Genomic DNA, 144,179 nt, shown 5'->3' on the forward strand with positions numbered 1-144,179 from the left:
GAAATGAATAAAGTGCAAAAATGGCATCTAGAAATCTACCAGAGAATCCATATTTAAGCAGAACTGCTTTAAGGTACCCCCAATGTAATCTGTCGAACGCTTTTTCTGCGTCTAGGGACAGAATTAACAGAGGGGTCTTTTTGAATTCACAACTCTCAACGATATTAAGTACTCTACGGATGTTGTCCGGGGCCTGCCTGCCCGGCACAAAGCCGACCTGATCAGCTGCGATAAGTGATGGCAAAAGGGGGCCTAGTCTATTTGCTATAAGTTTAGCATACAATTTGAGGTCGGTGTTCAGGAGGGCTATTGGCCTATAATTTTGTACTGCCGTAAGGGGTTTGCCCGGTTTGGGAATAGTGACAATTCTTGCCTCTAGCATCTCTTTAGGGAAGTTGCCTGCCTCGGAAGCTTTATTAAACACTTTAAGGAGAATTGGGGCTATGAGTGATTTAAAATGTTTATAAAAATTAGAGGGGTACCCGTCTGGGCCCGGGGCCTTATCTCTAGGCAGAGAGTCAATGGCCGCTTCAAGCTCCGCTAAACTCCACGGAGCACAGAGAGTATTGGACATTTCAGGCTCCAAACTCGGGAGGGAGACATCTGCCAGAAAATTCTCAATCTCAGATGTCGTAGGCTGGGGGGTCTCAGCGTCAGATTTCAGATTATAGAGCCTAGCATAGTATTCTGCGAATGTGTTAGCTATTTCAAATGGGTCAGATATTTTTAACCCCGCTACGTTATGAACACTATGTATCCTAGCTTTAGCCTGCCGTCCCCTGAGTTTTCTAGCTAGAAGGCGCCCTGCCTTATTGCCCAACACATAAAATCTTTGGTTTAATTTAAACAAGTTCTTCGTAACTGTTCTAAGGGATAACGCATTTAACTTTTCCCGCGCGCTATGCAGAGAGTTGAGGATTTGCGAGTCCCTCGGGTGGGCTTTATGCTCTGCCTCCAACTTAATCACTTCAGCCTCACATTGCCTAGCCTCAACAGATTGCGCTCGTTTGATCCTAGAAGCAACTTGAATGGCCGATCCTCTTAAAACAGCTTTTAGTGCACACCAGTGATTTAAGACACTGGTGTCGTCCGGGCTATTGGATGCAATATAATTCAGCAGAGAGGACTTGATGGCATTACAAGCTTCTGGGTTAGCCAATGTATGTGCACCCAGCCGCCAGGGACCCGGGGGGACTTTACGGGAGTTCAGGTCATATTTGATCAGTAGAGGGGAATGGACTGACCACGTCATTGGTAAAATGCGGGCCTTGATAACAGACTTTAAGGTCCATTTGTCAGTTAGGACTAAATCTATTCTAGAATACGTGCGGTGGGGATTGGAGAAAAAAGTATAGTCTCTTGTCGATGGGTTTTTAGCCCTCCAAGCATCAATTAATCCATATTCCCCTAATAACTGTCGAAATCCTAAGGATTGGGAATGTGGGGATGTGGGTTGAGGGCGACCTCCAATAGGCTTAGATTTATCAACCGTGACGTCAAGCACCATATTAAAATCACCCATTAAGATAACAGCACCTCTGGAGTGCTGCTCAACTATAGCACATAATTTTCTGCAAAATTTGAGTTGCCCGGTGTTAGGGGCATAACATGAGACCAATGTTACTTCAGAGTCTTCTAGCTTTCCAACCAACACTAAGTATCTGCCCTCCGGATCTGCCACCTGAGATTCCACAGTAAGGGAGCTTTTAGAGGAAACCAAAATAGCGACTCCCGCTTTTTTTAGTGGACCATTCGCCATGTAGCACTGGGGGAACCTGTTGTCAAAGAATTTAGGCGGGGCCGAATTAATGAAATGGGTTTCCTGCAGTGCAATAATATCGGCTTTCATTTTAAAGAAGGAGTTTAAGGCTAACCTCCGCTTCTGCGGGGAATTTAGCCCCTTAACATTTAAAGATATAAGATTCACCATGGGGCAGTCCGGAAGGCAGATTTGACCCAACATAGATTGATTGACCTGGAGTGAGGGAGGGGGGGGAGGGGCTGCAAGGGGGGACACCAAACATGAGGGTAGGGGACACATAGACATAACAGAACGGCTCTATACAGAGTCGGAGTGAGACGCCAGAAACAGGGCGCCGCACCAATCATACTTAAGGGGGGGGTAGTGGCAACCCACCCCGCAGTGTCAACAGAACAATATTACAAACATCATATAACCAAATAAGAAAGGCAACAACAACATGCAAGCGAGTCTAACATATCCTAATTTTCGAAGTTGAGGGGGTGAATGAGGCAAATTTAGCAAATTTCTGCTTATCCGGGGCATTCTCCTAAACATAAGAGAAATAGGCAGAGGGTACCACCTTTAGCGTCTAAGCCTGAACTAGAAATTATACAATAATTCAGGTCTTATATGGCAAAGCGGGTATCAGGTAGATTAACTATAATCCCCTCGTCTCTCCACCACCAACCAGTCCTGCTGAAGACGATGATACGGAGAGGGGGGGGAGAGGGGTTCAGGTACCTCAAAAAATATGGGAACACGTAAAGACAGAAAGGCACATTATATTATAACTTACTCAGGATAAATCCCCCAAAGGGCTACATATAGGTCCCATTCTGTAGTGTAGGACCCTTTCTCATCTTTGGTAGATAACAAGTATAAGCAGTGCAACTTCACCTAGAGCTTGGGCTTTAAGCAGAGTCAGTAAAGCAAAACAATGGGAGCAGTAATTAGAGGACTCCGGGCCCCTCACTTCTCCACCACCGACCAGTCCTGCTGAAGACGGTGTTCAGGAGAGGAGGATGACGGAGGGTCCCCCAAGTTCCATTTGCGAAGCAGCTTCATCCCCTCTTCAATCTCAGAGACAACAATCGTAGAGCCGTCTCTGGGTATTATCAGTTTAGTGGGGAATCCCCACCTATACATAATATTGGCCTTTCTGAGCGCACTTGTTATTGGGTAAAAGGACCGTCTCTTGTTTAGTGTGTCCCTGGATAGATCTCCAAAAAGTTGTAAGGAACCCAGTGCTTCAGCTGTGTCCGAGGAAGGTCTGGCGGCCTTCAACAGGGCTTCTTTGATGTGAAAAAAATGGACACGCATCAGGACGTCTCTGGGGGCACCCTCTGGGGCGCCACGTGGTTTAGGGATTCTGTGAATTCGATCGAGGATGAGGTCTGAATTAGCCGCCGAGGGGAGAAGCTTCCGGAAGACGGTCAGAGTGAAGTCATGGAGGCTGCTGTTGGAAATGTTTTCGGGGACCCCTCTCAGCTTCAGATTGTTCCTCCTGGATCTATCCTCCAGGTCGCTGATTTTATCACGTAAGGCCGCCACTTCTCCCTCCAGGGCTGCATGGGAATCTATAAGGGTATTGTGCGATCCAACCATTTCGCCCATTTTGTTCTCTAGAGAATTTGTGCGGTCGCCAAGGTCCTCAATTGACCGCTGGCATGACTGGAAGGAGGCACGAAATTCAGCTGACATGTCTTCTTTAAACTGCTGGAGTACCTGTTTTAAGGTCCCAACAGTCAGAGCGGCATTATCCTCTAACCCGGGAGTTGCCAGGGCCCCTGTGAGGGAGGCACGGGAGGGGTCGCCAGCTCCCCCAGATGGAGAGCCATCCGTAGCAGTTTCCGTGGGTACGGACCCCTGAGCCTCTGCGCGTCGTGGTGACGGTTTAAAAAAAGGGACTTGTGGGACCATTTTGGGCACTTTATTTCTTTTGGCCGGCATAGCTGAATAGCTGAAGTGCACAGAAGTAGTTGTATAGTAAATAACCACAAAGGCAGCGCTTACAAATACAGGAGAAGGACCTTTATCCAAGTGAGCACTCTAAGGGAGGGCAGGTTGTAGATGCTAAGCACACATCATATACTATGTAGACACTGCAGGGTGGTGCATATTAATAGGCTAGCACCGGAAACCCATTTCTGCAGCCAGTTCTAAAGAAGGGGGGTGTCTGCAGCGCAGGGAGGTGCAGGCACCTGTGTACAACATCCAGCTCCCTGTGTAGCAATATAGGGCAACAATATAGGGCAATCCCTGTGTGGGGCTACTGTGTCTCAGGGAGTGCTTGCTCCAGCGCTCCCTGCTGTGCTGGATGGTCCTGCTGCCCCAACCAATATGGCCGCCGCGTCTCTGTTAATAGTGCCACAGAGAGCGGGCGTCTGGCCAACCAATGCAGGGCACCTTATAGGGCTGGGGAAGGGTCTCAGAGGGGGCACCTGGCGGAGTGACGCTGCTATATTGTGCCCGGGGCGGCTCAGGCGTGCAGCCGCGGCAGCCCCGAGATCCAAGATGGCCGCCGTTCGGACGGAGCGGGGCTCCGGCGGCTCCTACCTTGCTGGGGGGCTCAGCGCGGGTGCGGGCAGAGGTCCGGAGGCACCAGGGGGTCGCCCGGGTAGTGTAGTGACTCCGGGCGCCCACTTCAGGGCTGTAAAATGTTGGTCGGCTGGACGGGTGTTCGGCGGCGGCCTGGCGTTGAACTCGAGGTCCCGGCTCCAGGGGGTACTAGGCCGCAATCCGCAAGGACCCGAAATCTGGACCCCCGACTCCGCGGCTGTTCCCCAGCAGGCTCCCCGATGGTTAGGGGGCGTCTGCAAGGCTGGAGTAGGTTGGGGAGAGGAGGCTGCGAGCTGTATAAGCAGTTTTCTGGCTCAGGGGATCAGAGCTCCAGAGCTGTGCTACCTTCCTCGATCCCGGTCAGGCCACGCCCCTTGGTTCTTTTTAACATTCATTATACTGCCCCCCTGCCATTCCATATTTTGTCACCTAAGTATCTTGTGCAACCCCCGTACAGCCAGTAGTCCCACCAGTGATGTTACTACATGAGGATACACAGTTGTTCTCCTCTTTGCCATATTGCATACAGTATCACGATCTGCTGACATCCTGTTTGTGATTTATTCATGTTGCATATTTTATATATTTTTTTTTCACTTAACATGCATCTCCACTTGTACCCTCCATAGGTAACCAGCCACCCCCGTGTGAATAAGGAAGCATCTGGCAGACGCGCCGATGGCATCCACGGTAAGCGGTAGAGGACTGGGTTCAATACACAGGTTACCAGGGTAACCGGAGATGCAGGTGAGGCCACGCCCCCCGTGATGCCGTGCTGTCGACGCGGACGCGCCGGGATGACGTCATCAGATCCCGGGTGGGAGCGTGAACCGTGGTGAAGGGCGCACAGAGTTTGTAAGTATAAAATGTTTTCTTTTTGTTATAGCATTCATGTCTTGATAAAAGGGGTAACCCTGAAACGTTGACAACGAAGTACAGTCTATTGTGATTTCTTACCTGAGTGCCACCCGCATCTTGGTCATTTACATCATTCATTTGGCTGGGCACCTGGACTGTTGTTATTCCCATTGGGGAGTGCCGGAGCCTGTGGACTCGTTTATATATATATATATATATATATATATATATATATATATATATATATATATATATATATATATATATATATATATATATATATATATATATATATATATATATATATATATATAAATATTAGGTAACACTGGCCAGTGCAAATTTGTGTATAATAAATAAATTTTCTTTTTCATATACATTGTTTCCAGCGCGTGTATATCTTTCTTTTTCTGTGTTTCTACATTGGGAATTGGCAATTTTCCCTTTCACGCTGCTTGAACCGTATACACATATGAGACACATTTTTTAAGATAATTTATTTTTTAATATATATATATATATATAATTTTTCTTTCTTTTTTTTTTTCTCTGTGTGTATTTTGGTATACAATAAATCATACAATTGAGTACAACAATAGAGTGTTTTGGGTATACAGTACGAAGCGCCAGTTTTTACTACATAGTTTTTCTACTTCTTAAAATATTTGCAGGAAGTGTGTGGTGGCCCCCGGTCCTCCTCCGGCGACCGCGGCAGCCCTACAGGGGTAACACCTCGGCCACTGGGGGGAGGGAATGAGAGAGAGGTTTCAGCAGGCGAGCAGTGTGCCGGGAGCTGCTGCAGCTGGGAAGCCAGCGCCCGGGCAGTGCTGACCCCTCTGTGTGATGCGGCAGGTCAGCAGAGGGGACCGTGAGAAGTAGGTGGCTGGCCGCCACTGCCTGGGGAACTGGAAATCGGTTCCCGCACATGGGGGGTTGTTTTGGTTCAATCTTTCTGACAAATTCCTTCTTAGATGGACAAAACCATGTGCACTGCAGGTGGGGCAGATGTAACTTGTGCAGAGAGAATTAGATTTGGGTGGGGTTTTATTTCAAAGTGAGATCTATATTGCAGTGTTAAAATAAAGCAGTCAGTATTTACCCTGCACAGACACAAAATAACTCACCCAAATCTAATTCTCTCTGCACATGTTACATCTGCCCCACCTGCAGTGCACATGGTTTTGTCCATCTAAGAAGGATTTTGTCAGAAAGAGTGAACTAGAATAAGGCCCTTGGTGACACGGGCGGACTGATGCTCTGCAGCCCCAGACCCAGCCATGGGCCAGGAAGCTGCTCTGTTAACCCCTGGTGCACCGGAGGCGGTGGGCATGCTGCGTTACCGGTGGATATGGGTGCGCTGAGGTTGGCACAAGAAATAGGTCGACATGGCTAATATGACTGGGTTGGAAGGTCAACATAAGCATGAGGTCGACAATTGCTAGGTCGACAGACAAAAGGTTGACATGAGTCCTTCATGTGTTTTTTTTCCTGGGTGTCGGCATGGACACTGTATTAGTGTACTGTGTCCTCACTCACTGCGCTCACCATGCTTCAGACACGCTGCTTCGCTACAGATACCGCGTGGGGGGAGCGATATATCTGCCCACTGCATAGTGGGTGGGGTTAGAGATGGGCGGTTACTGACGGGTAATCCCCTATTGGCCAGGTCCCCCTATCTGTGACAGCGAGGGCGTAGCCAGTGTGCAATGCAGGCGTCCGCTCACACTCACAAACTACACAACTATGTGAGTCGCACAGCTTATAGGGGACATTGGGACTAATTCAGCATATATCACTAATGTGAGAATTCGCAGTGACCTGTGAGCCGCCTCCCAGACAAACCGAAAACCGCCATAGACCCTCCTCCTAGACGCCTGGGCCACCTTTCTACCACGCCCAGAAAACTGCAGCAGTGCGCCCCAAACGCCGGCTTCCTGTCAGTCAAACTCAGGCCGCTTTGCATTTGGATCTATACGCATTTTCTGACGCTAATCGCCATCGCGCATGCGAGATGCATATGGCACCCAAGCACTGTCATTCAGTAATCAGGTTCAGGAATTCGCTGATTAGCTATCGCAGCTGAATTAGCCCCAATGTTTATTAGGTAACAGATTATAGTGATGCGCCATCGTCTCCGATCTGTACAGCTGGGAGCTGCCATGATTCCCACTGCTCCAAACACTGAGGTTGGGACAGAAGACCAATCAGCAGCTGCATTGCTGGTCGGTACACTGGTACTGCCCATACCCACGTCCCATGCCGTTGTACCTCGGAGAGCAGTATCCGCTTGTTATGTAATTCAGAATCGGCCCGCAGGACCAGTCACTATATTATTGGATTAGGTGGTATTGCAGCTGTAATGTCATGGATTGGACAGTACCTCCTCCATCACTTATCTTATACATTCCTTTATCTTCCTGACGTTCCACGATGCTCTTCATCTGTGTCTTTATATCATCAGTTATTTTCCTTTCTCTGGGATAGGACACAACACTGCCCCCTGTGTACAGTTACATGTGGTGCAGGAGAAGCTGTGGTGTGTCCTAGGCGCAGCTTATATAACGACGTGGCTGAAAAGCACAGAAGCAGGTAATAAAGGAAATGCAATATGTGTAATAATAAAAGGTCAAATACATCCCTGTGTCCAGTAACTGGACCATCTCCTCTCAGGTTCTCTATAAATGTCCAGTAAGATACATGGACCGCGTTCACCTCATGTTTGTGTGTATTGAGGCATAACTCCCACCTACCTGTCACCTACCTCACCATGCAGTGAGAGGAAACCCATCCAGCTAATCAGAAAATGCCTCAGTGCCTCAGCGTTGCTGCTAGTGAATATGTGAATCGGAGGTATACGGGGGCTGAGTTACCCTGGAGATGGTAAAATGCTATTAATCCTCTGTGCTGCACGTTCCCCCATGCCCGCTGTAGGCTGCGGAGCTGGCAATCACAGACTAGGACCCTACCGCGTTCTCCTCTATCACACCGCTGCAGGAATACAGGGTTAATAGACTGGCTGAGACGGTGACATTACAACCAACACATTTCATTTTTATGACAGCCATTCAATCTGCAATATTCCGTAGCGCACATCTGCAGCGCTCTATCCTCTGTGCCATAACGGAGCCTCCGTATTACCACAGGCCTTTTCCTTTATGTACACAACATAGAGTTTTAGCATAATGGCCTAACAGATAAAGCCACGTATGTCATGTACAGCCAGAAACACTAGTGGTAGGGAACGGGAATATCACAGGGAACGTGTACCCCCTAGTGTATGGCAGCAGAGACAGCGGCTTGTATACAATGGGCGCAGGGCGTGCGGTTCCACGGGGACAATGCTGCACATCCTGCGCCCATGTATTATAAATGATGGGTGAGATTTAATAGGATGAGAGATTCAGAAAGTGAGAGATTTGGGAAGTTTTTATTAAAGCGGCAATCATTTACACTGCAAAACCAGTTTGATTTTGCTGTGGATATGATTGCCGCTTTAAAAAAACTGGAGATTTCTACCCAAATCTCTCACTTTCTGAATCTCTCATCCTATTACATCTCACCCGATATACCCTTATATAGAATTAGCCTACAGGATTTCAAGACATCATTTTGGTTCAACCTTTTCTTAAAAATATTAATATTTTTAATCTGCCCAATTACTAAGGTGGTGCAGATGGTGCTCGGCCCACAGCCCATTATCCCATTGTGTCCACCGCTGCTGTGTGCCCCCGCTGCAATGTATAATAGTAGCAGTGCTCCCCACTCCATCTCTGCCGGGTGCACCACTGCCAATGCGCATTATAGAGGGCAGCGCTGCAGCGGCCAGCCTGTGTGCTCCATCTATTCCAGGGTGAATGTCCTGCACAGGGAAGGTGCAGCATTGACTGTAACAGCAGAGGAAGCAGCTTCCATAAGCATCTTTCCCATTGGTAGAAAAGTATTATCTGTCTTTTCTACTGTTCTGCTGTCTGTGTATGAACAGCCAAATTCTGAGCTGCAGCCCTGGCTCCTGCAGTCTTCTCCCTTGATTGCAGACATTAACAGTAAAGAGTGCTAAGTCCTTCCCCAAATCAACTGCATTGTTATCTTCATCTAAACAAGTGATCTCACACAATCAGGGAAAGAACTATGGGCTGGATGTTATGGTGGGGTGTAATGTGAATAATGGATACTACTGTGTGGTGTATTGTGAATAATGGATACTACTGTGTGGTGTAATGTGAATAATGGATACTACTGTGTGGTGTAATGTGTGGTGTGGTGTAATGTGAATAACGGACACTACTGTGCTGGGTGGCGGACGGGGTCCCGACAGGCATTCACCCGATGTGCTGTGTAATGTGAATCAGGACACTGCTGTGATGTGACTATCGGACACTACTGTACAATGTAATGTGAATAACAGACACTACTGTACAGTGTAGTGTGAATAACAGACACTACTGTGCAATGAAAGGGGAATATTGGACACTAATGTGCGGTGTAAGAGGAATAAAGAACATAACTGTGTGGTGTAATGTGAATAACAGATACTAAAGTGCATGTAATGTGAATAACGAACACTACTGTAATGTGTATAATGGACACTTCTGTGTGGTGTAATGTGTATAATGGACACTACTGTGCTGTGTAATGCGAATATTAGACGTTACGGTGGGGTGTAATTTGAATAATGGATACTTCTGTGTGTTTAATGTGAATAACGGACACTATTGTGTGGTGTAATGTCAATAATGGATACTACTGTGTGGTGTAATGTTTATAATGGATACTACTGTATGGGGTAATGTGAATATCCAGTACTACTGTGCAATGTAATGTGTGCATAATGTACACTACTGTGCAGTGTAATGTTAATAACAGACATTACGGTGGGGTGTAATGTGTATAATGGATACTATAGTGTGGTGTAATTCTAAGCTTGCGAGTAGGGCCCGCCTACCTCTATGTTGGGTTGTTACTACACAGTTTGTTTTATCACTGCTTCCTATTGTAAAGTGCAATTGAATTTGTTGCACTATATAAGAAACTGTAAATAAATAAAATAATAATAACAGATTTTATGGTGGGATGTGAATAATAGATACTTATGCGTGGTGTAATATGAATAACGGACAATACAGTGGGGTATAATGTGTATAATGGACACTACTGTGCATTGTAATGTGAATACTGGGCAATACAATGGGGTATAATGGACACTAATGTGTGGTGTAATGTGAATATTAGACAATACAATGGGTATAATGTGTATAATGGACACTAATGTGCGGTGTAATGTGAATATTGGACAATACAGTGGGGTATAATGTGTATAATGGACACTGCTGTGCAGTGTAATGTGAATACTGGGCAATACAATGGGGTATAATGGACACTAATGTGTGGTGTAATGTGAATATTAGACAATACAATGGGGTATAATGTGTATAATGGACACTGCTGTGCGGTGTCATGTGAATACTGGGCAGTACAATGGGGTATAATGTGTATAATCTACACTACTGTGCAGTGTAATGGGAATAACGGATGTTATGGCTGGGTGTAATGTGAATAATGGATACCACTGTGTGGTGTAATGTGAACTGGTACTATTCTGCGGCCTAGCCACTTCCCAACAAGGTCAAAACCCTTTATTTTTGGCTCTAAAGTATCTCTGGCACCAATTATCTTTCTGTCATCTTTGCATTACTCACCTTTACCTTTCTTGTGTGTGGTCCAGTATGACCTCTTGGGCGTACAGAAAATGTGCCACCAGCAATAAGTGTATGGTGTTGCTGGACGTGCTGTTTTGGTGGTTTGTATTCTTCACATGTAATGCATGTACAGTACAGCAATATGTCTTGTGGGGTCTGATGAGCTGGTGGGTTTCCGGCAGTCAGCTGCTGTAATATGAGAGGTCTCTATTATCATTCTCCTGTCTGCTCAGATATCATTCATGCATAGTCAGACACGGAGCACAGACGCCAACGTGCCAGCGTTATCTGCTTAGTCTATGCTTCCCTGCAGACCCACCATGCCCCGGAGAGATACGCACTCACTGATCCGACCTGTACCTGCTCACTGATAAATGGCTGGAGAAATACATTCTGCTGGAATCCCCTCCACCTTCCCCCTGAGAGGTGTCTGCTATCTACACTAGGGCACATCTATTACTGTGGAACTGGTGTGGGCTCCGGAGCCTGGCATAGTGGCACTTACCGGCAGGGCCAGTGCTAGCTTGTTTGGCACCCTCCTGTAAATTATAAATTTGCACCCTCCCATAGTTTAGAGACAGTGCTCAAGGTGCACACTGAAAAAGACAGGTGTATAATGCTCGTAGTAGTGCCTCCTATACACATAATGTGACCAGTAGCAGCAGTGCTGCAACTGTGTATTTTTGGTGCCCTGTGCCCCCCCTCATACTGAAAACAGCGACGGTGCGCCCCACACACTGTCATGCCCATTACACATTATGCAACACACCATAATGCCCATTACACATTATGCCACACACAGTAATGCCCATTACACATTATGCCACACACCGTAATGGCCATTACACATTATACGACACACCGTAATGCCCATTACACATTATGCCACATACCGTAATGCCCATTACACATTATGCGACACACCGTAATGGCCATTGCACATTATGCCACCCACAGTAATGCCCATTACACATTATGCCACACACCGTAATGCCCATTACACATTATGCCACACACTGTAATGCCCATTACACATTATGCCACATACAGTAATGCCCATTACACATTATGCCACACATCGCAATGCTTATATCACATTATGCCACACATTATGCTACAAGTAATGACCCCCAGTACTCCCACTTATACACTTAATAGGGAAAATTTACTAAGAATCTGAACACGACTCAGTCGTATTTGTATTCTTAATATGAATTAATAAGACTGGCAATGGCCGTATTATTGCCTAAATATGATTCGTTAATAGGGCAGATTTACTAATCTGCCCTATTTACTTACTAATTTATATTTGGCTGATGGCGTAGCCAGTTGTATTTTGGCTGATATGAATCGTATTTAGTGGCCGTATATACAGCCGCTAAATACGAATACGAGTCGGCAGCCTGCACAGATCCGTCATATCGGCCAGATCCGTCATATCGGCCAGATCCGTCATATCGGCCAGATCAGTCATATCAGTCAGATCCGTCATATCAGTCAGATCCGTCATATCGGTCCTTGTTTTAACAAATCAGGGAACAAAACAAATAGGGTTCCCCATATTTTTTAAAACCAGCACCAGGCCCAAGGGCCGGTCATGGTTCCCAAAATATGGGGGACAAAACGAGTAGGGGTCTCCCGTATTTCAAGAACCAGCCCCAGGCCCAACCATCCTGCAGGATAATGCTACAGGCAGGGGGAGACTTTTTATACAAGTCCCCCTCTGCCGAAGCATTCATCCCCCTGACCGGTCAGCCTGGGCAGGGGTCCTGGGGAAGTGGGGACCCCTGCCCAGGCTGACCGGGAAGTGTGACTCTCATCTGGACGATTCTTGCAGGTCCTATAATGAGAAGGGTTTGCAGGAGGCTGGATCCACACCTTGCGCTGTGTGGTGATCTGCAGATCAATAAATAATGTGAGCAGCATAATAACGCAACTGCATCCGATTGTTGGTGGTTTTAAAGTTGTGCTGTAAACCGCACTCTGATATATTCCCCCCGTATACTCTGATATATTCCTCCGTATACTCTGATATATTCCCCCCCTATATTCTGATATATTCCTCCGTATACTCTGATATATTCCCCCGTGCACTCGGATATATTCCTCCGTGCACTTGGATATATTCCCCCGTATACTCGGATATATTCCCCCCGTATATATTGTGATATATTCCTCCGTATACTCTGATATATTCCCCCCGTGCACTCGGATATATTCCCCCGTATACTCGGATATATTCCTCTTATACTCTGATGTGTAAACCTTTTATTAACTAGAAGGATCGGTGTCGTAGTGAGAGGGAAGGGGTTGGGGGATTGGCTGCATTGTGCAATTTGTCTTGGGAAGAGTAAAGCCCCATACACACGAGCGGATATAGTGAAAGATATCGCTCATAAGGGCTTATGAGCAATATCGTTGACAATATCGTCTTGTCTGCACGCTCCCGCACATTGTTAACGATGATTGATGTCTGCGGGTCCCGGTGACGCCACTGAACTATGTTGGTGGGAAAACTTGTTTCGTTTACTCGCACAGTTTCATCTGATATAGTTATCAGTAGAGACAGGATTATATGCATTTGCATATTTTGCCCAATCTCACTGGTTATTGCATATTTTACCTAAAATCAAATGATGTTGCATATTTTAGGCCCCGCCCCCTTTCCACCCGCGAGTAACAGCACTGCTTTGCCCTGTTGCTGCTGGCCAGGTAGTGGTAAAGTGTGCAGGCTGGGGCAATATGTGCGCAGTGTGGGGAACCTTGGATGTATGCTATGACTGACACTGCTCTAGGCTGCCAATCCATGTTTATACAGTAAAAGCGAGTTGGGGAGGATGCCATTATGAAGCTCCTGAACCTTTGCCTGCCCCTGACTGGGACTTTACACCAAGAGACAGACTTCTGCAGCAGAGGAGGTCGGGCGGAAGGGTTGTGACATCACGCGGCGCGGAGGAAATACTGTGTCACAGTGAGTATGCGGCACATGGAGGAAGCCTTCCACTGCGCCGCCCTCACACGCTATGCTGACATTTGATCCATCGGCGCTGGAGATGAGGGCCCGTGTAGTTGATGCAAGAAGAGCTTTGGACGCTGTAGTCTGCTGTAGCAGCCAGGAAGAAAACAAATCCTGTGTACAGCACTAGACATCTGCAGATGCTGTGGGCCTATTTTTGAGGTTTATTTGCAGCTAATTGTAGACTGATTTTTAAAAAGTAAAAAATTACTTTTTTTATTTATTGTAGCATATTTTAATACTTTTCATGCATATTTTGAGTTTATTTCATGCATTTTATGTTGCATATAATCCTGTCTCTAGTAATCAGCATCGGCCAGTGTGTATGGGACTTAACCATAGCTCATGAGCACAATGTCTGACGATTGTACAGGAGGTCTGGAGTTCAAATCCCTCCTTATATCACAGCAATTCACCTACGTATGCACATAGACAAATAGGCTAAAATCGGAGGTATGATGGGGACATTATACTGTATCTAGGCACATCCCATTCCACCTGCTACACAATGCTGTGATTACTATTATTCTGTCATTGTAATTCCTTCTGCGCAATTATGTAAAGTATAATGTATTTTCCCCGTAGATTCAGCTTTCTGGATGGTGTAGATGGCGCGGTGTAATGGTAATTGAGTCGCCATTATCACACGCTAAACACACTGATATTGCAGCACTCGGAATTAAATGTCCGCTAGTATAACAATAACATAAATCCTGTGTCCATCCCTACAGCTCTGGGCATAAGATAAATCATTATACAGGCAGCTACTGCCATCTAGTGGTGGAAAGAGATCACAGCATCATACAGTGCTATTGCTACAGTGTAATAAATTCCCCACCACTATAATATCATATGGACATTTATATTGTTACCCCCCCCCCCCCCCACTAGAATATCATATAGACATTTATATTTGTAGCCCCCCCTCCCCACCACCATAATATCATATGGCCATTTATATTGTAGCTCCCCCCCCACCACCATAATATCATATGGCCATTTATATTGTAGCTCCCCCCCCATCACTATAATATCATATAGACATTTATATATGTAGCCCCCCTCCCACCACCAATATATCATATGGCCATTTATATTGGTAGCCCCCCTCCCCACCACTATAATATCATATGGACATTTATACTGGTAGCCCCCCTCCCCACCACCATACTATCATAGGGACATTTATATATGTAGCCCTCCCCCCCACCACCAATATATCATATGGCCATTTATATTGGTAGCCCCCCTCCCCACCACTATAATATCATATGGACATTTATATGTGTAGCCCCCCCCCACCAATATATCATATGGACGTTTATATTGGTACCCCACACACACATTATAATATCATATGGACATTTATATTGGTACCCCCCCTCCCCTGTTAGGCGCCGTGGGTCCCGCCAACTCCTGGTCCTGTCCGCAGCGTCTGCGCTGCAGGGACGGCGGCCATCTTCTTCCGGCGCTGTGTGCACGGAAGCGTCAGGCACGTTGCTAGGCAACTTCCCGAACATCGGCAGCAAGCGCCACAGCAGGGGGAAGATTGTTCGGAGCGCACCTGACGTCACAGCGCCACAGGGGGCGGCACTTTTAAATAAAAGCCGGCTTGCCTGACAGTCAGGCGCCTGTTATAGCGTCCTAGCCTCCTGGTGTTTTGCTCGTGTTCCTGGTTTCCCCACGCTGCTTGGCAGTTCCTTCTCCCTGTCCCTTCTTGGATGTTCTGTGTCCTGGTTCCAGCAGATTGCCTGTTCCAGTGGTCTCAGCTATATACGGAAGTTTGGAGGTCCTTGTCTGTGGTCCCAAGTCATCTCTCAGATAAGTCAGGGGTAAACCTGCAGTACCTTCCATCTTTTCATTTTGTTATCATTACACCCCTGTGCATTGTTGCACTTGTTTTATGTGTAGATACATCCTGGGCATTGTTGCCTTGATACCCATAATACTGCATAGAGGGTACATATATTTGGGTTTACACCATCTCGGGTGGTCCACCACCTTCAGGGCTATTTAAGGTGTACTCCGGTCTGTCCTGTTTGGTGTTAGTTAGTCCTCCTTTTGCACCGTGCAGCCTCAGCGATCACGTTGTCTCCCCGTAAGACCTGACTGCAACGGAGTCTGGGCGGACCTAATTCGCCCTTACAGCCGGGGCGGTTAAAGGAGAAGCCTAGCACCTGCACGTGATTTCTGATCGCTGTTCCGGGCAACAGAGTTAGTGGACAGTACTGGTTGCACTCCTGTTGGCCTTACATTATAACCGGCCCAAAAAATAAAAGGAGAGGGAAGGACTAGAGTCCAGTCTTGGCTCAAACTTGTTTTTTGTCCTCTCTCTTTAGGATTTTTTCTCCTTGGTGTACCGTACAATTTTTGTCAGGATTCTGCCGTGGGTAATCCCGCCCAGGTGCTCTCTGACCAGGTCCGTCTCCGCACCCAGCAAATGGTGGAATTATCTCTGCGGGTGGAGACACAGGAGGAGGTCAGAAGAGTAGCGCCCGCCATGCCTCAGGTAGTTAAAGAGCCGAAAATTAATCTACCCGATCGTTTCTCCGGCGATCGGAAGCAGTTTTTTAATTTTAAAGAGAGCTGCATGATTTATTTATGGCTCCGTCCCTTTTCCTCCGGCTCTGAGACCCAGAAGGTTGGCCTGGTGGTCTCGTTGCTCCAAGGAGATCCACAGACCTGGGCCTTTGGACTAGGGGCAGATAGTCCTGAACTCAGGACCGTGGACGCCTTTTTTTACAGCCATGGGGGTTCTCTATGATGACCCTGATAAAGCAGCATCTGCAGAGGCCCACATTAGAGCTTTGAGGCAGGGTCCCCATATGGCGGAAGCATACTGCTCAGAGTTCCGTTGCTACGCCGGTGATACTAATTGGAATGACCCTGCTCTGCGCAGTCAATTCCGCCTTGGTCTCGCAGATCAGGTCAAGGATTTCCTTGTACAGTATCCGGCTTCCGCCTCTTTAGATGACTTTATGCAGTTGGTTATCCGTATTGACAGGCGCATCCGGGAGAGGCGTTCGGAGCGAGAGTTACCCTCGTCTCCTTCCTCCGATGCCGGGAGAGAGTTAGTGAGTGAGGGCGAGGAACCAATACAGATCGGGGTTTCTCGCCTGTCTAATCACGAGAGGGCGCGCCGATGTTCTCTGGGTCTTTGTCTGTATTGTGGGGGTAAGGGGCACCTCGTAGGGACATGCCCAGAACATCCGGGAAACGCCAAGGCCTAGAGGTTAGGGGAGGAATCCTCTTAGGCCAGTCTTGTTTATCTCCCAATAATTCTCTTTTGTTATTAGTATGTTTGGGTCTTGGGGTACAACGGTGGGATTCCCAAGCCTTTGTGAATAGTGGAGCGGCCGGGAATTTTATTGATTCCCAGCTTGTCCGTGATCTTGCCATTCCACTAGTCCCGTTGCCATCTGAGTTGTCTGTTTTGGATGGTAGTCTTCTTCCGAGGGGACTGATCTCCCATTGTACCGTGCCTCTTGACCTAAACATAGGCGTTACCCACTCTGAAAGATTGGAATTTTTGGTAATTCATAGTTCCTTGGCTCCTGTGGTGCTCGGCTTACCCTGGTTAAGACTGCATAACCCTTGTTTTGACTGGCAGACTGGGGAATTGTTACAGTGGGGAAGATCTTGTACCACCTCTTGTCTTCACCTTCCTGTCCGGGTCTCCAATCTATTTAACGCTCTTCTTCCCGCTCCTTATTCTTCTTTCTCTGATGTATTTTCCAAGAAGGAAGCAGACACATTACCGCCCCATTGGTCTTATGATTGCGATATTACTCTTTTGCCTCAGGCCAAGCTACCTAAAGGTCGTTTGTACTCTCTGTCCTTACCCGAAGCTAAAGCTATGGAGGAGTACATCAAAGAAAATCTGAGAAAAGGTTTTATCCGACCTTCCAAATCTCCAGTAGGGGCGGGTTTTTTCTTTGTGGCCAAGAAGGATGGGACCTTGCGTCCCTGTATTGATTATAGACAGCTAAACCTCATTTCTGTAAAAAAACTCTTACCCTCTGCCCTTGATTTCTGTTTTGTTTGACCAGCTTCGCTCCGCCACGATATTTTCTAAAATCGACCTCCGGGGGGCTTATAATTTGATAAGAATCAAGGTAGGGGATGAATGGAAGTCCGCTTTTAATACCCACACGGGGCATTATGAATATCTTATCATGCCCTTTGGCTTAGCCAATGCCCCGGCAGTATTTCAGGACTTCATCAATAATGTCCTTCGTGAGTTTTTGGGAATCTTAGTCGTAGTCTACCTCGACGATATTTAGATTTTTTTCTGCCACGCTAAAGCAACACAGGTAGCATGTCAAAGCGGTGCTACAGAAACTTAGAGAAAACTGTCTTTATGCCAAGCTGGAAAAGTGCGAATTCGAGGTCCACAGCATTTCTTTTCTTGGCTATATCATTTCCCCTGAGGGATTCTGTATGGACCCAGCCAAGGTTCATTCTATCGTTGATTGGGTTCAACCCACTACTCTTAAAGCTGTCCAGAGGTTTCTGGGCTTCGCGAATTACTATCGCAGGTTTATCGCAGCATTCTCAGACATTGTCGCTCCCATTGTAGCTCTCACCAAAAAGGGAGCAGATCCTTCTCGGTGGTCGGTGCAGGCTCGGAAGTCATTTTGCAAACTCAAGGAGGCGTTTGTGTCCGCCCGCATATTACGGCATCCCAATCCTGCCCTTCCGTTTATTTTAGAAGTGGATGCATCTGAGATTGGGATAGGGGTGGTACTCTCGCAGGTAGATCCCAAAGATGGTCTTCTTCATCCCTGTGCCTTCCACTCTCGGAAATTCTCTTCCGCAGAGTGCAATTATGATGTAGGGAACAGGGAGCTTCTTGCTATTAAGTACGCTCTGGAGGAATGTAGGCACTGGTTGGAGGGAGCCAAATTTCAGGTTTCCATTTTTACAGACCACAAAAATCTCTCGTATTTACAAGATGCCAAGAGACTTAATGCCCGACAGGCTAGGTGGACGTTATTCTTCGCCCGCTTTAATATTCTCATTACCTTCAGGCTCCAAAGACACCAAGGCTGATGCGTTGTCTAGAAGTTTCTTAGCCCTTCAGGAGAGTGAATCCGTTCTTGAGTCCATTATTCCTTCTCGGATTTCCGTAGGATTCACTCAGACTCTCCTAGACAAGGTCTGAAGCACCCGTACTGACTCCCACCGGGAGGTTGTTTGTACCCTCCAGACTTCTGAAGAAAATTCTGTATGAATTTCATGCGGTCAAGACTGCAGGGCATCCTGGTACATCCAAAACCTTGGAGTTAATATCTCGCTCTGTGTGGTGGCCATCTATGAGCAAGGATGTTGATACTTTTGTTAAGTCTTGCGAGGTCTATATATAACAATGCATGGCATGCTGCTACCAAGATGTCTCCATTTTTTTGTAATTCTGGTCAGCACCCCAGAGCGAACTCTTTTTTGATTCTGGACCTTCTGGGAACAGTTCCTGGTTATCACAGAAGAGAAACGTGTGGAGTAGAGTCCGCAAGGCTCTGCTTGTGGCTTCGTCAGCTGCCAAGCGCTTCTTCGACCGTCACAGGAGACCTTGTTCTTTTAAGACAGGAGACTGGGTTTGGCTCTCGACCAGGAACCTTAAGCTCCGTCAGGCCTCACAGAAGCTTGGGCCCCGCTTTATTGGTCCATTCAGGATCATTGGTCAGCTTAACCCGGTGGCTTTTAGACTCCAGCTTCCCCGGACCATGAAGGTTCACAATACTTTTCACTGTACCTTACTCAAGCCCGCATTCCAACCCAGATACCGGAGATCTGCACCAGTTCTTCTCCAAGTCCATAAGGAATTTGTCGTAGAGAAGATTCTGGACTCCAAGTTTTTCTGCAATCAACTCAGATTCTTGGTACATTGGAAAGGTTATGGTCCGGAGGAAAGATCCTGGATTCCGGATGGCAGGCTTCATGCTCCGTCCTTAAAAATTAAGTTTTACAACGAGTTCCCTGATAAACCCAGGCTTTGGGGTCTCTTGACCCCTCCTCAAGGGGGGGGGGGGGGGTACTGTTAGGCGCCATGGGTCCCGCCGCCTCCTGGTCCAGTCTGCAGCGTCTGCGCTGCATGGATGGCGGCCATCTTCTTCCGGCGCTGTGTGCACGGAAGCGTCGGGCACATTGCTAGGCCTTACATCAGTCCCTCCCTGTTGCAGGCAGAGGGGTTGGGGGCTGGCCAGCAGCTCACAGAGCTGCTAGGCATGCCCCCACCGCGGCGAGAAACGGGGGCGTGGCCTCGCGATAGCGCAGCGAGTATAGGTCACGCCCCCTTTCCGGCAGGCCACATCCCCAAAATTTGGCGCTCACCTTCAGCGCGCACACCGTCCCGCCTTCGGCGCGCACACCGTCCCGCCTCAGCAAGCCCAGATGTTGGGAGGGATGTAAACATGTATAATAAGAGACTCCCTATTCTTTTGCTGTTTAACTCTTGTGCAGTCCCTCCTCTTCTATCTGCGTAGGCAGGACGCTGAGGAGGAAGCCATTACACCCCTCTCGTGACTGAGGGGGAAAGGAGGCGAGAGAAGGAGGAGATTGAAGAAGAGGGGAGGAGATAGAGGGGGCGGAGTGTTGAGGACTGGCAGTGGCACTGGCACAGCACACAGAGAAGAGGGAAGGAAGGAAGGGCGGGGCTGCTGCCTGTTCGTCATTTGATTGACAGGCGCAGGGAGCAATGGGTAGGGGGCGGATCCGGACATGACATGTCATCCAGGCATTCACAGACAGCGCTACATGCCTCAGCGCAAGTGTCCGTGAGGAAGAGGGGGCAGGTCACAGGAGGAGGACAGTGTGTGCGCGGTGCAGGGAGCTGCTCAGCCTCTCCATACTGCCGCCCGCTGTCAGACAGGTGCTGCGGGCGGCGTGCAGGAGGCAGTGACAGTGAGGGATGAGGCATCTTTAGCAGAGCAGGGAGGGAGACAGCGCCTTTTCAGCATGGCGCCTCCCTGCTTTGCAGGAGCTGCTGAGTGGGTAGCGCCGGCCCTGATAATAAGTCAAAATAAACACAAACTTAGCTTATTCTATGTGCGCACAGACATTATTTACAGAATAGAGCATCTACCAATCACACGTCAGCGCATGCGTCAAAGTCACACAGCGAATGCTTCCAGATTGTTACTGAATGGAGACGTAGGACAGATCTGGAAGGGGAGTGTCTATGGAATTCTGTGGGTGTTCCTGGTAGGTGATGGGCGTTACTATGCAGATGTGGGCATGTCGCTACAGGAGGTCACGGTCAGATGAAGAACGGATTCTTGCCATAGATCGGGTGCAAGGCTTGTTAGTGCATCTGCTGGGAAACGTTGGGTTCTCTGTCATGTTACTTTCCACATCTGCAATGTCTATGTGTGATTCCGAGGAGCATGTGACTGCTCTTTAAGCTACTGGCATGCCCACAGTCCCCAGTGCACACCCTACACCCCCCCCCCAAGCCATGGATGAAAAGAGGGAGTGGCCTAACACATCATCTACAGATCGCAGCGAGCAAGCGGGATAGTAAGTCAGGAGCTGCGTCAGGTCCCCTGGGCTCTGGTCATGTCAGGCTGGGAAAGTCAGAAAGCCAACCTTGATCGCGATTCTCCATGTCAATGAGTACGGTAATGATGGTGACTATGAATCCTCAAGACTCCGCACCTGAAATAATGGTGTGTGGCCTTGTGGTGAGGGGTATGGCCTCTTTGGAATTCCTTGAACCATCTCCTTGATTTTGTCATGCTGGGGCACGCTGAGCACTTTGGAAGCTTCTGGTAATACCCCCAGTCCCACCCACATCAGAAAGATGTCCCACATATGTGCATAAGATTGATTCACAGATCAGTGGGTAAAAAAAGACCTTCTAACCACCTCCCCCAACTGTGGGACATCATGGGGATCCATGGCCAAAATCAGTTGAGTTGGGGTGAGCTTTTCAAATTTGAGAGAATTTTTTTTTAAAAAGTTCCTGTACCAGCCACTAAACCCAGTGGTTCCAGTGTCCCCCAGTGGCCTCAGACATCGCTTTTGTCTGTCTGTGTAAGGGGAGCTGTGACTCTTGCTTCATAAATTATTGGCTTACAGTAGTAAGTAAGAAAAATACTCTCAAAATAATTGTACTGGAAACCAGGAAGTAATATAATCATTTAAGACTCAAGGCGCTTAACAGATAGAATGAATGTAATACAGTACAGGAACACTGAAGTACAGAAAAGCTTTTCATAAACAATACTTAAGGGAATTAAGGAAATGCTTGTATAAACAGGAAAGTCTTGAGCGTTTTTGAAGGATTCGAGAGTGGGGGAATCTCAAACTGTGCAGGGAAGTTTTTTTGTCCCCAGTATTTTTGGAACCAGGACCGGTCCAAGAGTCGGGGGCTGGTTTCAGAAATACGGGTGACCCTTACACTTTTTGTCTCCCCGTATTTTTGGAACCAGGTCTGGCTCAATGAGCCCAGTGCTGGTTATGCTCAGGAGGGGGGACCCCATGCCATTTTTTTTTTACTAAATAACGCACACTTTCACGTCTAAAAAATCGCACATATCTAAAAATGTCTAAATATTGCACATTACTAAAAGTTGCACTAACTCTCATGCAAATTCCAACGCTGTCTAAAAAATCTCACCCTATTACATTTGCAAGTTCTTCAAAATATTTTCGATTTTATCACATGCGATTTAGTGTGATTTTAAAACATGACTACAAATCGCACCCTATTACATTTTGCCCAGTTAGTTACTCTGATGATGATTAGCCATCTGATAAACAGACAGTGAAGGCAGTAGAGAAAGGGGGTTATGTGGTTAGAACGGGGTTGGTTGGGTAACAGCCTGGCAGATGTGTTTTGTACCAGCTCTAATCGGTGCAACTCTTTTGAGTGGGAGACCAAGGTAGAGGGCATTGTAGTGCCCATTGGAGTAATCCAAATGAGATGATACAAATGCATGTATGACTTTTTGCAGATCTTCAGAGGGAATTAAGTGTTTGATTCTGACTAAGGTGCACATTTATCAAACCATATTTGCGGCTAAATCCCTGAAAACACCCGTTTTCGGGGTTTAGCCGCAAATATTAAGTATCCCCTAAATGTATCATAGGGGGACCGCAGCAGGGATCGGAGATCCCCCCTGCAGCGCCGCCGGCCGCATCCCCCATAGGTTTCTATGGGGGATGCGAAGCTGCCCGATGTATTAACCCCTTCCCGACGGGGCGTTTTTTGTTAACTTTTTTTTTTTTTCCCTCCTCGCGTTCAAATAAGCGTTACTTTTTTAATTTTCCGGCTATATAGACACATGAGGGCTTTTTTTTGCGGGACAAGTTGTACTTTTTAATGGTACCATTTACTATACCGTATAATATTCTGGGGAATCAGGAAATAATTCAATGTGGGGTAAAAAGGAAAAAAAAAACGCAATTCCACAATTTTGCGCTGGTTACGTTTTTTTTGGAGTTCATAGTTCGTTTAAAATGATGGGTTATCTTTATTCTATGGGTCGTTACGATTCCGGTGATACCAAACTTATATAGTTTTCGTTACGTTTTACCACTAAAAAAAAAATAGAAAATTTTACGGTTTTTCTAATTTGCGTCGCGTCGCCATGTTCTGCGGCTTATAACTTTTTTATTTTTCCACCTACGGACCTGGGTGAGGGCTCATTTTTTGCGGGCTGAAGTGTACTTTTTAATTAATACCATTATGGGATATGGGTGACTTTCTGATCTCTTTTAGTTACTTTTTTTTGGGTAGGCGATGCGACCAAAAAACGTAGTTTTGGCGTTGGGAATTTTTTTCCGTTTACGCCTTTAACCGTGCGGGATAACTAATGTTATATTTTAATAGATCGGACTTTTAGGAATGCGGCGATTCCAAATATGTTTATTTTTTTTATTTTTTATTTATTTTTATTTGTGAAATGGGGAAAGGGGGGTGATTTGAACTTTTAATATTTTTTTATTTTTTTTTATTTTTTAACTTCTTTTTTTTTTTTACTTTTACTACAAGGCCCCCTAGTGTACTTGACCACTAGGGGGCGCGATCGCCTGTACTAGGTTCAGCCATAGAGCTCTATGGCTGAACATAGTGATTTTCAGCACTTCCTATTACATCCTGCCTCAGGCAGGATGTAATAGGAATGCTGACATGGCCAGCACAGGGGTCTACATTAGACCCCTGGCTGCCATGGCAACCGATCGGCACCCTCCGATCTCGCCACGGGGGGCCCCGATCGGCGCCGGAGGGGGGCGCCCCCCCTCCGATCAGCTATTTAAGCACTGCGGGCGCTTTGCCCGCGGTGCTTAAAGGGTTAAACGGCCACGATCGGCGAACTCGTGGCCGTGAGAGCAGGTACCTGGCTGTAATATACAGCCATTACCTGCTCTCTTTCAAGCCAGCTCACTCCGTGAGCTGGCTTGATTCCCCCGCAACCGTCATATGACGTACATGTACGTCATATGTCGGGAAGGGGTTAACATTGGGCAGCCTGGCATCGCACTCCTGGGCTATCGCCATTCTGATATGGTGATAGCCCATTGTAGCCTATGGTAAGAGGGGTCGGCGGAGTCAGCGCATAACCGCGCATGCGCTGACCCCCCGGCTTCCGGGTCAGGGCTTCGCAGGGACGGGCTCTTTTCAGAGCTCTGTCCCTGTGCACTTAAAACTGATACAGTCCCCCGATATGATCACATTTTACAATGTAATATTCCGCCCAGATCGCATTGTAAATACGATCATGATAAATGTGCCTCAATGTCCCTCAGATGAAAGAATGAGAATTTAATTGTGGTGAACCATTTGTAGTCATTACATGTATGTGATAAAGTTGTCCTGTTCTAAGTGTGTATGTCTATTTATTGTAACATTCTTTTTACAGGTTTCTACTTGTGGTTCACCAAGTCCCAGCATGTGGGGGATGCCTTCTGGCACTTGTAGTTCTAATCATACTTGCCTACTTTTGAAAACTAGTTTCAGGGAGATTATAGTTGGTAGCAGAATTTTGCACAGCGCCCCGTTGAGGGGGCGTGTCATGCTCCACCCAAAGGGTGTGTCTAGTTCCATATATGGAGAGATGGTGAATGTGGCACCTAGAAGCGTGGGTGTGTACTGCTACATCTGAGAGGAATCTTGTAAAATGACTTATATCCAAATGTAGATGATCCCCCAAAGCAGTTAGTAAGAGATACTATACTTGGTAAAGTGCTGGGAAATGGTGCTGATGATTCAATGTTAATGTATCTGTCTCATTCCTTTTTCCCCAAAAAATGTAACAGTGTAATGTGGGCTAGGTGACATGAGGGAGATTGCTAGACTAATGAGGGAGATTGCTGCTATGTCAGGGAGTCTCCTGCAGAAGTCAGGAGGGGAGGTAACTATGATGTAACAGTATAATGTGGGCTAGGTGACATGAGGGAGATTGCTAGACTAATGAGGGAGAGAAGGAGATTGCTGCTATGTCAGGGAGTCTCCTGCAGAATGTAGGAGGGGAGGTAACTATGATGTAACAGTGTAATGTGGGCTAGGTGACATGAGGGAGATTGCTAGACTAATGAGGGAGAGAAGGAGATTGCTGCTATGTCAGGGAGTCTCCTGCAGAATGCAGGAGGGGAGGTAACTATGATGTAACAGTGGAATGTGGGCTAGGTGACATGAGGGAGATTGCTAGACTAATGAGGGAGAGAGGGAGATTGCTGCTATGTCAGGGAGTCTCCTGCAGAATGCAGGAGGGGAGGTAACTATGATGTAACAGTGTAATGTGGGCTAGGTGACATGAGGGAGATTGCTAGACTAATGAGGGAGAGAGGGAGATTGCTGCTATGTCAGGGAGTCTCCTTCAGAATGCAGGAGGGGAGGTAACTATGATGTAACAGTGTAATGTGGGCCAGGTGACATGAGGGAGATTGCTAGACTAATGAGGGAGAGAGGGAGATTGCTGCTATGTCAGGGAGTCTGCTGCAGAAAGCAGGAGGGGAGGTAACTATGATGTAACAGTGTAATGTGGACTAGGTGACATGAGGGAGATTGCTAGACTAATGAGGGAGAGAGGGAGATTGCTGCTATGTCAGGGAGTCTCCTGCAGAATGTAGGAGGGGAGGTAACTATGACGTAACAGTATAAGGTGGGCTAGGTGACATGAGGGAGATTGCTAGACTAATGAGGGAGAGAGGGAGATTGCTGTTATATCAGGGAGTCTCCTGTAGAATGCAGGAGGGGAGGTAACTATGATGTAACAGTGTAATGTGGGCTAGGTGACATGAGGGAGATTGCTAGACTAATGAGGGAGAGAGTGAGATTGCTGCTATGTCAGGGAGTCTCCTGCAGAATGCAGGAGGGGAGGTAACTATGACGTAACAGTGTAAGGTGGGCTAGGTGACATGAGGGAGATTGCTAGACTAATGAGGGAGAGAGGGAGATTGCTGCTATGTCAGGGAGTCTCCTGCAGAATGCAGGAGGGGAGGTAACTATGATGTGACAGTGTAATGTGGGCTAGGTGACATGAGGGAGATTGCTAGACTAATGAGGGAGATTGCTGCTATGTCAGGGAGTCTCCTGCAGAATCGTTACAAAAAAATTGCCAGAAATCGCGTGCAATTTCTAGGTTCGTCTAAAAATTCACCCCCAAATTTTCTGAATTTCAGAAAAAAAATTGCACATTTGATGTGTACGATATGGTGTGATTTTTTAGCTGTCTAAAAAGTTGCACCCTATTTCATCTTGCCCTTGGTGTACTCTCCCTGTGCACCTGCCAGGTGACCTGGGACGTGACCTGCTGTGTGGTCTGTATTTGCAGTGGTAAAATGTTCCGCCCAGCAAACCTGGATTAATGTCTGTAGATTCTGATATCTGCATTGTAACAGGCAGTAGGAGATAAGGAAGCCCTGTTATATAACCACTGCCGTTATATAACGTACCAGCTGCAGATAGCGGCCCCTGAGGTGACCTTGGGAGATTCTTAGCTGCTCCGATGGAGTTTTCTCTGCATTACGTTTTTCTCATAATGTTCCCATCTGTCGATACCTGTAATTTTCACAGGTCCTGAGCACCGATGTCACAGCCTCACTGTCCTCAGCCGAATAACTGCTGCCGCAGACAGAGGTGACTCCAGTGCTATGTTACAGTATGTGAGCAATCGTCATTCTCCAGCATCATCCGCAGACAGAACATTGGTTGCAGCCTGGGAGAACCTTGGGGCTCATTCACACGTACACTGGTGAAATGGGTGGAATTCCATGTCTCACAGCCTGTAGTACAAGAATAAGGATTTCTCCTTCCTCCACTGGGGGACACTGGAACATTACACCTGGGTTTAGAGGTGGTTGTGAAGAATAACTTTATCAGACGTGGTCTCCTCTCCCCTTCTATTATATTTTCCATCAGCAATTGAATATGGCGGATTTTGCATGTAGGGCATACCAGTGTAACTGCGATTAAAGCACCCCCCCCAGAAAATGTTCAGTGGCACCTCCCCTCTCAGCCAGTACTTGCTCGTTGTCAGGGGCCGACCCTGCTGCTTGGCCCCTGACCAAGTTAAGGCATTCCACTCTCCTGCCACTGTCACCATCACCATGGGTCTTCTGCTCCCTTCAGATGGGAGACCGGGGTAGCAGACCTGCAGATACCTTGTCTGCTTCCCATCCCATTGAAAACATCCCTTCCAAAATGGCCACAGCCTCATCTAGCACACTTAATAATTGTCTCCTGTGTGGTGGCAGCCATTTTGGAAGGGACATTTTCAATGGCTTCGGATGCAGCAGATAAGTTATCTGCAGCTACCGTTCTAACAATACCGATCTAACAGCCCCTCAGCACCCACATGCCCTCCAGCGCCTCCAAACCCACGCGAGGTCTGCAGGGGATATTACTATACTGCTGGCCCATACATGGTAGACAACCTTGTGCTTTGTTACTGTTTTTTCCATAGCTTGTATAAGCGGTTCTCTGACAAGCTGACAAATGACCTGTCCACTAATGACCCTGTATCTGTGTGGAAAGAAATGCAATCTATAACCAGCTACAAGAAAACACTCAAACCCACCGCCATGTACCAAGACCTAGCTGATGAGCTGAACAACTTCTATTGCAGGTTTGAAAAATAAGTCCACTGTGAACCAAACCATACCCTCTGTGCTGCCCCAAATGTCGACAGCCAACTCCAGTTACTCCAGGTCACCCAAGTAGTGGTGGAAGAGATGTTCGAGAGGGCCAAGCCAAGGAAAGCACCAGCTCCTGATGGGGTGTCACCATCTGCCCTGAGAGTATGCGTGGGTCAACTTGCCCCCATATTGACCAAGATCTTCAACAAATCATTGGAGCTACGCAAGGTTCCCTTCTGCCCCAAAAGTTCCACTATTGTTCCAGTCCCCAAGAAATCCACTATTACAAATCTGAACGACTTCCGGCCGATAGCTCTGATGTCTTTGATCATGAAAACATTTGAGCACATGGTACTGAACAACCTGAAAGCTGTGAGTGGCCACCAGCTAGACCCCCTCCAGTTCACCTACCGATCTAATCGATGCGTTGAGGATGCAGTCAACCTGGGCCTGCACTACATTCTGCAGCACCTGGATATGCTTGGTACCTATGCAAGGGTCCTGTTTGTCAACTTCAGCCCGGCATTCAACACAAGCATCCCCAACATCCTCCACCCCAAACTACTACGCCTACGAGTCTCTGAAGCTACGTGTTCTTGGATTGTGCGGGGGGAATTTACCTCCCAAGTGCGGTCCATCAGCACAGGCGCCGCCCAGGGCTGTGTACTCTCACAATACAACAGCAAAAAATGAGCGCTAGGGACTGACTGTAATGTGCCGTGAGCAAATGGCTGCCCTGTGGTGGAGGGATGCCGCCCTCAAGTAGAGCAAAACAAGAAACAAAACCACTAGACGCCGTTTGCACACACAAAATAACAATTTAATAACAAATTAATAACAATTCACAATTAAACAATCAATTGCATGTATGCAGGTTTAAAATACATTAATGTGTTAACATTAGTTGCCACAACACTAAGCGCTTAGGTGTGGAAGGCCTTGGTTGCCACTGTGGACACGAAGGATGCAGAATAATTTGCACAGATGTTAAAATGACTTGCTGTCACTTCCAGGTATAAGCAAAAATGTCCGAGTGATTGGCAAGGGGAGTTTGATTATAACTCACACTGAGTATGGTTGAATGTGTAATAATTACACTTGTGTGCCCCTATGTAGGTATAGTAAGGGCAACTTGTGGCACTCCGTGTGGTGAGAAGAGTCCAGGACAAGGGGGGGGGGGTGAGAGCAGACACAGGTGCAGTACTCACTGGCTTTGGTAGTTGGTATCAGTCCATCGCTGGTGATGTTTGACCAGCGGGTCAGCCACTTAGTGCGTCCGGAGTCTGCTGCCGCTTTGCAGCGTCTGTCTGCCTCCAGGCTCTGTTGCCGGTCAGTGGACCGAGTGTGTGCTGGATTAGACAGGTCCCAGCGGCTGCGTCCACTCGTGCGGTGAGATCTCTCAGTGTGCTCGCAAAGCAGGGTTAGTGTGTGGCTGGACTGTATTAATAACCCACCAATCCAACACCTGAGCTGACAGGACAGTGGTATGGGAACAATGTGGAAAGTTGCGGGGGTCAGTGGCAACTCTGGTCCTCAGCCTCAGATAAACAGGAATCTTCAAAAACGCATTTCGCCGCGCTCAGGGCGGCTTTTTCAATTCTGAATGAGGAGTTCCATGCCGATGCCGGTCTTATACCCTTCTCTTAATTACATCCATGTGTGTGAGTTTTGGGAGACCAATCATGGCTATAGCTTACTTTGGTTGGGGAGTTTGTACCTCCCATACCTTGTTTTGTGGCTCACCACACGGAGTGCCACAATACTATACCCACATAGGGGCACACAAGTGTAATTATTACACATTCAACCATACTCAGTGTGAGTTATAATCAAACTCCCCTTGCCAACCACTCGGACATTTTTGCTTATACCTGGAAGTGACAGCAAGTCATTTTAACATCTGTGCAAATTATTCTGCATCCTTCGTGTCCACAGTGGTAACCAAGGCCTTCCACACCTAAGCACTTAGTGTTGTGGCAACTAATATATCCACATTAATGTATTTTAAACCTGCATGCATGCAATTGATTGTTTAATTGTGAATTGTTATTAATTTGTTATTAAATTGTTATTTTGTGTGTGCAAACGGCGCCTAGTGGTTTTGTTTCTTGTTCTGTGTACTCTCACCCCTGCTCACTCCCTGTACACCAACGACTGCACCTCAGAGGCACAATCAGTAAAGATAATCAAATTTGCTGATGACACTACCGTCATTGGCCTTATCAAAGACGCGGATGAATCAGCAGCAACCATCTAGAGCTCAACCCACTCAAAACCGTTGAGATGGTAGTGGACTTTAGGAAGAAGGCTGTTGGTGTTTCTCCGCTAACAATTGCTGCAAATGTGGTGTCGGTAGTGGACGCCTTCAAGTTCCTAGGAACCACAATCTCCCGGGACCTTAAATGGGGGCCCAACACTGATACTATTGTAGAAAAGCGCAGCAGAGGCTATTCTTCCTTAGGCAACTGAGGAAGTTCAACATCCCACAGAAGCTTCTGCTCCTCTTCTACTCCGCAATTGTGGACTCTGTACTGTGCTCCTCAATACTGGTCTGGTACGGCTCCGCCAGTGAGAGAGGCAAATGCAGACTCCTAAAGGTAGTCAGAACTGCAGAGAAGATAATCGGGACGGACCTTCCCTCTGTCCAGGACCTGTACCTGTCCAGAGCAAAAAAGCGGGCAGTGAAGATAGTCAAGGACCAAATACATCCTGGCCATGGCTTGTTTAACCTGCTGCAATCAGGCAGATGCTACAGGGCTAAGGGCGAGATTCTCTATTACAGAAATGTGGTAAAAACCCCGTTATCTGGGTTTTTACCGCATTTCTGTATTCTCTAACACCCCTCCGCAGTGTCACCGCTGCGGAGGGAATCGCCAGCAAAAGCTGGCAGTTCCCTGCAGAAGCCTATGGGCTTCTTACCGCAGCGGTGTGTGAGGGATCCGTCACGGATCCCTCCCAGCATGCCCTGCGGCCGGCGCGTCAGTCTGCGCATGCGCAGACGGACTCCCGGGTCATAGACCCAGAAGTCCAGCAACGGCGCCGCATCGCAAGGGACAGCTCTTATCGCAAGAGCTGTCCCTTGCGTTAATGACCGCATAGTTTACAGAATATGCGGTCATTAGAAATGCGGTGGCCGGCGAAGAGGGCTGCAGATTTTAGAGAATCCCGCCCTACATACCCAGCTGATATAGCAATTAGCTTTGCTGGGCACATCCAACAATTTGTTGTTCGGTTATAGAACTTGAAATTTGCATAGCATATGACTTAAAAGCTCACTGCTAAATTTATGTTGTCTGTCTCGAATTGTCTTATGTTGTCTGTTGGACAGTGTTTGTCCACCCTATATTAAGAAATATTATTAAAAGTTACATTTTAATCAAAATCATAAAACATAGAGTGCCCCACAAAAAGAGTCCACTTTCCCCTCTCCCCTTTTGTACTATTCCCACCAGGTACAGTAGAAGCCTAAAAAGTTTCTTTCCTCAAGCGGTTCACCTGTTGCAACGTGAACTCATGAACACCTCACTGTCTAGTCGAGCCATAACACTTTGCACATAATCTAACACGGTGTCCCCTCTGAATAACTTTCTGTATGACTGCAGTGGCGTAACTATAGCTCCGCAGCCCCCGCGGTGGCGGAGAGGCGCAGAGAAAGTTTGGGCGCCGGGGGTCTGCGGGGCTATAGTTACCCGCTGCTGTCTCTGCCGGTACGTGCCTGCCGTGCCTGGAGCCGTCACGGTCCCGACTCCCGTCTCTCCCAGCGCTGGCTAGTGGCTCCTGCTGCTATGAAAACGGACACTTAGAAAATGGCTGCCCCCATACTGCAGATTTCTGTCTGCAGTATGGGGGCAGCCATTTTCTAAGAGACTTTTCATTATAGCAGCAGGAGCCACTAGCCAGCGCTGGGAGAGACGGGACCGTGACGGCATCGGGCATGGCAGGCAGGTACCGGCAGAGACAGCAGCGGGGGGCGGCGAGGGGAGGGGGATCCCAAAAAATTTGCGGCGGGGGGCTCAAAATACGTAGTTACGCCTCTGTATTACTGTACATGTTCCCACACCTGTTTATATTGTTTATACTGTTTACTTGTTACCCAACTATCTGCTGCACAGCAAACCAAAAACCAATTTCTAGTATACGCAAGTATACCTGCCCAATAAAGCTGATTCTGATAGAATCCACTATGGCCAATGGCTGACCAGAGTTAGACGCTGGGACTAAAATATATCCCTGTTCAGCTTGTGCGACACATAGCCATTGCTTGCATTCAGTGTGGACACACGTGTGGGCCTGCCAACCCTTGTCTGAGATACTACCATGACTTTGGTTATAGCTCAGCTTTTACATCAGTTTCCTGAGGCTTCAGAGCCACATTCTGGACTTTCTGCTCATCCATCTCAGAAGCCTCCTCTGACACTTGCTCTTTCTCAGGTTCCTTGTAGTTCATCTAGGTATTCCGAATCTCTCTGGGTTCAGGGATTAGTCCATTCTGTGCAGAGAATAGTTCAGATCTCCTGATCCCTGGAAAGGTTATTCGAACCTGCATCTAAAGCTCAGAAACTTCAGCTGTGCAGACTCCTTCAGTCATGGGAAGATCAGGCTTCGTTCTACGGATATATAAGGTATATCACACTGCATGGTATACTGAGGCTGGATGTATGAGGTATATCACGCTGCACGGTGTACTGAGGCTGGATGTATGAGGTATATCACGCTGCACGGTGTACTGAGGCTGGATGTATGATGTATATCACGCTGCATGGTGTACTGAGGCTGGATGTATGAGGTATGTCACGCTGCATGGTATACTGAGGCTGGATGTACTGTATGAGGTATATCACACTGCACGGTGTACTGAGGCTGGATGTATGAGGTATATCACGCTGCTCAGTGTACTGAGGCTGGATGTATGAGGTATCTCACGCTGCACGGTGTACTGAGGCTGGATGTATGAGGTATATCACGCTGCACGGTATACTAAGGCTGGATGTATGATGTATATCACACTGCACAGTGTACTGAGGCTGGATGTATGAGGTATATCACGCTGCACGGTGTACTGAGGCTGGATGTATGAGGTATATCACGCTGCACGGTGTACTGAGGCTGGATGTAGGAGGTATATCACTGTGTACTGAGGCTGGATGTATGAGGTATATTATGCTGCACGTTGTACTGAGGCTGGATGTATGAGGTATCTCACGATGCACGGTGTACTGAGGCTGGATGTATGAGGTATCTCACGCTGCATGGTGTACTGAGGCTGGATGTATGAGGTATATAACGCTGCATGGTGTACTGAGGCTGGATGTATGAGGTATATCACGCTGCACGGTGTACTGAGGCTGGATGTATGAGGTGTATCAAGCTGCACGGTGTACTGAGGCTGGATGTATGAGGTATGTCACGCTGCACGGTGTGCTGAGGCTGGATGTATGAGGTATATCACGCTGCACAGTGTACTGAGGCTGGATGTATGAGGTATATCACGCTGCATGGTGTACTGAGGCTGGATGTATGAGGTATATCACGCTGCATGGTGTACTGAGGCTGGATGTATGAGACATATCACGCTGCACGGTGTACTGAGGCTGGATGTATGAGGTATGTCACGCTGCACGGTGTACTGAGGCTGGATGTATGAGGTATGTCACGCTGCATGGTGTACTGAGGCTGGATGTATGAGGTATCTCACGCTGCATTGTGTACTGAGGCTGGATGTATGAGGTATCTCACGCTGCATAGTGTACTGAGGCCGGATGTATGAGGTATATCACGCTGCACGGTGTGCTGAGGCCGGATGTATGAGGTATATCACGCTGCACGGTGTACTGAGGCTGGATGTATGAGGTATATCACACTGCATGGTGTACTGAGGCTGGATGTATGAGGTATATCACGCTGCATGGTGTACTGAGGCTGGATGTATGAGGTATATCACGCTGCATGGTGTACTGAGGCTGGATGTATGAGGTATATCACGCTGCATGCTGTACTGAAGCTGGATGTATGAGGCATCTCACGCTGCATGGTGTACTGAGGCTGGATGTATGAGGTATATCACGCTGCATGGTGTACTGAGGCTGGATGTATGAGGTATATCACGCTGCATGCTGTACTGAAGCTGGATGTATGAGGCATCTCACGCTGCATGGTGTACTGAGGCTGGATGTATGAGGTATATCACGCTGCATGGTGTACTGAGGCTGGATGTATGAGGTATATCACGCTGCACGGTGTACTGAGGCTGGATGTATGAGGTATCTCATGCTGCATGTGTACTGAGGCTGGATGTATGAGGTATATCACACTGCACGGTGTACTGAGGCTAGATGTATGAGGTATATCACGCTGCACGGTGTACTGAGGCTGGATGTATGAGGTATATCACACTGCACGGTGTACTGAGGCTGGATGTATGAGGTATATCACGCTGCATGGTGTACTGAGGCTGGATGTATGAGGTATATCACGCTGCACGGTGTACTGAGGCTGGATGTATGAGGTATCTCATGCTGCATGTGTACTGAGGCTGGATGTATGAGGTATATCACACTGCATGGTGTACTGAGGTTGGATGTATGGGGACACATGTATAGCTGGAAGTTAAGGATCAGCGACACTTCTTGGTCTCCATGTGAGTTAGGGGATGGTCCCATGATTTGTAGTTATATTGGGAATACCTGAATTCCTGGAAATGTTATATAAACCTGTTCTTTATCAGTGTTTTCCTAAGCTGTGGCTAAATGTGTCTCTTCGTGTGGTGCTGTCCTTGGATCTCTGGTTTTGGTTCCCCCCTTTCCTACTGTCCTGTTCCATTTGCTGGAGATACAGCTAATAGAGCTCTGTGTCCTCCCTTGGTCACCATTGATGTGAGTTCAGGAACATCGTATGGGTGGATTCTGTAATCAGTCAATTGCTATTATTATCTTAAATCTGCTTTTGAGTTTATTATGATATGTTTACTCGTGTACTATTAATACTTCATGGTGTAACAGCCTTGGTCACACAATAAACAGAATGTACGTAACGGTACCAGCTGCTTAACCTGCGCTCTAGACAATCTAGACCAAGCGGCTGAAGAGACGCATCTTCCCAAAGTTAATGTTTTGTAGAGGGGCATCTCTGGGTTGCCACGCTCATGCTATGGGGTGATGGGCCTGTTCTTCATCCATGATATGTGGGGTGTAGGGTTACCACCCGTCCGGGATTACTCCGGACAGTCCGGTAATTAAGCCAGATGTCCGGAGTCCGGAGGGGTGGCGTTCCCGGACTATACAATGTCCGGGAACCGCGCTGCCACTGCCACTAGTGAGTGAATACTAGAGCGCGAGGTGAGGAGATGCGCCGGGAGTTCACACGGGGAGAGATAGCTGCTGTATGTGCAGACCTGTCTGCTCGTCGGCTATTTCAAATCTCGCAGTTCAGCAGCCAATCAGGAGTGGTGGATCCTGATTGGCTACCAGACCGCGAGATTTTGAAATAGCCGGGCGGGGGTGGTGTTGTAGCATAGCAGGCAGATGTGCGTGCGGGACATGTGTGTTACCTGTGGGAGCAGGCGCGCTGCTACACGCGACATGAGACACAGAACAGTAAGTCTTAACTGCTGCTGCGTGTACGAAGCGCCCTGTCAGTGCTCCTGGCGGGGCAGCACCTCATCCCCGGGACCTCGAGCCTCCGCTACCTTTCAAGCAGTTTTCTGACACAGTCAGTGTCAGAAAGCTGTGTCAGGTAGCAGTGTCAGTCAGCGTCAGGGAGCATTGTCAGTGAGCTGTGCCAGAGAGTTGTGTCAGGGTCAGTGTTAGAGAGCAGTGTCAGGGGTCAATGTCAAGGATTCTGATGACATTTTAATTATAAGGTTGGCTGACATCAGGCTGGATGCTGCATGTCCAGCCATTCTAGTGTGCTTCCACTGCCTACCTAACAGTAAAAGTGCCCCCCCCCCCCCATGGCTGCTGCTGTGTGGCAGACTGGCACTCGCTATCTGAGGAGCCCTAAGTTGCCCCCTGCTGCTTTACTGATTGGCCTGTTGTCCAGACTGAGTGACACTGACACCGACACCATACCAGCTGTCCCAGAGACCCAAGTCCCAGTCAGTGTCTGTCTGACAGACTACTGAGGCACCCTCCACTGCCCACCCCAGCCCCACCACTGTGTATTGCAGGCCAGTGCTGTCTCCAGCCCTGTGTGGGCTGCCTGTGGCTGCCCCCCTGCCTTAGCAGGCCGTAAGGGTCCCCTCCTACCCTCAACAGGGACCCTCTCTTCTTCTCCTGCTGACCTGACTGATAGAGCATGCAACCCCTGGCATAGAGCATGAAACCCGTAGCAGAAAGCATGTAGGTAAGCGGCACTTATGTGGCATAATATGTAATAGGCATTACGGCATGTGGTATTATATGTAATGGGCATTACAGTGTGTGGCATAATGTGGAATGGGAATTACAGTGTTTGGTATAACGTGTAATGGGCATTATAGTATGTTGCATAATATGAATTGGGCATTGCGATGTCGCATAACATGTAATGGGTATCATGGCATGTGGTATAATATGTAATGGGTGTGTGACTTGTAACAAGCATTACGGTGTAAATTTTCGGCGCGCACTATCCCTGTTGTCCTTAGTTACAAAAAATTGTTGAGCCCTGGCATAACTTGTAATGGGCATCATGGCCTCTGGTGCGCACTGTTGTCCTTCTTTTATGAAAAATTGTTGAGCCCTGGCATAATGTGTAATAGGCACTATGGCATGTGGTATAATATGGATGTGTGACGTGTAATAGACGCGCTGTCCATTTTCTCCCTATTTATAAAAAAAATGGTCCACTCATCGCATAACGTGTAATGGGCATCACGGTGTGTGCCATAATATATAATGGGCATCAGTGTGTGGCATAACGTGTAATGGGCATTACAGTGTGTAACGTGTACGTGGTATTACTGTGTGCGAAATCAAGAATGGATTTGAAGCAAATGTAAAAAAAAAATAAGGCGGGTCAAGGGGTGGGGCTGGGGGCGGGTCAATGGGTGGGCTGTGGGTGTGTCAAGGGGCGGGTCACTGTCCGGGAATAGCTCAACACAAAGGTGGTAACCCTAGTGGGGTGTCACCGGTTGTCTCTGTTTGGTCAAACCAATCTGTCCCCAGTTGTAGCCACTATTGATTGGGGGGTAAACTGAGAAGCCAAAATGGTGGAGGGTTAATGGGGAGGAGGGCAATCTATGAGAAGGGCTGTAAGCTTTAATACAAAGGTGTACGAATAAAGCTGAAGGCAGAGCCAGATTAGTCCTTAGGGGGCCAGTGGTACTTAGGTCTAAGCTGTCTATAGTGCATCACTCACTATAGGTCCCCGGCGGTCGACATCTGAACTTCTATCACATATAGTGGTGGGTTCCCCGAGATGTGGCTGATCACATTGTGACTGCAGCACTGACCTTGTACAGTAACTTGTGGCTACAATGCCATGTTCTCAGAACTTCTGTTTTCCAATGCTGAAGTGATTTGTGTTTGATTGCCGCAGCTAAACATTACTGAGCATGAGGCACACACAGATCAGTCAGATCCATGCAGCGATTCTGTATGTAAGATAGTAATGATATTGTCTTTTATCTGTGGAACTACGGTTCCCAGCAAGCCTCCTTTTATGCTGGTAATTGGGGAGCCACAAGCATCAACACATGAGGAAGAGCCCACTGGTAGCTGTAGTTCCACCTGTAAAACAAATATTATAATAAACACAGTGCACACCTACCTCGTGACAGTACTTTATAAAAAAATAAAAGCACACTTGCATACATATTTACCTATATTACCACATGGTACTTCGGTCTTCTTGTCCAATAGAATCCATAGGGGTAGCTGTAAATGAAAATGAATACTCAACCATATCCAGTGTAGATCTCTCCTCTTCATACCAAAGTAGGCATCCAGGGGCTAAAAACAAACAAACCACAAGTTTCCCAGACCATCTGAACTGAAGAGAACCCATATATACACTTGGGTCCCCACCCCCTTCTCCCAGGTGACTTCTGTCACTTGGAGACCCAGGAGCCAATCAGGGAGCACCATATAGTAGCGCTCTCTTTTCTTCTATTGATTGCTATAGCAGATGGAGTCAGTGAGTAAGTCACTAGCTCCTGTTATTGAAGGCGCAGGTGTACCCAGTAAAATAAACACCGTTTTTAGTAATAATACTATTTTTTATTATTAGAAATCACCAATCAATATGTAAAAACAATTTCGAAGTGCAATATAATAGACACACGAGTCTCACAACATAGAACACATAAAATCGCTATATTTCTCAATATGAGGCTTTTATGGCTTTTTGTAATTTTGAGGCAATGGAATATCATAGTTACCATCTCCTGTGGCCATGATGGTAGTGTATAATCACTCCTTCAAGGTGTATTCTGGGCAGTCTCTGATATGGGGTATAATTGCCTCCTTTCAGCTTTTTGAAAAGGACTCCAGACACCAATACGGTCAGATGATAATTAGTCTACAATGGAGAATGTTACCAAGTCACGATGTTCCCAGCGGTATGGTAGCGGTTAATAGCGGTGACCGGACTTTCCTTTCCTGTGTTACAGGTCAGCGGCTTCCTTTATCCTCCCGTTCGTAATGGTATCTGGACAGTCGGTTTGTTTGTTTTTCACTCCTGGATGCCTACATGGAACAAAGAGGACATGATCTCCGCCGGAGTAGCTCGTGAGTATAATTTCCTTCCACAGGTACCCTATGGATTCTACAGGAAAAGAGGACTGGCCTACGGTGGACCCTATAGGTAAGTATGCTTTTTAATATCTTTATTGGTGATATTGCAAATGGATTTGAGGGTAAAATGTGCCTTTTTGCAGATGTGCAACAGGGTAGACACACCAGGAGGGGGTAAAACAAATGATGGTACTTGTGTATTATCTGGGCGCCCGATTTTTTTCATCGGGCCGATAAAATTGCGTCAATCGCATTGCATGCAACCAAACCGCATGTGATGCGATGCAATGGATGCGATTTTTCCATAGGAATCAATGTTAAATGTTCCCAAATGGTCCCTGACACCCGATTTCCCATTAGAGTCAATGTTAAATGCCCCCCATGCCCCCCCATTTTGGTGTATGCCCCCTCATTGTTAACGCCAGCCCACCATCAACACCAACCCGAAGCGTGGCGAGCAGCGGCGGTACGCGTCCTCCGACCTTTTCATACCCCCACTATCCACGTCGGCGTGGAGTTGATTTTATATAGTGTGGCGAGCGCAGCAAGCCCCCGAGCCCGAAGCATGGCGAGCGCAGCGAGGCGAGCGGTCGCGCATCACTTCACGGGCGCGCTGCGCTTGCCACGCTTCGGGTTGGCGTTGATGGTGGGGTGGCGTTAACAATGAGGGGGCATACAAACAATGGGGGGGCCTGGGGGGCATTTCACATTGACCCTAATGGTCTAATGGTTTCACATTGACCCTAATGAACCCATTTGGGACCATTTAACATTGATTCCAATGGAAAATCGCGTCCATCGCATCGCCTGCAATTTGGTTGCATGCGATTGACGTGATTTTATCACGGGAAATCGCATTGATTGCATCGCATTGCATGCCTTAAGTTAAGGCATGCAATTAACAAAATCGGGCGCCCAGATAATACACAAGTACCCAAATGATTGATGATCTAGGTAGATTAGAAGAATGGTCAAGAGCATGGCAGCTTGACCGAGAACACGCAGGCGGGATTCAATGTCCCGCCTGAAGCGGGATGTGAAGTGGGCGTGGCCACGAGTTGCAGCCGGGAAGAGGCGAGCTGCAGCCGGCAGCTCGTCACTTCCTGGCCGTTCTCGGCAGAAAGAGCCCGACAGCTTGTGAAGTTGGGCTCGTTCTGCCAAGATACGCTGCTCAATGCTGTCAGGGAAAAACACCCATTGGCAGCGTTGTGGGGAAAATTGGCGTGTAGCGTGGGCGGGCGTTTGAACGCCTTGCGGGCGACGTTACAAGGCTCGCAAAGATGTGAACTAGCACTGTTTTGTGAGCCAACCAGAATGAGGGCCTTAATATATAAGGATAACGTCTAAGACCTGAAGGCGTGACTGCGAGGAATACTTGAACACAGAGGATCAGCTGGAACGGAATGAGAGAGTTCTGGACTGGAACCAGAGGGAGTCAGCTAAGTGGAGTAGTAGACACAATGCTGGAGTATCTGTATAACCATCGATGATGTACGGAGACAACAGAGGAGCACTGCAGGTAAGTATGGAGCTCAGGCAAAAACCACTGACACAGGCATGGGAGAGGTCCACCGATGATGACTGCAAACGATGTTTGTACACTGATGGTGATAATATTGATGGTGACACTCTAAGAGGTGGCTGGTAAACATGGGTGGTACTGGGTAGATGAGCAGGAAGCAGATGATGTAAGTAGTTAATCATGGTGAGCGATGGCATCGCGATGGTATAGGGATGAAAATCAGATAACCGATGATAGTAAATGCAATGAGCTATAGGCTTGGCTGGGACAAAGGTTATTCCCATTCAGGACATTGTCGACACCTGAGCACTTGGACCCCAATTAGTGTACCGCATGCCCCCGCATGGCTCGGTTCACCCATCATGCTCCAGAAACTATACTGTTCCCAATCGGAGTCCACATCGATGATCATGTATGAAAAAGTGCAGAGAAAAAGAACAGTAACAACTCATTACAACTTGTTTATGTGTCGACCTTTTGCATGTTATCATTTTGATATCGATGTATTGACTGTCAACCTATCATCCGGATACTGTGGCTTTGGAGGACTTGTCTGCCGGATCGGCCAACCTATCATCTTCCCCAGCCTCTGATGGGTCATCACTTCCTGGATCTTCGGTGACTGGCCACTGACTCTGCAATGCTTTGTTAGGCCTTTCACTAGGAATCCAGTCTCTCATTGGCCTTCCACTAGGAATCCAGTCTCTGATTGGCCTTCCACTAGGAATCCAGTCTCTGATTAGCCTTCCACTAGGAATCCAGTCTCTGATTAGCCTTCCACTAGGAATCCAGTCTCTAATTGGCCTTCCACTAGGCATCCCAGTCCCTGATTGGCCGTCCACTAGGTATCCCAGTCCCTGATTGGCCGTCCAGTAGGCATTCCAGTCCCTGATTGGCCTTCCACTAGGAATTCAGTCCCTGATTGGCCTTCCACTAGGAATCCAGTCCCTGATTGGTCTTCCAATTGGAATCCAATCCCTGATTGGCCTTCCACTAGGAATCCAGTCTCTGGTTGGCCATTCACTAGAAATCCAGTCTCTGGTTGGCCTTCCACTAGGAATCCAGTCTCTGATTGGCCTTTGAATAGAAATCCAGTTCCTGATTGGCCTTCCACTAGGAATCCAGTCCCTGATTGGCCTTCCACTAGGAATCCAGTCCCTGATTGGTCTTCCAATTGGAATCCAGTCCCTGATTGGCCTTCCACTAGGAATCCAGTCTCTCATTGGCCTTCCACTAGGAATCCATTCTCTGATTGGCCTTCCACTAGGAATCCAGTCTCTGATTGGCCTTCCACTAGGAATCCAGTCTCTGATTAGCCTTCCACTAGGAATCCAGTCTCTGATTAGCCTTCCACTAGGAATCCAGTCTCTGATTGGCCTTCCACTATGCATCCCAGTCCCTGATTGGCCGTCCACTAGGTATCCCAGTCCCTGATTGGCCGTCCAGTAGGCATTCCAGTCCCTGATTGGCCTTCCACTAGGAATTCAGTCCCTGATTGGCCTTCCACTAGGAATCCAGTCCCTGATTGGTCTTCCAATTGGAATCCAATCCCTGATTGGCCTTCCACTAGGAATCCAGTCTCTGGTTGGCCATTCACTAGAAATCCAGTCTCTGGTTGGCCTTCCACTAGGAATCCAGTCTCTGATTGGCCTTTGAATAGGAATCCAGTTCCTGATTGGCCTTCCACTAGGAATCCAGTCTCTGATTGGCCTTCCACTAGGCATCCCAGTCCCTGATTGGCCTTCCACTAGGAATCCAGTCCCTGATTGGTCTTCCAATTGGAATCCAGTCCCTGATTGGCCTTCCACTAGGAATCCAGTCTCTGGTTGGCCTTTCACTAGGAATCCAGTCTTTGGTTGGCCTTTCACTAGGAATCCTGTCTCTGGTTGTCTTTCAGTAGGAATCCAGTCCCTGGTTGGCCTCCCAGTAGGAATCCAGTCCCTGGTTGGTCTTTCACTAGGAATCCGGTCTCTGGTTGGCCTTTCCCTAGGAATCCAGTCCCTAATTGGCCTTCCAGTAGGAATCCAGTCCCGGATTGGCCTTCCATTAGGAATCCAGTCTCTGGTTGGCCTTCCACTAGGAATCAAGTCTCTGGTTGGCCTTTCAGTAGGAATCCAGTCCCTGGTTGGCCTTTCACTAGGAATCCAGTCTCTGATTGGCCTTTCACTAGAAATCCAGTCTCTGGTTGGCCTTTCAGTAGGAATCCAGTCCCTGTACATTTGCGGACTTATTGCCCATTGTTCCCCATTTTTATTTAGTATTATCTCCCACTACTCATGTGGATAATAAATGAAGCTTTTATGTATCTCACTATGCGGGTAGTTCAGACCTTAATGCACGGCCGTGAATTTGCATGGCTGCCGATTATCGATACATTGCGCATGCATACGGTCTATAGTACACATGTGCAATGGGATCCCGTTACTTTTTTGTAATACGCATGCCATTCACAAGGTTATTGACAGGAAGTAGGAGTCTGGGGGATGGTACCCGGGCATTTAATGGGTGTGTCATGAAAAATGTAGGCGTGCCTAAGAAAACATTGGGAGTGTCCATAAAAATGCTAGGTGTGCCTGAGAGTGTTAGGGGAGGGTGTGTGATGTCAGCTCCAGGCTGGATATGCCTTTTTCCATCGCACTGCAAGTATGTCCAGGGCAACACGGTTCCTGTGCTGACTGGTACATAGATGTTGAGCCTGTTACGATGAGTTTCGGACATATTTGCACATCTGTGAGTGGGTGTGTAGCTGTACACATCCATTCGCACAACAATCACATTATTTTGAGGGGATTCACTCTAGTGGTTTAACTGAGAGCCGGCTGCTGCGAATTTGTGGCCTGAAACTATATACAAGAAGAGATTGTCTGTGTGCACAACTATTCACCTGTTACACTCCCATAGCATGGCCATAAGACTGTCCACATCTGTGCTAAGCACCCCCCCCCCCTTGTCTTTGGCGAGGACACCCGCTACATTATCAGTACACTTCTCCCCATGTGAGTGTGCTGATATTACAGCTCTGTATGTACACAACTGGATGCAGCAACAAGATGGAGTGAGGTACACTAATGTGTGATGTATAAGGGGCAATTCTATGTGACATAACATGAATAAAGGGCCTGACTGTATTACATAACATGAATAAGGAGCATTTCTCGGTGACAAAATGGGAATAAGGGACACAACCGTCTGATGTAACATGAATAAGGGGCACTACAGTGTGACCTAAAATGAATAAATGGCCCTACTTTGTGATGCAACACGAATGAAGGACACTACTGTGTTATAGAATATTAATAAGGGACACTATTGTGTTACGTAAATTGAATAAGCGGCACTGCTGTATGATGTAATGTGAATAAGTGACATTTCTGTGTAACATAACATGAATAAGGGTCAATATTATGTGACCTAACATGAATAAGGGACACTTGTGAGACGTTATATGAAAAAAAGGGCACTATTGTGTGACGTAATGTGAATAAGGGACATTACAGTATGATGTATCATGAATGAAGGGCACTACTATGTGAAGTGGGGGGAATAAGGGACTCTTCTCTGACGTAAAGTGAATGAGGGGCAATACTGTGTGGTGTAATGTGAAGGAGGGACACTACTGTGTGCAAAAAATAAGAATGAGGAACAGTATTGTCTGACTTCGTAACATGAATAAGAGAAACTACTGTGTGATAAAACATGAGTAAGAGGCACTACTGTGGGGTGTAACATGAATAAGAGTCACTACTGTGTGATGCAACATGAATAAGGGAAACTACTGTGTAATGTAATGTGAATGATAGACGATCTTGTGTGAGGTAATAAGACTGTAATATACTACTGTGTGGTGTAATGTAAATAACGTTGCGCTACTGTGTGGCATTTTCTAAAATTTGGGTTACTATTGTGTGACCATGGTCCTTATTCAGACCTGTTTGCAAGACTGCAACTTTTGCAGATAGACAAAACCATGCTGCACAGCAGGTGGGGCAGATGTAACATGTGCACAGATAGTTAGATTTGGGGGAGTTATTTTGTTTCTGTGCAGGGTAAATACTGACTGCTTTATTAATTAGATTTCAGTTAGAACACCCCACCCAAATCTAACTCTAGTTCCCTGTCACTTGGTTATATACCCAGCCTCCATGTAGCCGTTCTCCCACTGTATTGTATGTATTGCTGTGTTATTACATCGGTGCCCACGTATGTTCTGCCACCATATTACTGACACATAATAATATTCTGTGGGCTAGAGCTGGCGATTCCCACGCCCCATAGTCTGCAGGTAACACACAGAACACTTATATAACACCTGCCGCAGTAACAACAAACATACATTAATAGCAATATAGGATAAATGCTCTTAATTATTAATTAATTTCAAGGTCACTATGCAGAATACAGCCTGACTCCTCCTACCTATAGGTCTATATATACCATACAGTGTCCTCAGTATTGTGTAGCTGACAGCGAGTCTACGGGATAAAGGTCAGTGTGTGTACCCTATAGTCAGTGTGACGTATCACCGTGTACCCTATAGTCAGTGTGGCGTATCACTGTGTACCCTATAGTCAGTGTGATGTATCACCATATGTACCCTATAGTCAGTGTGACGTATCACTGTGTACCCTATAGTCAGTGTGACGTATCACTGTGTACCCTATAGTCAGTGTGACGTATCACTGTGTACCCTATAGTCAGTGTGACGTATCACCATGTGTACCCTATAGTCAGTGTGACGTATCACCGTGTGTACCCTATAGTCAGTGTGACGTATCACTGTGTGTACCCTATAGTCAGTGTGACGTATCACTGTGTACCCTATAGTCAGTGTGACGTATCACCATGTGTACCCTATAGTCAGTGTGACGTATCACCATGTGTACCCTATAGTCAGTGTGACGTATCACTGTGTACCCTATAGTCAGTGTGACGTATCACTGTGTACCCTATAGTCAGTGTGACGTATCACCATGTGTACCCTATAGTCAGTGTGACGTATCACCGTGTGTACCCTATAGTCAGTGTGACGTATCCCTGGGTGTACCCTATAGTCAGTGTGACATATCACTGTGTGTACCCTATAGTCAGTGTGACGTATCCCTGGGTGTACCCTATAGTCAGTGTGACGTATCACTGTGTGTACCCTATAGTCAGTGTGACGTATCACCGTGTGTACCCTATAGTCAGTGTGACGTATCACCGTGTACCCTATAGTCAGTGTGACGTATCACTGTGTACCCTATAGTCAGTGTGACGTATCACCCTGTGTACCCTATAGTCAGTGTGACGTATCACCGTGTACCCTATAGTCAGTGTGACGTATCACCGTGTGTACCCTATAGTCAGTGTGACGTATCACCGTGTGTACCCTATAGTCAGTGTACGTATCACCGTGTGTACCCTATAGTCAGTGTGACGTATCACCGTGTGTACCCTATAGTCAGTGTGACGTATCACCGTGTGTACCCTATAGTCAGTGTACGTATCACCGTGTGTACCCTATAGTCAGTGTACGTATCACCGTGTGTACCCTATAGTCAGTGTGACGTATCACTGTGTACCCTATAGTCAGTGTGACGTATCACCGTGTGTACCCTATAGTCAGTGTGACGTATCACCGTGTGTACCCTATAGTCAGTGTGACGTATCACCGTGTGTACCCTATAGTCAGTGTGACGTATCACCGTGTGTACCCTATAGTCAGTGTGACGTATCACCGTGTACCCTATAGTCAGTGTGACGTATCACTGTGTACCCTATAGTCAGTGTGACGTATCACTGTGTGTATCCTATAGTCAGTGTGACGTATCACCGTGTACCCTATAGTCAGTGTACGTATCACCGTGTGTACCCTATAGTCAGTGTGACGTATCACCGTGTGTACCCTATAGTCAGTGTGACGTATCACCGTGTGTACCCTATAGTCAGTGTGACGTATCACCGTGTGTACCCTATAGTCAGTGTGACGTATCACCGTGTTCCCTATAGTCAGTGTGACGTATCACCGTGTGTACCCTATAGTCAGTGTGACGTATCACCCTGTGTACCCTATAGTCAGTGTGACGTATCACTGTGTGTACCCTATAGTCAGTGTGACGTATCACTGTGTACCCTATAGTCAGTGTGACGTATCACTGTGTACCCTATAGTCAGTGTGACGTATCACCGTGTGTACCCTATAGTCAGTGTGACGTATCGCCGTGTGTACCCTATAGTCAGTGTGACGTATCACCGTGTGTACCCTATAGTCAGTGTGACGTATCACTGTGTGTACCCTATAGTCAGTGTGACGTATCACTGTGTGTACCCTATAGTCAGTGTGACGTATCACTGTGTACCCTATAGTCAGTGTGACGTATCACTGTGTACCCTATAGTCAGTGTGACGTATCACTGTGTACCTTATAGTCAGTGTGACGTATCACCGTGTGTACCCTATAGTCAGTGTGACGTATCACCGTGTACCCTATAGTCAGTGTGACGTATCACCGTGTGTACCCTATAGTCAGTGTGACGTATCACCGTGTGTACCCTATAGTCAGTGTGACGTATCACCGTGTGTACCCTATAGTCAGTGTGACGTATCACCGTGTGTACCCTATAGTCAGTGTGACGTATCACCGTGTGTACCCTATAGTCAGTGTGACGTATCACCGTGTGTACCCTATAGTCAGTGTGACGTATCACTGTGTACCCTATAGTCAGTGTGACGTATCACCGTGTGTACCCTATAGTCAGTGTGACGTATCGCCGTGTGTACCCTATAGTCAGTGTGACGTATCGCCGTGTGTACCCTATAGTCAGTGTGACGTATCGCCGTGTGTACCCTATAGTCAGTGTGACGTATCACTGTGTGTACCCTATAGTCAGTGTGACGTATCACTGTGTACCCTATAGTCAGTGTGACGTATCACTGTGTGTACCCTATAGTCAGTGTGACGTATCCCTGGGTGTACCCTATAGTCAGTGTGACGTATCACTGTGTACCCTATAGTCAGTGTGACGTATCACTGTGTACCCTATAGTCAGTGTGACGTATCACCGTGTGTACCCTATAGTCAGTGTGACGTATCGCCGTGTGTACCCTATAGTCAGTGTGACGTATCACTGTGTGTACCCTATAGTCAGTGTGACGTATCACTGTGTACCCTATAGTCAGTGTGACGTATCACTGTGTACCCTATAGTCAGTGTGATGTATCACCGCGTGTACCCTATAGTCAGTGTGACGTACTGTATCACTGTGTACCCTATAGTCAGTGTGACGTATCACTGTGTACCCTATAGTCAGTGTGACGTATCACTGTGTGTACCCTATAGTCAGTGTGACGTATCACTGTGTACCCTATAGTCAGTGTGACGTATCACTGTGTGTACCCTATAGTCAGTGAGACGTATCACCGTGTACCCTATAGTCAGTGTGACGTATCACTGTGTACCCTATAGTCAGTGTGACGTATCACTGTGTACCCTATAGTCAGTGTGAGGTATCACTGTGTGTACCCTATAGTCAGTGTGACGTATCACCGTGTACCCTATAGTCAGTGTGACGTATCACTGTGTACCCTATAGTCAGTGTGACGTATTACCATGTACTCTATAGTCAGTGTGACGTATCACTGTGTGTACCCTATAGTCAGTGTGACATATCACTGTGTACCCTATAGTCAGTGTGACGTATCACCATGTGTACCCTATAGTCAGTGTGACGTATCACCGTGTGTACCCTATAGTCATTGTGACGTATCCCTTGGTGTACCCTATAGTCAGTGTGACGTATCGCCGTGTGTACCCTATAGTCAGTGTGACGTATCACCGTGTGTACCCTATAGTCAGTGTGACGTATCACCGTGTGTACCCTATAGTCAGTGTGACGTATCACCGTGTGTACCCTATAGTCAGTGTGACGTATCACCGTGTGTACCCTATAGTCAGTGTGACGTATCACCGTGTGTACCCTATAGTCAGTGTGATGTATCACCGTGTACCCTATAGTCAGTGTGACGTATCACCGTGTGTACCCTATAGTCAGTGTGACGTTTCACCGTGTGTACCCTATAGTCAGTGTGACGTATCACCGTGTGTACCCTATAGTCAGTGTGATGTATCACCGTGTGTACCCTATAGTCAGTGTGACGTATCACCGTGTACCCTATAGTCAGTGTGACGTATCACCGTGTGTACCCTATAGTCAGTGTGACGTATCACTGTGTACCCTATAGTCAGTGTGATGTATCACTGTGTACCCTATAGCCTGTGTGATGTGCTATTGGACCCATACACTGCTCACCCTTGATGAATAAGCCCCTGTGTTGTGTTACTGTTATTGTGTTACTGGGTAACACTTTGCATCCTTTCTGTTTCCTGCAGATGTTGTTTGTCTGGACCTTTGGGATCTTCCTCCTCGCTGCTGTGCAAGGTACAGTACTGAGTATTATTGTACAGCTTACGGTGCAATCTTCCTATGTAAAGTAACCAGCAGTGGGTCACAGAGAGGATGGCGCTGCCACTGTAGCTGAATGGTCTTGGATGTAGTACTAGGTCACCCTCCAGAACCGGGTAATGTGGACCTATTCATTATCTATTGGCCACCAGCATTTAAGAATCCAACGCGATATAAGTGGTGGCGTCTACCCAACTACCGGAGCAATTCAGCGATGTTCCAAAGCTCCGCTGTCCCCATTAGTGACGCCATTGGACTGAGGGATCTGATCGGAACCTGAATGTGCGCTCATTGCGCTTCTGACAATAAATGGTCCATTACTAAATATATGCGGACATTAGGGTGTAAATGATAATTAATTATTTATGCATTTGTGTCCCCAATCGCTGTATTATCGCTGATCTGGCTGATATTTAATGAGACGTGAAAATTTGATTTGTGCGACTTTTTCGCCAAAAACGGCAGAAATTGGCTGAAGGTGCGATTTTTAGTACCGCCGAAACTCGCATCCAGATGTTTTCCCATTATAAAGTATACAAATCGCATATTGATGAGATGCGGAAACTGGAAAATCGCCACACGCGCAGACCAGGTTCTGACAGGCAAATTCTTTTTTTTTTAAATGGTGTGAGGTCCCCTCTCCTGAGCATAAACAGCCCCGGGCTCATTGAGCCCGACCCCCAGATATTTGTCCCCTGTATTTTTGGAACCAGGTCCGGCTCAATGATGATGATAATGTCACCTGTCTGATCCGCAGGCGCCGAGGTTTGCTATAACCGAGTCGGCTGCTTTACCGACGCCAAGCCCTGGGCAGGAACCGTAGAACGACCCTTTGCAAAGCTGCCATGGACTCCTGAGAAGATCAACACTCGTTTCCTACTGTACACCAGGAGCAACCAGAACAGCTACCAGGTGAGACTCCCCGGGATCCAGGTATTGGGGGGTTTGTGTATTTAGGGGTCTTCTAGTCCAATGCAGGGGATCTCTCGGAATCACGCTGCCCACCTTGCTAGCTGACATCATGACTGCTCCTTCTGGGAGGGAACAGCCGGGTCACGCAGCAGGGGTGGTGGTTCCTGGAATAGCGTGGTGGCGTGATCACTGCCCACATTACTGGCACTGTAAAGCAGGGGGCGTGGCTATGATACTACAAGTCACCATATATCACATCATCACCCAACCAACTTTTCCTCCATGACAGGGTTTGGTGGTATGGCGGTGTGAGGGGTGTGGGCAGGGTGACACACCACATAGGAGGAGGTTACAGTAGTCCATCCCGATGCTGGGGATGCCACCAGATAGGAGGAGGTTACATTAGTCCATCCCAGCACTTGGGATGCCACCAGATAGGAGGACATTACAGTAGTTCACCCCGGTGCTTGGGATACTACTAGATAAGAGGAGGTTACAGTAGTCCATCCCGGTGCTTGGAATGCCACCAGATAGGAGGAGGTTACAGTAGTCCATCCCGGTGCTTGGGATGATGCCACATAGGAGGAGGTTACAGTAATCCATCCCGGTGCTTGGGATGCCACCAGACAGGAGGAGGTTACAGTAGTCCCTCCCAGTGCTTGGGATACTACTAGATAAGAGGAGGTTACAGTAGTCCATCCTGGGGCTTGTGATGCTGCCACATAGGAGGAGGTTACAGTAGTCAATCCCGGTGCTTGGGATGCCACCAGATAGGAGGTTAAAGTAGTACATCCTCGTGCTTGGGATGCCACCAGATAGGAGGAGGTTACAGTAGTTCATCCCGGTGCTTGGGATGATGCCACATAGGAGGAGGTTACAGTAATCCATCCCGGTGCTTGAGATGCCACCAGACAGGAGGAGGATACAGTAGTCCCTCCCAGTGCTTGGGATGCCACCAAATAGGAGGATGTTACAGTAGTCCATCCCGGTCCTTGGGATGATGCCACATAGGAGGAGGTTACAGTAATCCATCCCGGTCCTTGGGATGATGCCACATAGGAGGAGGTTACAGTAATCCATCCCGGTGCTTGGGATGCCACCAGACAGGAGGAGGATACAGTAGTCCCTCCCAGTGCTTGGGATGCCACCAGATAGGAGGAGGTTACAGTAGTCCATCCCGGTCCTTGGGATGATGCCACATAGGAGGAGGTTACAGTAATCCATCCCGGTGCTTGGGATGCCACCAGACAGGAGGAGGATACAGTAGTCCCTCCCAGTTCTTGGGATGCCACCAGTTAGGAGGAGTTTACAGTAGTGCATCCCGGTGCTTGGGATGCCACCAGATAGGAGGAGGTTACAGTAGTCCATCCCCGTGCTTGGGATGCCACCAGATAGGAGGAGGTTACAGTAGTCAATACCGGTGCTTGGGATGCCACCACATAGGAGATGGTTACAGTAGTCCATCCCAGTGCTTGGGATGCTGCCACATAGGAGGAGGTTACAGTAGTCCATCCCGGTGCTTGGGATGACACCAGATAGGAGGAGGTATACAGTAGTCCATCCCAGTGCTTGGGATGACACCAGATAGGAGGAGGTATACAGTCAGGGCCATCTTTCCCATTGGGCTGAATGGGCAGTTGCCCGGGGGCCCAAGGATTGTAGGGGCCCAGCCCACTGGGGAAGACGGCACTGCTCTTGGGAATGGCGGTGGGCGGCTGGGATGCGGTCAGCGGCTGTCAGCGGCGACTCAGCGGTGGCGGCGGTGATCCAGGCAGCGGGGGGCTGGGATCTTGATGTAGCAATCTGGGCGGCATATGTCGGGGATGCTCCGGGCAGCAGCTGTCAGCGTTGTCCATACAGGCAGTGGTGACTCAGACCTTGCTGTAGCGCTATTTGCCGCCGGGCGGGAAGCGCTGCTGATTCTGAAAATGCTGGCCGGACGTTGATTGGCCGGACGCTCAGCCAATCAGTGTCCGGCCAGTCTTTTCACAATCTGCAGCGCTTCCTGCCCGGCAGCAAATAGCGCTACAGCAAGGTCTGAGCGAGCTGCCTGGACGGACAACGCTGACAGCTGCTGCCTGGATCCCCACCACACACCGCTACATCAAGCTCCCAGCCCCCCCCCCCCCCCGCTGCCTGGATCACCGCCGCCACCGATGAGTCGCCTCGACAGATGCCGCTGACAGCTGCTGCCCGGATCCCCGCCACACAACTCCCAGCCCTCCTCTGCTGCTGCACATAGGTGGGTGGAGGGGGGCCCTAAAAATTATTTTGCCCAGGGGCCCAGTAGATTGTTAAGACGGCCCTGTATACAGTAGTCCATCCCAGTGCTTGGGATGCCACCAGACAGGAGGAGGTTACAGTAGTCCATCTGGTGCTTGGGATGCCTCCAGACAGGAGGAGGTTACAGTAGTCCTTTCTGGTGCTTGTGATGCTGGCAGTTGAGATATTGCATGTCTGGCTATGTGTACGGATGAAGGACAGAATTACAAATTGTTCCAGCACTCATTGAGGTGAACAGCTAAGATGAGGAGAGGTCAAGGGTGAAGAGGTCAGGGATGGAGAGGTAAGACAAGTAGAGTTCAGGGTGGATTGGAAGATCGGTAGATGATCTCGTAGGTATACAGTATTTCCTTAACCCTGTTTCTCTCCTACCAGGTGATCAGCGCCATTACCCCTACCACCATCACCTCATCCAATTTCAGCAAGGCCAAAAAAACGCGCTTCATTATCCACGGATTTACTGACAGTGGAACGGCCGCCTGGTTATCTGACATATGCAAGGTATGAAGGTCATCCTCCTGAAAGACTGTGGGGGTTTTATCTTTCGTTGTCTTCAGGTGCGAATAGGATTATTGTACTGTACTCACTGTTGCCTCACTTTACAGCAGTGGTTCCCAAACTGTGTGCCGTGGCTCCCTGGGGTGCCTCAGGACACATGTAGGGGTGCCACGGCTTGGTGGTCTAGGACCAACTCAAATTATTAGTGGTTAATTATTTATGAGCAAAACCAGTGCTGGTAGTTGGCAATCATAGAATGTGTACCAACAGAAGCAAATCCTGCCCTTTACCACATAACTGCCACTAAGAATCGCATATAAACCCAATCAAAATAAAAAAAAATTGACCTAGGGGTGCCGTGAAAAAAAGTCTGATTTTCTAGGGTGCCGTGAATCAAAAAAGATTGGGAACCCCTGCTTTACAGTATATATAGCAGCAGTCACTCGCCTGGGATGGATAGACAGAAACAGCAGAACACAGGCACAATACTGGGCATGTATACAGTACAGGACACAGGCAGCCTATCCGTATACTATACTGGGCATGTATACAGCGCAGGACACAGACAGCCTATCCGTATACTATACTGGGCATGTATACAGTGCAGGACACAGGCAGCCTATCCGTATACTATACTGGACATGTATACAGCGCAGGACACAGACAGCCTATCCGTATACTATACTGGGCATGTATACAGCGCAGGACACCGACAGCCTATCCATATACTATACTGGGCATGTATACAGCGCAGGACACAGACAGCCTATCCATATACTGTACTGGGCATGTATACAGCGCAGGACACAGACAGCCTATCCGTATACTATACTGGACATGTATACAGTGCAGGACACAGGCAGCCTATCCGTATACTGTACTGGGCATGTATACAGCGCAGGACACAGGCAGCCTATCCATATACTATACTGGGCATGTATACAGCGCAGGACACAGACAGCCTATCCATATACTATACTGGGCATGTATACAGCGCAGGACACAGACAGCCTATCCGTATACTATACTGGGCATGTATACAGTGCAGGACACAGACAGCCTATCCGTATACTATACTGGGTATGTATACAGCGCAGGACACAGACAGCCTATCCGTATACTGTACTGGGCATGTATAGAGCGCAGGACACAGACAGCCTATCCGTATACTATACTGAGCATGTATACAGCGCAGGACACAGGCAGCCTATCCGTATACTATACTGGGCATGTATACAGCGCAGGACACAGACAGCCTATCCGTATACTGTACTGGGCATGTATACAGTGCAGGACACAGACAGCCTATCCATATACTATACTGGGCATGTATACAGCGCAGGACACAGGCAGCCTATCCATATACTATACTGGGCATGTATACAGCGCAGGACACAGACAGCCTATCCGTGTACTGTACTAAGCATGTATACAGCGCAGGACACAGGCAGCCTATCCGTATACTATACTGGGCATGTATACAGCGCAGGACACAGGCAGCCTATCCGTATACTATACTGGGCATGTATACAGCGCAGGACACAGACAGCCTATCCGTATACAATACAGGGCATGTATACAGCGCAGGACACAGGCAGCCTATCCGTATACTATACTGGGCATGTATACAGTGCAGGACACAGACAGCCTATCCGTATACTATACTGGGCATGTATACAGCGCAGGACACAGACAGCCTATCCGTATACTATACTGGGCATGTATACAGCGCAGGACACAGGCAACCTATCCGTATACAATACAGGGCATGTATACAGCGCAGGACACAGGCAGCCTATCCGTATACTATACTGGGCATGTATACAGCGCAGGACACAGACAGCCTATCCGTATACTATACTGGGTATGTATACAGCGCAGGACACAGACAGCCTATCCGTATACTGTACTGGGCATGTATACAGCGCAGGACACAGACAGCCTATCCGTATACTATACTGGGCATGTATACAGCGCAGGACACAGGCAGCCTATCCGTATACTATACTGGGCATGTATACAGCGCAGGACACAGACAGCCTATCCGTATACTATACTGGGCATGTATACAGCGCAGGACACAGACAGCCTATCCGTATACTGTACTGGACATGTATACAGCGCAGGACACAGACAGCCTATCCGTATACTGTACTGGGCATGTATAGAGCGCAGGACACAGACAGCCTATCCGTATACTATACTGGGCATGTATACAGCGCAGGACACAGACAGCCTATCCATATACTATACTGGGCATGTATACAGCGCAGGACACAGACAGCCTATCCGTGTACTGTACTGGGCATGTATACAGTGCAGGACACAGACAGCCTATCCGTATACTATACTGGGCATGTATACAGTGCAGGACACAGGCAGCCTATCCGTATACTGTACTGGACATGTATAGAGCGCAGGACACAGACAGCCTATCCGTATACTGTACTGGGCATGTATAGAGCGCAGGACACAGACAGCCTATCCGTATACTATACTGGGCATGTATACAGCGCAGGACACAGACAGCCTATCCATATACTATACTGGGCATGTATACAGCGCAGGACACAGACAGCCTATCCGTGTACTGTACTGGGCATGTATACAGTGCAGGACACAGACAGCCTATCCGTATACTATACTGGGCATGTATACAGTGCAGGACACAGACAGCCTATCCGTATACTATACTGGGCATGTATACAGCGCAGGACACATACAGCCTATCCGTATACTATACTGGACATGTATACAGCGCAGGACACAGACAGCCTATCCGTATACTATACTGGACATGTATACAGCGCAGGACACAGACCGCCTATCCGTATACTATACTGGGCATGTATACAGCGCAGGACACAGACAGCCTATCTGTATAATATACTGGGCATGTATACAGCGCAGGACACACACAGCCTATCCATATACTATACTGGGCATGTATACAGCGCAGGACACAGACAGCCTATCCGTGTACTGTACTGGGCATGTATACAGTGCAGGACACAGACAGCCTATCCGTATACTGTACTGGGCATGTATACAGCGCAGGACACAGACAGCCTATCCGTATACTGTACTGGGCATGTATACAGTGCAGGACACAGACAGCCTATCCGTATACTATACTGGGCATGTATACAGCGCAGGACACAGACAGCCTATCCATATACTGTACTGGGCATGTATACAGCGCAGGACACAGACAGCCTATCCGTATACTATACTGGGCATGTATACAGCCTATCCGTATACTGTACTGGGCATATATACAGTGCAGGACACAGGCAGCCTATCCGTATACTGTACTGGGCATGTATACAGTGCAGGACACAGGCAGCCTATCCGTATACTGTACTGGGCATGTATACAGTGCAGGACACAGACAGCCTATCCGTGTACTGTACTGGGCATGTATACAGTGCAGGACACAGGCAGCCTATCCGTATACTGTACTGGGCATGTATACAGTGCAGGACACAGACAGCCTATCCGTATACTATACTGGTCATGTATACAGCGCAGGACACAGACAGCCTATCCGTATACTATACTGGGCATGTATACAGCGCAGGACACAGGCAGCCTATCCGTATACTATACTGGACATGTATACAGCGCAGGACACAGACAGCCTATCCATATACTGTACTGGACATGTATACAGCGCAGGACACAGACAGCCTATCCGTATACTATACTGGGCATGTATACAGTGCAGGACACAGACAGCCTATCTGTATACTGTACTGGGCATGTATACAGCGCAGGACACAGACAGCCTATCCGTATAGTGTACTGGACATGTATACAGCGCAGGACACAGACAGCCTATCCGTATACTATACTGGGCATATATACAGTGCAGGACACAGACAGCCTATCCGTGTACTGTACTGGGCATGTATAGAGCGCAGGACACAGACAGCCTATCCGTATACTATACTGGGCATGTATACAGCGCAGGACACAGACAGCCTATCCATATACTATACTGGGCATGTATACAGCGCAGGACACATACAGCCTATCCGTATACTGTACTGGGCATGTATACAGCGCAGGACACAGACAGCCTATCCGTATACTATACTGGGCATGTATACAGCGCAGGACACAGACAGCCTATCCATATACTATACTGGGCATGTATACAGCGCAGGACACATACAGCCTATCCGTATACTGTACTGGGCATGTATACAGCGCAGGACACATACAGCCTATCCGTATACTGTACTGGGCATGTATACAGTGCAGGACACAGACAGCCTATCCGTATACTGTACTGGGCATGTATACAGCGCAGGACACAGACAGCCTATCCGTATACTATACTGGGCATGTATACAGCGCAGGACACAGGCAGCCTATCCGTATACTATACTGGACATGTATACAGCGCAGGACACAGACAGCCTATCCATATACTGTACTGGACATGTATACAGCGCAGGACACAGACAGCCTATCCGTATACTATACTGGGCATGTATACAGTGCAGGACACAGACAGCCTATCTGTATACTGTACTGGGCATGTATACAGCGCAGGACACAGACAGCCTATCCGTATAGTGTACTGGACATGTATACAGCGCAGGACACAGACAGCCTATCCGTATACTATACTGGGCATATATACAGTGCAGGACACAGACAGCCTCTCCGTGTACTATACTGGGCATGTATACAGTGCAGGACACAGGCAGCCTATCCGTATACTATACTGGACATGTATACAGTGCAGCACACAGGCAGCCTATCCGTATACTGTACTGGGCATGTATACAGTGCAGGACACAGACAGCCTATCCGTATACTATACTGGGTATGTATACAGCGCAGGACACAGACAGCCTATCCGTATACTATACTGGACATGTATACAGTGCAGCACACAGGCAGCCTATCCGTATACTGTACTGGGCATGTATACAGTGCAGGACACAGACAGCCTATCCATATACTGTACTGGGCATGTATACAGTGCAGGACACAGACAGCCTATCCGTATACTGTACTGGGCATGTATACAGCGCAGGACACAGACAGCCTATCCGTATACTATACTGGACATGAGTTATGTTATATTTGATGTTTTCCTCCAGAAACTGTTCACGATTGAAGACACGAACTGCATCGCTGTGGACTGGAGCGGTGGATCCCGCACGTTGTACTCACAGGCGTCTAATAACATCCGTGTGGTCGGGGCAGAAGTGGCGTATTTTGTAGACACACTTGTGGTAATGACAGCTTGATATATATATAGTGCTGGTTATATAATGCTGTTATCCATGTCTCCTCATTCCTAAACTCAGTGCCACATTGCTGATCAGACGCACCGAACTCCATGTAACTGGCATGTCACCTCATCTCATATTATCAGTGCCTCTCCCAACTTTCACCCGGTGGCCTAGAAGGGGTTCATGTCCCTTTACTGACAGATGGTAGCTTGTGTCAGTAAATGGAAACAGAGCTGAGTTACTGGTTACAGTGCTGGTTACTGATTATACAGCTGGTTACAGTACTAGTCACACTGCTGGTTACTGATTATACAGCTGGTTACAGTACTAGTCACACTGCTGGTTACTGATTATACAGCTGGTTACAGTACTAGTCACACTGCTGGTTACTGATTATACAGCTGGTTACAGTACTAGTCACACTGCTGGTTACTGATTATACAGCTGGTTCCAGTACTAGTCACACTGCTGGTTACTGATTATACAGCTGGTTACAGTACTAGTCACACTGCTGGTTACTGATTATACAGCTGGTTCCAGTACTAGTCACACTGCTGGTTACTAATTATACAGCTGGTTCCAGTACTAGTCACACTGCTGGTTACTGATTATACAGCTGGTTCCAGTACTAGTCACACTGCTGGTTACTGATTATACAGCTGGTTCCAGTACTAGTCACACTGCTGGTTACTGATTATACAGCTGGTTCCAGTACTAGTCACACTGCTGGTTACTGATTATACAGCTGGTTACAGTACTAGTCACACTGCTGGTTACTGATTATACAGCTGGTTACTGGTTACTGTTTATACAGCTGGTTACAGTACTAGTCACACTGCTGGTTACTGATTATAGAGCTGGTTACAGTACTAGTCACACTGCTGGTTACGGATTATACAGCTGGTTATAGTACTAGTCACACTGCTGGTTACGGATTATACAGCTGGTTACAGTACTAGTCACACTGCTGGTTACTGATTATACAGCTGGTTACAGTACTAGTCACACTGCTGGTTACTGATTATACAGCTGGTTACAGTACTAGTCACACTGCTGGTTACTGATTATACAGCTGGTTATAGTACTAGTCACACTGCTGGTTACGGATTATAGAGCTGGTTACAGTACTAGTCACACTGCTGGTTACTGATTATAGAGCTGGTTACAGTACTAGTCACACTGCTGGTTACTGATTATAGAGCTGGTTACAGTACTAGTCACACTGCTGGTTACTGATTATACAGCTGATTATGTATCTGTCTCCAAGGCATAGCCCGTAATGTGCGTGCCGATCTCTTGCACCGTGATCGCAGAGAGAGTGGGAGGGCGTGCAGTAGCGCACTGCGCTTTTGTGTATGTGTCACATTAGAAAGTGGAACTTCCCCCATATAACATCTCTTCTCCTAATAGGGAGACCGCACTGTGATCGTGCCAGAGCCAATGGGGGTATTACAACAAAATAAGAAACATGAAAATCTCATGTCAACCTAATGGCCGTATTTCATGTCGACCTATAGCGGCCTATACATCCTCTACTGTTGCACAGAATGAGGTGCCGCGTGGCACCACAGTTGGTTGTACACTGTGACGCACCCCAGGTGCAGCCCTGACACCCTATCCTTCCCTATGTCACCTTATCCTCTCCCTGCCTCCAGTCTCTGACCTGCGGCCTCCAGTCTCTGACCTGCGGCCTCCAGTCTCTGACCTGCGGCCTCCAGTCTCTGACCGCGGCCTCCAGCCTCTGACCGCGGCCTCCAGCCTCTGACCGCAGCCGCTTGTCCATGACCGCGGCCTCCAGTCTCTAACCGCAGCCTCCAGCCTCTGACCTGCGGCCTCCAGTCCCTGACCGCGGCCTCCAGTCTCTGACCGCAGCCGCTTGTCCCTGATCGCGGCCTCCAGCCTCTGACCACAGCCGCTTGTCCCTTAGTGTTATTGCTGATATAATGATACTGATGCCCTGTTATATTATAATATAATGTTTTTGTTACCAGAAAAACCTTGCCTATTCCCGAGCTAACGTCCACCTGATTGGCCACAGCTTGGGGGCACACACCGCCGGTGAGGCTGGAAAGAGATCGAGGGGTATCGGCCGCATCACAGGTGACCAGTCTGGGGTTATATTTATTCTATCCGGCGACAAGAGAGTGGAACATGACATAAACCCGGTGGGACATAGAGAGGAGCAGCAGATAGGCCTGAGGTATAGGGAGGAACTGGAAGTAGCCAATAAGTCATGGGTGGAGTGGCGCTGTCGTTCCACTGCCGCTAGTTACGTTTCGGGGTGGCGTGGATAGTGGGGGGTGACTAAAGTATAATTGTATGTCATACAAGTGTATAGCTAATGGCATCGCACCCTATAAAATCGCATGTGATTTAGCGGGCAATGCGATGTGATGCAATCCTCTGGGGCCAACAGAGCATGATATAAATTACATTAAAAAATGATGCGATTTTAGTACGGAGAATAGCCCTGTACGCTAATGCTGGGTACACACCAGGACGACAGGGGTCCGATCCCATCAATCTAGATCCAATTCCGACCAATTAGAGCGTACTGGGCGCCCTGCTAGGAAACAAGTACCTTTTTTTTTTTTATTTGTCACATACACAAATCATACATAGTACAATATGTAGTGCAATTATATTTCCAGGAGAGAATGATTAGTAGCTTATGTGGTATGATGAAGAATTGGTAGGACATATGTGTGGTAGTTGTATCACTGGTGAGGATGGCCTGGGGCTATCAATGAAGATTAGGCAGGGAATGACCAGTCAGATATAAGATGCGGCTGATCAGGATAATGTTGTTACTGGGAGACAGAACTGGTAAGGGTGGTAGAGCAGAGGGAAGATGCCGCAAGGGGGCAATGAAGCATGGGGAGTATGTGCAAAGCGGTTTATTGGTTATCTTCATTTCTACACCTGGTTATTTGCACCTGTAGAATGATACACCTGGTTAGTCACACCTGCAGAATGATACACCTGGTTAGTCCCACCTGTAGAATGATACACCTGGTTAGTCACACCTGTAGAATGATACACCTGGTTAGTCACACCTGCAGAATGATACACCTGGTTAGTCCCACCTGTAGAATGATACACCTGGTTAGTCACACCTGTAGAATGATACACCTGGTTGTCACACCTGCAGAATGATACACTTGGTTAGTTGCACCTGCAGAATGATACACCTGGATAGTCGCACCTGTAGAATGATACACCTGAATAGTCGCACCTGTAGAATGATACACCTGGTTAGTCACACCTGCAGAAAGATACAGTACACTTGTTTAGTCACACCTTTGCAATGATACACCTGGTTAGTCGCACATGTAGAATGATACACCTGAATAGTCACACCTGCAGAATGATACACCTGGTTAGTCGCACCTGTAGAATGATACACCTGGTTAGTCACACCTGCAGAATGATACACCTGGTTAGTCACACCTGCAGAATGATTCACCTGAATAGTCACACCTGCAGAATGATACACCTGGTTAGTCGCACCTGTAGAATGATACACCTGGTTAGTCGCACCTTTACAATGATACACCTGGTTAGTCACACCTGTAGAATGAAACACCTGGTTAGTCACACCTGCAGAATGATACACCTGGTTAGTCACACCTTTACAATGATACAAGTGGTTAATTGCAATTGCAGAATGATACACCTGGTTAGTCACACCTGCAGAATGATACACTTGGTTAGTCACACCTGTAGAATGATACTCCTGAATATTCACACCTGTAGAATGATACACTTGGTTAGTTACACCTGTAGAATGATACACTTGGTTAGTCACACCTGCAGAATGATACACTTGGTTAGTCACACCTGCAGAATGATACACTTGGTTAGTCACACCTGTAGAATGATACTCCTGAATATTCACACCTGCAGAATGATACACTGGTTAGTCACACCTGCAGAATGAAACACCTTGTTAGTTACACCTCCTATCTGTTCTCCCCCATCAGGCCTGGACCCAGCTGAACCATACTTCCAGAACACAGCTACAGAAGTCAGACTGGATCCATCAGACGCTACCCTTGTTGATGTGATCCACACAGACGCCGGTCCTCTTGTTCCTAGCCTGGGTTGGTATTTTTCTAGCTCTTTACAGGGGCGTAACTCCCAGAGGCAATGTTAATACCAGGCCCTTACTAAGCACCTTCATGGCAGCCGAGAGGAAGGCCGGGCCCCGGTAAAAATTTTGGGGCGTGGCCTAAGTGTGCGAGGTGTGGGCACCTCCGCACTTAGGCCACGCCCCCAAAGTGTTTAGAGGAGGGTAAAAGAAAACCAGTGGCGTAAGTTCATCCCAGTTGCCTGGAGGCATGATAAGTATTGGTGCCCCCCCCCCAAAAAAAAAGCTCATTCAGTAAGGTGTCTGTCTCTTGTAGGGTCATGGGATCTAACACAGGGTGTGACCCTTGCAAAAATGATGTTAGAGGGGGAGTCAGCCACATTAGCAATATCAACTGCTTTCATTTGACTGACTCAAACTTGAAGGGGTGGAGAGGTGTCCCCAGAGCTGGCCCTAGCCTAAATGACGCCCATGGCAAGATTTTGGCTGGTGCCCCCTAGCACCACCACTAGTTCCGCCTCTGACCCTGCTCCACTTTCCCAGCATCATCAACCCTCATCATAGCAGTCATCCTTTTGGTGCTCCTACCCGCAATATTTAAATAGAAACAGTTCACACATTCGGTGCACAGCCCAAACAGGGGTGTGTTCTTGCTGGGAAGGGGCATGGCCACACAATAGTACCCCCAATTCACATTATGCCACACAGTAGTGTCCCTTATTCACGTTACATCACACAGTAGTACCACTTTACCTTATGTACATTACTCCTCATGTTATTCACATTATACCCTTAGAAAAAAAATCCTGAGAAAATATTGTATTTTAAGCACCTCCATGGCCACACTGCAACCCAGCACAAAGCAGTGTGTGCTGGGCAGAGCTGCAACTGCTGCTGTCACTTAAGGGGAGGGGGCCCGGGGCCCCCACTGGGCCCTTCCATCAGACTTTGGCCTGTGTAATTTGTACCCCCTACCCCTTTCTCTCGGCACCCCTGATAATACCACACAGTAATGTCCCTTACACATGACACGCATTATTAATGTCCTTATAACCATAATGCCCCTTATACATTTGCCGAACACTATTGCACAACCAACCCACCCGCAGACAGCACTCGCACAGCCGCTAACACCGTGTCTCTGCTTGGATACAGATGTTTCATCTTGCCTCAATAGGCCATGCAGCTCCTGGCCAGTTCTGCTAACGTTGGGTGCATTTTTTGCTGAAAATTCATCTTATTTGCACACCGCTTCCAATGATTAAAATGATATGCGGCATGCCTATATTCTGTGTGCGACTGTGGCTGTACCTGCATATGGAATGCTATGTTACAGTGATTTCCATGAATACACTATTTCATATGCAGATACAGCCTCACTCACACACAGAATATAGGCATGATGCATATCATTTTAATCAGCAGAAGCTGCTAAAGCCCCTAGGCATTCCAAATGTCCTAGGCAATTGCTTAGTTTGCCTATGCCTAAGGCCGGCTCTGGGTGTCCCCTTGGGAACAGGAGCCCGGCGGCAGATGTCTCCATTGCCTCCCAGAGTTCTGCCTCTGAAGAAAACTCTAAAAACTGTAATCTCAGCAGCAGCACACACCTACAGCTTGTGCTGTACTGACACCAGGCTCAGCATTACCTCTCACGCTGTCAGTGAGACACTCATGCTAAGCCTGCTGTCAGCACAGCACATGCTGTAGAAGTGTGTGCTGCTGTTGCTACCAGGGAGGGACGGAGGGAGAAGGGAGGGGTTGGACCCTCCAGCAAGCCTGGGCCCGGGTAATTAGAACCCGCTCCCCCCCCCCTCCTCTCAGCTGCCCTGGGCACCTTATGTACAGCAGCACCAATGTAGTTGAAAATGACCATGGATATTCCAAAAGAGCACTGCGGTGCACCCGTGGGTGCTACATACTGGCTCTACCACTCAGCCTGCGCTGCAGCAAGCATTGGTACTGCTGCTGGACTGTGAGATGGGAATCACCGGTGAATGGTGACACAGACACACACACAGACATACACACAGACATACACACACACAGACATACACACAGACACACACAGACATACACACAGACATACACACCGACACACAGACACACACACACACACAGACATACACACCGACACACACACACAGACATACACACCGACACACACACACACACAGACATACACACACACACAGACATACACACACACACAGACATACACAGACATACACACAGATATACACACCGACACACAGACACACACACACACACATACACACCGACACACACAGACATACACACCGACACACACACACAGACACACAAAATATTTGTTTTCTTTTTCTTCTGTAAGGGGGCACCAAACTCCAACTTGCCCCGGGTGACTGCGATGAGCATATGCCCCTTGTCTGCAGTTTGTCGGTTACAATGTGTATTGGTTGTAGTGTCATACGGTTTATGGTAAATGGCTGCATATTGGGAGGGGGCAGGTGCAACCCGGGCCCTAACTCTTCATTGTGTCAGTGAGTATTAACATTATTAGGAGCCACATAATATACTTACTGGGGGCAATATAGAATATGTCTGCAACAGAAACATGCCCAACGTCCTAACAGGTGCTACCACCATCCATTATACACTGGTATATTAGTGTCTGGTTCCCCACATTACTAAATATGGTAAATGTTAGTGTCCAGCATTGTCCAGTCCTAAATACTGTAATGTTAGTGTCCACCATTGTCCAGTCCTAAATACTGTAATGTTAGTGTCCACCATTGTCCAGCCCTAAATACTGTAATGTTAGTGTCCAGCATTGTCCAGTCCTAAATACTGTAATGTTAGTGTCCAACATTGTCCAGTCCAAAATACTGTAATGTTAGTGTCCAACATTGTCCAGTCCAAAATACTGTATTGTTAGTGTCCAGCACTAAATACTGTAATGTTAGTGTATTGTTAGTGTCCATTCCTAAATACTGTAATGTTAGTGTATTGTATTGTCCATTCCTAAATACTGTAATGTTAGTGTATTGTATTGTCTATTCCTAAATACTGTAATGTTAGTGTATTGTATTGTCCATTCCTAAATACTGTAATGTTAGTGTATTGTATTGTCCATTCCTAAATACTGCAATGTTAGTGTATTGTATTGTCCATTCCTAAATACTGTAATGTTAGTGTATTGTATTGTCCATTCCTAAATACTGTAATGTTAGTGTATTGTATTGTCCATTCCTAAATACTGTAATGTTAGTGTATTGTTTTGTCCATTCCTAAATACTGTAATGTTAGTGTATTGTATTGTCCATTCCTAAGTACTGTGATGTTAGTGTCCAGCATTGTCCAGTCCTAAATACTGTAATGTTAGTGTCCAGCCCTAAATACTGTACATACATACATACACAAATTGCCGGTACATACATATTTATATACATAAACATATTGCCTGTACACATATACATACACACACATTGCTGGTACACACATGCACACATTGCCGGTACACATACATACACGCACATTGCTGGTACACACATGCACACATTGCCGGTACACATACATACACGCACATTGCCGGTACACATACATACACGCACATTGCTGGTACACACGTGCACACATTGCCGGTACACATATACATACACGCACATTGCTGGTACACACATGCACACATTGCCGGCATACATACATACACACACATTGCTGGTACACACGTGCACACATTGCCGGTACACATATACATACACACACATTGCTGGCACACACATGCACACATTGCCGGTACACATACATACACGCACATTGCTGGTACACACATGCACACATTGCCGGTACACATATACATACACGCACATTGCTGGTACACACGTGCACACATTGCCGGTACACATATACATACACGCACATTGCTGGTACACACATGCACACATTGCCGGCATACATACATACACACACATTGCTGGTACACACGTGCACACATTGCCGGTACACATATACATACACACACATTGCTGGCACACACATGCACACATTGCCGGTACACATACATACACGCACATTGCTGGTACACACATGCACACATTGCCGGTACACATATACATACACGCACATTGCTGGTACACACATGCACACATTGCCGGTACACATACATACACACACATTGCTGGTACACACATGCACACATTGCCGGTACACACATACATACACGCACATTGCCGGTACATACTTATTTATATACATAAACATATTGCCGGTACACACATACATACACGCACATTGCTGGTACATACATATTTATATACATAAACATATTGCCGGTACACACAGGGCCGGTGCTAGGGTGTCTGGCGCCCTCCTGCAAACTAGAATTTTGCGCCCTCCCGCAAACTAAAATTTTTAGCCCTCCCTTAATTTGTGCTACAAAACAAGGTTTTGTTAGAGTACCTCTTCCCGTTTGATTTTTTTCTGTTAGAGTACCCTTCCCCAGGATTGCAATGGATGACAAATGTTTGTGTGCAAGTATGTATGTGTGTGTGTGTGTGTGTAAATCCACTCCCAAATTAAATAGATGAATATAGACAGGCAGATATATAAATAATAAAAATCACAAGTTGATAAACCTAGGTGCGCTCACAGGAGCAGCTACAATACACTAAATCGAGTATGTTTCACCTAACACATATATCCTAAATACAAAAATATCATGAACTCCGTCCCAGTGCTCACTTATTTATCAAAAATGGGAAAACAGGAAAGTTACTTCAAACAATGAACCTTAAATATTGGTGGTGATAATTCCACATGCATTTCCAGGTGTCATGCTGGGTACACACCAGGACGACTAGGGCCCGATCCCCACAATCTAGATCCAATTCCGACCAATTGGATGTAGATTGTGTGCTGATTGGGCCCTTTTCTGACCTGGTGTGGACCGATACCGATCCGATGCGCGGTCCCGCGGGTCGGTCGGTCGTCATTGAGATCCTACCTGCTGCAGGTAGGATCTGAATAACGACTATACAGCCGGGTGCAGGTCACCATCGGATCGGACCCGCTCACGTGCACATCGTGAGCGGGTCGTGCCCCCCCGCGTCACCGTGAGCGGGTCGGACGAGACACTGACGACCCGCTCACGATGTGCATCGTGAGCGAATCGTCCTGGTGTGTACCCTACATCACAGTGTATCGTATACATAAGACCTGTGCTGCCCGTATGGTAACAATATACTCCTATATCTTAAGTAACTGAAATAAAACAGAAATACATAGTGCAATACAGTAAAGTAAAAAAAAAGGTGGACTGGTGGATACGATTGCCCTAACACCCTTAGCTGGTTGAAATTAGGCCTTTTAAGGTCTATTTTCACCTGGCTAAGGGTGATTGCAATAGTGTTCACCAATCCATTTTTTTTTTACTTTACTGTATTGCACTATACAGTATATTTCTATTTTATTTCAGTTACTTAAGATATATGTGAGTATATTTTTAGCATCCGGGCAGCACAGGTCTTATCACCACCAATATTTGTTTAATTGTTTACATAACCTTCCTGTTTTCCCCTTTTTTTTTTAAATAACTGAGCACTATTGGCACCCATACACGGTGCGGCAAGATTCGTGCTCCCCCGCACATCACATGGCACAAGTATGTGCTGCAGGTACTTTCTGAACCATTGCATCTAGTTCAAAACGTGCAGCACATTGTATGCGTTTTGAAATAGATGCAAAGTAATATAGTTTAAAATGCATGGTGCACATCGCACCGTGTATGGGCGGCATATGAGGGGGGTTCATCAGAAAGTTAAATAAATAAACAGACTGACAGATATTAGACAGATAGACATACAGAGGTAGATATTAGGCAGAGAGAGAGAGAAGAGAGATAGAGAGATATGAGATGGATAGATAGAGAGATAGATAGAGAGATAGATAGATAGACATACAGAGATAGATATTAGGCAGAGAGAGAGAGAAGAGAGATAGATATATGAGGAGAGAGAGATACACAGACACTGACATAGATAGATAGATAGACAGGGATAAAGATATATGGGGAGAGAGAGAGAGACACACACACTGACATAGATAGATAGATAGATAGAGACAGACACAAATGAAAACAAACTCACTCAGCCAGCTCCTCTGTAGGCTACCGAGCCATCTCTCTCATGCACAGCTCCACACTGATATGGGGGCATCTAGTGGCTCCTGCCAGTACTGCAGTTAGCAGTAACCCCGGAGCTTTAATCTGCCTCCTCCGACGCTCACCCTTCCCCGCGTGCCGGGCGGTACTTCATGTTGCCCACGCCGCTGTCTGTCAGGCAGTGTCACAGGCAGCGGCAGCCGACAGGAGCAGGGTGCAGAGCAGGGAGAGCGCCTCTGCTGGCCGGCGCCTCCCTGCTTTGCATCCCTTGCTGAGCGGGTTCCGCCGGCCCTGGGTACACACATACATACACGCACATTGCTGGTACATACATATTTATATACATAAACATATTACCGGTACACACATACATACACGCACATTGCCGGTACACATACATACACGCACATTGCCGGTACACATACATACACGCACATTGCTGTTACATATAGCCCCCTAACATATTTGTGTCTTTCAGGATTTGGAATGAGCCAGGTTGTTGGTCACTTGGATTTCTTCCCAAATGGTGGAGTAAAAATGCCCGGATGTACCCAGAACACACAGAACCCCAACGTCAATGTGGAAGACATTTGGAGCGGTAAATATTGAGGTCCTATTGCAGCTGACGGTCCGTAATTCCGGTCATACGATTGGCTCCATGTATCAGATGTATGCTGGTCCTCAGCCTGGAATATAGCAGTGGACCGGCCCACCGGTGCTTGTAGTAGGAGATTGGGATGTTCTGTATTTACTGATTCCTGATGAAATAGTCCTGTATTCCCCAAGGGTTCAGAGGGACAAGGAACCGCATCAATCATATATATATATATGGCCAATCCCCACTGGATACACTACAGGTTGAGTACCTCTTATCCAAATATCCGTTATCCAAATTATTCCGAAAACCATAGTCTCCAAAATGTACTTTTATTTTTTATTTTTTTGCTAAAAACCTACTGGGGACATCTGTGGCTGGCACTACTGGGGAAATAACATGTAACTGGCACTACTGAGGACATCTGTGACCATCACTACTGGGGAAATAACATGTAACTGGCACTACTGGGGACATCTGTGACTGGCACTACTGGGGAAATAACATGTAACTGGCACTACTGGGGACATCTGTAACTGGCACTACTGGGGAAATAACATGTAACTGGCACTACTGGGGACATCTGTGACCGTCACTACTGGGGAAATAACATGTAACTGGCACTACTGGGGACATCTGTGACTGGCACTACTGGGGAAATAACATGTAACTGGCACTACTGGGGACATCTGTAACTGGCACTACTGGGGAAATAACATGTAACTGGCACTACTGGGGACATCTGTGACTGGCACTACTGGGGAAATAACATGTAACTGGCACTACTGGGGACATCTGTGACTGGCACTACTGGGGAAATAACATGTAACTGGCACTACTGGGGAAATAACATGTAACTGGCACTACTGGGGACATCTGTGACTGGCACTACTGGGGAAATAACATGTAACTGGCACTACTGGGGACATCTGTGACTGGCACTACTGGGGAACTAACATGTAACTTTCACTACTGGGGACATCTGTGACTGGCACTACTGGGGAAATAACATGTAACTGGCACTATATATATGTACAAGGACATAATTGCTTGGCATCACATTCAGTGCCTGAGATAGTACACAAACTTTGTTTCATGTTTTAAAACCTTGATTCATGCACAAATACAATATATTTGTGTGTATTTCATGTGTTTTTATGTGTTTGTACAACATACATGCAAGATACCTCATTCAAATATAAAAAAAATCCAGAATAATTTGTTATCCAAAATTCTTCTGGTCCTGAGAATTTTGGATAAGGGATACTCAACCTGTATATTCAAATCCACAATCATATACATGGCCAATCCTCACCGGATACAGTCTATCCAAATCCACAATCATATATATGGCCAATCCTCACCGGATACAGTACAGTATATCCAAATCCACAATCATATACATGGCCAATCCTCACCGGATACAGTACAGTATATCCAAATCCACAATCATATATATGGCCAATCCTCACCGGATACAGTACAGTATATCCAAATCCACAATCATATACATGGCCAATCCTCACCGGATACAGTACAGTATATCCAAATCCACAATCATATATATGGCCAATCCTCACCGGATACAGTACAGTATATCCAAATCCACAATCATATACATGGCCAATCCTCACCGGATACAGTCTATCCAAATCCACAATCATATATATGGCCAATCCTCACCGGATACAGTACAGTATATCCAAATCCACAATCATATATATGGCCAATCCTCACCGGATACAGTACAGTATATCCAAATCCACAATCATATACATGGCCAATCCTCACCGGATACAGTACAGTATATCCAAATCCACAATTATATATATGGCCAATCCTCACCGGATACAGTATATCCAAATCCACAATCATATACATGGCCAATCCTCACCGGATACAGTACAGCATATCCAAATCCACAATCATATACATGGCCAATCCTCACCGGATACAGTACAGTATATCCAAATCCACAATCATATACATGGCCAATCCTCACCGGATACAGTACAGTATATCCAAATCCACAATCATATACATGGCCAATCCTCACCGGATACAGTACAGTATATCCAAATCCACAATTATATATATGGCCAATCCTCACCGGATACAGTACAGTATATCCAAATCCACAATTATATATATGGCCAATCCTCACCGGATACAGTACAGTATATCCAAATCCACAATTATATATATGGCCAATCCTCACCGGATACAGTCTATCCAAATCCACAATCATATATATGGCCAATCCTCACCGGATACAGTACAGTATATCCAAATCCACAATTATATATATGGCCAATCCTCACCGGATACAGTACAGTATATCCAAATCCACAATCATATACATGGCCAATCCTCACCGGATACAGTACAGTATATCCAAATCCACAATCATATATATGGCCAATCCTCACCGGATACAGTCTATCCAAATCCACAATCATATACATGGCCAATCCTCACCGGATACAGTCTATCCAAATCCACAATCATATATATGGCCAATCCTCACCGGATACAGTACAGTATATCCAAATGCACAATCATATACATGGCCAATCCTCACCGGATACAGTACAGTATATCCAAATCCACAATCATATATATGGCCAATCCTCACCGGATACAGTACAGTATATCCAAATCCAGATTGAGCCAAAATAAATAATTTTCAGAAAATACATAAAACAATAAATCCATTTGTTTGGCTATATCTGGATTTGGAGACTGCTGTATACTGTATGGCGTCTATTACGGACAATTACAGGTAGCTTGGGTGAAGGTCAGGTAGAATGTCCCCGCTCCCGTGTGACGGGCTCTAGCGCGTCTATCATTAGAATGCAGAGGTGTAACCGCTGTGTGGCTCCAGCTCCTTATCACTAAGGATGCGCTGAGGTTTCTATGATAACATTAACCCTTTGGTGCCTGGGTCTTATTGCAGGAGTCGTCCACTTTGTCACATGCAACCACATGAGAGCCATCAAGTACTACACAGACAGCATCGGTAACACCGGCACCTTCACCAGCTACCCCTGTGCCAACTGGGCCACCTACGAGAAGGTAAGTGACCGCCGGGGACTAGTATTACAGCAGGTCATAGATTCTGTCACTTAATGCTTGTATGACCTGTATATAATCTCTTCCGGCACCTAAACACTATTTAATATATCATTAACGGTGTAAATATAATATATCATAGCATCTAGTCATAAATGCATGCAAATGGGAAAAACCATGAGCACAGTACAGCACTTAGTGTGTCACGATCTCAGGCACGGCAATTCCCCGGATACGCCAATCTGCGAATCCCTGCCACCGTTACTGGATACCCCAGCGTGTGTCTACTTCAACACGATAGATAGACTGCCAGCAACCAAAGTACCCATTTGGACCTATTCCCCTCCAGCTATGGTTCCACTGACACTCAAAGTGATACATTTTACGATAGTGCTCTTTCAAGTACTTCCGAGACTTGAGCTGGATAGACAACAGATACTGGGACTGAAATTATGAATATTTCATTTAAGTTGGACACTTCAAGCCATAGTTACCTCCCCTCCTGCATTCTGCAGGAGACTCCCTGACATAGCAGCAATCTCCCTCTCTCTCTCATTAGTCTAGCAATCTCCCTCATGTCACCTAGCCCACATTACACTGTTACATCATAGTTACCTCCCCTCCTGCATTCTGCAGGAGACTCCCTGAAATAGCAGCAATCTCCCTCTCTCCCTCATTAGTCTAGCAATCTCCCTCATGTCACCTAGCCCACATTACACTGTTACATCATAGTTACCTACCCTCCTGCATTCTGCAGGAGACTCCCTGACATAGCAGCAATCTCCCTCTCTCCCTCATTAGTCTAGCAATCTCCCTCATGTCACCTAGCCCACATTACACTGTTACATCATAGTTACCTCCCCTCCTGCATTCTGCAGGAGACTCCCTGAAATAGCAGCAATTTCCCTCTCTCCCTCATTAGTCCAGCAATCTCCCTCATGTCACCTAGCCCACATTACACTGTTACATCATAGTTACCTCCCCTCCTGCATTCTGCAGGAGACTCCCTGACATAGCAGCAATCTCCCTCTCTCCCTCATTAGTGTAGCAATCTCCCTAATCTCACCTAGCCCACATTACACTGTTACACCATAGTTACCTCCCCTCCTGCATTCTGCAGGAGACTCCCTGACATAGCAGCAATCTCCCTCTCTCCCTCATTAGTCTAGCAATCTCCCTCATGTCACCTAGCCCACATTACACTGTTACATCATAGTTACCTACCCTCCTGCATTCTGCAGGAGACTCCCTGACATAGCAGCAATCTCCCTCTCTCCCTCATTAGTCTAGCAATCTCCCTCATGTCACCTAGCCCACATTACACTGTTACATTTTTGGGGAAAAAAGGAATAATAGACAGGTACATTTACATTGAATCATCAGCACCATTTCCCAGCACTTTACCAAGTATAGTTATCTCTTACTAACAGCTTTGGGGCTCATCTACATTTGGATATAAATCATTTAAAAAGATTCCTCTCAGATATAGCCATACACATCCACGCTTCTAGGTGCCACGTTCACAATCTCTTGTCTCTTGTCCAAACCAGAGTTAATAGTGTAACTGAGCTGTCTCATGGGGTCTCCTAGTCATACATGCACGGTCTGGCTTATTACCGAACCCTTTAAGGGTGAGCAATTAGCTCTTAACAAACACAACACTGACACCTACTGTATATAGCTAGCTGAGGGGGATCCACAGGCCAGACCGGATCCATATCTCTGATAATTGTCTCACCTGGATTCTAGGGACATTACTTCCCTGACGTGTTCCTGGCCTGATAAGACATTTGTCATACATACAAGCCTTGGATCACAGGCTTAGGAGAAGATTTACAGATCCAGAGGAAGGAATCTGCTTCCCTGGACGGTCTCTGCCTGATTTATCAAAGGCCATCCATCTTCACTTTAGCAGAGGTCCTGCTGTGCACGGGTTGTTGGAATTAGCTTTTCCATACCTCCCAACTTCCAGGAAGATGGAGAAGGGACAGAGTGATGCGCACCGAAAATTTTGGGGTTGCGGAGCCTAATTTGACGTAACACATGGTGACTATCACTAGCTGCTGAACCTTGTTGTCCTGCGCAGGGCCGGCGGAACCCGCTCAGCAAGGGATGCAAAGCAGGGAGGCGCCGGCCAGCAGAGGCGCTCTCCCTGCTCTGCACCCTGCTCCTGTCGGCTGCCGCTGCCTGTGACACTGCCTGACAGACAGCGGCGTGGGCAACATGAAGTACCGCCCGGCACGCGGGGAAGGGTGAGCGTCGGAGGAGGCAGATTAAAGCTCCGGGGTTACTGCTAACTGCAGTACTGGCAGGAGCCACTAGATGCCCCCATATCAGTGTGGAGCTGTGCATGAGAGAGATGGCTCGGTAGCCTACAGAGGAGCTGGCTGAGTGAGTTTGTTTTCATTTGTGTCTGTCTCTATCTATCTATCTATCTATCTATCTATCTATCTATGTCAGTGTGTGTGTGTCTCTCTCTCTCCCCATATATCTTTATCTCTATCTATCTATCTATCTATCTATCTATCTATCTATCTATCTATCTATCTATCTATCTATCTATCTATGTCAGTGTCTGTGTGTGTCTCTCTCTCTCCCCATATATCTTTATCTCTATCTATCTATCTATCTATCTATCTATCTATGTCAGTGTGTGTGTGTCTCTCTCTCTCCCCATATATCTTTATCCCTGTCTATCTATCTATCTATGTCAGTGTCTGTGTATCTCTCTCTCCTCATATATCTATCTCTCTTCTCTCTCTCTCTGCCTAATATCTATCTCTGTATGTCTATCTATCTATCTCTCTATCTATCTCTCTATCTATCCATCTCATATCTCTCTATCTCTCTTCTCTCTCTCTCTGCCTAATATCTATCTCTGTATGTCTATCTGTCTAATATCTGTCAGTCTGTTTATTTATTTAACTTTCTGATGAACCCCCCTCATATGCCGCCCATACACGGTGCGATGTGCACCATGCATTTTAAACTATATTACTTTGCATCTATTTCAAAACGCATACAATGTGCTGCACGTTTTGAACTAGATGCAATGGTTCAGAAAGTACCTGCAGCACATACTTGTGCCATGTGATGTGCGGGGGAGCACGAATCTTGCCGCACCGTGTATGGGTGCCAATAGTGCTCAGTTATTTAAAAAAAAAAGGGGAAAACAGGAAGGTTATGTAAACAATTAAACAAATATTGGTGGTGATAAGACCTGTGCTGCCCGGATGCTAAAAATATACTCACATATATCTTAAGTAACTGAAATAAAATAGAAATATACTGTATAGTGCAATACAGTAAAGTAAAAAAAAAATGGATTGGTGAACACTATTGCAATCACCCTTAGCCAGGTGAAAATAGACCTTAAAAGGCCTAATTTCAACCAGCTAAGGGTGTTAGGGCAATCGTATCCACCAGTCCACCTTTTTTTTTACTTTACTGTATTGCACTATGTATTTCTGTTTTATTTCAGTTACTTAAGATATAGGAGTATATTGTTACCATACGGGCAGCACAGGTCTTATGTATACGATACACTGTGATGTAGGGTACACACCAGGACGATTCGCTCACGATGCACATCGTGAGCGGGTCGTCAGTGTCTCGTCCGACCCGCTCACGGTGACGCGGGGGGGCACGACCCGCTCACGATGTGCACGTGAGCGGGTCCGATCCGATGGTGACCTGCACCCGGCTGTATAGTCGTTATTCAGATCCTACCTGCAGCAGGTAGGATCTCAATGACGACCGACCGACCCGCGGGACCGCGCATCGGATCGGTATCGGTCCACACCAGGTCAGAAAAGGGCCCAATCAGCACACAATCTACATCCAATTGGTCGGAATTGGATCTAGATTGTGGGGATCGGGCCCTAGTCGTCCTGGTGTGTACCCAGCATGACACCTGGAAATGCATGTGGAATTATCACCACCAATATTTAAGGTTCATTGTTTGAAGTAACTTTCCTGTTTTCCCATTTTTGATAAATAAGTGAGCACTGGGACGGAGTTCATGATATTTTTGTATTTAGGATATATGTGTTAGGTGAAACATACTCGATTTAGTGTATTGTAGCTGCTCCTGTGAGCGCACCTAGGTTTATCAACTTGTGATTTTTATTATTTATATATCTGCCTGTCTATATTCATCTATTTAATTTGGGAGTGGATTTACACACACACACACACACATACATACTTGCACACAAACATTTGTCATCCATTGCAATCCTGGGGAAGGGTACTCTAACAGAAAAAAATCAAACGGGAAGAGGTACTCTAACAAAACCTTGTTTTGTAGCACAAATTAAGGGAGGGCTAAAAATTTTAGTTTGCGGGAGGGCGCAAAATTCTAGTTTGCAGGAGGGCGCCAGACACCCTAGCACCGGCCCTGGTCCTGCGCTTTATTTTTGAGCACCATTCCATCCAAAATCTATAGCATATAACTAAGATCAGGCGACAACTGTACATACAACGCTGTGGTAGTTATAGTATGCAGAGGTGTAAGTGTCCTGCACTGTGTGTTATTACAGGTAAAGCTGGGTACACATTATACCGTATTGTTTGAGAATGATCAACAATTTCCTATGAACTCCTGGGCGTATCATATAGGGCGTGCCCACGGAATTATGTTAATGATATCAACCCCCCCCCCCCCCACTGAACATGCAGATTGTAAGCTCAACTGGCCAGAGTTGTGTGACGATCTATAATCCATAATCACAGAAGTTTATACCGTTTTATCTTTTGTTATATAGGGAAGCTGCAAAAGTTGCCCAAGTGCCGGATGTCCCAAGATGGGTCACTACGCCGATACCTACCGCGGAGTTACCAGCGGCAACCAAGTCTTTTACCTCACCACCCCATAATCAGCGGTAAGTGAGAACTGGCTCCTGGGAGTGAAATGTGTCCTAATTTTATATATATATAAATATTTTTTTTATAACCATAAATTTTTATTAGGTATCGTCAATTTATACAATAGCATGCTTTAGATACACAGTGTACGTAAGTGCATTAGTGGATTAATATTACTCAACGTAAACTAACAAAATTTGCTTTTTTACAGGTTCACATCTATGAAACAGATGCATTTGAAGAGAGTCTTTGAATAGCTTCTTATATTTGAGCCTAGGATGAACGAATCAACTGTGCATCAAGTCCATTTGGGAACCAAATTTTTGCTTTTAACGTTTGAACAATAATAAACATTTTTAACATGACACTTCATCTCTGGTTTTTCGTTTGTTGTTATTCCTTATTGTGTGAACTTTAATGCTATATATAGGTGAACGTTCTATATGTCTGAAATATATGTATCACACGTATGCTTCCTGTGTCAACGATAATACATTAACAAAACTATGAAAGTATATTTGGGATGTAGAGAAAAGGCTTAGGCTGAAGGGTGGGGGAAAGGGGAAGACTGTGAGAAAGTCTTCATAGTTTGCATGTAGAAGGATGAGAGGGAAGGGGGTTAAGAAAGGGGACTGGGTTATAGAAATGAGTAGAAAGAAAGAAAGAGGAGAGGGTAGGCTGCTCCGGGTCTCCGGGGCCCAAACAAGGCTTACGTCAGAGAGTTTTTAATAAGAGAGCTTTCCACTTCGTCAGTAACGGATTTTGTTTCTTTTCGTCTTGGAAAGGATGTCAAGGTCAATCAAGGATGTGTGTAGTTTTAGGGTATACATATGCGTAGTTGACGTGTTGTGTCTGGGGGGAGTGAAGTGATGTAGTTTTCCCATACATTTAGGAATTTTTTGTGGGTTTGTTGGTTGTGTTCGTGGTTCCCCAACCATGTCAATTTAAAGAAAAGGAAAAGTTTGTCCTCAAAGATTTGCATAGAGGGCGGGAGGGGAGACAGCCATTGTTGTAAGATAGATTTTCTGGCCACGCCAGCAACTACTGAGAGGAACCTTTTTTCTTCTGGGTTGTTGAGTGATTTTGTAACCCCAGGATCGCCCATTCCGGAGAGATGGTGAATTTTATTTTCATTGTTTGGTTAATAAAGTCTGCGATTTTTTCCCAGAAGTCTTGTATTATGGGGCACTCCCAGAAGCAGTGTGTCAAATTTGCACGAGGATGGGCACATTTAGGAAAAGAAGGGGAGGGGGTGATGCCTATCTGAGCAGCTCTCGATGGGGAGACATAGACTCGGTAACACATTTTGTATGTCATTTCTGTATAGGAGATATTTGGCATATTCTGTAATGGCTGTTGCAGTGCTTCTAATATGTCTGGGTAAGTTAAATGTGGGAAAATTTCAATCCATTTATGGATCCCCGTGGAAAAGTTGCGTGAGAAAATGGGTGTGCGAATGATGGTGTAAGAGAGGGATATAAGTTTGGGTGTTTGGTGGGTAGGAGGAGGCAGGCATCTAGCGGATTGGAACAGTCTTTGGCCCTTATTCTGATCGGTGCGGCCGGAGCCGATTATGCGGCCAGGACCGTGCGTGCGAAACCCCGCCTTCCATACGGATCGCCAACTCCGTCCGTATGCGGTAAGAAGCTGGCCGAACGGACCGCACGTGTATTTTTCACGGAATACGCCTCCTCCATCTCAGGGAACCTCCCCCATCATTCGATTATCGCAGACCATCGAATGCAGGACCGAGTGGCCAGGCAGCACCCGCAACCTCAGACCACACGGACATTTCTCCATGCAAAAGCAGGGATCTGGGCGGGCAGCTGACATCCGGCGATGTCATATGTCCGCCCCCTACACGTGCGTCACGACTGCATTACCATACGTACGCCCAGCGTTTGCATGGGAACGCCCATGAAACGCGGGGCGTATGCATATGGTAATGAGCCCAAATAGCCCTTCACGCCCCTCTCCACCCCCTATTCGGAGTGTTCACATATCATGCGGGATTTGGCCGTACGCCCCGCTCGCACATGCGCAGACACAAAACATCGGCGGGCCGAACGCACGCGGATATATCCACACCGATCAGAATAAGGGCCTTTGTTTGTTAGGTCTCGAAGAACTGCTTGAGTATAATGTTGTGCCTGGAATATTGCTAGTGTGTGTGGGCTAGTGAAGTACAGTGTGTGTGGGCTAGTGAATGAGTACTTGTTCGTAATTTGGGAGATGGTGAGGGGTTTGTGTGACTCAATGTTAGTGAGCTGTTTTATAGAAGATAATCCCAAATTTGTCCATAGATGGAATGGGGGGCCAGATTTCCCCTCTTGGAACGCTGGCTTTTGCAAAAGTGGGAGGTGGAGGGATTTTTTGGGGTTTAAATTCCAGGATTTGCGTATTTTGAACCATACTGTTCTTTTTTTTTTTTTTTTTTTTCAAACAATTTATTTTATTTTTATGTATAGTTTTGTTATAAACATACAGTCAACACACATTTGTACTTATACAAAGTAAGTTAAGTATGAGAAAGTGATTTTAAACATCACGGCTTTAACACACATTATACAAAATATTTATATGGTATTCAAATCAATTATCATTCCGGCATGTACCTTTAAATAAACTAATACATCCTAACCTCTACCATGTCTCTGATTTTATTTTGTGTCAGACCACATACTTGAACCTTCAATATAAAACAACTGTGATTCCTAAGTGTTACATCCTTTCTTTTGGAATCTGAGGAATTGTGCGGACCTGAATAATTTGTCCAAACCTATTCTATCCCTACCCCCCTCCCCCTCCCCCTCCCGCCCCCCCCTCCTCCCAACAAATAAATAACTGTCAGCTCAGTGAAACACTTTATACCGTTAGTGATCTATGTAGATACCATGTTGTGCCTTCAAACACTCTGTAGATCTGTGTGCGCACCGTCTCATCCACATAATCGATATAGGTACCCCATTTCTTATAGAATTTCACAACTCCCCTTTCTATATCTATTAGCGCAGCTTTTCGGTCCATGTACAGGAGCTGCATTAGTGTCGTCTTCACAGCCGCCAAGAATGGCGGAGCTGATGATGTCCAGCATCTCAGTATAATCTTTTTGGCGACCGTGACGACGACTGTTAGAAAGGGGGTCAACTCTTTTTTTCTACCCTCCATATTCCAGTTTGTAAAATTCACCAGCAGCATGGCCAGTGGGTCCTTCTGCAATCGCAGATGGCATACCTCATTGATCATGTTCATCACCTTGTCCCAAAATCTACGTATCCTCCCACAGTCCCACATATTATGGTAGAAAGATGAGCACGTACTTTTACATTTTAAACACAGCCCCAAGTCACCTGGTACAAAATATTTACGTTGTGCCTGCGAGATATATGCCCTGTGTATGGTTTTTAGATGCACCTCCTGAAGCATGGCTGAGTGTAGTGTTTTTAATGTTTGTTCCAATTTTTTTGTTATGACTGTGTGGGAATCTACCTGAGGAATGTCTACAGCCCACTTGGCGGCTATTGCTGTCCAAGTAGCATCGAGTGTCCCTGGCAACAAGTCAGGATACAGGTATCTAAGCCTGTATGGCCCTGTAGAACTAAGAACAAATACAGCGTGAAGTGGGTCTGGTGTAGTTGATTGAGGCATTGGTGTGTGTACGGATTGGGCATAATGCCGGGCCTGGAGGTACATAAAGAATTCCTTATGGGGCAGTGAATATTTCTCTGCTAAGTTCTGGAACGTGAGCAGGTTTCCCCCTGGATCGAATATGTTTCGGATCGCCACTATACCTTTTGCTTTCCATCGTACAAAACCTGAATCCAGAATGCCTGGCTGAAATTTGGGGTTGCCCCAGAATGGGGCGTATTTTGTGCTCCTATGATTCCTTCCTAGTTTCTTGTTGATGGCCTGCCATGAAAGATATGTATCTGAGAATAACACATTCTCTAGCACCCCCGCCGGTAGGTCTGACCGTGGAGCATGCAACAGGCCCGCGGGCGAGTAGGGGGCAAAGATGTCTTCCTCCAAAGCCTTATGTGTATAAGATTCCGTGCCCTGGAACCAGTCTAGGATATATCTCATAAAGACTGAGTGTGTGAATGCCTGTATATTGGGTATTCCCAATCCTCCCTCTGCCTTCCTAGAATAGAGTTTGTTCCTAGCAATTCTGGGTTTTTTCCCCTGCCATAAAAATTTGAAAAACCCTTTTGTGATCTTATCCATGTCTGATTTTGATAGCCGTATGGGTAACATTTGAATGCAGTACGACAGCTTTGGGAAGATAATAGACTGCAGTACAGCCGCTCTTCCCAGCAGCGATAGGGGTAGGGTTTTCCATGCTTCAAGTTGCGTCATCACCTTATCAATTATGGGAGCGAAATTAAACGAGTATAATTTTGTTAAGCTATATGGGATATAGACCCCTAGGTATTGTATTGATTGGGTTTTGACCTTAAATTGGCTCAATATTGGGGATATATTGTGGGATAACTGTCTCCCTGCAACCTGTAAAATTTCTGATTTTTGGGTATTTATTTTGTACCCCGCAAAGGATCCAAATTTGGATATTTTGTCCATTATGCCTGGTAGGGACGATTGTAAGTTTGCCACAAAGAGCAACATATCGTCTGCGAACAGACAGATTTTTAGAGTTGTAGAGCCTATTCTTATGCCTTGAAAGGAGGCAGTATTTCGCAACAGTATGGCCAGTGGTTCCAGCGCTATGGCAAACAGCAGGGGCGACAATGGGCACCCCTGCCTAGTGCCCTTCTGTATGATAAACGGATCCGAAATGTGACCGTTACATGCCACCTGAGTCACTGGGCTCTTGTACAAATTTCTCACTAGGGCCACGAATGGCTCCGGGAAACCAAATCTCCTAAGCGTCTCGAACAGGTGATCCCAGGTGACCAGGTCAAATGCCTTTTCCGCATCCATCGATATTATACCGTGGTCCCCTGGGATACCCCGCCTTTCAAGGTGCTGCAATGCTGCTAGGACCTTCCTTACATTTATGACCGAATGTCTACCATGTATGAAACCTGTCTGGTCAGAATCAACTATTTTGGGTAATGCATATTTCATCCTGTCCGCTAAGATTTTTGTAAGTAGCTTATAATCTACATTGAGAAGCGAGATGGGCCGATACGACCCCGGGTCTTCTGGATCTCGTCCAGTTTTGGGGAGGACCTTCACCACCGCTGAGTTGAAGTGAGGGGGCAGTCCCGATCCCGTCATTAGCTGATTAAACATTGCTGCCAGTGTGTCACTTATTTTGTCAACCAGTATTCTATAAAATTCCCCTGAATACCCATCAGGTCCCGGGGCTTTCAGTAATTTAAGTTTTGAAATAGCTGCTTTGACCTCTTCTACTTCTATAGGGGCCATTAAGCTGTCCACGGTGGAGGCCGGTAATTGGGGTAGAACGACTTCAGACCAGAATTGAGTCTTGTTAGTTTCGTCAATTGCCCCTTGTGTATATAGTTGGTGGTAAAAGTTTTGGAATAAGTTTATAATGTCTTTGCCTTTCCGTAACTTAGTCCCATCCGGGGCGTTTAGGACCGGAACAAATGCCGATGGGCGGGATCCCCTTATCAAATTAGACAACAATTTGCCATTTTTATTCCCGTGTCGGTAGAATTGGAAATTTGAATTCGCGATATATTGGGTAGTTTGATTCTCCAGCAAGGAGTCAAAGTGCGTCTTTGCTTGCATATACGCTATTTTGTTATTGGGAGAGGGGGTGTTCTTGTAATCAGCGTAAGCTGACGTCAAAGCGGATTGTGCTAATAGAATATTGGCTGATCTATCTTTTTTTTGTTTTTTAACATAGGACATGATCTCCCCCCTCAACACAGCTTTCGCTGTCTGCCATAACAGAGTAGGGTCTTGTTCATGGCTTCTGTTGTCATGGGTGAACTCGGCCCATCTCGCCTCCAATGCCTGCCTAAATCTCTGGGACGCAGCCAGATAAGACGGGAACCTCCACTGTCCGTGGGACCCCACATCGACAGATGTTGACAAAGTACACCACACCACTGAGTGATCTGAGATGCAGATGGGCATTATCTGGGCATCAATTAATTTGGGGAAAAGGGTTTCAGATGGTAGCAGATAGTCTATACGGGAAAGGGTCCCGTGTGCTGCTGACAGGCAGGTGTAGTCCCTTTCCATAGGGTGCAGGACTCTCCAGCAGTCAATAAGGCCTAGTTGGGCTGTTATTTGGGGTATGCCTATAGCCGGTTTTGGTTGGGGTCTTTTAGGGACTGATGACCTATCCATTGAGGGAAGTGCAACGATGTTAAAATCTCCTCCCATCAATAAGCCGGAGGTAGCAAATGGGTAAAGACGCGTCAACAGTCTTCCTATAAACTTCTGGGAATAGTTATTAGGGGCATATACATTACAAATAACATACGTTTCTTGAAGCACGGAAATTTTTGTAATAACATATCTCCCTCCCGGGTCTGCATATATCTGTTCCACTACCGGCGTCAGACTTCTCCTTACTAGTATTGCCACTCCCCTTGCTCTAGAATTATAGGAGGCGGATGCTGCCAACATATATCCCATCTGCCCCAGTTTTGCATGCTCCACCTCGGTCAAATGCGTCTCCTGAAGAAGGGCTATATCTGCATTCTGTTTTTTAAGGTATAGTAGGATTTTTTTGCGCTTAATGGGGGAATTGATCCCGCCCACGTTCCAAGAACAGATCTTAACCTGCGCCATTATTTAAGTTATAATGGTTACCAACATGTATGATGTCCCTGAGCTGACCTCCCTCCCCCCCATCCTTCCCTCCCCCCCAACACCCCCCCAACACAAACATAACAACACAAAAGGGAGGTAAAACCTCACGCAGAGGAATTGTTCCCCTGAAGCAAATTATCGCTCACTCTAACAACTTCCATAGTATTAAACAGAACTGGATTCTAACTACTACCACCTGTGAGCTTCCCAGGCAGCGCAGTCGGGCTGGCACCCCTATAACAATTCAAACATATAAGTACTTATCATGAGCAGCAAGCAAATAAACAGTCGTTACTCCATTCCAATATAAGAGTCCCTCCTGGCTTTCGAGTGTCCCAATCTGGGGGGTACCTCTGTACATATATTTGCAGATAAATTCAATAAATTTCCCCATGGCAGCGGACCTTCCATCAATATATCCCCTCCACCCCTCTCCCCCCCGGTCCAATCAATGTCATTGGGCAGGAGGTGGAATAAAGTAGAAACCCCCAAAAGAGGGAAAAAGGGGGGGGGGGGGTGGTGAAGCATGCAACTTCGTGGTGAGACCCCCTGTCTAATAATTGCATATAGCCATCCCATTAGAGAGTCTCGTCACAGTCAGACACGGTACTTTAAACTTGCGCCCAATTAAACGTTCATAAGGCTCAAGACTGCCTTGATGGTGATCCCAAACATTCCCGGAGGTAGGCCTGCGCGTCTCCTGGGGTAGAGAAGTCTCTGACAGATTCACCCTCAAATAAGCGCAATCTTGCAGGATACATCAAGGCAAACTTTTTGTTGTCTGCAATCAGCTTGGCACAGATGGGGGAAAATTCCTTCCTGGCTCTAGTGACCTCTGCTGAGTAGTCTTGAAATATGTGTAATCTGTGCGATTCCCACTGGAGGTTTTTAAGCTTCCTAGAAGCATTCCATATCAGCTCCTTATGCAAGTAGTTGAGGCACCTGAAAATGGTCACTCTGGGTCTTGCATTCTGGTCCTTGCGATCTGGCCCTATGCGGTGAGCCCTCTCAACCACCATATCTGAACAATCTGCTGTTATTTGTAAAAGTTCAGGCAGGGTGTTCCTTATAAATTGGTGAAGGGCAGCACCTTTCACCTGCTCCGGCAGCCCCACCAGCCTCAAGTTATTTCTTCTGGATCTGTTTTCCAGATCATCCACTTTGTTAGTTAGCACGTGTACTGATTTTTGCAGTGCAGCATTATCTGCCTGTAGTTCACTGACATCGTGGAATATAGCCCCCACCCTGGATTCCGTTTGGGCCACCCTTGTATTGAGTTGGGAAAGATGGTCTTTCAGCTCACTTATGGAGCTTTTAAAGGTGCTTGCCTGTTGCTGGAACAACGGTTCCATAGTGTCCCTGATAGCCTGTACCATGACTTGATATGAGACAGAGTCCTGTGAAGCTTGTGAAGGCTGCGGGGAACATGCCAGGGGGTCAGGGGGGCTGTCAGTGGGTAGTGTACTGACCTTGCTGGTTCCCGGCTGGGGAGGCTGGAGTGCGCACACGGAGACTGGCGTCTGGACGGGCGCGGTCGCCATCTTGGATTTTTGCGGTGTTTTGGCCACAGTTCCTCTACGTTTTCTCATGGAGTAATATCTCTCCATGCATCGGCGGGGGGCTCCGGAGGACCTTGAGAGGCTGCCCAACAAGTTAGACCGCGGTGCGGTGAGTCTGGGGTGCCGCCCGATTCACCTGCCACGGAGCTCCTCTAACTCGCGTCCTCTCCCATGGAAGGCGGAACCGGAAACTCGAACCATACTGTTCTAATGGGTAGCATAGGGTTATCTTGTATTGTCTGGGGTAAGTGTATTTTGTCCATATGCAGAAGGGCTGTGAGATGTATATTTGGAACTAGCTGCTGTTCTAGTGTGGAATTAGTGTAGCAGTTGGTGGAGTTTATCCAATCTTTAATATATCTGCAAATTGCCGCCTGGTTGTATAATGCTAGGTGTGGGAAATTTATGCCTCCCTCTTTCTTGCTTTTTTGTAGTGTCTTTAGGCTCAACCTGGGTTTTTTGCCTGACCATATGAACCTGGGAAAGGCGCAGTTTATTTGGGTTTCATCTCTGCTGGACAGTATGATTGGGAGAATTTGGAGGGGGTAGAGCAGCTTTGGGAATGATATCATTTTTATGAGGTGGGCTCGCCCTAAAAAAGATAACTGTAGGTCTTGCCAGTGACGTAGTTTGGAGACGACTTTTTCTATTATAACTGACATATTAAGTTTGTATAATAGTGTCAGGTTTTTGGGAAGCCGAGTTCCCGGGTAGGGGATGCTTGTTGCAGCCCATGTTAGATTGAGTGGGCTTGCCCAAGAGGGGCATGTTTGGTTTGAAAGAGATAGGGCCGTTGATTTTTGCACATTTATAGAAAATCCTGATATGGTGCAGAATTGTTCTATCTTCGAGATTACTGCCTGTAGGCTGGACTCAGGGTTCCCAAAAAACAATAAGAGGTCGTCCGCAAATGCTAGGACTTTGAGTGACTTGTTTCCAATGCTTATGCCTTGGATAGAAGTCATGCCGTCCAGCAGACGTATCAACAGATCTAGGGAGAGGTTGAACAGAAGGGTGATAGGGGGTATCCCTGGCGGGTGCCCCTATATAAAGCGACCGGCTCTCCTATCAGATCATTGACTATTAGTTTTGTTGTTGGGTTGGTGTAAAGGAGCCGTATGATGTTTACTAACCTTGTGCCAAAATGCCTATGTTCGAGTACCCCATACAAGTGTTCCCACGTTATCTTATCGAATGCCTTTTCTGCGTCAAGGCTTAATAAGATGTTATGTTTTTGGTTGTTAGCTATAGCGGATGCTATGGCCGTTATCGCCGATCTTACTCCTTGGACTGAATGTCTGCCTTGCGTGAAACCTAGTTGGTGGTGTGTTAGTAAATTTGGCATTAGAGTTTGTAGTCGGGTCGCCATGATTTTTGTTTATGGTTTAGTAAGGTTATAGGGCTGTATGAGTCTACTTTCTCTGCATCTTTGTTTGGTTTGGGGGAGTAAAATTGTGTGGGCCTCATTGAATTCTCTGTAGTTTGGGTTTTCTTTCTGAAGAAGCTGGAATAAGTCCAATAGGTTTGGCATTATATTGGATTTTAGAATTTTATAGTATTCTCCACTGAACCCATCAGGTCCCCGAGATTTGTTTAGTTTTAGAATTTTTATTGCTGAGCCTTATTCTTCCGCTGTTATGTCAGCTTCTAGGAGTTTTTTTTGTTCTTCCGAAAGCCTTGGAAGTCCAGCTTCCTCATAGAGAGGTGATGCTGGGGATGGGGGAGGGGGTGGTGGGGAGTATAGGTTTGAGAAGAATGTATGGAATTGTTTGGCAATATCTACGTGAGAGGTGACATAGCCTGATTGATGTTTTAGACGTGTTACATATCTTTTTCTATGCTGCTGGCGGACCATATATGCTAACAACTTTCCAGATTTGCCTCCCCAGTTAAAATACTTTTGTTTGCTGTAGTCTACTTTCAGTTGGGCTTCATGGTTTAGATATGACTCTATAAGAGCGTTGTGACGGGAATATTCCGTTTTGTTGTCCTCTGTTGGTCTGTCTACACAAGCTCGGTGCGCTTGGTTTAGATTTGTGGATAAGTTGAGAAGTTTGTTTCTTCTGTCCTTTCTTCTGTGGGATATATATGCAATAATGTGACCCCTCATAACTGCTTTTGAGGCAGACCAAAAGAGGACAGGGTTCGATTTGTGACATTCATTATTTTCTGAGTACTCCCTCCACTTTGATTCAAGGAATTTGCGGAAGTCTTCTTGCTTATATAGATTTGAAGGGAATTTCCAAGTGAAGTTGGAATTTATGGGAAGTTGGAGGTTTATATTTAAATGGATAGGGGCATGATCAGAGATCAGTATGTTTTCGATTTTTGCTTCTGTGATTCTCGATTGGATGGAGTCTCTTATTAAGATGTGATCGATTCTTGTGAATAATTGGTGTACGTGAGAGAAGTATGTGTACAGATGTAGCGGAATTCATCTTTGCAGGTGATGGCGATGGCGTCGCCATCGCCATCCCCTGCCCCGCCGCCATCTGTATGCCGGAAGGGGACGCGTGCGCACGAGGTGCGCGCACGTCCCCTTCTGACAGTGCTGCCCTCGGTCGCCCGGTGCCCACACCAGGCGACCGCACCCCCCACAGTGGCCAGAGGTCCCCCCCAGCCCCCTCGAGCAGGAGGCGGACAGTATTGCGTCCGCCTCGCCGCCCGGATACTGAGACGCGCGTGCCGTAATATCATTTTTGATACCTACTGAGACAAATTGAATATATACATTGGTATTCGAGGTGTTTATTGCCTAATAGGATTTCCTAACAAAGTATTCCTATATATAGTTACGGATATCTGGAGGTATTATCTCCCCCTCAAATCCACTGACATAACTATCAAGAGGAAATCATATTTCACTACTTTCTCTCGCATATCGTTATAAGTGTTATCTGTTTGTCTTTGTCTACTGTCCTTGTCTGACCCAATTTTAGGGTCACGTTTTAATTAAATAAAATTTGTATTAACAGTTACCCACTCTTTCTAGAAGGCTGTGCCCCACCCGGGAGACTTTTTTGATATCCTCTCTTGGATATCTAAATTTTTTGTCTACATTCACCCTACTCCCTGGGAGGACCTCCACAACCATATAACGGTATACATACATATTACTGTGTTGACTGGAGCATGCCTTCTCACCCCCTGTCACAATAGCCCAGTGCCCTTGGCCTCTCCCTCCCCCCCTTCCCCTTTTTTGCAGAGACGGAGTGTGGGTAAGATGCGGCCATCACGATGCTCTGCCCCCCGGAACCTTATATATATATATAAATATATATACACACACAACACCTGTATGTAGGAGCTGGTTACAGGAGGCTCCTTGTATACAGCGCCATTCATTATAAGCAGGTACGTTCTTAGTGGACAGGTAGCTAAGAGATTATTTTAACGGATTTCGCTTGCTTGGACGCAGTTGTTCAGTTGGTGGATAACTAATGGGAAGAAGCTTCTTGCAGATCTGGAAGAAGTCCTCACAGGGATGGATCTGCAACGTCTTCCCGATGGTAGAATCTCAAACAGGTTGTAACCTGGGCGCAGCTTGTCTGACACAATCCTTCCTGCACGCTTCCTAGCCCTGGCTGAGTATATATCTTTGACAGGGGGGAGGCCAGTTCCAATGCTCTTCTCTTCTGTCCTCACCACCCTCTGCAGTCTTTGTTTGTCACTTTCACTGCCCCCCCCCCCCATACCAAAGCATAGGACGACTCCACGATTGCAGTGTAGGAAACACATAGCAGATCCTGTGGAATGTTGAATTTCTTGAGTTGCCTCAAGAAGAACAGTCGCTGTTGGGCTTTTTTTTACATTAGTGGTTATGTTTGGTCCCCATGTCAAGTCCCTGGTAATGGCTGTCCCCAGGAATTTAAAGGATCCAACCCTCGCCACCTCTCTCCCACAGAGTATGGGGTCAGCCCTATAAGGTCCCTGCTCCTGTAATACTGTCACATGATGTAACGGAACACTGGCTAATGATCGCCGTCTCTCTCTCCCACAGAGTATGGGGTCAGCCCTATAAGGTCCCTGCTCCTGTAATACTGTCACATGATGTAACGGAACACTGGCCAATGATCGCCGTCTCTCTCTCTCTCCCACAGAGTATGGGGTCAGCCCTATAAGGTCCCTGCTCCTGTAATACTGTCACATGATGTAACGGAACACTGGCTAATGATCGCCGTCTCTCTCTCCCACAGAGTATGGGGTCAGCCCTATAAGGTCCCTGCTCCTGTAATACTGTCACATGATGTAACGGAACACTGGCCAATGATCGCCGTCTCTCTCTCTCCCACAGAGTATGGGGTCAGCCCTATAAGGTCCCTGCTCCTGTAATACTGTCACATGATGTAACGGAACACTGGCCAATGATCGCCGTCTCTCTCTCTCCCACAGAGTATGGGGTCAGCCCTATAAGGTCCCTGCTCCTGTAATACTGTCACATGATGTAACGGAACAGTGGCCAATGATCGCCGTCTCTCTCTCTCCCACAGAGTATGGGGTCAGCCCTATAAGGTCCCTGCTCCTGTAATACTGTCACATGATGTAACGGAACACTGGCCAATGATCGCCGTCTCTCTCTCTCCCACAGAGTATGGGGTCAGCCCTATAAGGTCCCTGCTCCTGTAATACTGTCACATGATGTAACGGAACACTGGCCAATGATCGCCGTCTCTCTCTCTCTCCCACAGAGTATGGGGTCAGCCCTATAAGGTCCCTGCTCCTGTAATACTGTCACATGATGTAACGGAACACTGGCCAATGATCGCCGTCTCTCTCTCCCACAGAGTATGGGGTCAGCCCTATAAGGTCCCTGCTTCTGTAATACTGTCACATGATGTAACGGAACACTGGCCAATGATCGCCGTCTCTCTCTCTCCCACAGAGTATGGGGTCAGCCCTATAAGGTCCCTGCTCCTGTAATACTGTCACATGATGTAACGGAACACTGGCTAATGATCGCCGTCTCTCTCTCCCACAGAGTATGGGGTCAGCCCTATAAGGTCCCTGCTTCTGTAATACTGTCACATGATGTAACGGAACACTGGCTAATGATCGCCGTCTCTCTCTCTCCCACAGAGTATGGGGTCAGCCCTATAAGGTCCCTGCTCCTGTAATACTGTCACATGATGTAACGGAACACTGGCCAATGATCGCCGTCTCTCTCTCTCCCACAGAGTATGGGGTCAGCCCTATAAGGTCCCTGCTCCTGTAATACTGTCACATGATGTAACGGAACACTGGCCAATGATCGCCGTCTCTCTCTCTCCCACAGAGTATGGGGTCAGCCCTATAAGGTCCCTGCTCCTGTAATACTGTCACATGATGTAACGGAACACTGGCCAATGATCGCCGTCTCTCTCTCTCTCCCACAGAGTATGGGGTCAGCCCTATAAGGTCCCTGCTCCTGTAATACTGTCACATGATGTAACGGAACACTGGCCAATGATCGCCGTTTCTCTCTCTCTCTCCCACAGTGTATGGGGTCAGCCCTATAAGGTCCCTGCTCCTGTAATACTGTCACATGATGTAACGGAACACTGGCCAATGATCGCCGTCTCTCTCTCCCACAGAGTATGGGGTCAGCCCTATAAGGTCCCTGCTTCTGTAATACTGTCACATGATGTAACGGAACACTGGCCAATGATTGCCGTCTCTCTCTCTCCCACAGAGTATGGGGTCAGCCCTATAAGGTCCCTGCTCCTGTAATACTGTCACATGATGTAACGGAACACTGGCCAATGATCGCCGTCTCTCTCTCTCCCACAGAGTATGGGGTCAGCCCTATAAGGTCCCTGCTCCTGTAATACTGTCACATGATGTAACGGAACACTGGCCAATGATCGCCGTCTCTCTCTCTCCCACAGAGTATGGGGTCAGCCCTATAAGGTCCCTGCTCCTGTAATACTGTCACATGATGTAACGGAACACTGGCCAATGATCGCCGTCTCTCTCTCTCTCCCACAGAGTATGGGGTCAGCCCTATAAGGTCCCTGCTCCTGTAATACTGTCACATGATGTAACGGAACACTGGCCAATGATCGCCGTCTCTCTCTCTCTCTCCCACAGTGTATGGGGTCAGCCCTATAAGGTCCCTGCTCCTGTAATACTGTCACATGATGTAACGGAACACTGGCCAATGATCGCCGTCTCGCTCTCTCCCACAGAGTATGGGGTCAGCCCTATAAGGTCCCTGCTCCTGTAATACTGTCACATGATGTAACGGAACACTGGCCAATGATCGCCGTCTCTCTCTCTCTCTCCCACAGTGTATGGGGTCAGCCCTATAAGGTCCCTGCTCCTGTAATACTGTCACATGATGTAACGGAACACTGGCCAATGATCGCCGTCTCGCTCTCTCCCACAGAGTATGGGGTCAGCCCTATAAGGTCCCTGCTCCTTTAACACTGTCACATGATGTAACGGAACACTGGCCAATGATCGCCGTCTCTCTCTCTCCCACAGAGTATGGGGTCAGCCCTATAAGGTCCCTGCTCCTGTAATACTGTCACATGATGTAACGGAACACTGGCCAATGATCGCCGTCTCTCTCTCTCTCCCACAGTGTATGGGGTCAGCCCTATAAGGTCCCTGCTCCTGTAACACTGTCACATGATGTAACAGAACACTGGCTAATGATCGCCGTCTCTCTTTCTCTCCCACAGAGTATGGGGTCAGCCCTATAAGGTCCCTGCTCCTGTAATACTGTCACATGATGTAACGGAACACTGGCCAATGATCGCCGTCTCTCTCTCTCCCACAGAGTATGGGGTCAGCCCTATAAGGTCCCTGCTCCTGTAACACTGTCACATGATGTAACGGAACACTAACTAATGATCGCCATCTCTCTCTCCCACAGAGTATGGGGTCAGCCCTATAATGTCCCTGCTTCTGTAATACTGTCACATGATGTAACGGAACACTGGCCAATGATCGCCGTCTCTCTCTCTCCCACAGAGTATGGGGTCAGCCCTATAAGGTCCCTGCTCCTGTAATACTGTCACATGATGTAACGGAACACTGGCCAATGATGGCCGTCTCTCTCTATCCCACAGAGTATGGGGTCAGCCCTATAAGGTCCCTGCTCCTGTAATACTGTCACATGATGTAACGGAACACTGGCCAATGATCGCTGTCTCTCTCTCTCTCTCCCACAGAGTATGGGGTCAGCCCTATAAGGTCCCTGCTCCTGTAACACTGTCACATGATGTAACGGAAGACTAACTAATGATCGCCATCTCTCTCTCCCACAGAGTATGGGGTCAGCCCTATAATGTCCCTGCTTCTGTAATACTGTCACATGATGTAACGGAACACTGGCCAATGATCGCCGTCTCTCTCTCTCCCACAGAGTATGGGGTCAGCCCTATAAGGTCCCTGCTCCTGTAATACTGTCACATGATTTAACGGAACACTGGCCAATGATGGCCGTCTCTCTCTATCCCACAGAGTATGGGGTCAGCCCTATAAGGTCCCTGCTCCTGTAATACTGTCACATGATGTAACGGAACACTGGCCAATGATCGCCGTCTCTCTCTCTCTCTCCCACAGAGTATGGGGTCAGCCCTATAAGGTCCCTGCTCCTGTAATACTGTCACATGATGTAACGGAACACTGGCCAATGATCGCCGTCTCTCTCTCTCCCACAGAGTATGGGGTCAGCCCTATAAGGTCCCTGCTCCTGTAATACTGTCACATGATGTAACGGAACACTGGCCAATGATCGCCGTCTCTCTCTCCCACAGAGTATGGGGTCAGCCCTATAAGGTCCCTGCTCCTGTAATACTGTCACAAGATGTAACGGAACACTGGCCAATGATCGCCGTCTCTCTCTCTCCCACAGAGTATGGGGTCAGCCCTATAAGGTCCCTGCTCCTGTAATACTGTCACATGATGTAACGGAACACTGGCCAATGATCGCCGTCTCTCTCTCTCTCCCACAGAGTATGGGGTCAGCCCTATAAGGTCCCTGCTCCTGTAATACTGTCACATGATGTAACGGAACACTGGCCAATGATCGCCGTCTCTCTCTCTCCCACAGAGTATGGGGGCAGCCCTATAAGGTCCCTGCTCCTGTAACACTGTCACATGATGTAACGGAACACTAACTAATGATCGCCGTCTCTCTCTCCCACAGAGTATGGGGTCAGCCCTATAAGGTCCCTGCTCCTGTAATACTGTCACATGATGTAACGGAACACTGGCCAATGATCGCCGTCTCTCTCTCTCTCTCCCACAGAGTATGGGGTCAGCCCTATAAGGTCCCTGCTCCTGTAATACTGTCACATGATGTAACGGAACACTGGCCAATGATCGCCGTCTCTCTCTCTCCCACAGAGTATGGGGTCAGCCCTATAAGGTCCCTGCTCCTGTAATACTGTCACATGATGTAACGGAACACTGGCCAATGATCGCCGTCTCTCTCTCTCCCACAGAGTATGGGGTCAGCCCTATAAGGTCCCTGCTTCTGTAATACTGTCACATGATGTAACGGAACACTGGCCAATGATCGCCGTCTCTCTCTCTCCCACAGAGTATGGGGTCAGCCCTATAAGGTCCCTGCTCCTGTAATACTGTCACATGATGTAACGGAACACTGGCCAATGATCGCCGTCTCTCTCTCTCCCACAGAGTATGGGGTCAGCCCTATAAGGTCCCTGCTCCTGTAATACTGTCACATGATGTAACGGAACACTGGCCAATGATCGCCGTCTCTCTCTCTCTCTCTCTCCCACAGTGTATGGGGTCAGCCCTATAAGGTCCCTGCTCCTTTAACACTGTCACATGATGTAACGGAACACTGGCCAATGATCGCCGTCTCTCTCTCTCCCACAGAGTATGGGGTCAGCCCTATAAGGTCCCTGCTCCTGTAATACTGTCACATGATGTAACGGAACACTGGCCAATGATCGCCGTCTCTCTCTCTCTCCCACAGTGTATGGGGTCAGCCCTATAAGGTCCCTGCTCCTGTAACACTGTCACATGATGTAACAGAACACTGGCTAATGATCGCCGTCTCTCTCTCTCTCCCACAGAGTATGGGGTCAGCCCTATAAGGTCCCTGCTCCTGTAATACTGTCACATGATGTAACGGAACACTGGCCAATGATCGCCGTCTCTCTCTCTCCCACAGAGTATGGGGTCAGCCCTATAAGGTCCCTGCTCCTGTAACACTGTCACATGATGTAACGGAACACTAACTAATGATCGCCATCTCTCTCTCCCACAGAGTATGGGGTCAGCCCTATAAGGTCCCTGCTTCTGTAATACTGTCACATGATGTAACGGAACACTGGCCATTGATCGCCGTCTCTCTCTCTCCCACAGAGTATGGGGTCAGCCCTATAAGGTCCCTGCTCCTGTAATACTGTCACATGATGTAACGGAACACTGGCCAATGATGGCCGTCTCTCTCTATCCCACAGAGTATGGGGTCAGCCCTATAAGGTCCCTGCTCCTGTAATACTGTCACATGATGTAACGGAACACTGGCCAATGATCGCCGTCTCTCTCTCTCTCTCCCACAGAGTATGGGGTCAGCCCTATAAGGTCCCTGCTCCTGTAACACTGTCACATGATGTAACGGAACACTAACTAATGATCGCCATCTCTCTCTCCCACAGAGTATGGGGTCAGCCCTATAATGTCCCTGCTTCTGTAATACTGTCACATGATGTAACGGAACACTGGCCAATGATCGCCGTCTCTCTCTCTCCCACAGAGTATGGGGTCAGCCCTATAAGGTCCCTGCTCCTGTAATACTGTCACATGATGTAACGGAACACTGGCCAATGATGGCCGTCTCTCTCTATCCCACAGAGTATGGGGTCAGCCCTATAAGGTCCCTGCTCCTGTAATACTGTCACATGATGTAACGGAACACTGGCCAATGATCGCCGTCTCTCTCTCTCTCTCCCACAGAGTATGGGGTCAGCCCTATAAGGTCCCTGCTCCTGTAATACTGTCACATGATGTAACGGAACACTGGCCAATGATCGCCGTCTCTCTCTCTCCCACAGAGTATGGGGTCAGCCCTATAAGGTCCCTGCTCCTGTAATACTGTCACATGATGTAACGGAACACTGGCCAATGATCGCCGTCTCTCTCTCCCACAGAGTATGGGGTCAGCCCTATAAGGTCCCTGCTCCTGTAATACTGTCACAAGATGTAACGGAACACTGGCCAATGATCGCCGTCTCTCTCTCTCCCACAGAGTATGGGGTCAGCCCTATAAGGTCCCTGCTCCTGTAATACTGTCACATGATGTAACGGAACACTGGCCAATGATCGCCGTCTCTCTCTCTCCCACAGAGTATGGGGTCAGCCCTATAAGGTCCCTGCTCCTGTAATACTGTCACATGATGTAACGGAACACTGGCCAATGATCGCCGTCTCTCTCTCTCCCACAGAGTATGGGGGCAGCCCTATAAGGTCCCTGCTCCTGTAACACTGTCACATGATGTAACGGAACACTAACTAATGATCGCCGTCTCTCTCTCCCACAGAGTATGGGGTCAGCCCTATAAGGTCCCTGCTCCTGTAATACTGTCACATGATGTAACGGAACACTGGCCAATGATCGCCGTCTCTCTCTCTCTCTCTCCCACAGAGTATGGGGTCAGCCCTATAAGGTCCCTGCTCCTGTAATACTGTCACATGATGTAACGGAACACTGGCCAATGATCGCCGTCTCTCTCTCTCCCACAGAGTATGGGGTCAGCCCTATAAGGTCCCTGCTCCTGTAATACTGTCACATGATGTAACGGAACACTGGCCAATGATCGCCGTCTCTCTCTCTCCCACAGAGTATGGGGTCAGCCCTATAAGGTCCCTGCTTCTGTAATACTGTCACATGATGTAACGGAACACTGGCCAATGATCGCCGTCTCTCTCTCTCCCACAGAGTATGGGGTCAGCCCTATAAGGTCCCTGCTCCTGTAATACTGTCACATGATGTAACGGAACACTGGCCAATGATCGCCGTCTCTCTCTCTCCCACAGAGTATGGGGTCAGCCCTATAAGGTCCCTGCTCCTGTAATACTGTCACATGATGTAACGGAACACTGGCCAATGATCGCCGTCTCTCTCTCTCCCACAGAGTATGGGGTCAGCCCTATAAGGTCCCTGCTCCTGTAATACTGTCACATGATGTAACGGAACACTGGCCAATGATCGCCGTCTCTCTCTCTCCCACAGAGTATGGGGGCAGCCCTATAAGGTCCCTGCTCCTGTAACACTGTCACATGATGTAACGGAACACTAACTAATGATCGCCGTCTCTCTCTCCCACAGAGTATGGGGTCAGCCCTATAAGGTCCCTGCTCCTGTAATACTGTCACATGATGTAACGGAACACTGGCCAATGATCGCCGTCTCTCTCTCTCTCTCTCCCACAGAGTATGGGGTCAGCCCTATAAGGTCCCTGCTCCTGTAATACTGTCACATGATGTAACGGAACACTGGCCAATGATCGCCGTCTCTCTCTCTCCCACAGAGTATGGGGTCAGCCCTATAAGGTCCCTGCTCCTGTAATACTGTCACATGATGTAACGGAACACTGGCCAATGATCGTCGTCTCTCTCTCTCCCACAGAGTATGGGGTCAGCCCTATAAGGTCCCTGCTTCTGTAATACTGTCACATGATGTAACGGAACACTGGCCAATGATCGCCGTCTCTCTCTCTCCCACAGAGTATGGGGTCAGCCCTATAAGGTCCCTGCTCCTGTAATACTGTCACATGATGTAACGGAACACTGGCCAATGATCGCCGTCTCTCTCTCTCCCACAGAGTATGGGGTCAGCCCTATAAGGTCCCTGCTCCTGTAATACTGTCACATGATGTAACGGAACACTGGCCAATGATCGCCGTCTCTCTCTCTCTCCCACAGAGTATGGGGTCAGCCCTATAAGGTCCCTGCTCCTGTAATACTGTCACATGATGTAACGGAACACTGGCCAATGATCGCCGTCTCTCTCTCTCCCACAGAGTATGGGGTCAGCCCTATAAGGTCCCTGCTCCTGTAATACTGTCACATGATGTAACGGAACACTGGCCAATGATCGCCGTCTCTCTCTCTCCCACAGAGTATGGGGTCAGCCATATAAGGTCCCTGCTCCTGTAATACTGTCACATGATGTAACGGAACACTGGCCAATGATCGCCGTCTCTCTCTCTCCCACAGAGTATGGGGTCAGCCCTATAAGGTCCCTGCTCCTGTAATACTGTCAAATGATGTAACGGAACACTGGCCAATGATCGCCGTCTCTCTCTCTCTCACAGAGTATGGGGTCAGCCCTATAAGGTCCCTGCTCCTGTAATACTGTCACATGATGTAACGGAACACTAACTAATGATCGCCGTCTCTCTCTCTCCCACAGAGTATGGGGTCAGCCCTATAAGGTCCCTGCTCCTGTAATACTGTCACATGATGTAACGGAACACTGGCCAATGATCGCCGTCTCTCTCTCTCTCTCCCACAGAGTATGGGGTCAGCCCTATAAGGTCCCTGCTCCTGTAATACTGTCACATGATGTAACAGAACACTGGCCAATGATCGCAGTCTCTCTCTCTCCCACAGAGTATGGGGTCAGCCCTATAAGGTCCCTGCTCCTGTAATACTGTCACATGATGTAACGGAACACTGGCCAATGATCGCCGTCTCTCTCTCTCTCCCACAGAGTATGGGGTCAGCCCTATAAGGTCCCTGCTCCTGTAATACTGTTGTCACATGATGTAACGGAACACTGGCCAATGATCGCCATCTCTCTCTCTCTCACACAGAGTATGGGGTCAGCCCTATAAGGTCCCTGCTCCTGTAATACTGTCACATGATGTAACGGAACACTGGCCAATGATCGCCGTCTCTCTCTCTCTCCCACAGAGTATGGGGTCAGCCCTATAAGGTCCCTGCTCCTGTAATACTGTCACATGATGTAACGGAACACTGGCCAATGATCGCCGTCTCTCTCTCTCCCACAGAGTATGGGGTCAGCCCTATAAGGTCCCTGCTCCTGTAATACTGTCACATGATGTAACGGAACACTGGCCAATGATCGCCGTCTCTCTCTCTCCCACAGAGTATGGGGTCAGCCCTATAAGGTCCCTGCTCCTGTAATACTGTCACATGATGTAACGGAACACTGGCCAATGATCGCCGTCTCTCTCTCCCACAGAGTATGGGGTCAGCCCTATAAGGTCCCTGCTCCTGTAATACTGTCACATGATGTAACGGAACACTGGCCAATGATCGCCGTCTCTCTCTCTCCCACAGAGTATGGGGTCAGCCCTATAAGGTCCCTGCTCCTGTAATACTGTCACATGATGTAACCGAACACTGGCTAATGATCGCCGTCTCTCTCTCTCTCACACAGAGTATGGGGTCAGCCCTATAAGGTCCCTGCTCCTGTAATACTGTCACATGATGTAACGGAACACTGGCCAATGATCGCCGTCTCTCTCTCTCTCCCACAGAGTATGGGGTCAGCCCTATAAGGTCCCTGCTCCTGTAAACCTGTCACATGATGTAACGGAACACTGGCCAATGATCGCCGTCTCTCTCTCTCCCACAGAGTATGGGGTCAGCCCTATAAGGTCCCTGCTCCTGTAATACTGTCACATGATGTAACGGAACACTGGCCAATGATCGCCGTCTCTCTCTCTCTCCCACAGAGTATGGGGTCAGCCCTATAAGGTCCCTGCTCCTGTAATACTGTCACATGATGTAACGGAACACTGGCCAATGATCGCCGTCTCTCTCTTTCCCACAGAGTATGGGGTCAGCCCTATAAGGTCCCTGCTCCTGTAATACTGTCACATGATGTAACGGAACACTGGCTAATGATCGCTGTCTCTTTCTTTCTTTACTTCCAGACAGTCCCCCGACCCTCCGCTCCCGGACCCAGGGGCAAAAGCAGGATTTTCAGAAGGGGGTTTCCAGAGGGGCGGAGCAAAGCACGGAAATGGACACTTAGGTGACCCAGTATATGCTTTGATGTCCCGCGGGTGGTAGGGGGTATCAGTAGCGCACACAGGGGGTGTTTCCGAGTACCCAGAAACCCCCTTAGGAGTCTAAGGGCCCTAGGCTGAAAGCTGAGGGTCCCCTCTTTCCATGAATACAATTTTTTTTAAAATCGGACCTTGGGAACCGGAGATATCTGACTTCAAAGCAGTGGTCCCCATCCAAGCCTGTTAATTGCACTTCCCAGTCAGATATTTCAGGTTCTGTCTGACATAGAGTTTTTTTGAGGATATATTCCAAAAGCTGTGACTCTCCCTCTTTGATGGACACTAGGAGCTTGTCACTACTTTTCCCAGAACCAGAGATATCAGCCTTCCAGCAGCTGGTTACTGCTCCAGCTCCACACACCTGGTATGTAGTTTTATATACTTGTTGGCAGATTGCTCTGCCTCCTGAACTCTGATCCCCTAGTCCCCAATACCATTTGGTAGGTGGGATTCTCTAGTTTTTAATTCCATTAAAATCTAAGAAATCTATTTCCGGGAACTGGAGATATCTGCAGTCAAGCAAGTTGTTCTCCCACCAGAAAATTATGAATAATAAGCCCACTCCACTATACACCCCTCCTCTGCATATTAAACATCCTCTACCACCCCAGAAGTTATTTATCAGGGCCCCTTCATTCAGCCCAATGCCCCTTTCTCCCACCTCATCTCCCACCATCTGTGCAGTAAAGGGGTAATTAGTGGAAATTACTGATCCAGGCCCTACATGCTGAGCGGTTGATATAATACCCAGGGGCAAACGCAGTATTTTCAGAAGGGGGTTTCCAGAGGGGCGGAGCAAAGCACGGAGATGGATACTTAGGTGACCCAATATATGTCGGGTCAGTTAAAGTGTTATAGATAGACCAAATGTATATAAATAATAATAATAAAAAAATATATAAATATATATATATATATATATATAGTAGCAGGTTTTTGCAGGTTAGGCACTTCTAAATGTACAAAAAATAACTGAGCTGGTGCAGGGCACATAGGTACATGAACAAAAGCACTTACCCCCTCTGTGTAGAAGGAATTGAAGCCAGCACTCAGCGAAAAACAAAATAGTTTTTTTGCAAACATATCATTGCAAAAAATGACAGCTGTTGAGACCTGACAGCCGTTTCAACTGCTCCCAGGCAGTTTTCATCAGAGGTGAGCCCTCAACTCTGATGAAAACTGCCTGGGAGCAGTTGAAACGGCTGTCAGGTCTCTACAGCTGTCATTTTTTGCAATAATGTGTTTGCAATAAAAGCTATTTTGTTTTTCGCTGAGTGCTGGCTTCAATTCCTTCTACACAGAGGGGGTAAGTGCTATATATATATATATATATATATATATATACATACATACAGGGGCGTCAACAGCAGTGTAGACCCCTGGGCATAGCCATGTATTGGGGCCCCTACCAATCCTCCAGCGGTAGGAGTGAGGGAAGCTTTGATGTCCCGCGAGTGGTAGGGGGTATTATATCAACCGCCCAGCATGTAGGGCCTGGATCAGTAATTTCCACTAATTACCCCTTTACTGCACAGATGGTGGGAGAAGGGGGCATTGGGCTGAATGAAGGGGCCCTGATACATAACTTCCAGTGTGGTAGAGGATGTTTAATACGCAGAGGAGGGGTGTATAGTGGAATGGGCTTATTATTCATAATTTTCTGGTGGGAGGACAGCTTGCTTGACTGCAGATATCTCCAGTTTCCAGAAATAGATTTCTTAGATTTTAATGGAATTAAAAACTAGAGAATCCCACCTACCAAATGGTATTTGGGACTAGGGGATAAGAGTTCAGGAGGCAGAGAAATCTGCCAACGAGTATATAAAACTACATACCAGGTGTGTGGAGCTGGAGCAGTAACCAGCTGCTGGAAGGATGATATCTCTGGTTCTGGGAACAGTAGAGACAAGCTACTAGTGTCCATCAAAGGGGGAGAGTCCCAGCTTTTGGAATATACCCTCAGAACTAAGTCAGACAGAATCTGAAATATCTGACTGGGAAGAGCAATTAACAGGCTTGGATGGGGACCACTGCTTTGAAGTCAGATATCTCCAGTTCCCAAGGGCCGATTTTTAAAATTCTTGTACCCATGGAAAGAGGGGATCCTCAGTTTTCATCCTAGGGCCCTTAGACTCCTGGGGGGGGGGGTTTCTGGGTACTCAGAAATCCCCCTGCATGCGCTACTGGACATAGACGTGTCCCCTCACGTGCGGTGCCCGAAGCCCAATGTGGGTGCAATCTGTGGCTCCCAGCATGTTTGGAAATGCTGAGAGCCTATAGAAAGGCACCTTAAGGTCCTGCCACTCAGACTCAGAATGTGGGAATCTGATGTATGTGCATCACAACTTCTGTAAAGCAAGTAACACTTGAGTTAAATGCTTAGAGAAAGTGGCCTGTGATACCCCCAATGACCATTAGGTCACAGACGGCGGCATTGATAGCCGCTCCTGATTGGCTGCCCGGCGGTCCAGCAGGAGATCTGTGAAAATACAGAAAATCCTTCCTGATACTAGTACAGCCGGGCAGCGCACATACAGTCTGCCCGGCTGTCAGCTACCTAGTATGGGCGTGTGAGCGCAGATGCAGGGACCGGGTCTCCCGTTGGCAGTGGCGTCTCTAGGCGGGTGCGGGGGGTGCAGCAGCACGGCTGATTTTGGTGTCACCCCACTGACTGGTGACACCCGGTGCGGGCCGCACCCCCCGCACCTGCCTAGTGATGCCACTGCGCCCGCCCACCTATATTAGCGCCTCAGTAATTTTGGGGGGGGCAAGCTGCCCCCTCGCCCCCCCCGTTCCGGCGCCACTGCCGTAAGGGTCCAAATCATCTCTCACCTGCTCATATAAGTACAACAGGTTAATGCGGTTCAGCCTAAACATCCCCACAACCTGTTGATCCGAGAGGGAGTCCAGGTACAGCCTAGCACGATACCTACGTGGGGTACGCAGTAGTCGGGGTACCTGGATCTGGCGCGCAGCTTCCTCCCTCCTGCGCAGCTCCTCCAAACAGTCAAATTCACAAAGAGCCAACTCCAAACCACTCTGCACAATCTCCATCTCTCAAACCCTCACAGGTGTCCTTAATGATGTTGGGGTATATGTAGGGGAGTTTATGATTCAAAATGAGGACACCTGTGATCAAATTAACCATGTGTGCACTTGACCAAAGTTGCTTCTGGGCCAATTCACTCATCAGAACCTGGTCTGAAAAAGTGCGATTTATATCACCTAAAAAGTGCGATTTCTGTTTGCGCATTCCATTAAATAAGCGATTTGTACTTTTCTATGCGAAAACATCTGGATGCAATAAAAATGCGAGTTATCGCACAAAAAGACCTGAAGGCTAGACCAATATCTCGGGAATCTGCCATGATATAAACAAACAAGAAACATACACAAGAGCTATGGCTCTAGATGGCGCTATGAGACTACCAACAGCAGATTGTAATGAAGGGTGAGACTTCCACCACAATGTGTGCGGGAAACACTTGTACTCACATCCCTGGCCAGAAGCTGGTCACAGACAAGGTCACAGGCAGGATCTCACAGGACACCCGGTAGGGAAGACTCAGATAGTAGTTTGCTAGGAACTTTGAGACTGTCTGGGAACATAGAAATCACCAGGAACAAGGAGTATACTAAGAGTATCACAGGATTATCATAGGAGTATAACAGGAGTAACACAGGAATATAACCATCATGGTTTATTGCTTGGAGCATACCCATATACCCAGTGGCTTAGGAGGCAGCCATACCCAAAGACTAAGGTATGCATGGAAACAAGGCAAGGTGGATCAGTCAAAACAGTGACTGCTGCATTTACACCGACCCATTGGAGGCAGCACATAACACTGTCGCTGTCACTACCAACGCTTTACCTGAACCAAATCCTCAAGATCAGTTAGCGTTCGACTGGGAACTGATCCAGAAAGAGGTTCCAGTGATCTGAAGCCTTAAAGGCTGACCAAAATGCAAAGAGCCCAAGTGAATCCAGAGCTGGTTAAGCTTTTGAGACACCATGACCGCCTGGACCTTCGACAAGGACTTGTCATCCATACCAGTCTTCATCCTGAAACCCACCAGTCCATCCACCAGATTGTGATACGAAGAGAGCGAGCCAACTTCCTACTCACACAGCTCATCACAACCAGTTGGGCCACTTCGGGATCCAGAAGACAGAGGTGACATTGAGGAAGCAGTACTGCTGGATAGGGATGTGGGTCGCTGTGGAGAAATGGTGCCGTAATTGTGTTAGCTGCAACTTGGAATCCTCCCAGAAAGATCCTCTCCACCCAATTCCAAGTAGCCGTCCAGCCAAACTGGTGGTGCTAGATCATGTCAAGCTGGAGCCAAGTTCCAACAGCCTTCAGTATGCCCTGACCATCATGGACCATTACAGTCTGTTTCTAATGGTGGTCCCAGTTTGTGACTTAACTGCAAAGACCACAGCCGAGCTCTTTATGAAGCACTATGGATAGGGATAGACGATGCCGGATAAATGATTGCTGGTTCAAGCTGAAAAGTGTTCCTGGTCATACAGGAGGAAGCTATTTGGTTATTTCAATAGGACAGTGATATTTATTGTGTATTTCATTTTTGTTTTATCCCTATAGATCGTAAGCTTGTGAGTAGGGCCCTCTTATTCCTACTTTCCATCAGGTTTAGAGGTGCAAAGATCAGATCATGGAAACTATATAGAACATTCTATTTATTTATGTTTCCCTCACCTGTCACCAAAATAAATATTTTAGCATTGACCTTGATAATGTTGTAGATAAGTACACCTCTGCATTCTTTGGGCAAATATGCGAGAGAATTGCAAAACTATCACAGATAACTATCCACCCGCAGGTCCGTACACACAGGGCCGGCGCTACCCGCTCAGCAAGATCTGCAGAGCACGGAGGCGCCGGTCTCTAGAGGCACTCTCCCTGCTCTGTATCCCCTGTGATGGCTGCTGGCTGCTGCGCCTGTTGGAGGCTTACAGCTTACACACACATAGAATATATGATTCATGTTTTGTGGTAAATAAAATTTGTTACGGAGGGGAACAAAAATGAAGCATTAACTAGCAAAACTTTATTGCAGAAACTCACAGCAGCTCACAATCTGCTATTTTAAAATATTTTAAAGGTACTTCCTCATCTTTACGGCCACTGCTTACGCCAGTTATGTTAGCTGCTACGTGAATCGCGATTGTCCCCTCACGATTGCTCACCACGTTTTGGGCTTGTCGGCTCACTCTGCTTCACTCGACACAACATTACTAGAAGGTAATGAATGGTGGCGTGGACCGCAAAAATAACCGTCGGTGCCGCAAAGATGAGGAACTACCATTTTTAACTTGTTTTATAACCGTAGCAACAGGCTAAAAACTTAAGTTGAACATAGAAAATAACAAAAAACTGTACATACAGTGAAACATAGAACATACTGGCCTTATTTTGTTGCAATATAGGAGTATACTAACAGTACCTTTAATGTTCTCACTTCCTCTTTAGTTAGTTTTCTCTCTCTTCTCCTCTCTCACCTGAAGTCTGTATCATCACCACACACAGGGCCAGATGTACTAAGGTTCAAAAGTGATAAAATGGGGAGTGATAAACAGCCAGCCAATCAGCTCCTGCATGACATTTGACATAAACACAGTCTGTGACATGTCAGGTAGGAGCTGATTGGCTGGTGGTTTATCACTCTCCATTTTATCACTTTTGAAGCTTAGTGCAACTGGCCCGGTGTGTGTTACTGGTTTGTATGTTTTGTAAGTTGTCTGTGAATATAAAACTAGCAGTGAGCTGGCTGCTGAAAGCAGTGACAGCACCACACAGTGACACAAAAAAGAAAAAAACTGAAAATTTAGAAAAACATCGGGGGCGAAATCTAGTGATGTTGAGGAAACGTTGGATCCTCAACATTGCAGGGATAAACATCGAACATTGGAACCATAAATCCGATGTTACCGATGAAACAAAACATCATATGGTTACCCATCCCTACTCCATACTCCCCCTGCTGACCTGTGAAACAGCATAACACAGGCAGCAGCACCGCAGCCTCCCCCCCATCAGTGGCAGATTGGGTTGGGGAGGGGGAGGAAGGGCTGTAGGGGGCTGTGACTGTCCCGCAGCGCTATGCAGCTGTACTATATGCTCTAACAGCAGACGGTGGGCAGCTTCTCCCTAATGCTGTGCTGAGTCAGTGCGCTGCTTCCTGCAGTGCTGAGCACAAACAGGAAGTCACATGATTGTACCACTGGAGGAGCCGGGCCAGCAGGCGTGAGAGGAGGAGCAGCCTGCAGCAGCACCCACGCCACCCACCACCTGCACACAGAGGAGTAGCCTGCAGCAGCACCCACGCCACCCACCACCAGCACACAGAGGAGCAGCCTGCAGCAGCACCCGCGCCAGCCACCACCTGCACACAGAGGAGCAGCCTGCAGCAGCACCCGCGCCACCCACCACCCAGCACACAGAGGAGCAGCCTGCAGCAGCACCCACACCCCCCACCACCTGCACACAGAGGAGCAGCCTGCAGCAGCACCCACGCCACCCACCACCAGCACACAGAGGAGCAGCCTGCAGCAGCACCCACACCCCCCACCACCTGCACACAGAGGAGCAGCCTGCAGCAGCACCCACGCCACCCACCACCAGCACACAGAGGAGCAGCCTGCAGCAGCACTCACGCCACCCACCACCAGCACACAGAGGAGCAGCCTGCAACAGCACCCACGCCACCCTGCACCAGCACAGAGGAGCAGCCTGCAGCAGCACCCACACCCCCCACCACCAGCACACAGAGGAGCAGCCTGCAGCAGTACCCGCGCCACCCACCACCAGCACACAGAGGAGCAGCCTGCAGCAGCACCCACGCCACCCTGCACCAGCACACAGAGGAGCAGCCTGCAGCAGCACCCACGCCACCCACCACCAGCACACAGAGAAGCAGCCTGCAGCAGCACCCGCGCCACCCACCACCTGCACACAGAGGAGCAGCCTGCAGGAGCACCCACGCCACCCACCACCAGCAAACAGAGGAGCAGCCTGCAGCAGCACTCACGCCACCCACCACCAGCACACAGAGGAGCAGCCTGCAGCAGCACCCACGCCACCCACCACCAGCACACAGAGAAGCAGCCTGCAGCAGCACCCACACCCCCCACCACCAGCACACAGAGGAGCAGCCTGCAGCAGCACCCACGCCACCCACCACCAGCACACAGAGGAGCAGCCTGCAGCAGCACCCACGCCACCCACCACCAGCACACAGAGGAGCAAACTGCAGCAGCACCCACGCCACCCACCACCAGCACACAGAGGAGCAGCCTGCAGCAGAACCCACACCCCCCACCACCTGCACACAGAGGAGCAGCCTGCAGCAGCACCCACGCCACCCACCACCAGCACACAGAGGAGCAGCCTGCAGCAGAACCCACACCCCCCACCACCTGCACACAGAGGAGCAGCCTGCAGCAGCACCCACGCCACCCTGCACCAGCACACAGAGGAGCAGCCTGCAGCAGCACCCACACCCCCCACCACCAGCACACAGAGGAGCAGCCTGCAGCAGCACCCACGCCACCCACCACCAGCACACAGAGGAGCAGCCTGCAGCAGCACCCACGCCACACACCACCAGCACACAGAGGAGCAGCCTGCAGCAGCACCCACGCCACCCACCACCAGCACACAGAGGAGCAGCCTGCAGCAGCACCCACGCCACACACCACCAGCACACAGAGGAGCAGCCTGCAGCAGCACCCACGCCACCCACCACCAGCACACAGAGGAGCAGCCTGCAGCAGCACCCGCGCCACCCACCACCAGCACACAGAGGAGCAGCTACTGAGCAATGTTTGTTACAGATAAAAAGGTGTAATGCCCATAACAGTGGGTGGGAGTGTTAATGACATGTCACTGGGGATAGTAGCATATACCTCCCAACATGACCCATGCCAGGAGGGACACAATGCTCTGCTCCTGCACTTTCTTCTTAATGTATGATTACCCACATCTGTGTTAAATAGGTGAACTGATAAGAAACACAGGTGATGGCAATCATACATTACCAGGGAAGTGCAGGAGCAGCGTAATGTGTCCCTCCTGGAGAGGGTCATGTTGGGAGGTATGATACCATGTATGGTCATGTCAATATTGCTATTTGGGGGAGGGGGGGGGGGGGTTGTTAATGCACTGACCAGTGACTCTCCCTGGCTGTCACCTCTCTCTCACTGACTCTCTCTCAGGGCCAGATGTACTAAGCTTGAAAAGTGATAAAATGGAGAAAGAAAAACCACCAGCCAATCAGCTTCTAACTGCCATGTCACAGGCTCTGTTTGAGAAATAACAGAAAGTAGCTGATTGGTTGGTGGTTTATCACTCTCCATTTTATCACTTTTCAAGCTTAGTACATCTCACCCTCACGGTTACAGCTTTCTCCTGTCTCCCAGTGACTCTTTCCATCTCCCCATCACCTCTCTCCTGTCACCCGCTGACTCTCTCACTGTCACCTCTCTCCTGTCACCCGCTGACTCTCTCCCTATCTCTTGTCACCCGCTGACTCTCTCCTGTCACCCGCTGACTCTCTCCCTATCACCCGCTGACTCTCTCCCTGTCACCCGCTGACTCTCTCCCTGTCACCCGCTGACTCTCTCCGGTCACCCGCTGACTCTCTCCCTGTCACCTCTCCTGTCACCCACTGACTCTCTCCCTGTCAACTCTCTCCTGTCACCTGCTAACTCTCTCCCTATCACCTCTCTGTCACCCGTTGACTCTCTCCCTGTCACCAGTTGACTCTCTCCCTGTCACCTCTCTCCTGTCACCTGCTGACTCTCTCCCTATCACCTCTCTCCTGTCACCTGCTGACTCTCTCCCTGTCACCCCTCTCCTGTCACCTGCTGACTCTCTCCGTCACCCGCTGACTCTCTCCCTGTCACCTCTCTCCTGTCACCTGCTGACTCTCTCCCTGTCACCCACTGACTCTCTCCCTGTCACCTCTCTACTGTCACCCACTGACTCTCTCCCTGTCACCTCTTCTGTCACCCGCTGACTCTCTCCCTGTCACCTCTCTCCTGTCACCCTCTGACTCTCTCCCTGTCACCTCTCTCCTGTCACCCTCTGACTCTCTCCCTGTCACCTCTCTCCTGTCACCTGTGACTATCTCCTGTCACCCGCTGACTCTCTCCCTGTCACCTCTCTCCTGTCACCTGTGACTATCTCCTGTCACCCTCTGACTCTCTCACTGTCACCTCTCTCCTGTCACCCACTGACTCTCTCCTGTCACCTCTCTCCTGTCACCCGCTGACTCTCTCCCTGTCACCTCTCTCCTGTCACCCTCTGACTCTCTCCCTGTCACCTCTCTCCTGTCACCTGTGACTATCTCCTGTCACCCGCTGACTCTCTCCCTGTCACCCTCTGACTCTCTCACTGTCACCTCTCTCCTGTCACCCGCTGACTCTCTCCCTGTCACCTCTCCTGTCACCCACTGACTCTCTCACTGTCACCTCTCTCCTGTCACCCGCTGACTCTCTCCCTGTCACCTCTCTCCTGTCACCCTCTGACTCTCTCCCTGTCACCTCTTCTGTCACCCGCTGACTCTCTCCCTGTCACCCGCTGACTCTCTCCTGTCACCCGCTGACTCTCTCCCTGTCACCCGCTGACTCTCTCCCTGTCACCCGCTGACTCTCTCCCTGTCACCTCTCTCCTGTCACCCGCTGACTCTCTACCTGTCACCTCTCTCCTGTCACCTGCTGACTCTCTCCCTGTCACCCCTCTCCTGTCACCTGCTGACTCTCTCCCTGTCACCCGCTGACTCTCTCCCTGTCACCTCTCTCCTGTCACCTGCTGACTCTCTCCCTGTCACCCACTGACTCTCTCCCTGTCACCTCTCTACTGTCACCCACTGACTCTCTCCCTGTCACCTCTTCTGTCACCCGCTGACTCTCTCCCTGTCACCTCTCTCCTGTCACCCTCTGACTCTCTCCCTGTCACCTCTCTCCTGTCACCCTCTGACTCTCTCCCTGTCACCTCTCTCCTGTCACCTGTGACTATCTCCTGTCACCCGCTGACTCTCTCCCTGTCACCTCTCTCCTGTCACCTGTGACTATCTCCTGTCACCCTCTGACTCTCTCACTGTCACCTCTCTCCTGTCACCCACTGACTCTCTCCTGTCACCTCTCTCCTGTCACCCGCTGACTCTCTCCCTGTCACCTCTCTCCTGTCACCCTCTGACTCTCTCCCTGTCACCTCTCTCCTGTCACCTGTGACTATCTCCTGTCACCCGCTGACTCTCTCCCTGTCACCCTCTGACTCTCTCACTGTCACCTCTCTCCTGTCACCCGCTGACTCTCTCCCTGTCACCTCTCCTGTCACCCACTGACTCTCTCACTGTCACCTCTCTCCTGTCACCCGCTGACTCTCTCCCTGTCACCTCTCTCCTGTCACCCTCTGACTCTCTCCCTGTCACCTCTTCTGTCACCCGCTGACTCTCTCCCTGTCACCCGCTGACTCTCTCCTGTCACCCGCTGACTCTCTCCGTCACCTCTCCTGTCACCCACTTACTCTCTCACTGTCACCTCTCTCATGTCACCCGCTGACTCTCTCCCTGTCACCTCTCCTGTCACCCACTGACTCTCTCACGGTCACCTCTCTCATGTCACCCGCTGACTCTCTCCCTGTCACCTCTCCTGTCACCCACTGACTCTCTCCCTGTCACCTCTCTCCTGTCACCCTCTGACTCTCTCCCTGTCACCTCTTCTGTCACCCACTGACTCTCTCCCTGTCACCTCTCTCCTGTCACCCTCTGACTCTCTCCCTGTCACCTCTTCTGTCACCCGCTGACTCTCTCACTGTCACCTCTCTCATGTCACCCGCTGACTCTCTCCTGTCACCTGCTGACTCTCTCCCCGTCACCTCTTTCCTGTCACCCGCTGACTCTCTCCCTGTCACCTCTCTCCTGTCACCTGTGACTATCTCCTGTCACCCTCTGACTCTCTCACTGTCACCTCTCTCCTGTCACCCGCTGACTCTCTCCCTGTCACCTCTACTGTCACCCGCTGACTCTCTCCCCGTCACCTCTCTCCTGTCACCCGCTGACTCTCTCCCTGTCACCTCTCTCCTGTCACCTGTGACTATCTCCTGTCACCCTCTGACTCTCTCACTGTCACCTCTCTCCTGTCACCCACTGACTCTCTCCTGTCACCTCTCTCCTGTCACCCGCTGACTCTCTCACTGTCACCTCTACTGTCACCTCTGACTCTCTCACTGTCACCTCTCTCCTGTCACCCGCTGACTCTCTCACTGTCACCTCTCTCATGTCACCCGCTGACTCTCTCCCCGTCACCTCTCTCCTGTCACCCGCTGACTCTCTCCCTGTCACCTCTACTGTCACCCTCTGACTCTCTCCCTGTCACCTCTACTGTCACCCTCTGACTCTCTCCCTGTCACCTCTACTGTCACCCTCTGACTCTCTCCCTGTCACCTCTACTGTCACCCTCTGACTCTCTCCCTGTCACCTCTTCTGTCACCAACTGACTCTCTCACTGTCACCTCTCTCCTGTCACCCGCTGACTCTCTCAGTCACCTCTCTCATGTCACCCGCTGACTCTCTCCTGTCACCCGCTGACTCTCTCACTGTCACATCTCTCATATCACCCGCTGACTCTCTCCTGTCACCCGCTGACTCTCTCACTGTCACATCTCTCATGTCACCCGCTGACTCTCTCCTGTCACCCGCTGACTCTCTCACTGTCACATCTCTCATGTCACCCGCTGACTCTCCCCTGTCACCCGCTGACTCTCTCACTGTCACCTCTCTCATGTCACCCGCTGACTCTCTCCTGTCACCCGCTGACTGTCTCACTGTCACCTCTCTCATGTCACCCGCTGACTCTCTCCCTGTCACCTCTCTCCTGTCACCCGCTGACTCTCTCCCTGTCACCTCTCTCCTGTCACCCGCTGACTCTCTCACTGTCACCTCTCTCCTGTCACCCGCTGACTCTCTCCTGTCACCCGCTGACTCTCTCCCTGTCACCTCTCTCCTGTCACCCGCTGACTCTCTCCCTGTCACCTCTTTCCTGTCACCCGCTGGCTCTCTCCCTGTCACCTCTCTCCTGTCACCCGCTGACTCTCTCCCTGTCACCTCTCTCCTGTCACCCGCTGACTCTCTCCTGTCACCTCTCTCATGTCACCCGCTGACTCTCTCCTGTCACCCGCTGACTCTCTCCCTGTCACCTCTCTCCTGTCACCGGCTGACTCTCTCCCCGTCACCTCTCTCCTGTCACCCGCTGACTCTCTCCCCGTCACCTCTCCAGTCACCCGCTGACTTTCCCCCACTCCCAGTCACTCTCATTTTTGACCCTCCTGTCACCTGCTGACTCTCTCCCTGTCACCCGCTGACTCTCTCCGTCACCTCTCCTGTCACCCGCTGACTCCCTCCCTGTCACCCGCTGACTCTATCCCTGTCACCCGCTGACTCTCCCTGTCACCTCTCTACTGTCATATGCGCCACTGGCCCATATTACCCCTCTCTGCGCCACTGCCCCGTCTTACCCCTCTCTGCGCCACTGCCACGTCTTACCCCTCTCTGCGCCACTGCCACGTCTTACCCCTCTCAGCGCCACTGCCACGAATTACCCCTCTCAGCGCCACTGCCACGAATTACCCCTCTCTGCGCCACTGCCCCGTCTTACCCCTCTCTGCGCCACTGCCCCGTATTACCCCTCTCTGCGCCACTGCCCCATATTACCCCTCTCTGCGCCACTGCCCCGTATTAACCCTCTCTACGCCACTGCCCTGTATTACCTCTCTCTACGCCACTGCCCTGTACTACCCCTCTATATGCCACTGCCCCATATTACTGTGCCTTCTCCGTATCACTGCCCCATCTCCGTATCACTGTGTCTTCTCCGTATCACTGCCCCAATCAACTCATTAACATAATCCCCTGAATATTATAAATATCCTCACCCCTCCCCCAGTGCAGCCAAGAAACACCCCAGAAATGGTTGCACCCCCAGGTTGCTTGTGCGGAAGACAGGAGGGGGACAGAACTGTGGACAGGTGGCCTCGCAGGTGCGTTGGGTTCCCGGGAATCTTCCCTGTGTGGTCTGTGGCCAACACACCCCTGAGCACTGATAGAACACCTGCTACAATAACAAGCATTTATTATTAGCAGCATAGGTTTAGTGCTCTTAATAATTAATTGTCTGAGGTAATTATGCAGAATACAGACTCCTCCTACCTATAGGTCTATATATACCATACAGTGTCCCCACTATTGTGTAGCTGACAGCGAGTCTACGGGATAAAGGTCAGTGTGTGTACCCTATAGTCAGTGTGACGTATCACCGTGTGTACCCTATAGTCAGTGTGACGTATCACCGTGTGTACCCTATAGTCAGTGTGACGTATCACTGTGTGTACCCTATAGTCAGTGTGATGTATCACTGTGTGTACCCTATAGTCAGTGTGACGTATCACCGTGTGTACCCTATAGTCAGTGTGACGTATCACCGTGTGTACCCTATAGTCAGTGTGACGTATCACCGCGTGTACCCTATAGTCAGTGTGACGTATCACCGTGTGTACCCTATAGTCAGTGTGATGTATCACCCTGTGTACCCTATAGTCAGTGTGACGTATCACCCTGTGTACCCTATAGTCAGTGTGACGTATCACCGTGTGTACCCTATAGTCAGTGTGACGTATCACCGTGTGTACCCTATAGTCAGTGTGACGTATCACCGTGTGTACCCTATAGTCAGTGTGACGTATCACCGTGTGTACCCTATAGTCAGTGTGACGTATCACCATATGTACCCTATAGTCAGTGTGACGTATCACCGTGTGTACCCTATAGTCAGTGTGACGTATCGCCGTGTGTACCCTATAGTCAGTGTGACGTATCACCGTGTGTACCCTATAGTCAGTGTGACGTATCACCATGTGTACCCTATAGTCAGTGTGACGTATCACCATATGTACCCTATAGTCAGTGTGACGTATCACCGTGTGTACCCTATAGTCAGTGTGACGTATCACTGTGTGTACCCTATAGTCAGTGTGACGTATCACCGTGTACCCTATAGTCAGTGTGACGTATCACCGTGTACCCTATAGTCAGTGTGACGTATCACCGTGTGTACCCTATAGTCAGTGTGACGTATCACCGTGTGTACCCTATAGTCAGTGTACGTATCACCGTGTGTACCCTATAGTCAGTGTGACGTATCACCGTGTGTACCCTATAGTCAGTGTGACGTATCACCGTGTGTACCCTATAGTCAGTGTGACGTATCACCGTGTGTACCCTATAGTCAGTGTGACGTATCACCATGTGTACCCTATAGTCAGTGTGACGTATCACCATATGTACCCTATAGTCAGTGTGACGTATCACCGTGTGTACCCTATAGTCAGTGTGACGTATCACTGTGTGTACCCTATAGTCAGTGTGACGTATCACCGTGTACCCTATAGCGAGTGTGACGTATCACCGTGTGTACCCTATAGTCAGTGTGACGTATCACCGTGTGTACCCTATAGTCAGTGTGACGTATCACTGTGTACCCTATAGTCAGTGTGACGTATCACCGTGTGTACCCTATAGTCAGTGTGACGTATCACCGTGTGTACCCTATAGTCAGTGTGACGTATCACCGTGTGTACCCTATAGTCAGTGTGACGTATCACCGTGTGTACCCTATAGTCAGTGTGACGTATCACCGTGTGTACCCTATAGTCAGTGTGACGTATCACCGTGTGTACCCTATAGTCAGTGTGACGTATCACCGTGTGTACCCTATAGTCAGTGTGACGTATCACTGTGTACCCTATAGTCAGTGTGACGTGTCACCGTGTGTACCCTATAGTCAGTGTGACGTGTCACCGCGTGTACCCTATAGTCAGTGTGACGTATCACCGTGTGTACCCTGTAGTCAGTGTGACGTATCACAGTGTACCCTATAGTCAGTGTGACGTATCGCCGTGTGTACCCTATAGTCAGTGTGACGTATCGCCGTGTGTACCCTATAGTCAGTGTGACGTATCGCCGTGTGTACCCTATAGTCAGTGTGACGTATCGCCGTGTGTACCCTATAGTCAGTGTGACGTATCACCGTGTGTACCCTATAGTCAGTGTGACGTATCACCGTGTGTACCCTATAGTCAGTGTGACGTATCACCGTGTGTACCCTATAGTCAGTGTGACGTATCACCGTGTACCCTATAGTCTGTGTGACGTATCACCGTGTACCCTATAGTCAGTGTGACGTATCACTGTGTACCCTATAGCGAGTGTGACGTATCACCGTGTGTACCCTATAGTCAGTGTGACGTATCACTGTGTGTACCCTATAGTCAGTGTGACGTATCACTGTGTGTACCCTATAGTCAGTGTGACGTATCACTGTGTACCCTATAGTCAGTGTGACGTATCGCCGTGTGTACCCTATAGTCAGTGTGACGTATCACCGTGTGTACCCTATAGTCAGTGTGACGTATCGCCGTGTGTACCCTATAGTCAGTGTGACGTATCGCCGTGTGTACCCTATAGTCAGTGTGACGCATCACCGTGTACTCTATAGTCAGTGTGACGTATCACCGTGTACCCTATAGTCAGTGTGACGTATCACCGTGTACCCTATAGCGAGTGTGACGTATCACCGTGTGTACCCTATAGTCAGTGTGACGTATCACCGTGTGTACCCTATAGTCAGTGTGACGTATCACCGTGTGTACCCTATAGTCAGTGTGACGTATCACCGTGTGTACCCTATAGTCAGTGTGACGTATCACCGTGTGTACCCTATAGTCAGTGTGACGTATCACCGTGTGTACCCTATAGTCAGTGTGACGTATCACTGTGTACCCTATAGCGAGTGTGACGTATCACCGTGTGTACCCTATAGTCAGTGTGACGTATCACTGTGTGTACCCTATAGTCAGTGTGACGTATCACTGTGTGTACCCTATAGTCAGTGTGACGTATCACTGTGTACCCTATAGTCAGTGTGACGTATCGCCGTGTGTACCCTATAGTCAGTGTGACGTATCGCCGTGTGTACCCTATAGTCAGTGTGACGTATCGCCGTGTGTACCCTATAGTCAGTGTGACGTATCGCCGTGTGTACCCTATAGTCAGTGTGACGTATCGCCGTGTGTACCCTATAGTCAGTGTGACGCATCGCCGTGTACTCTATAGTCAGTGTGACGTATCACCGTGTACCCTATAGTCAGTGTGACGTATCACTGTGTACCCTATAGCGAGTGTGACGTATCACCGTGTGTACCCTATAGTCAGTGTGATGTATCACCGTGTGTACCCTATAGTCAGTGTGACGTATCACTGTGTGTACCCTATAGTCAGTGTGACGTATCACTGTGTACCCTATAGTCAGTGTGACGTATCACTGTGTACCTTATAGTCAGTGTGACGTATCACTGTGTGTACCCTATAGTCAGTGTGACGTATCACTGTGAACCCTATAGTCAGTGTGACGTATCACTGTGTGTACCCTATAGTCAGTGGGACGTATCACCGTGTGTACCCTATAGTCAGTGTGACGTATCACTGTGTACCCTATAGTCAGTGTGACGTATCACTGTGTACCCTATAGTCAGTGTGACGTATCACCGTGTGTACCCTATAGTCAGTGTGACGTATCACTGTGTACCCTATAGTCAGTGTAACGTATCACTGTGTGTACCCTATAGTCAGTGTGACGTATCACTGTGTGTACCCTATAGTCAGTGTGACGTATCACTGTGTACCCTATAGTCAGTGTGACGTATCACTGTGTGTACCCTATAGTCAGTGTGACGTATCGCCGTGTGTACCCTATAGTATATATATATATGTGGAACGAGTAGATTAAGTGAGCTGTGCGCCAAGAAGTTTTAAACAGGTAATCGTGCACGGAAGTCCAGTCCCATATAATGCAATCCCCTTGAGTGTGTGGGGTGTCAGCTAAGTCCAGGAACAGTGGTGTGCCGTCCAGGGAGTAGTTTTGGAAAAGAGATTTGGTTTGGACTTTGATAGCGACATATATGCACGTATTAAGTTCACATGGGACAGTATTTGTAAATAAGGGTAAACAATTTATTAATCACAGAGAAAAAGATATAATAAAACAAAGGGGTTATATATAGAAAAGGAATATTAAATATATATCTGTGTACACAGAAATATTCTAAAAGGCTGGGGATACACTGAATGCAATAAAAAGTGGGGAAGGCGGTGTTGTCAGTACAACAGACTGAACCCCCCCCCAGTAAAAATACAGTTCATAAAATATTATCTACTGTTTTAAAAAAGATCACTAATAGCAACTGATATTATAGAAGCAAATGTAAATATTTAGTTGTTAAAAAATCAGCTTCTCTTAGGCAGTGCCCAATCATATTTCGTCCAACAGGACTTCATCAGGGGTGTATATATATATATGGTACTCTTTACCTAGAACGGCGCCCATCGCATGTGCATCGCATGCAGTTATAATGGCATGCGATGCTCGCGATTTTACATAGAAATGCATGTTAAAATGTAAATCGCGTCGGTCGCATCACATGCGGCCAAAAAAATCGCATGCGATGCGACTGACGCGATTACCGCGATTTTACATAGGGAACAATGTTAAATGGCCAGGACCTCACGCGTCCTCCGACCTTTTCATACCCCCACTATCCACGTCGGCGTGGAGTTGAGAATAGAAAGTGTGGCGAGCGCAGCGAGCCACCGAGCCCGAAGCGTGGCAAGCGCAGCGAGCCCCGCGAGGGGACGCGGATACCTGTGAAGCCCGCGAGGGGACGCGGATACCTGTGAAGGTATCCGCGTGCGCTCGCCACGCTTCGGGCTCGGTGGCTCGCTGTGCTCGCCACACTTTCTATTCTCAACTCCACGCCGACGTGGATAGTGGGGGTATGAAAAGGTCGTAGTACGCGTACCGCCGCCCCTCGCGGGCTCGCTGCGCTCGCCACGCTTCGGGTTCACGTTGATCGTGGGGTGGCGTTAACAATTGGGGGGGCCATTTCACACTTCAGGGTGGCTATTTGGGGTCTGTGGGCCATTTAACATTGTTCCCTATGTAAAATCGCAGTAATCGCGTCGGTCGCATCGCATGCGATTTTTTGGTCGCATGCGATGCGACCGACGCGATTTTTTACCTTGCGATGCCTAAGATCAAAATCGTGGGCACCGTTCTAGGTAAAGAGTACCTATATATATTTCTATACAGGAGGAGCCTTTTCTACCTTTCTGCCAATGCGCGAGATCCACTGGCGCGCCCTCTGCTGCTGGCAGAGGGCGCGCCAGTGGACGTGCCAGCATCTCAAACGCTTGCACATCCATTGCCAAAAATGTGACGCGTACGCACCCGTATGCCGGCTGGTGATACCAAGGGTTGGGATGGCGCGTTGTAGAGACCCGGTCCTGAACCTATTTTTCCTAAAATATTAGTGTTCTATAGTAATACTGAATTGATAGTTATGTATCCGTTACTGCAGAGACTTGTATATTAGACTATTGGAGGACGGATGAGAATCTGAGTCAGATGTCACCGCACATTGGCCCTTATTCTGGTTGGTGCGGTCAGAGCCGCACACGGGGCTCCGACCGCACAAACCAAGGGCCGCCCACCAGACGGATCGCCACGGCCGTCCTTACACGGACGGCTGGCGAACCGCACAAAAATGGTGGAGGCGTACGCCTCCACCATGGTGGGAGCTGCCCCCTGCATTCGATGGTCGTCGACCATCGAAGGCAGGGCCGCACGCCGCGGCAGCTCCCGCAAGCTGAGACCACACGGACAATCGTCCGTGTGGTAGCTTGTATGGGGGCTGAAAGCTGACATCCGGCGACGTCAGCTTTCCGCCCCCATGTCATGGTAATGAGGGCGTCATGCCCTCATTACCATGCATACGCCCCGCGTTTGCATGGGAACGCCCATGAAACGCGGGGCGTACACATAGGGAAATGAGGGCATGAAGCCTCTCACGCCCCTATCCGCCCCCTTTGCGGCGGACGAAATACGTCTGCGGCGAAGGGGGCTGCACATGCGCAGAATGACCTCTGCGCATGTGCAGACCAAAAACATCGGCGGTACGGCCGCACGCGGGCCGTACCGTGCCGATTAGAATAAGGGCCTTAATTCTCTGTGGTCACTTTATCTTGTCTGCTTCCTGTAGATGATGCTTGTCTGGACTGTTGGCTTCTTCCTCCTCGGTGCTGGGCAAGGTACAATAATGTTACTGGATTTACATTAATGCGGTTTTTTTACATTTAAAGTCTCCCGGTATAAGTAGCAGACACAGGAATAGCGATGTCAGTGTTGCAAATGCAGGACCTCTAGAGCCCACAGCACCAGATTGGGCATGGCTGGCATTTAGGGAGCATGGGTGCAATGGAGTATAATAATGTGAAGCAAACATTGTACCTGAATAAGCAGCACGGTCTGTATCCCAAACACAGGACTGACCCTCAGACACAGAACAGCTGGTAGACTGTCCTGTATGCTCATCCCTGCAGCTGGTAGACTGTCCTGTATGCTCATCCCTGCAGCTGGTAGACTGTCCTGTATGCTCATCCCTGCAGCTGGGAGACTGTCCTGTATGCTGATCCCTGCAGCTGGTAGACTGTCCTGTATGCTCATCCCTGCAGCTGGTAGACTGTCCTGTATGCTCATCCCTGCAGCTGGTAGACTGTCCTGTATGCTCATCCCTGCAGCTGGGAGACTGTCCTGTATGCTCATCCCTGCAGCTGGGAGACTGTCCTGTATGCTCATCCCTGCCGAGCAGCTGGTAGACTGTCCTGTATGCTCATCCCTGCAGCTGGTAGACTGTCCTGTATGCTCATCCCTGCAGCTGGGAGACTGTCCTGTATGCTCATCCCTGCAGCTGGTAGACTGTCCTGTATGCTCATCCCTGCAGCTGGTAGACTGTCCTGTATGCTCATCCCTGCAGCGGGTAGACTGTCCTGTATGCTCATCCCTGCAGCGGGTAGACTGTCCTGTATGCTGATCTCTGCAGCTGGTAGACTGTCCTGTATGCTCATCCCTGCAGCTGGGAGACTGTCCTGTATGCTCATCCCTGCAGCTGGGAGACTGTCCTGTATGCTGATCCCTGCAGCTGGTAGACTGTCCTGTATGCTCATCCCTGCAGCTGGTAGACTGTCCTGTATGCTCATCCCTGCAGCTGGGAGACTGTCCTGTATGCTCATCCCTGCAGCTGGGAGACTGTCCTGTATGCTGATCCCTGCAGCTGGTAGACTGTCCTGTATGCTCATCCCTGCAGCTGGTAGACTGTCCTGTATGCTCATCCCTGCAGCTGGTAGACTGTCCTGTATGCTCATCCCTGCCGCTGGGAGACTGTCCTGTATGCTCATCCCTGCAGCTGGGAGACTGTCCTGTATGCTCATCCCTGCAGCTGGGAGACTGTCCTGTATGCTCATCCCTGCAGCTGGTAGACTGTCCTGTATGCTCATCCCTGCAGCTGGTAGACTGTCCTGTATGCTCATCCCTGCAGCTGGTAGACTGTCCTGTATGCTCATCCCTGCAGCGGGTAGACTGTCCTGTATGCTCATCCCTGCAGCTGGTAGACTGTCCTGTATGCTCATCCCTGCAGCTGGTAGACTGTCCTGTATGCTCATCCCTGCAGCGGGTAGACTGTCCTGTATGCTCATCCCTGCAGCTGGTAGACTGTCCTGTATGCTCATCCCTGCAGCTGGTAGACTGTCCTGTAAGCTCATCCCTGCAGCTGGTAGACTGTCCTGTATGCTCATCCCTGCAGCGGGTAGACTGTCCTCTACTCCCATCCCTGTTCCTGTAGCTGTCATTGCCTGCTGCTTAATTACTTTCTTGTGCTCCTTCTGCATCATTCTGATGGCTGGGACCTTTTGTTGATAGCAGAGGTTCGCACAATATGTAATCCCTTCATGTTTATTAGTCATTCCTCTATCCTCAAACCAGTCCCAACATTATATTTCTATAACACACATATAATACATAGACATATAGCCCAGTACAACTTGTCCATGTCTCAAACCTGGGACAGTACAAATCACCAGGAACAAGGAATATTCTAGGAGTGTCACAGGAATATATCATAGGGAGTATAACTTGCAGGGTTCAGCGCTTAGAGCACATCTATATACTTAGGGTAGCCACGCCCTTAGAAGCCACACCCAACACAGACTAAGGTATGCATGGAAACAAGGCAAGGTGGATCAGCCAAAACCTGGAGTGCTGATCCGGTGAGTACATAGAACATGACTAAAGGCCCCCATACACTAGGGCGACTTGTCCTTAGGACAAGTCGCCCCCGACTTCCCCCTGAGCTTCCCCGGCTGCTCCCCGGGGGAGCTTGATTAGATTGGCACTTGATGTGCCATTTTTTACATGTGATAAATCGTCTCGATTTATCACATGTAAAAAACCCGGGGAGCGGGGGGGGGGGGGGGGGGGGCTACAGAGCAGGGCTGCTGGTGGGAGCAGGGGGGGCTGGGGACGCTGCGGGGGACACAGACGCTGCGGGGGACACAGGCGGCATAGAGCCGGGCAGAGGGAGCCGGGAGCTGTCAGTGCTAGAAAAAAAAGCCTATACTATGAATGGGCAGCCTGTGATTGGCTGAGCGCTCTCTCAGCCAATTGCTGACTGGCTGAGAGAGCGCTCAGCCAATCACAGGCCGCCCATTCATTGTATGGGCTTTTTTTTTTTTTATTCAGTACTGACAGCTCCCGGCTCCCCCTGCCCGGCTCTATGCCGCCTGTGTCCCCTGCAGCGTCCCCAGCCCCCCCTGCTCCCTCCACCGCCGCGCCGCCCCACTAGGTCCCAAGTCGGGTGGTCGGACGTGCAGCAGGTCCGACCACCCGATGCAGATTAGATGCGCACGGGACCGCGCATCGGATCTGAGGGGACATCAAAACTAGCCGATTTTGGTCCGATTTCGGCCAGATCCGACTGATCTGGCCGAAATCTGACCAAAATTGGCTAGTGTATGGGGGCCTTAACAGCGGTCGCAGATCACGACACTGTATTGTTCTATGTATTGTATTGCAGCTGAGAACAATAGATGATAATAAGCCTTGGTGGGCCGTGGCTCTCCAGAGAAGGCTAGCTGAGGAAGGCTCCATCTGTATATAAGAAACTGATAATAAATAAAGAATAATAAATAATTATGGAGTGTAAAACTCAATAATTGGTAAATATGCCACTTACATTTGCACTGTCTACAGCAGTGTTTTTCAACCCCTGTGCCGTGTTACACTAGTGTGCCTTGAGCTGTTCTCACATGTGCCCCCAGATCTAGAGATGTCCATACTAGTTTACAGCCACCACCAGTTCAAGTGTTATTTACTGGTCTCTTCTTTACATTTAAAGGGCCAATGTATTTTATTTGTGTTACCTGTGCGGCCAGTGTGATTGTTTTTTATATGGGGAACAATAGGTTTCGTTTTTTCCTGTGGGGGCCAATGTGTTTTGCTTTCATGGTGTGCCTTGGCAATTTTAAAATCTTATTTAGTGTGCCGCAAGGTAAAAAGGTTGAAAATCACTGGTCTACAGGGCAGTCTTAACTGCATTGTCGGCCCTAGGCAAAGCAGAGCACTGGGGCCCCTACTTAAGTAAAATAAATGATAACTTTCTCCACCTGCTATCAGCCATCCACAATTAGCAGCTTACAGCCAGTAACTGGCCGCAGCAGGCAGAGAACGTTTCCCGGCAGCTCTGATTTTGGAAACCATCTGATTTTTGGAAGCCATCTCTCCTAGCCTCACACAGTGACCCCGGAGGCACCAGCAAACCCCTGCACGGAGGCCCCTAGAATTGTGGGGCCCAGTAAGCCTTGCATGACGATGACCCTGGCTGTCTACAGTAACACGTTGTGTATGAGTGCACAGGAAATAATGAGAACTCTAGAGTAGTACTGAGTATTACACCGCCAGCGTCCTGCTCTCACGTATACAGCACAATGATGATGATGATTGTCACCTGTGTAATCCGCAGGCGCTGAGGTTTGCTACAACCATCTTGGATGCTTCTCCGATGACAAACCCTGGGCAGGAACCACCGAACGTCCCATCGCACAATTACCATGGAGCCCTGAGCAAATAAACACACGTTTCCTGCTTTTCACCAGGAATAACCAGGACAGTTACCAGGTGAGACTCCCCGGATCCAGGTATTGGGGTGTCCCCGTTCTCTGGGACACATTTATACTAAACTTACCTACTTCAGTGGTGGCCGGGAGGCTCCCAAAATTAAGGTTGCACTCCCTGTCCACCCCGCCAAAAGAGTGGACAATTCTCATGTACCCTGCTCCAACATACGCCCCCCATACACACAGCGGTCCACAAAAGTGGGCTGTTCAGGGGAACTGATGATGCATCGGTGGTGAATCAGTAATCTTTGCATTGTAAAGTGGGGGCTTGGTCACGATGACGCAATAGGCAGCCATGCTTTTGGGGGATGTCCCGTGTGGAGCCACGCCCCCAACCCTACCTATATTGAGCCACACCTCCCCCGCACCTCAGTCCGCTGCACTGATCTGGCAATCAGAAAGTTGGCAACACTGAACTATTTTTGTTTAATGCAAGTTGGTATCTTTTTGACACAATATTTGCATAGTAGAGGATGTTTTTACACTCACGTTACAATTAGACTTGAACACTGACCCCCATAGAGGGAGAATAGAATAGGTGGCTCACACGACATCCCTGCGACTAAATGTAGCCTCACAAATGAAGCAGATGCCTCACAAATATATGAAGGATTTGGTTAAAAAATAATTCCACAAACAAGGGGTGAATTTTTTGGTCTTACACCCAGGCATAACAATGGTTTTCTTTTCATCACAAGCAAGAATTGCTGCCACCGGTGGCTCACTTACACAAATAACATCCTCCTCAGAGTCAGTACACAAGTATCACCTTTATCCTGTTGCACTTCCACAATAGCACCCTCAATTTGTATTATTATTTATGGTACTTGTTTCCTAGCACGGCCACACTCGCAGGCATCGTGTACCTTTAAGTTAAGGTACATGATGCCCGTGATGGACCCGATTTCCTTTGAAATCAGGTCCATTTTGCCGGCAAAGGAAAAATCACGGGCATCGCATCGGTCGGGACCATTAACATTGGGCCCGACGCGACCGATGCGATGCCCCCGATTTTGCCATAGGCTTCAATGTTAAAATATTTTTTAACATTGAAATCGGGAGCATCGCGTCGGTCTTGTGCCATTATAATGGCACAAGATGATGGACATTTTACATAGGAAACAATGTGAAATGGGCCAATATGACCCATTTCACATTATATATGGCCCCGTCGTCACCCCACAATTGACGTGAACCCGAAGCGTGGCGAGCGCAGCGAGCCCACGAGGAGCGGTGGTGCGCGTCCTCCGACCTTTTCATTCCCCTACTATCCACGTCGGCATGGAGTTGAGAATATAAAGTGTGGCGAGTGCAGCGAGTCACCGAGCCCGAAGCGTGGCGAGCGCAGCGAGCCCCGCGAGGGGCCGCGTATACCTGTGAAGTTATACGCGTCCGCTCGCCACGCTTCGGGCTCGGTGGCTCGCTGCGCTCGCCACACTTTATATTCTCAACTCCACGCCGACGTGGATAGTAGGGGAATGAAAAGGTCGGAGGACGCGCACCGCCGTGCACATATTTCGCAGCGCTGTATAGAGACTATTATTATTACCAGTTATTATATAACGCACACATATTCCGCAGCGCTGTACAGAGAATATTATTACCAGTTATTATATAGCACACACATATTCTGCAGCGCTGTACAGAGACTATTATTACCAGTTATTATATAACGCACACATATTCTGCAGCACTGTACAGAGAATATTATTACCAGTTATTATATAGCGCACACATATACCGCAGCGCTGTACAGAGAATATTATTACCAGTTATTATATAGCGCACACATATACCGCAGCGCTGTACAGAGAATATTATTACCAGTTATTTATATAGCGCACACATATTCTGCAGCGCTGTACAGAGGATAGTTGAACACTCACATCGGTCCCTGCCCCAGTGGAGCTTACAATCTATATTCCCTACCACATGTACGCACACACACAGACATTCTAGGGTTAATTTGTTGGGAGCCAATTAACCTACTAGTGTATTTTTGGATTGTGGGAGGAAACTAGAGTACCCGGAGGAAACCCACACAAGTACGGGGAGAATATACAAACTCCGCACAGTTAGAGCCATGTATTATGTCACCATCTTTACTTACTCACACCCCCCCCCCCCCCCCAATTTCCAGAGGGTGCAGAAATGGTGAAAGGAGGCCTCTCTGAGTACAATGCAAACTTTTATCAAATGCCAAGAGGATACGTTCGCTACGTTCAGATCGGTGGTTTCAGTCTCCAAGGAAACCGAACTTCGTATCTCTAGCTGCAATAAAAGTGGTGCAAATACATTAGTTATTTTGCATGCAGAGTAAACAATGTCTGCTTCCGCATGCAGCGCCTCATGCTGGCCAGTTTTATTCTCTCACTATTTTACACTAGGTAGGAGCAGGTCACACCCCTCCCGAACCTCCCAACCCTGACTCTCTGCCTGTTACACATAGAGGTCTGCCCGCCTGCATCCTGTGGGACACTCCTAGTTCAATGTGTGGTCTCCTGTTGCTATATCACACTCAGATGTGATGGTGGCAGAGCCAGGTACAGAATGGAACCCATTGGAATTAGGGTGTCCCAGCGAGACATGCCACATACCCCGCAGAGGAGAGATTGGTCCTATGTATGTATTCTTCTATTTTGGAGGAACCTGTGTGCCTATTAGCCTAACGCCGTTCTCCTCCCTCCAGGTGATCAGCGCTACCAACCCTTCCTCCATCTCAGCATCCAACTTCAGCACGACCAGGAAAACGCGCTTCATTATCCACGGCTTCACTGCAAGCGGAGAGAACGCCTGGCTGTCCAACATATGCCGGGTATGAGAGGAGGGAGGGACTGCGGGGGTCATTACATACAGTACTGGGCCTGATTCAGAGGTGGGCGCTGCTGCGTCAGCACTAGAATCTGTTGTGAGTGCCACAGTCAGGACCTCCTGTGTCCGCAGCACTGGCCGCACTACTCAACCTCTACACAGGTATATTGCATCAAGCGAAATGATGACAAACTATATACTTGGTAGACTCCAGTCCTGGACCTCCTGTGTGTCTGGGCCCGGGACTGGGGTCCCGGAAGTCCCCCTCTGATGGCGGTCCTGGCCACAGTAGGCACATGCGAGGGTCAGTGGTCTCCTCTTATGCGCTGGGATGCACTGCCACACTCACATTTTTGCGCTCGCTTCAGACCACCGCCCCAGTCAGTGCCCGCCTTATTGCTGATGACGGGCTTGTATACAGGACTGGCGATTGGCAGCAATATGTTGTATTTTATGTTTACCTCCAGAAACTGTTCACGATTGAAGACTCAAACTGCATCGCTGTGGACTGGAACGGTGGCTCCCGTGCCGGGTACATACAAGCAGCCAATAACATCCGTGTGGTTGGGGCAGAAGTGGCTTATTTCGTAGACGTCCTCTCGGTAATGACTGCCTGATTTCCTGTTTGTTTAACACAAAACTCATTTTCTTAGTGGTAAACAGCCCAAAATCTGCCCACACAGGGGCAATGTGACGCGATTGGGGCAATGTTCTGCTAGGTGCACCTGCAATATTCTGCTTGTTGGATTGGATTGGACCAAGGCTCAGCATCTATTATAGATCTGATCAGATGGATCTGACGTGAATAGAGGGAGACATGAGCCCAGGGTCAGATCACATTCCTGGGAGAGTTCCAGGGAAAGCTGAAGAGATTTGTAGCTTTGGATATGTCTGTGTAATGGATGGGGGGTGTTAGATATGTCTGTGTAGTGGATGGGGGGCTTCGGATATGTCTGTGTAGTGGATGGGGGGCGTTAGATATGTCTGTGTAGTGGATGGGGGGCTTCGGATATGTCTGTGTAATGGATGGGGGGTTAGATATGTCTGTGTAGTGGATGGGGGGCGTTAGATATGTCTGTGTAGTGGATGTGGGGGCGTTAGATATGTCTGTGTAGTGGATGGGGGGCGTTAGATATGTCTGTGTAGTGGATGGGGGCGTTAGATATGTCTGTGTAGTGGATGGGGGCGTTAGATATGTCTGTGTAGTGGATGGGGGGCTTCGGATATGTCTGTGTAGTGGATGGGGGGCTTCGGATATGTCTGTGTAATGGATGGGGGCGTTAGATATGTCTGTGTAGTGGATGGGGGCGTTAGATATGTCTGTGTAGTAGATGGGGGGCGTTAGATATGTCTGTGTAGTGCATGGGGGGCGTTAGATATGTCTGTGTAATGGATGGGGGCGTTAGATATGTCTGCGTAGTGGATGGGGGCGTTAGATATGTCTGTGTAGTAGATGGGGGGCGTTAGATATGTCTGTGTAGTGGATGGGGGCGTTAGATATGTCTGTGTAATGGATGTGGGGCGTTAGATATGTCTGTGTAGTGGATGTGGGGGTGTTAGATATGTCTGTGTAGTGGATGTGGGGGTTAGATATGTCTGCGTAGTGGATGTGGGGGTGTTAGATATGTCTGTGTAGTGGATGTGGGGGTTAGATATGTCTGTGTAGTGGATGGGGGGTGTTAGATATGTCTGCGTAGTGGATGGGGGGCGTTAGATATGTCTGTGTAGTGGATGTGGGGGGTGTTAGATATGTCTGTGTAGTAGATGGGGGGCGTTAGATATGTCTGCGTAGTGGATGGGGGCGTTAGATATGTCTGTGTAGTAGATGGGGGGCGTTAGATATGTCTGCGTAGTGGATGTGGGGGGTTAGATATGTCTGCGTAGTGGATGGGGGGCGTTAGATATGTCTGTGTAGTGGATGTGGGGTGTTAGATATGTCTGTGTAGTGGATGGGGGGGTTAGATATGTCTGCATAGTGGATGGGGGGTGTTAGATATGTCTGTGTAGTGGATGGGGGGTGTTAGATATGTCTGTGTAGTGGATGGGGGGCGTTAGATATGTCTGCGTAGTGGATTGGGGGCGTTAGATATGTCTGTGTAGTGGATGTGGGGGGTTTGATATGTCTGTGTAGTGGATGGGGGGTGTTAGATATGTCTGCGTAGTGGATGTGGGGGTTAGATATGTCTGTGTAGTGGATGTGGGGTGTTAGATATGTCTGTGTAGTGGATGGGGGGGTTAGATATGTCTGCATAGTGGATGGGGGGTGTTAGATATGTCTGTGTAGTGGATGGGGGGTGTTAGATATGTCTGTGTAGTGGATGGGGGGCGTTAGATATGTCTGCGTAGTGGATTGGGGGCGTTAGATATGTCTGTGTAGTGGATGGGGGGCGTTAGATATGTCTGCGTAGTGGATGGGGGGTTAGATATGTCTGCGTAGTGGATGGGGGGCGTTAGATATGTCTGTGTAGTGGATGGGTGGCGTTAGATATGTCTGTGTAGTGGATGGGGGGCGTTAGATATGTCTGCGTAGTGGATGGGGGGGTTAGATATGTCTGCGTAGTGGATGGGGGGGTTAGATATGTCTGCGTAGTGGATGGGGGGTGTTAGATATGTCTGTGTAGTGGATGGGGGGTGTTAGATATGTCTGTGTAGTGGATGTGGGGGGTGTTAGATATGTATGCGTAGTGGATGGGGGGTGTTAGATATGTCTGCGTAGTGGATGGGGGGCGTTAGATATGTCTGCGTAGTGGATGGGGGCGTTAGATATGTCTGCGTAGTGGATGTGGGGGTGTTAGATATGTCTGTGTAGTGTATGGGGGGCGTTAGATATGTCTGCGTAGTGGATGGGGGGCGTTAGATATGTCTGCGTAGTGGATGGGGGCGTTAGATATGTCTGCGTAGTGGATGTGGGGGTGTTAGATATGTCTGTGTAGTGTATGGGGGGCGTTAGATATGTCTGCGTAGTGGATGGGGGGCGTTAGATATGTCTGCGTAGTGGATGGGGGGGGTTAGATATGTCTGTGTAGTGGATGGGGGCGTTAGATATGTCTGTGTAGTGGATGTGGGGGGGTGTTAGATATGTCTGTGTAGTGGATGTGGGGGGTTTGATATGTCTGTGTAGTGGATGGGGGGTGTTAGATATGTCTGTGTAGTGGATGTGGGGGGTGTTAGATATGTCTGTGTAGTGGATGTGGGGGGTGTTAGATATGTCTGTGTAGTGGATGTGGGGGGTGTTAGATATGTCTGTGTAATGGATGGGGGGTGTTAGATATGTCTGCGTAGTGGATGGGGGCGTTAGATATGTCTGTGTAGTGGATGGGGGGCGTTAGATATGTCTGCGTAGTGGATTGGGGGCGTTAGATATGTCTGCGTAGTGGATGGGGGGCGTTAGATATGTCTGCGTAGTGGATGGGGGCGTTAGATATGTCTGCGTAGTGGATGGGGGGCGTTAGATATGTCTGCGTAGTGGATGGGGGCGTTAGATATGTCTGTGTAGTGGATGGGGAGCGTTAGATATGTCTGTGTAGTGGATGGGGGCGTTAGATATGTGTGCGTAGTGGATGTGGGGGGTTAGATATGTGTGCGTAGTGGATGTGGGGGGTTAGATATGTCTGCGTAGTGGATGGGGGGGTTAGATATGTCTGCGTAGTGGATGGGGGGGCGTTAGATATGTCTGCGTAGTGGATGGGGGGTTAGATATGTCTGTGTAGTGGATGTGGGGGTTAGATATGTGTGCGTAGTGGATGTGGGGGTTAGATATGTGTGCGTAGTGGATGTGGGGGGTTAGATATGTCTGCGTAGTGGATGGGGGGCGTTAGATATGTCTGCGTAGTGGATGGGGGGTTAGATATGTCTGCGTAGTGGATGTGGGGGGTTAGATATGTCTGTGTAGTGGATGTGGGGGGTTAGATATGTCTGCGTAGTGGATGTGGGGGGTTAGATATGTCTGCGTAGTGGATGGGGGGTTAGATATGTATGCGTAGTGGATGTGGGGGTTAGATATGTCTGCGTAGTGGATGGGGGGCGTTAGATATGTCTGCGTAGTGGATGGGGGGTTAGATATGTCTGCGTAGTGGATGGGGGGTTAGATATGTATGCGTAGTGGATGTGGGGGTTAGATATGTCTGCGTAGTGGATGGGGGGCGTTAGATATGTCTGCGTAGTGGATGGGGGGTTAGATATGTCTGCGTAGTGGATGTGGGGGGTTAGATATGTCTGTGTAGTGGATGTGGGGGGTTAGATATGTCTGCGTAGTGGATGGGGGGTGTTAGATATGTCTGTGTAGTGGATGTGGGGGGTGTTAGATATGTCTGCGTAGTGGATGGGGGGCGTTAGATATGTCTGCGTAGTGGATGGGGGGTTAGATATGTCTGCGTAGTGGATGTGGGGGGTTAGATATGTCTGTGTAGTGGATGTGGGGGGTTAGATATGTCTGCGTAGTGGATGGGGGGCGTTAGATATGTCTGCGTAGTGGATGGGGGGTTAGATATGTCTGCGTAGTGGATGTGGGGGGTTAGATATGTCTGTGTAGTGGATGTGGGGGGTTAGATATGTCTGCGTAGTGGATGGGGGGTGTTAGATATGTCTGTGTAGTGGATGTGGGGGTGTTAGATATGTCTGCGTAGTGGATGGGGGGGTTAGATATGTCTGCGTAGTGGATGGGGGGTTAGATATGTCTGCGTAGTGGATGTGGGGGGTTAGGTATGTCTCCGTAGTGGATGGGGGGCGTTAGATATGTCTGCGTAGTGGATGGGGGGGTTAGATATGTCTGCGTAGTGGATGGGGGGCGTTAGATATGTCTGCGTAGTGGATGGGGGGCGTTAGATATGTCTGTGTAGTGGATGTGGGGGGTTAGATATGTCTGCGTAGTGGATGGGGGGTTAGATATGTCTGCGTAGTGGATGGGGGGGCGTTAGATATGTCTGCGTAGTGGATGTGGGGGTGTTAGATATGTCTGCGTAGTGGATGGGGGGGTTAGATATGTCTGCGTAGTGGATGGGGGGGTTAGATATGTCTGCGTAGTGGATGTGGGGGTGTTAGATATGTCTGCGTAGTGGATGGGGGGGTTAGATATGTCTGCGTAGTGGATGGGGGGGTTAGATATGTCTGCGTAGTGGATGTGGGGGTGTTAGATATGTCTGCGTAGTGGATGGGGGGGTTAGATATGTCTGCGTAGTGGATGGGGGGGTTAGATATGTCTGCGTAGTGGATGGGGGCGTTAGATATGTCTGCGTAGTGGATGTGGGGGTTAGATATGTCTGCGTAGTGGATGGGGGGGTTAGATATGTCTGCGTAGTGGATGTGGGGGTGTTAGCTATGTCTGCGTAGTGGATGGGGGGCGTTAGATATGTCTGCGTAGTGGATGGGGGGTAGATATGTCTGTGTAGTGGATGGGGGGCTGTGTGTCTATAAAGGAACCCTTTGTCAGGTCACTGCCCCTAGTTTCTTAGCCTCTTGTTATACTATAATACTATACATTTGTTTCCAGAAAAACTTTTCCTATTCTCCTGCTAATGTTCACCTGATTGGCCACAGCCTGGGAGCGCACACTGCCGGGGAGGCTGGACGGAGGCTGAAGGGCATGGCTAGAATCACAGGTGACCCGTCAGGAATTACATTTATTATATCCCCTAGGGTTAGATGGGAGGGATGCAAAACACAAAAAGACCTACCAACCTAAAGGCGATGAGGTGTGGGGAATTACTGATAGCAGCCAATGAGGTGTGGGGAATAATGGATAGCAGCCAATGAGGTGTGGGGAATTACTGATAGCAGCCAATTGGATGTGGGGAATTACTGATAGCAGCCAATGGATTGTGGGGAATTACTGATAGCAGCCAATGGGGTGTGGGGAATTACTGATAGCAGCCAATGAGGTGTGGGGAATTACTGATAGCAGCCAATGAGGTGTGGGGAATTACTGATAGCAGCAAATGAGGTGTGGGGAATAACGGATAGCAGCCAATGAGGTGTGGGGAATAATGGATAGCAGCCAATGAGGTGTGGGGAATAACAGATAGCAGCCAGTGTGGTGTGGGGAATAACTATTAGCCAATAATGCGCCAGGAATAACTGATAGCAGCCAAAGAAGTGCCGGGAAAAACTGATATTAGCCAATGAGGTGTGGGGAATAACGGATAGTAGCCAATGATTTGTGGGGAATAATGGATAGCAGCCAATGAGGTGTGGGGAAAAACAGATAGCAGCCAGTGTGGTGTGGGGAATAACTATTAGCCAATGCGGTGCCAGGAATAACTGATATTAGCCAATGAGGTGCCGGGAATAACTGATAGCAGCCAGCGAGGTGCGGGGAATAACTGATAGCAGCCAATGAGGTGTGGGGAATAAATGATAGCAGCCAATGAGGTGTCAGGAATAACTGATAGTAGCTAAAGAGGTGAGGGGAATCTACCTGGTTAGTTACACCTGCAGCACATACACCTGGCTAGTTACCTCTGCAACACATTCACCTGTACACTTAGTTAGTTACACCTGCAGCACACACTCCTGGTTATTTACCTCTGCAACACATTCACCTATACACCTTTTAGTTACATCTGCAGCACACACTGTATACCTGGCTATTTCCTTCTGCAGCACACACACCCGTGTTTCCTTCTGCAGCACATGCACCTGGAAAGTTACCTCTGCAACACATTCACCTATACACCTTTTAGTTACATCTGCAGCACACACTGTATATCTGGCTATTTCCTTCTGCAGCACACACACCCGTGTTTCCTTCTGCAGCACATACACCTGGCTAGTTACCTCTGCAACACATTCACCTGTACACTTAGTTAGTTACACCTGCAGCACATACGCCTGGTTAGTTACCTCTGCAACACATTCACCTATACACCTTTTAGTTACATCTGCAGCACACACTGTATACCTGGCTATTTACTTCTGCAGCACACACACCCGTGTTTCCTTCTGCAGCACATGCACCTGGAAAGTTACAACTGCAGCACATACACCTGTACACCTGGTAAGTTACCTCTTCAGCACATACACCTGTACACCTGGTAAGTTACCTCTTCAGCACATACACCTGTACACTTGGTTAGTTACACCTGCAGCACATACACCTGTACACCTGGAAAGTTAACTCTGCAGCACATACACCTGTACACCTGGTAAGTTACCTCTTCAGCACATACACCTGTACACTTGGTTAGTTACCTCTGCAGCACATACACCTGTGCACTTGGTTAGTTACCTCTGCAGCACATACACCTGTACACTTGGTTAGTTACCTCTTCAGCACATACACCTGTACACCTGGTAATTTACCTCTGCAGCACATACACCTGTACACTTGGTTAGTTACCTCTGCAGCACATACACCTGTACACTTGGTTAGTTACCTCTGCAGCACATACACCTGTACACCTGGTAATTTACCTCTGCAGCACATACACCTGTACACGTGGTAAGTTACTTCTGCAGCACATACACCTGTACACTTGGTTAGTTACCTCTGCAGCACATACACCTGTACACCTGGTAAGTTACCTCTTCAGCACATATACCTGTACACCTGGTAAGTTACCTCTGCAGCACATACACCTGTACACTTGGTTAGTTACACCTGCAGCACATACACCTGTACACCTGGTAAGTTACCTCTGCAGCACATACACCTGTACACCTGGTAAGTTACCTCTTCAGCACATACACCTGTACACCTGGTAAGTTACCTCTGCAGCACATACACCTGTACACCTGGTAAGTTACCTCTTCAGCACATACACCTGTACACTTGGTTAGTTACCTCTGCAGCACATACACCTGTACACCTGGTAAGTTACCTCTTCAGCACATACACCTGGTAAGTTACCTCTTCAGCACATACACCTGTACACCTGGTAAGTTACCTCTTCAGCACGTACACCTGTACACTTGGTTAGTTACCTCTGCAGCACATACACCAGGTAAGTTACCTCTGCAGCACATACACCTGTACACCTGGTAAGTTACCTCTGCAGCACATACACCTGTACACCTGGTAAGTTACCTCTGCAGCACATACACCTGTACACTTGGTTAGTTACCTCTGCAGCACATACACCTGGTAAGTTACCTCTGCAGCACATACACCTGTACACCTGGTAAGTTACCTCTGCAGCACATACACCTGTACACCTGGTAAGAAACCTCTGCAGCACATACACCTGTACACTTGGTTAGTTACCTCTGCAGCACATACACCTGTACACCTGGTAAGTTACCTCTTCAGCACATACACCTGTACACCTGGTAAGTTACCTCTTCAGCACATACACCTGTACACCTGGTAAGTTACCTCTGCAGCACATACACCTGTACACGTGGTAAGTTATCTCTGCAGCACATACACCTGTACACGTGGTAAGTTATCTCTGCAGCACATACACCTGTACACCTGGTAAGTTACCTCTTTAGCACATACACCTGTACACCTGGTAAGTTACCTCTTCAGCACATACACCTGTACACCTGGTAAGTTATCTCTGCAGCACATACACCTGTACACCTGGTAAGTTACCTCTTCAGCACATACACCTGTACACCTGGTAAGTTACCTCTGCAGAACATACACCTGTACACTTGGTTAGTTACCTCTGCAGCACATACACCTGTACACGTGGTAAGTTATCTCTGCAGCACATACACCTGTACACCTGGTAAGTTACCTCTTCAGCACATACACCTGTACACTTGGTTAGTTATCTCTGCAGCACATACACCTGTACACTTGGTTAGTTACCTCTGCAGCACATACACCTGTACACCTGGTAAGTTACCTCTGCAGCACATACACCTGTACATCTGGTAAGTTACCTCTGCAGCACATACACCTGTACACCTGGTAAGTTACCTCTTCAGCACATACACCTGTACACCTGGTAAGTTACCTCTGCAGCACATACACCTGTACACGTGGTAAGTTATCTCTGCAGCACATACACCTGTACACCTGGTAAGTTACCTCTTCAGCACATACACCTGTACACTTGGTTAGTTACCTCTGCAGCACATACACCTGGTTAGGTACAACAGGTAAGTTAGCTCTCACCTCCAGCACATCCACCAGTACACCTGGTTAGGTACACCTGCAGCACATCCACCTGGTAAGGTACACCTGCAGCACATCCACCTGGTAAGGTACACCTGCAGCACATCCACCTGGTAAGGTACACCTGCAGCACATCCACCTGGTTAGGTACACCTGCAGCACATCCACCTGGTTAGGTACACCTGCAGCACATCCACCTGGTTAGGTACACCTGCAGCACATCCACCTGGTTAGGTACACCTGCAGCACATCCACCTGGTTAGGTACACTTCCAGCACATACACCTGTACACCTGCAGCACATCCACCTGGTTAGGTACACCTGCAGCACATCCACCTGGTTAGGTACACCTGCAGCACATCCACCTGGTAAGGTACACCTGCAGCACATCCACCTGGTTAGGTACACCTGCAGCACATCCACCTGGTTAGGTACACCTGCAGCACATTCACCTGGTTAGGTACACTTCCAGCACATACACCTGTACACCTGGTTAGCACATACACCTGTACACCCTGCAGCACATCCACCTGGTTAGGTACACCTGCAGCACATCCACCTGGTTAGGTACACCTGCAGCACATCCACCTGGTTAGGTACACCTGCAGCACATTCACCTGGTTAGGTAAACTTCCAGCACATACACCTGTACACCTGGTTAGCACATACACCTGTACACCCTGCAGCACATCCACCTGGTTAGGTACACCTGCAGCACATCCACCTGGTTAGGTACACCTGCAGCACATCCACCTGGTTAGGTACACTTCCAGCACATACACCTGTACACCTGCAGCACATCCACCTGGTTAGGTACACTTCCAGCACATACACCTGTACACCTGGTTAGGTACACCTGCAGCACATCCACCTGGTTAGGTACACCTGCAGCACATCCACCTGGTTAGGTACACCTCCAGCACATACACCTGTACACCCTGCAGCACATCCACCTGGTTAGGTACACCTGCAGCACATCCACCTGGTTAGGTACACCTGCAGCACATCCACCTGGTTAGGTACACTTCCAGCACATACACCTGTACACCTGCAGCACATCCACCTGGTTAGGTACACTTCCAGCACATACACCTGTACACCTGGTTAGGTACACCTGCAGCACATCCACCTGGTTAGGTACACCTGCAGCACATCCACCTGGTTAGGTACACCTCCAGCACATACACCTGTACACCTGCAGCACATCCACCTGGTTAGGTACACCTGCAGCACATACACCTGGTTAGGTACACCTGCAGCACATCCACCTGGTTAGGTACACCTCCAGCACATACACCTGCAGCACATCCACCTGGTAAGGTACACCTGCAGCACATCCACCTGGTTAGGTACACCTCCAGCACATACACCTGTACACCTGCAGCACATCCACCTGGTTAGGTACACCTGCAGCACATCCACCTGGTTAGGTACACCTGCAGCACATCCACCTGGTTAGGTACACCTCCAGCACATACACCTGCAGCACATCCACCTGGTAAGGTACACCTGCACATGTCTTATGCGTTGATTCCTCCTATCTGTTCTCTCTCGTCAGGCCTGGACCCAGCTGAACCATACTTCCAGAACACAGCTCCAGAAGTCAGGCTGGACCTGTCAGACGCTGCCCTTGTTGATGTGATCCACACAGACGCCGGCCCTTTTATTCCTAACCTGGGTTGGTACAGTATATTTCTAGCTCTTCTTTTCCTGCCACTAAAAAAACGAGATTATTGCCGTGATAACCGAGAGGTGGCTCAGTGGTAAAAGGAGGACCCATGTCCAGTGCCCCGTGATTCCAACCCGGCTAGCGACCCACATTCGTGCAGAAGAAGACACAATAACGGCCCTTATCATTATCCAGTGCAAGTCACGGTGGTGGAGAATTAACCTCCAAAGCAATTGTATTTCCTCCGGTGTGGGAACAGCTGCTCCTGCAATCCCTAACTGGCTGCTTGTGGTATAGTAGTGACTCTTTCACCCAGGTGATCCGGCCCATTGCCCACCCGCAGGACATCCCCAGGAACACGCTCCCTATATTAGCATACAGACCATTGTCAGTACATACTGTATAATCCACTAACACAATAACGTGTCCTTCAGGGTTCGGAATGAGCCAGGTTATTGGCCACTTGGATTTCTTCCCAAACGGAGGAGTCAGTATGCCGGGATGTACGCAGAACAGGGAGAACCCCAGCGCCAATGTTGAAGATGTTTGGAGTGGTAAATATTTCCTTCCTATTGCAGGCCTAATTCTGGACATACTGTAATTACACGGGAGCTTAGTCTGTACAATAATGTATAGGAGTATTTTACATGTGGCTCTTCTTATTCCCCCACCACAGCAGAGAGGCAAGTGCACCCCGTACATTAGATAAAGGAAGGAGACAAGTGCTTGTATTTAAATATCTATGCAATGAATCAGAGGTGTACTTATTGTATGGCGCTATAAGCGAGATGAGGATACTCAGGGCCGAAGGTGGGAAAGGCATGGCCAAATTATGGGGCGGGGCCAAAGCTGCTCAATCAAACCCCAAAGTGCCCCTCGACACCCCTGATAATGCATATATGATATTAACCCTTTGGTGTTTGGATATTCTTTACAGGAACAATGAACTTTATCACATGTAACCACAACATGGCCATCACATACTACACAGACAGCATCACCAACGCCAACACCTTCGCCAGCTACCCATGCCGCAACTGGACCAGCTACCAGGCAGTAAGTCTCTGCTCCGTACTTGCTAATTTGCAACCCCCGGAATAAGCCATTGGCCACTTTGGGGGTGGGACTGGGCTATTTGGGTCATTAGGCCCATCATTGCAAGGTTCGTGAGGAAAGGGCTAAAATGGTGCGGATTGCTTCATCTCAGCCCTGTTCCATTAATAAATACCTGCAATTCCCAATGTTATCTCACCATCCTGCCCATTGCACTAGGTGAGGTCTGACCAACCAGCTCTATAGCTGTTGTAAAACTACAAGTCCCAGCATTCCTTGCCACAGTTTTAGCATTATCTAATGGCAAACCTCTGGCAAGGCATGCTGGGAATTGTAGTTTCACAAGTTGTCCAGTCCTGCACTAACTAGTGGGTGGGGTGCGGGATATCTGCCGACTCTCCTGTGGATCCTGGGGACTTCCTGAAAACCTCTCATACCTTCAGGGATTGTGGGTCAGTAAGTTCTGGCTCAGGTGTAAGAGAGTGTGATCCGTTCCATTACATCCCCGGTCCAGTCACTTACGGCTGTACACAGGGCCTGATTCTGGTTCACTTGCAAAAGCAAATTCTCTCTCTAATGGACAAAACCATGTGCACTGCAGGTGGGGCAGATGTAACATGTGCAGAGAGAATTAGATTTGGGTGGGGTTTGTACTTCAAAGTGAGATCTATATTGCAGTGTAAAAATAATGCAGTCAGTATTTACCCTGCACAGAAACAAAATAACACCAAAATCTAACTCTCTCTGCACATGTTACATCTGCCCCACCTGCTTTTGCAGGTGAACCAGAATCAGGGGCACAGTGTGTTATTGGCATTGTACAGCACAGATCAAAATGAAAATAGGGGAGAAACACCAACTGCCAGTGAGTCCGTTTGGAATGGCAGTTGGTGGCAGTGGGTGTGGCTCCCCTATTTGAATTTTGACCTGTGCTGCAGCCTCCACCTCTGCAGCCACCACTGGTTCTTATTGCAGAGATAACAGCGGACGTTGCCACAGACGTGTGTGTCGTGTATACAGGGCCTGCTGTCAGTTCTCATGGACTGAGCACCATGACCGGCTTCATACTGTACATCGCTATGACCTTTGTATCTGTCATTTTACAGGGCGTCTGTGACTTCTGCCCAAGTGATGAATGCGCAAAGATGGGCCACTATGCCGAAACTTACCGCGGTATTACCAGCGCCAGCCAAGTCTTTTACCTCGCCACGCCGTGATCCATGGTAAATGGGAAACCGCCGATATACGGGAAAGAGTCAGGATGTTGTGCTGTCCTAAGATAAGAGACCCCCCGGTAACAGGACAAAGGGGTCGATCCTATTAGGTGCGGATGATTCGCACTCGCGAATCACCACGGCACATGGCGCACTTTACGGCAGACTGAATTTGCTTAAATGTGCTCTTACCTCCATAGGGGTGCAAGCAATTTTAAGTGAATTTACATATAATTCATTCACCTGTGTTAGATTCCGGTGTCTCCCTCGTCCGTAGCGCTGTTACCGGAACTTGCAGGACGTGTCGGAGGAATGGATTGTATGTTAATTGTGTGTGTGTGTGTGTGTGTGTGTGTGTGGGGGGGGGGTTGTATTGGGGTATTTAGACCATTGTATTGTGACTGTGTGTTATCCCTGACGATGGGCTTATATGCCCGAAACACTTATCGGACATGACACTGTGAATAAATACCTTTTTTTTCTACTGTATCAAGTTTCTAGAGTGCCACCTTATCCATCTACTATACATATATAGGGTAAGGAGGATAGGAGGAGCAAAAGAGGTTAGGAGGAGGAGGAGGAGGAGGAAGACATCTTCTATTATGATGAGATTTTTCTGCAGCAAGTGTTTTACCAGAAAAAAGGTGCAAATTTTGCATCTGGACACATGCTGCACTGCAGAGGGGGCAAATACATATATCTATGTTTGTATGCAGGGTAAATACTGGCAGCTACTTCGTGCAGCTTATAATTGCTGGAGGGGTGTTTACATACTAGGCTAATGTCGCATGGCAAATTGTAAATATTGCATAGTGTCCTCTATTCACTCCAGCTACTACCCATCAACTATTTACACTTCTACTGTTCTGAGTTTTAAGCCCTGGAGGCATCCTAAGTACTCGTAAGGGAACAACGGGCAGTTGTATTATGCAGAAGACCTTTTTAGCATAACTCTAGGGGTCTTCTATAATTGTCCGGGTGTTTCATGCAGGTTTGCTGAATATCTAGTGTAGTGACCCTGATGCAGGTTAGCAGAACTTACACAGCCGGCGACACTGACATTACTGTTATGTTGGTAACTAGTACCAAGTGTGGGAGGCACCAGCCGCTGGGCTCCTGCTCTGAAGGGGGCACCTCTCCTCCTACTATTTAATAAGTTCATTTTTTCAGTAGCAAATAGCTCTGTCAGTAAGGTGTCAGTCTACAGTGTGACAGGTCCGGGGTTCTAATCCTGGGTGATATATAATATGTGTATATAGTTCTGTAAATAATATTGGATGTTAATTCTGATGCCATCACCTTAGGGGTCACTCTGCAGATGTGTGTATTATAATATACAATGGCCCCAGCTGTACACAGAGATCAGAGGTTACCTGGGCTTTGTGCAGTGTATATAACAGGTGTCTCTTACTATGTACTTACCGTACAGAGCGCACTATCCCATATAATATTTGTGGCTTTATTACATTTAATTTCAGATACATTCCCAGAAGATGGCTCCAACCACATCCCTGTAGCTAATGCCAGCCCGGCCGTGTATGAAGAATACTGTATATCTAATCTATAAATAAAACTGTAATAAATCTTTGTCTCTGTTTGTACTGAATGTTTCTTATCTCCGTTACCATTTGGGACCTCTCGCCCCTGCGCTGAACCTGTTTTCGCCTTTTCTTGGGTGAGGGTTTTCAGCGCCGTTTTTTTTTATTATTTATTTATTTTAACCTTTTTTTTTTTACACTGGAGCCTGCATGGATCTGACTGATCTGTTCACCCAAGTACGCCTAAAAAAAAACATATTTTTGCCTGGTGATTCCTATTCGGAATCTTTCAGTTGTGTAAACATTCGTATTTCTGAATAGGAATACAAATACACCTGGCAAAAGAATATGAATAGCCATATTTCGGGCATAGTAAATGCCCAAAATACGTGTAGGCAGTCATACAGTATTTTCATATGACTGCCTACAAATACGACTATTTCAGGTGTATTCCCCTTACTAAATTTCCCCCAGTCTCTTTTTGTCCTCTCACAAATTTAGCTGGAAGCTACACCCTCTAGAACTGGCATGTCAAAACTGTGCCCCCCCCCCCCCCCATAGTTTTAGCATTCCCTAATAGCAAAACTGTGGCAAGGCATGATGGGACTCGTAGTTTCACAACAGCTGGAGGGCCATAGTTTGGACATGTATGCACTAAAATGTCAGCCCAATCATCAGAATTTAGAGATTCACCAGAATCCCTCTCCCAGGCCAATTTGTGTAGGTCTTGTCTAGGTGGTCCAAAAGTGGGACATAGACATAGCAGTTCAGTAGAAGTCAAGGGGGGAAATGTTGCTGTGAAAAGCTGGGAATCACGAGTCATTGAAGTATCTAAGACCACTTTTCTGACAAGAGAAGAATTCTGATGGGACCCGACCAGGGAGGATAATGCTGGAGACTTGAACAGCGGAATTATGGGAGAGGAAGGTGAAGAAAGACCAAATATTCAGGAAACTGAGTCCCATATCAACAATGAGTGGAGACTATAAAGTGATCATGACCATTTTTTGGGCAGTGAGTTCATGGGTGCCAGAAGAGGGAAGCAGGAGAAAGCATTCCCATACCTTCTGCTTTAAGAGAAACCCATGCACTAAAGGAACCTGGGTTATTCCATAAAAAGCATTGTGCAGCCTGTACACAGAAATAATAATGTTTCAAATGAGGAATACTTAGTTCACCCCCTGTGTGGATTCTGGTGGATTATGAGATGCACTCGGGGACAACTTCCCGCACATTAAATTGAAAGGTGTGAAATTGAAGGAATTTGGAAATGTAGGGCGAATGCTGTATGATTATATAATACTACATAAGTCTGGGTAGCATATTCATGTTGGATACGCTATACCTTATAGAAAGTGAGGGGACCATAAGCAAGGTCAGATGTCAGGGGACCATAAGGCAAGGGTCAGACTTCTGGGGACCATAAGGCAAGGTCAGACGTCAGGGGACCATAAGGCAAGGTCAGACGTCAGGGGACCATAAGGCAAGGTCAGACTTCTGGGGACCATAAGGCAAGGTCAGACTTCTGGGGACCATAAGGCAAGGTCAGATGTCAGGGGACCATAAGGCAAGGTCAGACGTCAGGGGACCATAAGGCAAGGTCAGACTTCAGGGGACCAAGAGGCCAGGTCAGACTTCAGGGGACCAAGAGGCCAGGTCAGACTTCAGGGGACCAAGAGGCAAGGTCAGACTTCAGGGGACCAAGAGGCCATGTCAGACTTCAGGGGATCAAGAGGCAAGGTCAGTCTATAGGGGAGCAAGAAGCAAGGTCAGACTATAGGGGACAAAGAGCAAGGTCAAACTATAGAGGACCAAGAAGCAAGGTCAGGTTTCTGGGGACCAAGAAGCAAGGTCAGACTATAGGGGAGCAAGAAGCAAGGTCAGACTATAGGGGACCAAGAGGCAAGGTCAGACTATAGGGGACCAAGAGTAAAGGTCAGACTATAGGGGACCAAGAGGCAAGGTCAGACTATAAGGGACCAAGAGGCAAGGTCAGACTATAAGGGACCAAGAGGCATGGTCAGACTTCAGGGGACCAAGAGGCAAGGCCAGACTTCAGGGGACCAAGAGGCAAGATCAGACTATAAAGGGACCAGGATGCAAGGTCAGACTATAAGGGACCAAGATGCAAGGTCAGACTATAAGGGACCAAGAGGCAAGGTCAGACTATAAGGGACCAAGAGGCAAGGGTCAGACTATAAGGGACCAAGAGGCATGGTCACACTTCAGGGGACCAAGAGGCAAGGTCAGACTATAAGGGACCAAGAGGCAAGGTCAGTCTATAGGGGACCAAGAATCAAGGTCAGACTATAGGGGACCAAGAAGCAAGGTCAGATTTCTGGGGACCAAGAAGCAAGGTCAGATTTCTGGGGACCAAGAAGCAAGTCAGACTTCAGGGGACCAAGAGGCAAGGTCAGACTATAGGGGAGCAAGAAGCAAGGTCAGACTATAGGGGACCAAGAGGCAAGGTCAGACTATAGGGGACCAAGAGGCAAGGTCAGTCTATATGGGACAAGGAAGCAAGGTCAGACTATAGGGGACCAAGAAGCAAGTCAGGTTTCTGGGGACCAAGAAGCAAGGTCAGGTTTCAGGGGACCAAGAGGCAAGGTCAGACTATAAGGAACCAGGATGCAAGGTCAGACTATAAGGGACCAAGAGGCATGGTCAGACTTCAGGGCCAAGAAGCAAGGTCAGACTTCAGGGGACCAAGAGGCAAGGTCAGACTATAAGGGACCAAAAGGCAAGGTCAGTCTATAGGTGACCAAGAATCAAGGTCAGACTATAGGGACCAAGAGGCAAGGTCAGACTATAAGGGACCAAGAGCATGGTCACACTTCAGGGGACCAAGAGACAAGGTCAGACTATAAGGGACCAAGAGGCAAGGTCAGTCTATAGGGGACCAAGAATCAAGGTCAGACTATAGGGACCAAGAAGCAAGGTCAGATTTCTGGGGACCAAGAAGCAAGGTCAGATTTCTGGGGACCAAGAAGCAAGGTCAGACTTCAGGGGACCAAGAGGCAAGGTCAGACTATAGGGGAGCAAGAAGCAAGGTCAGACTATAGGGGACCAAGAGGCAAGGTCAGACTATAGGGGACCAAGAGGCAAGGTCAGTCTATAGGGGACAAGGAAGCAAGGTCAGTCTATAGGGGACAAGGAAGCAAGGTCAGACTATAGGGGACAAGGAAGCAAGGTCAGGTTTCTGGGGACCAAGAAGCAAGGTCAGGTTTCAGGGGACCAAGAGGCAAGGTCAGACTATAAGGGACCAGGATGCAAGGTCAGACTATAAGGGACCAAGAGGCATGGTCAGACTTCAGGGGCCAAGAAGCAAGGTCAGACTTCAGGGGACCAAGAGGCAAGGTCAGACTATAAGGGACCAAGAGGCAAGGTCAGTCTATAGGGGACCAAGAATCAAGGTCAGACTATAGGGGACCAAGAAGCAAGGTCAGATTTCTGGGGACCAAGAAGCAAGGTCAGACTTCAGGGGACCAAGAGGCAAGGTCAGGCTATAGGGGAGCAAGAAGCAAGGTCAGACTATAGGGGACCAAGAGCACGGTCAGACTATAGGGGACAAAGAGGCAAGGTCAGCCTATAAGGGACCAAGAGGCATGGTCAGACTTCAGGGGACCAAGAGGCAAGGTCAGTCTATTGGGGACCAAGATGCAAGGTCAGATATCAGGGGGCCAAGAGGCATGGTCAGACTTCAGGGACCAAGAAGCAAGGTCAGACTATAAGGGACCAAGAGGCAAAGTCAGACTATATGGGACCAAGAGGCATGGTCAGACTCCAGGGGACCAAGAGGCAAGGTCAGACTATAAAGGGGCCAAGAAGCAAGGTCAGACTTCAGGGGACAAGAAGCAAGGTCAGACTTCAGGGGACCAAGAGGCAAGGTCAGACTATAAGGGACAAAGAGGCAAGGTCAGACTATAAGGGACCAAGAGGCAAGGTCAGTCTATAGGGGACCAAGAAGCAAGGTCAGACTATAGGGGACCAAGAAGCAAGGTCAGATTTCTGGGGACCAAGAAGCAGGGTCAGATTTCTGGGGACCAAGAAGCAAGGTCAGATTTTCTGGGGACCAAGAAGCAAGGTCAGATTTCTGGGGACCAAGAAGCAAGGTCAGACTTCAGGGGACCAAGAGGCAAGGTCAGACTATAGGGGACCAAGAGGCAAGGTCAGACTATAGGGGACCAAGAGGCAAGGTCAGACTATAGGGGACCAAGAGGCAAGGTCAGTCTATAATGGACAAGGAAGCAAGGTCAGACTATAGGGGACCAAGAGGCAAGGTCAGTCTATAGGGGACAAGGAAGCAAGGTCAGACTATAGGGGACCAAGAAGCAAGGTCAGGTTTCTGGGGACCAAGAAGCAAGGTCAGGTTTCAGGGGACCAAGAGGCAAGGTCAGACTATAAGGAACCAGGATGCAAGGTCAGACTATAAGGGACCAAGAGGCATGGTCAGACTTCAGGGGCCAAGAAGCAAGGTCAGACTTCAGGGGACCAAGAGGCAAGGTCAGACTATAAGGGACCAAGAGGCAAGGTCAGTCTATAGGGGACCAAGAATCAAGGTCAGACTATAGGGGACCAAGAGGCAAGGTCAGACTATAAGGGACCAAGAGGCATGGTCACACTTCAGGGGACCAAGAGGCAAGGTCAGACTATAAGGGACCAAGAGGCAAGGTCAGTCTATAGGGGACCAAGAATCAAGGTCAGACTATAGGGGACCAAGAAGCAAGGTCAGATTTCTGGGGACCAAGAAGCAAGGTCAGATTTCTGGGGACCAAGAAGCAAGGTCAGACTTCAGGGGACCAAGAGGCAAGGTCAGACAATAGGGGACCAAGAGGCAAGGTCAGACTATAGGGGACCAAGAGGCAAGGTCAGACTATAGGGGACCAAGAGGCAAGGTCAGTCTATAGGGGACAAGGAAGCAAGGTCAGTCTATAGGGGACAAGGAAGCAAGGTCAGACTATAGGGGACCAAGAAGCAAGGTCAGGTTTCTGGGGACCAAGAAGCAAGGTCAGGTTTCAGGGGACCAAGAGGCAAGGTCAGACTAT

The 144,179-nt window shown here is 48.3% G+C and overlaps 2 protein-coding genes across 3 annotated transcripts; both read left to right on the top strand.

The window, feature by feature from the left end:
* Positions 1 to 42,316: 42,316 nt before the first annotated feature.
* On the top strand, positions 42,317 to 76,703 carry LOC146009479 (pancreatic triacylglycerol lipase-like). 2 transcript variants are annotated; one of them, XM_083149903.1, is made up of 11 exons: positions 42,317 to 44,671; positions 48,555 to 48,603; positions 49,385 to 49,539; positions 52,198 to 52,323; positions 57,438 to 57,572; positions 59,564 to 59,672; positions 61,556 to 61,675; positions 68,277 to 68,396; positions 71,350 to 71,468; positions 76,232 to 76,348; positions 76,543 to 76,703. In XM_083149903.1, exons 2-10 carry the CDS (start codon positions 48,555 to 48,557, stop codon positions 76,340 to 76,342), a joined length of 1,044 nt encoding a protein of 347 aa, XP_083006029.1. In that variant the 5' UTR covers positions 42,317 to 44,671; the 3' UTR covers positions 76,343 to 76,348; positions 76,543 to 76,703. The 2 variants fall into 2 exon arrangements, with proteins under 2 accessions (XP_083006029.1, XP_083006028.1); XM_083149902.1 differs by lacking the exon at positions 42,317 to 44,671 and having other exon boundaries at positions 48,333 to 48,603.
* A 29,657-nt stretch (positions 76,704 to 106,360) lies between these two features.
* LOC146009481 (pancreatic triacylglycerol lipase-like) lies at positions 106,361 to 139,183 on the top strand. The gene is made up of 11 exons (XM_083149907.1): positions 106,361 to 106,512; positions 117,822 to 117,870; positions 121,635 to 121,789; positions 124,478 to 124,603; positions 125,067 to 125,201; positions 130,088 to 130,196; positions 135,219 to 135,338; positions 135,764 to 135,883; positions 136,267 to 136,385; positions 137,489 to 137,605; positions 139,075 to 139,183. Exons 1-10 carry the CDS (start codon positions 106,492 to 106,494, stop codon positions 137,597 to 137,599), a joined length of 1,065 nt encoding a protein of 354 aa, XP_083006033.1. The 5' UTR covers positions 106,361 to 106,491; the 3' UTR covers positions 137,600 to 137,605; positions 139,075 to 139,183.
* The last annotated feature ends 4,996 nt before the right edge of the window (positions 139,184 to 144,179 follow it).

The sequence above is a fragment of the Crinia signifera genome, chromosome 6 (assembly GCF_055691185.1).
Source record: "Crinia signifera chromosome 6, ASM5569118v1, whole genome shotgun sequence".
NCBI classification, from domain to species: domain Eukaryota; kingdom Metazoa; phylum Chordata; class Amphibia; order Anura; family Myobatrachidae; genus Crinia; species Crinia signifera.

Excerpts from the sequence above, each read along its gene's own strand:
- LOC146009479 (XM_083149902.1), top strand. The coding sequence starts at position 48,480 with ATGAATAAGCCCCTGTGTTGTGTTACTGTTATTGTGTTACTGGGTAAC. Across the intron at positions 48,604-49,384 it reads CCTCCTCGCTGCTGTGCAAG|GCGCCGAGGTTTGCTATAAC; the intron begins GTACAGTACTGA and ends TCTGATCCGCAG. Across the intron at positions 59,673-61,555 it reads GGGTATCGGCCGCATCACAG|GCCTGGACCCAGCTGAACCA; the intron begins GTGACCAGTCTG and ends CTCCCCCATCAG.
- LOC146009481 (XM_083149907.1), top strand. The coding sequence starts at position 106,492 with ATGTTTGTTACAGATAAAAAG. Across the intron at positions 130,197-135,218 it reads GGGCATGGCTAGAATCACAG|GCCTGGACCCAGCTGAACCA; the intron begins GTGACCCGTCAG and ends CTCTCTCGTCAG. Across the intron at positions 135,884-136,266 it reads TGTTGAAGATGTTTGGAGTG|GAACAATGAACTTTATCACA; the intron begins GTAAATATTTCC and ends TATTCTTTACAG.